The sequence below is a fragment of the Protopterus annectens genome, chromosome 6.part0 (assembly GCF_019279795.1).
Source record: "Protopterus annectens isolate FY-2018-M chromosome 6.part0, PAN1.0, whole genome shotgun sequence".
Lineage (NCBI taxonomy): Eukaryota > Metazoa > Chordata > Ceratodontiformes > Protopteridae > Protopterus > Protopterus annectens.
The window spans coordinates 566,127,978-566,272,156 of NC_056737.1; positions in this window are offsets into that span (position 1 = coordinate 566,127,978).

Consider the following 144,179-nt stretch of genomic DNA (forward strand, 5'->3'; position numbering starts at 1 on the left):
CCCCCCCCCATGTCCAAATAAATAAGTGAACAGTACATTGCTACAAAATCATGATAGGCCATACCAGGTATCCCCTGAGTACATGTGTGTATGCGTATGTTCAGCTAGAAGGCACAAAACTAATCACATGAGTATCAAGTAGTCATGTACATAGGTTGTGCATGCTGCACATGTGTGTAATAGTGTCAGTGCATACAACAGACATAAATGTGTATGGCTACTGGCTGTTGCATTGCCCTGACACTGATATGGTACTAGAGTAGGCATGATTATCAGGTAGTAATCAGAGAAGTGTCCAACTGTATGACGCTCTGTCCATGCCTACCACTACCAGCCATATCAACACTTATATACAGTGGATATCACAAGTGTACACACCCCTGTTGGAATGCCAGGTTTGTGTGCTGTATGACAATCAGACCACAGAAGATTGTTTCATAATGTTTCTCATTTTGAATGTGACCCCTAACCTGTACAATTCCATTGAAAACAATCAAAGGTGTTTCTAGGAAGGTGAGCAACTATTGCCAAGTGAAGATGTGCCATAATGTTGGAGTCCAAACCAAGGCGAATGAATGATGTAACCATCTCAAGATGTGTATACATAACATACCAGTTTAAGGGTGTGCACACTCATTCAACTGGTTTATTGTACTGATTATTATTTCCATACATTTTCACAGACCAGAGTGTTATGTTTTCAATTGAATTGTACAGGCTATAGGTCACATTAAAGGTGGGAATTGTTTTGAAATGAGTTATTGTAGAGTCATGTACTGTCAGATAAATTGTTAAAATCAGACTGTAAAAATCATTAGGCTTTTCAAAATGACAGTCAATAACACAGGAAGCTCAAGTTCAAATAAAGTTTCTTTACTAGTGTACACTAGGAGGCAAAAAACTATACAAAACAAGTATAGAGTTTTGACTGGCTCTATACAGGAAATACCTTTGATTTTATAGCATTTACAATCAGCTTTTGCCAACCTTACTGACGTGGTCAGTCACAGGGCATTTACATCACTATAGTCCATAATATTCCATTCATAAGAAGATGCTGAGGTAATGCTTTTTAAAAACTTTCCCATGAGTATAACACAGCCTTGCAAGGCACCTGGTCAATTACAATGTCTTTCTGTAAATGTTGCTCTTTCCAAGGTTTCAGGCCTGTTCGAATACAATAGTCAGTTCATTTCTTAATACGTTCCTTTGTCCCTCTGGTAAGCATCTGCACTCTATCTTCGATAGAGCTCACAAGGCCATCCTCCTCGGTGGAAGGAAGAAAGATATACATGCATACATATTTATTTCTCTCTAACCCAGCAGATAATAATTGCTGAAAGACATAAGCCTGCTGAGCTGACTACTGCCAGGGTCAGAGGTTAACCACACTGCAGCTAAGTTTCAAGCAATTACATGCAAGATCATTTCTACTGCCATATTGTTAAAATAGAATCAAATGCATTACATATTATACTGTTTCTAAACTAGCACTACATATATGTTTAAGTACATATTTTTCTAACATTCTCCCTCCTTTTAATGCTTTTTATTCTATTCAGAAACATAAACAATATTATTTCATTTCCTAGTCTCTTCCTTTCTGGAACTTTCAACTAGGCAAGTCATTTGTTTTATATTTCAGAAAGAATTTCATTTGGTATCAACATATTCAACTCCAGGTCTTGATACATAGTCTCGGTTACAGATACATCAACAAAGTCCCTAACTAATCTTTTCACACAAGGTATCCCGCAACAGACACATGCTTCCAATATGAGCAAAACTACACAAATGGCTATCAAAATATTCATTAGGATTGAACCCCACCCCCCCAAATAGATTCTGGAAAAAGTTCGTCAGTGGGTTTTGGCCTGGTTCCGCCATTGCTGATACTTGCTGAATTACCTCTAGGTGGTCGTTGATTTCGTGCTCATTATCTGGTATATATGCACAGCATTCTTCTTTGATAAGCGCGCACGTACCACCTCTCACCGCTAGGGTGAAGTCAAGAGCCATTCGATTTAGTAGTACAACAGTTCTCATTGCATTCAGTTCATCAGTCACAAGTTCGAGAGCAGAAAAAGTCGCATTGCTCATTACTTCGAGAAGTTTTGACAATTTCCTCATTTCCCAGATCGAGTTGACTGCTCCATAGGCTGGGATTATTCCAGCCCAGGATATAACACTGTCACTCAAGTCCATATGAGTCAATTTTTCTTTATCTTTTACGGATGAATGATCTTTCCAACCAGCTTCGATTTTACCCACTGGATTAGCAGGTTTCTTGACTGAGTTCCCAGTTCTTTGAGCTATATCTCTTACATTCTGTATCTTACCCAGAGGCAATTCTGCAGTATATCTTATTGCTGGAACCAGATAACCCAAAAAACAACTGCCGGACCAATTCTCAGGTAACCATTTATATGCTTTTTTCCCACAAACAAAATAACAATTTTCTACTTTAGTACTGATGCGGGTTAACTCCGAATGAAACATTTTCCTGTCTATAACAGACAACTGTTTATACAATTCAGGATTTTTCTGCACATCTTTCAATGTTGTTTTCATTAAGCTTAAATACGAATCATAATTCGTGCTACAACTAATACTCTGATCTTTGGCTTTTATATAACACTTGTAAGACACAGTTATGTTACAATTACTCCAACCAACTTGGAGCTGTCATTTTATAGAAACAAACAATTCCCTTTTGTGTAACAGGTAAGTACAGTGCCACTTTGTCCTGTGATCTCACAGAACCTGTATCAAAAAGTAGATTTTCCCAAGTCTCATTTATCCCCAAGGGGACAGTGGACATCAAAAGTCCTCCGTATGCTGTAGGTATGGCTGTACAAACCCAGCAATTTGAAATGTTCATAGTCTCTACATACACACGTTTCATGGCTAGGTATGTGTTAAAGTTTGGATGCCAATCTGTGGTCAGTCCATCACGTTTCGTTACTTTTATCTGTGTAGTTATTTGCAGAAAAAACCCCAGCAAAAGAGAAGTCACCACCAACATGGTTAATAAGTGTATGATCAGTAGGACAGTAAACCAATGTCTTTGGGGTTGCTTTGTACTTTTATACACTCTGCCCCTGGTCATTCTGTTTCTGTGGTATATCAGCTACAAAATGTCTATCAAACTGGAAATCCTTTACCGGCTTACCGTGGGTCAGGTGAACCCAGGACGACCTCTCCGCAACCTTTCCTGCAGTAGGCGTCACCAACAGTACCTGGTACGGACCTTCCCACTTAGGACTTGTCCAGTTTTTCTTCTTGATGACTTTCAACCACACCCAGGATCCTGGAGCTAGCACTGCGTCCGGCTTCGTCTGTTCTTTATCTGAAAAAGAGTTTAACTGCAAAACAGTCTTATTGGTTAACAATCTTTTCATATAATTGGCTAATGAGCCATCGACCTCCAGCTCTAGCTCTGCAGGCATAAGAGCTTTCCACTGTGGCACGTAATATGCCCTTCCAAATACTACTTCAAAGGGGGTCAAACCCTTTACATTTGGAACTGTTCTCATGCTCAGCAATGCTAGAGGTAAACAGCAAATCCAATTCTTCTGAGTCTCACTCATCAACTTCCTTAACTTATTTTTCAAGATCCCATTGTACCTCTCCACCAGTCCTGCTGACTGTGGGTGGTAAGCACAGTGATTCTTTAAGGAAATCCCAAAGAATCTCCCAAGTTGCTGAATTGTCTGGTTGACAAAATGTGTTCCATTGTCACTATAGATTCTTTCCGGTATTCCAAATCTAGGAATTATTTCCTTTACTAGGGCCTTTGCCACTGTTGCTGCATCCGGATTCCTGGTTGGAAAAGCTTCTACCCATTTTGAAAACATATCTATGATCACTAAACAGTATTTCTTCCCTTTACATTTATTCAGCTCTATAAAGTCCATACAAATAGTATGGAACGGATAAGGTGGTATAGGGAAACTCCCTTGCTTCGGTTTGAATGCTCCCTGTGCATGATGTTTACTGCAAATATGACATGCTGCACAAAATTTTTGTGTATAGTTCGTAAATCCGTATGTTTGGAATATTCTGTTAACTAACTGTACCATCCCCCCTGTTGAGACATGGCTCTGCCCATGGCTCAACAAAGCCGCATACCTAAATAAATTAGACGGTAATATTGGCTTTCTCTCTTTGGAGATGTACAATCCGACTTCAAGGATTGCTCCTTGTCTTACCCACTTCTGTTTTTCTGCTTTCGTAGTTAACGTTTGCATTGTTTTCAACATTTCTAAATCTAAAATCTCAGAGGGTTGTAATTCCTCATTCAAAAATAAGGTTTCTGAGTCTGAGGCTGCTTGCTTTGCAGCTGCATCAGCTCATGCATTACCTTTTGAAATCTTATCCTGTTGCTTTGTATGAGCTGCACATTTACAAATAGCTAGTTTAGTAGGTAACTGAATGGAATGTAATAAATTCAAGATTAGTTGCGCATGATTAATCGGTTTACCAGTGGATGTTATCATTCCCCTATTCTTCCACTGCTGCGCAAAAACATGCACTGTGGAGAAAGCATACTGACTATCAGTATATATGTTCACACATCTGTCTTTCGCTAGAGTGCAAGCTCGTGTTAAAGCTATCAATTCTGCTGCTTGAGCAGACAAGTTAGGCTGCAGGGGTTGGGCTTCTACAATCCCAACATCAGTAACTGCTGCATAACCTGCTAGATTCTTTCCTGTAGGACCCTTCCTACATGATCCGTCCACATAAAATGTCACCTCTGCATCGGCTAAGGGTATATCAGTAAGATCCTGTCTGGGTAAAGTTATTTGCTCCATTTCCTGTAGGCAACTATGTGGTGTGCCATCCACAGGAGTCGGAAGTAACGTTGATGGATTTAATGTTGTACAACGTTCAATCACCATGTGAGGTTGACTCAGCAGTATGGTCATACAAGAAAGATGTCTAGCAGGGGACAAGAATGCAATTTTCTCTTGCAGCAAAATTATCACAACTGCATGAGGCACTCTCAAAGTGAGAGGGTGGAATAATACCATTGAGGCCGAAGCCTGTACTGCCATGGCAGCTGCAACAACTGCCTGTACACAATGTGGCAACGACCGTGCCACTGGGTCCAACTGCGATGAATAGTAAGCTATGGGGCGTTGCTTACTTCCATGCTGTTGCATCAAGACTGACGTCATATATCCCTGCTTACAAGCTACAGTCTGAAAAAATCTCTTATGGTAATTCGGGAGCCCTAAAACTGATGATGAGGCTATCAATCGTTTTAGCCTGCAGAAGGCTGCTTCTGCTACTGGAGTCCAATGTAGGATATCTTGTGCTGCCATAGGTGTTTTAAATATTAAATCAGCCAATGGAGCCGACTCCACAGCATAGTTTGGTATCCAGCTTCGACAAAAGTTAGTCGTCCCTAGGAAGGACATCATTTCCTTCTTGGTAGTTGGCTTGGGTGCTTGTAAAATTGCTGCCTTCCTATCTTCATCTAATGTTCTACCCTCCTTGGATATCACATATCCCAGGTACTTGACCTGTGTTCTCCAAAGTTGCAATTTATGCTTGTTTACTTTATGTCCCTGTTCTGCTAAAAATTTCAATAATGCTATCGTATCTTCCCTACATTGCTGCTGGGTAGGGGCCGCAAGCAGGATGTCATCTACATAAAGTAGAACTTGACTGCCCCCTGGTGGAGTAAATCCCGCCAGGTTGCTAGCCATCTCCTGTGCAAATATTGTTGGACTTTCACAGTATCCCTGTGGTAGTCAGTATAGGTGTATCTGTTACCCTGAAATGTAAAAGCAAACCAATACTGACTATCTGGATGTATAGGTATTGAAAAGAAAGCATTGCTTATATCTACCACGGTAAAATACTTCTGTTGTGGCTTTAAATCATTCAATAAAGTGTGGGTCTGGCACCGTAGGTGCCCTAGGTATTATTGCATCATTTACAGCCTGTAAATCCTGTACCATCCGCCATTCCCCGTTTGCTTTTCTAACAGGAAATAGAGGGGTATTACATGGTGAATCTAAAGATTCTACCAGTACTCCTTTCTTAAGTAATGCCGCTATTATAGGCTTGATTCCCTGCTCTGCATCTTTCCTCAAAGGGTATTGTTTCTTTTGTGGTCTAAATGCTGACTTTGGTGTAATGGTTACTGGACCTGCTGTCCGAATAAGTCCTACATCTGATTTCCCCGTTGACCAAAGAGTGCTTGGTATATCACACAAGGCTTTTTCTTCTTCTTCTAGCAAAAACATCAATCAGCTGTCCTCACTTTGCTGTAAGTGTACAGCTGGACGTGCTTGCGTTAACCAATTTAATTTTTGCTTCTGTATTCCTTGTTCTGACAATTCTAAGTCAGTTTGCCCTTCCCATCTTGTCACTTTTTCACCTAGGTCTACCCATCTGATGTTTTTATGTTTGGTTAAACTGACATGTGGTAGCCAGTTGGACTTATATAATTCCATGAATTCCTGAGGTAATGAACAACTCACCACACTATTACCCTCAGTATCCCAGTACAAGGTTCATAACACTAGTCTATTTGCAGGATTTCTGAACAATTTTTTCTCATATTCCTTATCAGGCCCTGGTGTACTGCAATAGTACAGAGTACAATGTAACAAATGCTGCTGATCAATGTGAAGGGAGGGTACCTTACTGATGGCTACGTTCATCAGTTCCTCGGTCACTGCCCCTGGACCAGTCGTAACTAGGTCTTGGCTGTACCAATAATAGGCTTCACCCTCCGATTGCACCACAAAAGTATCCATTTGCCTTTGTGCCTCCATACCCTTCATGGTAGGAACTACTGCTATGCCAAAGAGCTGCATAAGGTCTTTTCCCAGTAAATTCACTGGACATTTTGCAGAAAGTACTATTTTACTTCTCTGGGTCATACCTGAAACAGGGTCAGTGATTGCTATATCATGGGAAAGTGGTTCCCTGTATAGCTGCCCGTTTGCTGCTTTCACTAATATGTAGTCAGGTGATTCAGAGTGTTCCGGTAACTTTGAAGGATGTACCAAAGTCCGCGATGCTCCTGAATCACACAAAAATCTCACTTCCCTCCCCTCCACCAGAAGTGTAACTTCCGATTTTGTGTCAGCCAAATAGAGCTCCAAGCTCAACAAGGCTAAATCTAAAACTTCGCTTTCCTCATTTTCTACATCTATTTGCACTTCCTCTATTCCTTCTACTATGTTTACATTTTCTCCCTGCCCATTAATCTCTCCTGATGACTGTTGAACGTTATGACTATCATATAGTCAATCCTCATCACTTCTATCCTTCCCTTCGTGACGCTTTTTATTGATCTGCAAACCCTTGCTAAATGTCCCTTCTTCCCGCGACTTGAAGCACTCACCTTTTTCTCTTTCTTTCCTCAAAAACCTCTGAGTCTCTGTCAGAGCGCTTATTGCCCTGAGCTTTCTCCTACCCTTTTTACCTGACTGCACTACAAAGACTTCTGCTCCATCTTCAGCTGTGAAGACCTGCGTCTTCTTTTTCTTCTTACTGTTAAAGTGTCTTTCAGCATGCCTAGCATACTCCAGTAAGGCTTGTAGCCTACTCGTTCGATAATCTATCATATGCTTTGTAATAAAGCTACTGATAGGGGCAATGCAACCTTTCAAAAATGCATTTTTCAATTGTTGTTCATATGAACTATCATTTTCTGATTTTCAGGAATAGGCATACCACTATGGTTATTGAAACATTCTAATAATCTACCATAGTACCCATCCACAGTTTCATTATCTTGTTGTATGTACTGATTAATACAGGTCCAATCTGCTCTAGGTTTCCATTTTCAGTAATTCGTCCAAGACCCTTCAACCTAGTGTCTAATTCTGCGTCACTATGTAGGAGTTTTTGCGATCACGCCAAGACTCCAGGCCACAAACCATGTGCCAGTCTGGGCCTATAATTTGTCTAATCACCTTCTCTACTTCTTCCCCATTTAAGTGGTAACTCAATCGCATACCTTGTAAATCTTGTATAAACTTTTCATGATTAATTTTCAGATGGGGAATTCCTCTGTAGCTTTCGGATATCTTCCGTGTCCATGGTCTATACACTAAGAGGGTTGGGTCCTGGCCTTCCTGTCCTGCCTGAGGGTTGGTACTTCAATTAATGGACAGATTTACTCTCTTCTAGTGAATCTCTTCTTAGTTGAGTGTCCTGCTGCTTATGTGTTCGGGACCTAGTTTCAATAGGTTCTCTTACGAATGGTTGTTTTAATACCCCTGTTGCCTCAGGATAACGTGGGGGGGGACCAGCCTGCCCTCCCGCTTTATATCCTGGATAAGGCATCGGAGGGTGGAGGGAGGGGCCGCTACTACTGTATTATTATCTTCTTTATCTAAGAATAATGCTTTCGCATTTTTAGTCTTTTGTTCCCTTCGGTTCACTTCCTCAATCCACCTATGTGCTTGAGGAATACCCAACTGTCGCTGTTTTTTCGCCTGTCCTTCTGCGTCAGATTTTAACTGTTTCAAGAGTTTCACTAAAGAAACTTTGTCTAATTACCATCAAATTCATATTTATTAACCCATTTTGCAAAATATCTCACATTATCTGCTCTCTGCAATTGCATATATTTCGCATCATCCGTCAAAGGCGGATCTCGCGATCTCTTAGTGCACTGATTTCCCATGTCTTAGAAAGACTGTTACGTAACCCTTCTCTCGTACCACGTGGTATCTTCTTCCCTATATCCACAGTAGTGTCTAGAATGACTGTTTACTTTGCTTTGTTTTTCCCCTGATCTATGACCAAATATACAGTACTTCAATACGTTCCCGACCTGCTATCACAAATCTTAACAACAGTACACTGTAACCTGGTCCCTGATCTAAAACAAAGACAAAGAGGGAAACTCTCCTTACCTGAGCCTCCCGTTTATGACTGCACGTTTTCTTCTTGGGATCCAGTTTTCCACTTTTCAGCCACAGATCAGAAAGTGGACAGCCTCTTTACACACAACAATTCAGTCGGAGGTCTTTTCACTCAAGAAGAACCATTTTTGGCAGCTTCTCCTGCACAGATTTACTACCACCCATGCACTCTGACCTGTAGCTTACCAAGGGAGTTCCGGCTAAGAAGGACCAAAATGTCAGATAAATTGTTAAAATCAGACTGTAAAAATCATTAGGCTTTTCAAAATGACAGTCAATAACACAGGAAGCTCAAGTTCAAATAACGTTTCTTTACTAGTGTACACTAGGAGGCAAAAAACTATACAAAACAAGTATAGAGTTTTGACTGGCTCTATACAGGAAATACCTTTGATTTTATAGCATTTACAATCAGCTTTTGCCCACCTTACTGACGTGGTCAGTCACAGGGCATTTACATCACTATAGTCCATAATATTCCATTCATAAGAAGATGCTGAGGTAATGCTTTTTAAAAACTTTCCCATGAGAATAACACAGCCTTGCAAGGCACCTGGTCAATTACAATGTCTTTCTGTAAATGTTGCTCTTTCCAAGGTTTCAGGCCTGTTCGAATACAATAGTCAGTTCATTTCTTAATACGTTCCTTTGTCCCTCTGGTAAGCAGCTGCACTCTATCTTCGATAGAGCTCACAAGGCCATCCTCCTTGGTGGAAGGAAGAAAGATATACATGCATACATATTTATTTCTCTCTAACCCAGCAGATAATAATTGCTGAAAGACATAAGCCTGCTGAGCTGACTACTGCCAGGGTCAGAGGTTAACCACACTGCAGCTAAGTTTCAAGCAATTACATGCAAGATCATTTCTACTGCCATATTGTTAAAATAGAATCAAATGCATTACATATTATACTGTTTCTAAACTAGCACTACATATATGTTTAAGTACATATTTTTCTAACATGTACCAATTACACAAATACCAGACATTGTAACAGGGGTGTGCTCCCTTTATATTCACTGTAGCTATATGGACTCAGCAGTACCTGACCTGTATAACCAGCCTCCAACAAGGTAGAGCATTACCTTTGGTGGACAGCAGCAATACACAAACCACATAATAGGTTGCTATATTGGCTGTACAGGGACACATAGGTGCAGGCAGCAACTTGAAGGCAAGTCCATCTCTATCTAAGCAAGCATGTAAGTTCACAGGTGACTTCCTGTAAGGCTGAATCAGACATATTCACACCACCAAAGACAATTGCAACAGTGTCTCCACAAATGCTCAGTCTCAGAGGTAACAACACAATTCACCCTGTACTGGGGGTAAAGAACACCTCATACACACATGACATGGATATAGGCAATCTGCATCAGACAGGTTAGGTGGGAACATTGCACCCTTTCCATCCCAGTTGTAAAGGGGGATATGCACATCAACTACATTCCTCCCCTCAGCAATGGTCAGCATGTACATATTGCCTACTGATGGCAACAACAGCATATCTCCATGGGGCATAATAACATCACAGTCTGCCTCCTACATGAACTCAGGCAAGTGCTTACAACTCCATCACACACCACAGTCAAAAACAGACCTGCCACTATCCGCACACCATTCACATAGAAAATGGCCACTGTCAACCCTCTACACAGAAATGAATAGAAAATAGAGGATTATGCAATCAAGTGTCCAACATTGGGGAGGGGGATAAGATAGCTCAGGGCCAGGAGTGTAATGTAAGCTGCTATAGGCATGATAGGTTGGAGGGTTATGGTGTAGTGTGGATAATTTGCAAGTAATACCCACTGTTGATGTGCAATTTGACAAATGTATGAGGTCCTGTGACCTTTTTCCTGTTTATATCTTCCAGGTAACATGCAGAGGGCTCACCTACCAGCATTCTCTGTTTGGGAAACTGACATCATCACCCAATATGTGATAGAACATTATGCCCTGTCATTTGGATGGCGAGCAGAAGATGTGTGGGAGAGGACCACCCTGTGGAACAGTATGGTCCACAGGGTAAATAATGCCAGCCTACATAGCAGAACTTATGAGCAGGTCCAGCATTGGCCACCAACCTCATCCACCATGCCCGTCAATGGGCTGCTGCTGTAGTGAGGGACCGGCTAGCCACAGGTGGGGGTCCAGCCATCCAGCCCCCACTGACACCCACTGAGGAACTCCTCACCAATCTTGAGGCACCCACCCAACGTGCAAGGCATGAATCTGAGGAAAGAATTGTGGAGGTGGGTTGCACACCCACACTGGATGAGGAGCGTGCAGGTAAGGGCCCAGTGGGGATTAGTACACTAATGTATCAGACATACATGTATCTGTATTGTATCTACATCCATGTGTCAGGTCCACTGGCAGTTGTGGATGGGTTTTTTTTAATGCATAGAGGTGCACATCTATGGTGAGGACAGAACATTGTGTATTATTGGGGTTAGTACTGTAAATGAGCAGACATACTGTATCCATCCTGTACCAAGGCCACATGTGAGTCTGCTGAAAATAACTCCCTCTCACAACTACCTAGGACCCTCTGTTCTGCATATGGGACAGCAGCCTGAAGCTGGTGAGTATGACATTGTTCTGTTGTTGCCTGGCAATACTCCAGGCATGTAAACAGCATGCAATTTACCATGTACACAACCATCAATAATATCTGTATTGCTTTATGTAATAGCTATATTTCTTTTTGTGCATTTTCACTTGTGCTGGGGTTAACTGCATTGCATCACAGTGGTCACCACTGGGGCCTATCGGATGTGAATTCAACATTCCCGTAGCATATCTCACAACTTGTCAGTGCCAAGATGTCTGGACAGAGGGCAGCAAAATGGGCTGGACAAATGGCCTAAGGTAGGGACATGTGTGACACATTAGTGGTATACAGTGGATATAAATTGTGTGCACACCCCTGTAAAGATGCAAGGTGTTCCTGTTACATACTAATTAGAACCACAATATTTCAGTCCACACCTCTTACAGCCTTTAATGTGACCCAAAACATGAGCATTTCACTTGTAAAACCAAGCATCCGGACTCATGTATTGCACCTACAAGGCTGACCACCTGTGAGGGTGGCAGACTTCGTATCAGCATGATATTTCAGTCAGGTATGATGCCTTATGCTGCCATATGTGTCAGTGCACTCACTGTGGCCTATTTGGCATTGTTAAGGCACACAGACCACTTCCAACAACTTATAGGTTGCAAACATATGGATAGCCCAGACACATCTGTACAGAGGACTATACAATGGTTTAACCTGCTGCATTTGAGGCAGATGCTGTTACCACACTATATAAAGTAATGGCAGCAGGAGGTGGTCACCAGCTGTGTATGGTACACACATCAAAATTGTATAAGCCACACAAGATATGATCCTTACACACAAATAGTTGCCAGCATTGGAATTAGATCTCCTGCCTATCTAGGTATTTCCACTATAATGCTACACAGTTATCAGACACGCCGCAGAGCTTATACACTCCTACCTATTCCAAAGATACTTCTAAAGTGGATGACATCAACAGGACTACTAAATTGGAGTGAGTGGAAGTGTAAAGGGTAGTACACAGGTCAAAAATGGTGTAACCCACACACTACATGATTCTCACACAAACACATCCAAACAGTTGCCAGTAGGGTGATTAGAACTCCTGCCTATCTAGTTATTGTTACTATAGTACTACTCAGTTATCAAATGCACCACAGAGCTTTTACATTTCAACCTAGTCCAAAGGTACTTCTAAGGTGGATGACATCAACAGGACTACTAGATTGGGGCAAGGGGAAGTGTGGATAGTACACAAGTCAAAAATGGTATAAGCCAGACAGTACATGATACACACACACACACACACACACACACACACACACACACACACACACACACACACACACACACACACACACACACACACGCACTTGCGAGTATTGGGATTAGAACTCCTGCCTATCTAGTCATATCTACTGTAGTGTTACACAGTTACCACATGTGCTGCAGAGCTTACTGAGCTTTCACATGGCCAAAGCTGCTGATAACTGCACAGCTGAGGTAAAGTATTACAGGTGGCAGAAAGTCTGCCTTCTGTTCTACCCTTACAATGTGCTAGTTATTTTTGTCTTGCATTTCAAATAGCATTATGGCTTGGCACTTCACCAGGTTATTGTATCAAGACGTGTGGCACACCTGGGAGTCATCAGCAGTACTCATTCATCACAGAAGTAGCCCCAGTACTTACTAGTTATGTCCAGCCATCCTGGCATGTTTGAAGGGCAGTTGTCTGTGCTTTCACCCATTAACCTGGTGGACTTGACGATTCTGATGCACTGTTGCAACTGCCTCTTGTACACAGACAACTCTCCCATCTAAACTCCAAACACTCAGACCTGTGAGAGTTACCGATATTTCACCCAATGTGGACATATGCACTTTCCAGCAAAGACTAGACTAGCAAGTCAAGAAGATAAGATCAACACCTGTACCACACCATGTGGAACATATAGTTCACCATGACACCCCCTTTGACAGCCATGACATAAAGTGAAAAACACACACCCACCTTCCCAGAGGCACTCAGTGAACATTTAACCAAACAGCACAGACCAGCAAGTCAGACACCCACTCACACACCGCGACATGGCACATGCCAAGAGACACATATTTAACCTACACAGTGTGCCCCTCAACTTAAGCTCCTAAGGCTAACCACCTTGCACAATACAGTGATCATGGGTACCTCAATACTGAGGCACACACATATCCCATTCACTAAGTTGAATATGGAGCAGGTAACAGCCAAATATCTATCACATGCCAGCATCCAACACATGACACAGCCAGTCATGGCACTCCACAACAACTACGAGTATCATTCTGTATACATGAGGGTGTGAATGACTTGGGACACACCTCTCTGGACTACATGACAAGAGACATGGTTGAAGGCTCTGATTATGTGGTCCAGGCAGGTGTGACAGTAACCCTAAGCAGTGTGCCACCATCACCCAGAATGATGCTGTGGTACTATCAACAGATGATTGACTGCAACATTGGGTTACTTGTTTTGTGTTATTCTCAGGGGATCCAGTGCATCTCTGCTTGGGATGACATGATTGACAGAACCCAATGACTTGCCACACATGTCCTACATCTGTCAACGCTGGGTTTCCAGGTACTGGCTAAGTGTCTCGCCACCCCTATGATGCCTTATTAAGCAGTGTTTCTAATGTAATTACCACCATAACAGCTAGACATGTATGCAATCTGAGGGACATGCTGCTCAACAGTAGAAATCTGTCAGGAGGTAGTCACTCAAAGCCCTCATTGGAGTGGAGGGCACATGTCTGCTGTAATGGAGATGTGGTTCACAGCAGCAGACAGCAGCCCTGCAGTATCAGGCTATGACGCATTCCACAACTGTAAGCCCCCAAACATGGACCATACCACACCTCCACATGTGGTGTAATCTCCATATTCATTATGGCTAGGAACATCTCCAGACTAGTACCCCAGCATAATGCATTGGAGATACTTCCAGTACAAATGCCTTGGGGTAATAGTGCAATCCAGACCATAGCCTGCTATAGGTCCACATCTATGCCCTTAGACTGTCAATGCACATTCCTCAACACCCTGCCATTTATGATGGTCCATTGCAACACTGACATAGTATGAGACTTCAACTACCCCTCCATCAGCTGGTGAAAGTAGCCAAGTGCCAGTACAGTGGTCCAACACTTCTGGGATTCATCATTTCCAATGCCCTGGACCAGCTCATACTCACCCCTGGTTGAGGAAGCAACAACCTTGACCTGTGCTGACTACTTAAATATGGGACTCTTGGTCATCCATAGTTGTCAATCCCTGCATGGTGAAATCCACACAGGCTGTAATCAACATGGAACTCAACATGTCAGCCACACTCCCCAAAAAGGTAACCGCCTTGCAAAACCTCTCCAAAGCTGACTTTGCAGCCATGAAAACAGGGGTGGATGACTTCACTGCACCCATGGCAATGGGAAATAGCTTCATGAGTGTGGAATCATACACATATGTACTGTAAAAACAGGTACATAAATGCATGGTACTAGCCAGAGCCAACAGAACCCAGACACTGTCCTCCAAACAGTGGGAGACAATGTGATGGTCCCCTGCCATTACTAAAGTGTACATCAGGAGGGCACTGTTGCAGGGAAAGGTGGTGCCCCATGACTGTTGAACTCCTTTATTAGCCTTAAACACAACTTTGGATCCCTCATGGAATCCCCTACAGGTATCTATGATGGCAGACATGCAGCAGACACTGATGACAATCACAACAGCCTTTGATAGTTACATCAACAACCTCCACAGCATTAAACACAAGTGCTGTGAATTACTGCACAATGCTAATACCTATCCTGAGACAACGGATATTGGCCACAGTCTTGGCAACACATTCAGTGCCAGCTTTACCCCCCTCTCCCCCACAAGTGAAATGCTGAGTGAATGTGCTCTCACATGCTGTATCCTGTTCTGTTCAAGGCATCAGTGTGTCACCAGGATGTGGCCCTGCAGCAAGACTAAGGGGTATGGCAGTGTGGTAATGCATCCACCATGTCTTAGGCAGGGTACAGCTGTATCTGCATGGAATTTCCTGGTCTGTAACAGTCATTGCATATGCCTCACAGATTATAAGTTTGAGGGTTGTACATATGTATATGTTGATTTACAACATCTGTTGTCGAGTGGAGAATTGTACATGATGTGGTTTGAACACACCTTCGATTGCTAGTAACTACAGCCACAGGGGATATTCCTCAACCAAACACATTGAGATTACTATTCACACACACATACACACACACACACACACACACACACACACACACACACACACACACACACACACACATATTTGCCAGTACTGAGATCCATAGGTTCATTGATTCATAGATGTGTAGTAGGTGAATGGGCCTGGAGGCTCTACAAGGCTAGCCCAAGGGAATAACCTGGCATCAAGCCACATGACAACAGTCCCAGTGTGGCTCGGGAGTATTGTCACTGGAGTTGTCCTCAGGGGTGGGTATTGCATTCCCCATCCCACCAACCAGATTTCTATTGTGGGTGGCCAGTGATGTGCACTGCTTCACATGTATGTGATTTATATTCCATCTCATGGACAGTGTCTGGGTTGTGCACATGTCCCACACACATGTACTTTGAAGTGTGGAAGTGTGCTTGAGATCTTTGGGCATATTGTGTGGAGAAATTGATATCTTCAGAAGTAGCATTCCTGACCTAGTTTGGTGAGACATGGCTGCATAACTGAGGTAGTGATTACACCTACATAGACAGTATGATACATGGATTAATTGGAGTTATTGGAGTCTGTCCATACAGGGCATGTGTATAAGGCATGGTATTCCCTTTGTGGGGTAAGTTTGCAGATTCTACAGTTGTTGCAGGTGTCCAGTCGGGAACATGGCAAAAGGGCCATTGTACACATTGACTGGGCTACTTAGGGGATGAGACAGGGTGCCATGTCCTTTTACTTGCTGGATAACATGCACTCAGTCAGGTGATGTAAAGCATCAAAGTACTTTCTGATATCAGTGGCACTGTTGTGGTCAACAAGCAGCTGACTGTCAACCTGTGTTCCCCATTATGTTATAATAATGTCACTGTTCAGTGGACTAACACCAATGTATTACTTCATGTGAGCCATGATGCTCCGAAAGGTAATAGCAACACATGTCTTGGCACTGAGGTAATGTCCAGGGTTCTGACAACAGTCATAGGTGTCAAGTGGTCTTTGGGCGTGATGTCAACAGCACATGGATTTTGAATGCTACCACCCACCTTACTGTTGTATGCAAACATTATCAGCCAGGGTGCCTTTTTGTTCTCCTGAACCTCAGAAGGGTAGATCCCAAACATGAGAGGACATGGGTCCATACTCTGTGTGACACCAGTCATGCTTGGTCATTGGTTTGACATGGAGTCAACTGCAAACACACCATGGGTATTATTTGTGAAACAATTTGCAGGAGAACTACTGATATAGTGGTTTCTGCCTAGCCAAGTGTGTTTGTGTATGATTCCTGTGTGGAGAGTGGTCTCTAAGTATTAGAAGAGTTGCCTATATTGTTAAATAATCCATACTGTTACATAGTCATTACACATGGCACTACACATTTAGGGCTGTGGATTGTCTACACCAACCTCTATGGTGTTTGACAACTGTTAGCCCGGTAATGTGGACATTGGGACATATACTTGGTCCTCAATATAATAATTTAGCAAAACTTTACCCCCCATTATTACACACTCACACCAACACCCCAACAGGATACTGATTCCAGACAGACACACACACACACACACACACACACACACACACACACACACACACTTGCCAGTACTGTTTCAAACCCCTATCTATCTATATACTGCTACTACAGTATTACGCATTTATCACATCTGCCACAGAGCTTATAGAACGTATGTTGTCCCAAGGTACTTCTAAGGTGAGGAACATCACCAGCCCTTGTAAATACTGGCATTGGGTGATGTAGTGGGTGAGAAATTTCATAAAATATTTTACCCTACACACACATTTACATTTGCCAGGAGTGAGGTTCAAACCTTTATCTAACTATGTTTTCAGACTTTTATGTTACATATTTACCACATGCACCACTGACCTTACATGGTTTAGGGTTGCCAACAGATACTTCTAAGGTGAATGATATCTGCAGGACTGCTAAAATCAGGCACTGAGAAGTACTGGGTGTAAATGGGACCAAAATTGTTAAGGTACAAGCACACACGCACACACACACACACACACACACACACACACACACACACACACACTTGACAGAAATGAGATTCAACCCCCTACGTATGTAGTTATTGCTACTACATTATTATACATTTATCACATGCGCCACAGAGAATACAGGTAAACAGTGTCCAAACATACCTCTAAGGAGAGTGACATCAGCAGCAGTGGTAAAGTAGGGGTAAGGGAAGTGTAGTGAGTGTGAATGGCCACAAAATCAGGTTTCTATAAAAACACACACATTCTCACAGTTGTCAGGACCAGGATTAGAACTCCAACCTAACTAGTTTTCTACACTACAGTATTATGCAGTTATCATAAGTGCCATGGTGCTTATATGCTGGAGAGCTGGCCATAGGTATTTTTGAAGGTGAGTGACATTAGGAGCACTGCTAAAGGTGGGGTAAGGGAAGTGTAGTGAGTGTGAATGGCCTCAAAATCATGTCTCTACAAAGACACACACTCTCTCTCTCACACAAACACACACATTTTCACAATTGCCAGGACATTGATTAGAACTCATTCCTAATTAGTTTGCTACACTATAGCATTACACAGTTATCACAAGTGCCACAGAGCTTATATGTTGGAGAGCTGTCCAAAGGTATATTTGAAGGTGACACCAGCAGCAGTGCTAAAGGAGGGGTAAGGGAAGTGTAGTGAGTGTGAATGGCCTCAAAATCATGTCTTTACAATGACACACACACACACACACACTCTCACACAAACACACACATTTTCACAGTTACCAGGATAGGGATTTGAACTCCTACCTAACTAGTTTGCTACACTATAGTATTACACAGTTATTGCAAGCGCCACAGAGTTTACAGGGCTACAAGCTGCCCAAAGGAATATTTCAGGGTGACTGACATCAGCAGGAGTGCTAATGTAGGGCAATGGAAAGTGTAATGAGTGTGAATGGCCTCAAAAACATTCATCTAGAAACACACACACAACTTTACATTTGACAGCACTGAGATAACAATTGCTACATAGATACTTATTTGTACTATAGTGTTACACAGTTATCACAAACACCACTGAGACTATAAGGCTGAGGACTAACCAAAGTAATTTCTACAGTGAATGACATCAGCACATAATGTGATATAGGCCAATGGGATGTGTACTGGGTGGGAAAGGCCTCATAATGGGATTCTCTCTGTCACTGTCTGTCTTTCTCTTCCCCACGTCTGTGTGTGTGTGTGTATGTTTGACATATTATATTATGTTGGCCTAAGATATGTGTGAGCATTCATATCCAGTGTGTTTGTGTGTGTGTGTGTGTGTGTGTGTGTGTGTGTGTGTGTGTGTGTGTGTGTGTGTGTGTGTGTGTGTGTGTCTGTGTGTGTGTGTGTGTGTGTGTGTGTGTGTGTGTGTGTGTGGTATCAATGGTGTACAGTTTGGTGTGTGTGCACAGACATCTGTGAATAACAGATATCTGTACTCCACTGTGTTGTCAGACATGGGTTTCATTTCTATGTGCAGGAGCATGCCCAACATGACTTTCTGTAGTGAGTGTGTGCATCCATTCCAGGGAGAGCTGGACTTCAGTTCAGGGGTTTGTGTGCTACAACTACACCTAGCAACCTGTTTCTGAAGGATATCTGTAGATTGGCTGCCAATATGGAGACACAATGGGTGTAACATACAGGGGATACTGTAACTATTGCTCTCTGTGCTGCTTGTGTAACATGGTTGGTTGTAGCATAGATTTTCTGACATATGTACTGTTTTTTACACTGTGATGTATCATGTCATCAGCTACTGACAGTTATCATTCTTTGCTCACAGTTATTTATTAGGGAAATACAAGATGAATGAAGTTGAGACCAATATTCTGAGGCATATAGACTACATATTCTGGCACACACTTGCCATTGTGGAGGGGTAGCTACAGACAATAGACTTCTGGTTCTGTGTAAATGGTCCAGCACCTTGTTAGTATGCTGGCTGGGGATCTCCTTCTTGTGCTTTTCTCAACATAATGGAATGCCCATATCCTGCTGGGACCCTACCTCTCAGCTGTGCAGATACACCCCGGTTATCCAGAGGCAGGACTCATATATCTGGTCAGTTTACCTTCACATTGTGGTTTACCTGCAGTTTTGTAGCTATTCCTTCATGGGTTTGCAGTCAGGGGGTAGTATGGGTGGACATTAGAATTTCAGACTTCACACACTCCATGACATCCATGCTTCTATACCCCCTCTGTTATTCTCTCCTCTTCCTAACATTATGAAAGTAATATCTCAGCGGGATCCCTATAGTTGGGCCTTTATCCCAATAGTATTTATGGCCTGGTCCACAGTTCTTGCAGTAGGACATGGGGAGGCATGCTACTGGCATTTGTCAACATGGCCTTGCATTTGTGTTCTGTTTACTGTGTTAAGGTGTTAGTTAGGACCCCCTGACATCCATACATTGGCACTATGGGTGAGGCATGGGCCTTTGCCAGAGGACTGTAGGCCATTTGAGAGTGCTGCAGGCCATCTGTAATAGGCCAGTGCATTCTGTCACTCATACGTTCCCAGGCTGCAAGCCAGCGGACTACCCTGGGGTGACAGTGGTAAGTGATTGAGGTGTTCATGTCAATCCTTCCTGCTCATACTGATCCACCAGTCTGGATGTGGTCAGGTTGCTGCTTACAGATAGGGACACACTTGCATGGGACACCTATTCAGCATGCAGCATCATGTATGAATTCCCATACAGAGATGGGTTCATGCTGTACTCATTCCCTACAGCAAGGATATCACCTGTGATAAACCTGCGGCTGATGGCAGGGTGAGCTGGGTGCATGTGTGATATGGAAGCTACTGGCACCTGACTCACAGATATACCTGGGACATTCCCCTTGTGCTGGCTTGTGTGTGGACATGGGCAGCCTGTCATTACTTTATAACTTTGCCTTTTGTGGTCTGCCAGGGATTGGCCAGACTACCAGTATTCCATACTAGAGGGACAACTAATGTGATGCTAACCTCTGTGTATAATTCCAAAGTTGTGTGCAGTTGACAGTTATTTTATATGCACTCTGTGTAGGTTACTTCCATCTGTGTACTGTTCCTATGAGCCCCCATTCATGGCATGTCCAGCTTTCTGATGGTGACAGATATTGCCATCTGGACAGTGAGTATGTACAACTGCTGAAATGTGTGTAGCTGAGAAGCAGTGTGGTTGGCACTGCAGTTGTTGGAACATGGCCCTGTTGACCACTGTACTGTACCTAGGCCACTGAGACACAGCCATCCAGGCCAACATGCTGACCACTTCCAGGCAATATTAAACACACAACAAACTTACCACACTGACCCCTACATATTGTACACATGCAACAATGTAGATTGGGACAGCAATGGCGATCTGTGCTCCAGTGATATTACTCCTCAAACTTACATGTTACTGCATTTTTACATGGGACTGTGGGAGGGGGGAGTACACCTGATGACTTTAAACATTTGCAATGACTGTACTGGTATTTCGGTTACTCTGTTGGCTTCCGTTTCATAATGTAGTGTGACCTATCATGCAGAAAGGAGGTATATCAGTAGAGTACACATGTTACATTTTAATGCATTAATTTCAATTTCAGGCTTCTTACCCTTCAGAACTAACATGCAACTGCTAGACCTGTTGTGGTATATTTGTGTAGGTCTGGAGGGGGGCTGTTCATCATTGTCATCATTTGGGGGCCTTTGCCCAGCCTTTCTTTATGGTCATCTACACTTGTTCTGCTGGGTGTAGCTGGTGTGGGTATGTGACCTATTGACACCCACAGTTATATGGGCCATCACATGTACTGCGGTGGGGGTTGTCACCTTTTGTAGTACTGCCTAGTATGTTGACACCAGTATTTGTTATGGATTTCCTGCTGACCCATGTAGCTGTCAGCTGTCTGCTGCTATCCCATTCAGCCACCCAATTCCCTTGCATGCTTGCATCCATACCATACATACAACTATCAGAACATACTACTCTGGGGCGTGGCCAAGATGGGCTCTGAGTAGCAGCAGATTTCAACAGCTCCACTAAAGAAATATTATTCTGACAGGAATTCTGCCTTCAAACTGAAAACTGAAAATACCTTTATATATAATTTGAAAGAACTTAACTTCATCTACAATAATATCTAGTTAAAAACAAAAAAAAGGCAGATTTTCTTGTCAAATTATTCCTGGATAATTTCTCCTCATCTGAAAGAATTCATCATGACCTTCACTAAATCCAGCAACCAAGATTCCAGCCTCAAAAGAGAGATTCAGACTTTGATAACAAATATACAGGATCTTACTACAAAAATTGATAAGCCGGATATGAAAATAGATAATGTCAAGGAAAAAACTACCAAACAAATGGATTTACTTCACCAAGACTTGTTACAACAAAAATCACAGATAACAGGTATTGAAGAAGCTCTGACCGATATGGATGGGAGAATTATTGAAAATGAAAACAATGTGGAATTCTTACTCAAGCAAAATACTTCTCTACAAAATAAGTTAGATGATCTAGAAAACAGATCCAGACGCAACAACCTAAGAATATTTGGACTACCAGAAGGCGCAGAAGAGAACAACATGACTAACTTTCTCAATACTTGGTTACCTAAGACTCTTGATCTTACTGAAGCTATGTCCTTTGGTATTGAGAGAGCACATTGTTCCCTTGCCACGGTGAATACTGCTAGCAAAAAGCAACCTAGATCTATCATTGTCAAATTCCTCTCATCCTCAAACAAGGAATTAGTGTTAAAAACTGCCTGGTCCAAGTCACCAATTAAATTAAATGAAGCTATGATACATTTTGACAATGATTATTCATCAGCAGTTATAGCAAAAAGAAAAATATTCTTACCTTTGATAAAAGAATTGAAGAAAGCACAGGTGAAAACACACCTTTTGTTCCCTGCGAAGCTGAAGATATTTTCATAGGAAGGTCCCAAAATATTTGAAGACATAGAATCAGCTCTGAACTATGTAAAAGTCCATAATATCTTGGAAAAAATAGAAGAGATGGAATGGGCTAATCCCACATTTAAGAGAATGGCTTCTAATCCCACTTGGAAGACTTTGGAGAAACAAAAATGACTAAGAAACAAGTGACTTAAATATCTATGTTTGAGGTTTGTTATGTTTCTGGAAACACTGTCACTGTGTTAATTATATGTTGATTTTTTCACTTACAAGGTAAGCCTGCTTTTTTCTTTTTTCATGCCATTCACACATGACCTTAAGTATACACATAATTTCATAATTTCATTTTTACTTATACTGAGGTAAAAGCGTATATTAATGGTAAATATATAGTTATGGGTATTGTTATAAAGATAACTTAAGAGTGAAGGGTAAACAAATGGAGCCATTGTGGCAGTAAAATAAGTACTTCCCCATATATAAACATTCTACATTCCCTTTATAATCTCTATTTTTTTAAACTATTTACAGTCAGATCAATTAAACCTACATAGTTAGCAGTAAATAAGAGCTCACCACACATTCAGTTATCATTCTCTATAATTCATAGTGAACACTGTATTTTTTTATAGTTTATACCCTAAAAATTTAATTTAAAACTTGTATATATGTTAAATTCATATGGGGAAAATATGATTTGACAATCTCTTAGCATTTTATATGATTCATAAATGAACTCCTTTACAGTTTTAAATACACTTTCAAATACACTTTTTTTCTGTCGTGTGAATATAAAATGGATTAATAAGGCTATGTGATTTATTTAAAATACTTTCTGCTACATTTGGAGTGCTGTGGAGCTGTTTATTTGTAAAGGACAGTTCAAACTAGCTGTGCATGTGTGAGCAGGCTATGGGAAACATGCAGATGTTACTCATATGATCTTTCCCTATACATTTTAAATACAGTTACATGTTATTTTTTGCATTTTTTTCACTCAAAATGATGAAAAAACATCTTCCAGAGACTTTGTGAAGCTCGAGCTTGATGTCCACGAGCTTATTTCTTCATGAACTACCTTATTTTCACTAAAAATCTTCTCTGCATTCTCAAATGAACTCCACGACATTGTGACACATTTTGATGATGTCATAGCTAGTTGACCTGCTCAACCAGGAAGTCAGTACATGTAATTTCATTGAAAAGCATCAGAAATGCTGGGAAAGGTTGTATTTACTTTAAAAATGTATTTTAAACTTGCTGACTACACCATTTGGACTCAGTTTGATTCTCAAGAACGAAATCTTCAGTTATCTTATTTTTATTTATGTTTATGGTAAACTGAAGGGGAAGAAAAAAAAGGGAATTAATGTATCCCATGATATTTATATTGTTGTGCCTTACTTAACAGGATAAACTAATCTTATTACAAATTACAATTGATTTTCCATTCAGAGGCTGATAGCTAGATAGAAAATAATATGGGTTAAAATAAGCTCACTTAATGCATGATGGCATTTTCTATAACAAGTGCTTAAGGTGTCACCTGACCTTTCACTCTAATGATACTCATATTGATTTGTTTTAAAATTACAACAACATATAGCATATGTGTTAAATGGCTAGTAGTAACTTCAGTTGACAGGCTTCTATATCAGAATGCTGCTTTCATAGATTTCAGACCAGTTTTAAGGTACATATAATCACATATGAAGTTATTATTTAATCTGTTTAATTTTTATATACAAAGAAGATATGCTCTGTTGCTGTTGTTTACAGGTCAGTTCTGAATGACGAAATGGTTTAAGCAATACTTGATGAGTTACATTGATTATAACTATGCCTTACCTGTGTTATTGAATATGCAATCATATATAGAATTAATATTTTGTATGTTTAACATTCATATATAGTGATGGTTATGTTTAGTTGCTACAGTTAGAGGTTTATTCCGAATGACATTTTGTTATAAGTAATATCAGATGAGTTACATTGATTACAGATCTGTTCGACTTGTTTTAATGAATATGTAAATATATAGAGAGTTATTATTTTACCTATCTCACATTTATATACAGTGGAGACTGTTTTTTGCTGCTGCTGGGAAGGGTTTGATCTGAGTGACAGATGTCACTGGGACAAGGAGTTTATAACTACAGGCAGGTAGCTACCCCAGTTTTTTATCATATTTACACTGCATTCAATTTTCTTAAGTTCTTTCTGACATCCATCTTAATTCAAATGCATATAATTATAAGTTGCAAGAATTGTATAACACACAGAGTATATCATATGGTAACAGACAAGGACTATAATTTACATAACAAATATTTTGGAGAGGATTATATAAAACATAATCAAGATAACATGCAAATCACAAGAATTTCTAACTCATTTATAGAGCTATTATGACTTCACTAAAAGGTTTATCAATCAACATAAATGATCTGAAGAACCCTATTAAAAGAGGAAGTTTACTTAAATACTTAAATATACACAAACCAAACATAATATTTCTACAAGAAACACATCTTTTAAAAGAAAATATCAACTTTTTAAATACTAATAAATATATAGTCATTGCCAGTTCTGAACATTTTAAAAAGAAAGAGGAGTAGCAATTATCTGGAATAAAACACTCCCTTTGCCTAGAATTATTAAATCTTATCAAGATGATAAAGGGATGTTGTGTTTGGTGACAAAATAATTACAAATTTTTCACTTTAGTAAACAATTATTGGTTACCGAGTATTGGAACCAGCACTATTAATCAACAACTGAACCAAATTGTATCTCAGTCTGAGGGTAATATTATTATGGCAGGGGATTTTAACTGTGTTTTAAATGAAAAGGACTCTAGCACTTCAGGATAAAGGAAAATATCCTCACAAGCTAAACAACTAATACAATTCATGGATACATATCATCTAAAAGATATTCATGACTACACAGAACTGAGCTCACCTCAATTTACATTCTATTCTAATAGATTCAAATCATACTCTAGAATAGATAGGGTAGTCATATCCACATGAATAATAAATGATTTAAAAAACACCAAGATTGTGTCTTGCCCTATTTCAGATCATAATACAATTATATTTGAGCTTTATTTAAATGACACATCAATGACTCATATATGAAGAATGCCTGCATATATAACTCAATTAAAAGAATATCAAACATTTTTTGAAGAAGAAACACAAAATTTTATAAAGTTCAATCAAACATCCAACTCTTATGATATTTATGTATGGGATGCATTAAAAGCTTACTTATACGGACAAATAAATAAATGGTATTATAACAAAAGGAAGTCCTGTGACGAAGACTTAAAAAAATACAAGACAAATTAGATAGATTACATCTTAAAATTAATGACAAGTCCGCATCTAAGAATATTAGAGATGAAATACATAAAACTAAGGAAGAATATAGTGCAATCTTACATCATAAGACTATGATTTCCTTAGAGAAATTTAAATTCCTAGCCTATTCAATAAACCCAAAACATTTAACTTAAGCTTGCAAATAAAACAAAAAGAATCAGCAAACATAATCATATTAAAGAAATATATTCGTCTAGAAAAAAGAAAAAGGTTTATAATATACATGACATAATTGATGAATTTAGATATCATTTTCACACAATAAATCAAACATCTCAGATCATTCAACCATTAGATAAGATAAAACAATACATTAAAAAAAAAACTGTATGTCACACTCAACAAATAACCGTCAGAAATCATAGATAACCAGATATCTTTACCGGACATACAAATTCAAATTAACAAACTTAAGCAGAACAAAGCACCAGGCAATGATAGCGTCATACCTGAATTCTATAAAATCATGCCTAAAAAAGCTATTTCTTTACTACATAATGTATTCCATAAAGCCCAGAATGACATTATTTTGCCCCCATCCTGGAAATATACTTTTATTTCTCCCATTCTTAAATCTAGTAAGGACCCTAAATTATGTACTTCATATAGGCCCATAACTCTTTTAAATATTGATTACAAAATGTTTATGAACATTTATGCTGATAGACTAAAAAAAATCTTACCCCAGTTAATTAATGATGACCAAACAGGTTTTGTAACTAATAGATTTACATATGATAACATCAAATGGTCTCTTATTTTAATTTATTATTCACACAGAAAGAAAAAAAACTTGTCTTTGGTTAGTCTTGACATTAACTCAGCATTTGATTCAATACATTGGGATTATCTATTCACATTATTACAATGTTTAAACTTTTCAGATAATTTTATTAATTTACTATTACATCTTTATAAAGGAACTCTGGCTTATATCAAAATTGGATCATACACATCGACTCAAATACCCATCACTAAAGGAACAAAACAAGCCTGTCCCTTATCTTCCTTATTGTTTACTCTCATAATGGAACCATGGGCTAACGATATACGAGGAAATGAAAACAGTGAAGGTTTGGAAATTAGTGACAAAATAACTTCTAAAATTCAGTTATTTGCTGCTGATGTGCTCATCACTACTAAAGAAGATAATTCTTCCATAACAGTCTTATTTGAAGCTGTTAACACATTTCAATTTATATCTGGACTGACATTCAATGATAATAAAACTAAGATCCTACCTATCTATTTAAACAATAAGAAGAGAAACATTAACAAAGACACTAACAAATGCATCACAGATCAAATTACATATTTAGGCATAATTCTTGCTAAAGATATTAAATTAATCACAAAACTAAATTATAATAGATGTTATGCAAATATTCAAACTTTATTAACAAAATGGAATACAATTATATTTACAACTGAGGAAAGGTTAACTATCATTCAAATGATAATCCTTCCTAAAATTCTCTATATTATACAATCTATTTTAATACTTCCCAGTAAAGTTTTCATTAATAAGGTCAATTCTCTGTTATTAAATTTTTTTTGGTTTCCCAGGAAAACTAGAATAGCACTCAAACATCACCTTCATAGTTGGAATAAAGGGGGCATAGCCTTTCCTGATTTGAACCTTTATTCTAATGCAGCTATTATTAGGTCCATAGCACAACTTTTAGATACACCATATCAGGCCAAATGGAAAATATTCTGGGAATCCTCAGCTATGCTATTAATATCAAAACCACAGCCGTACAAATTAGAATTAATAAATAACCCAATATTTTGGATACTAAAATATTACTTTATGTTACACAGCATACCCAAACATTCATTTAGCTACTTACACAACATACTAATACATTTTAGAAACTTTATATTTAAACATACTAAGTACAAGGAACTTTTTTTTACAATTTTTCCGATAGCCTTTACTCAAGAATCCTTACAATCCTCAGATATAGATAAAATTACATTGCTTAAACAAAAAGGTCTTTTGTATTGGTTTCATCTTATTACAGATGATAGGGTGAAGGATGTAGATCAGATAATAAGTGAATATCAGTTAGACAACTCCCTATGGCTTAACATACAATCCCTCAGACTATTCTTACAAAATAAGATGAACCCAATCACTTCTGCTAATAAACAGGTCACTAGTATACTGCTAGATTTCTTTAATTCAGTTATTCAACATAAACAAACTTACTCAGGCAACATGGCATTTATATACAAACTTATCAGAGAAGAAACATGTTGTTGTCCTGCTCATTTCTGGAACCATTTTTATACATTTAATAACACACTTCCAAGGGATCTAGATAAAACAAATATATTAGAATCTGCAGGGAAAACAACACTTTCACTTAAATGGAAAATATATTCCTGGAGATTTTTATATAGATCCTTCTACACTCCTCAACTAATGAACAAAATTAATGGTAAACTAAATATTTGCAACAGATGTAAGTATAACACAAACATTGACTGGAACCATATGTTTTATGACTGCCCTGCTTTAAGTGTATTTTGGGAAAACATTAAAGCAAACATTAAAGAACTCATAAAAGCAATATTCACAGATAATGTTATTTTGACCAAATCATTAGTACTCTTCAATACACCCATACCTGGTTGTAAAAAAAGTAGCCAGGAAAACTATAAAAAGAAACTGGATGTCTGAATTCCCTCCTTCCTATAATGATTTTAAGAAAATTCTAATGGAAGTTTGTCAATTGCAGATTGCAACTATGACAACTAGAACATCTAGAAAAACTTATAACTATCATATATGGGTTAATCTACATAATCTGTTGAAAAGAGATTGGCAATGATATCATATCAATCAAATTTCAACCTCTCTACATGTTATATATATGGAATAATCAAATACTAGGCAACTTAATGATATTCAATGGATGTCTTTGTATATAGTTTTAGTAATTTCACTTTATTTGTTAAACATTGTTATGTGAATGCTTATGTGAACACTTTTTGAATTGTAAATATCTTTATGTTAAAAGAACATGTAATTGTTTTTTATTTATTTCTTTAAAATCAATAAAATTGTTTAAAAAAAGAACATACTACTCCATTCAGTAATTGATAGGAAGGGTGACTTACCTTGTTGCTGGTCCAGTATTGAGGATGGTGCTGGAGGGCTGACTATGTCAGATGAACATAGTACACTCTCTATACATGGTAAAGGACAGGTAGTGTCATGTTTGGCATCCCATTTACTGCATGTTTGAGTCAGAGAGAGGTATCAGTCCCTGGGTCCCTACAGTGTCAGTGTGTGTGCTATGCATTGCCTCTTTGCCAAGGCCTGGGTATACTGGGCACATCTCCTTCTACCTACAGGGACAGGCTCAGGAAATTCCTTCTCCGAGTCCCTCTGTGCCTGTGTTGGTCTTGGCAATGGTGGAGGACTGTGTAGCCCTGCCCCATGGTGTTCCTGCTGCAGCTGTTTCTACAGGATCATATTGTTTAGCATGGCACATACTATGAACATTTGTGTACATGCAGCTGGAAAGTACTGCAAGGCTCCACCAGATAGGTCAAGGCATCAGAACTGTGACTTGAGCATCCCAAACACATGCTCTACTATGATTCTGGTTTGTGCGTGTGCCTCATTATGGTGTTCTTGTTCAGTGTGTGTGCATTTCTGATGGGTACCATCAACCAAAGCTCCAGTCCATAGCTAGTATCCCCCACTAGATGGCCATATGGGATGTCCTCCCTGGCAAACCCTTGTTACAGCTGTGAGCAATGCCAGATGTGGGAGTCGTGATAGCTTCCAGGGCTGCCAGCACACACATTCATGATAATACCCTGGGCATCCCACACAACCTGGCAGTTGATGGAGAGGAAGCCCTTGCGGTTTATGTAGACCCTACCGTGCTTGCCGTGTGATGCTTTGATGTGGATGTGTGTGCAGTCCACAGCACCAACTACCTCAGGGTATTCTGTTATATGGTGGAAGAGACGCATACTTCTGGTCAATGCCTCATGGGTGTTGTGGAAATATATGTGCTTATTGGCTTGTGGTGTCATGGCATCCAGGAACTGGTAGAGTACCCTAAATGCTGATGCCTGTGAGACCCCCACGATATCCTCAGTTGGTCTTTGAAAGGTACATGTAGCTAGTATTCTTAAGCCTACACATACCTTGGTATCCACGGGGATGGGTTCCCCTTTGTTGGTTCTATGTGTGAGGCAGGGACGGCACATCTGGACAATTTCTGTAGAATGTCCCTCTCCACCATATAGCACTCCACTATCTACAGCTCATGTAGGCCCTGGTAGGTTACCCTGGGTCTGTACACTCTTCTCCTCCTCCTCACTGTGGGTCAGTTGTCAGCATTCTCCTCCTCACAACCCTCAGTTTAGCACATATTGAGGGAGTAAAGGAGAAGCAGCCTCTAACATTTTTAGTTAGTTTTGCCAGTTAAAAATCCCCATCTCTGTACACCGATGGTGTAGAGTTTGTGGGAATAAACGCTCTGAAAGGTGTTTGCGTAGTTTATAGTAGTGTGCTGGGCTGCTGCATGTGTAATTGGTTGATTCTGATACATTCCACCTGGCAGCTATGCTAATTCTCCTTGACTGCCTTCCTACTGCTGTTTCCCCTTCCCAGTTCCTCCCTATTTAAGCCCAGGGGCACGCCGCGCATACCCAGTGCTGAAATGTAAACAGGGCTGCCATTTCTTCTCTCTCTATTTTATTTATTTATTTATTTTTTTTATGTTTAAAACTGGGTGCATGGTGCGCAAACCCATTTAGGCTATGTACACATTGCTTAGGAACATCTGACATACCCCCTTCCTTAGCTGTGCATAGTTCAGGGTAAACACAGGCCACAGAGCTCCATTGAGCTTACAGAAAGCATGGCACACCCCCTTATGAAGTCATTCAGCTCTTAGACTTGCACTGTTGTATTGCTGCATCTACATGGTTAGGTACAAGCTGACACATTGAAGAAATATGTGATTCAGTATAACTCCTCTCATTTGCATACCATGTGTAGGTCATTAGTTACTGCACTAAATTGGACCCTTTCCCCTTGACAGCCAGTGTTCCTTGGTATTGTTTACATTCTGCATGCCATTGACTATAATGGCAAAATGCAGATTTAATTTAAAATTGAGTTTTCCCATTTTTTTTTTTATTTATTTTCGGCCCGATCCCGTTTGCATGCCTCTGCCTATGCTTAAAAGGCCAAGATCGGCCAAAACAAAAAGTTTAATTTTCATAATAATTAATCACTTTTTAATGCCAATGGCCTTATATTTGGCCATTGGCATGTCTAATGTACATAATACATGCTTTTTCATGAGCTGTCATGCCTCCATTTTGTCAGTTGCAGAAATGTACACAGCTATTTTCTGAATATATTTCTGCACTGACACTCTTCTAGCATGGAGACCTGGCAGCTTGATGAATCACTAGATCACCTCATTTGCATGTTTTTTGCCAGCAAATAAGGTGATTTGCATGCCTCACAGTTTTCCATGCTAGAACAATGTAGGGCTGCTCGTGCATATTAAAACGGCACTATCCTGAATCGCTCAGCAGCCATTTTCCATGCAGGAGCCCTTACACTGTTCTTGCACAGAAATTCATTCTCCCTGAATCCAGAGGAATATATACTGATATATATATATATATATATATATATATATATATATATATATATTATATACATATATGTTTATATATATATATATATATATATATATATATATATATATATATCTATGGGTCTAGTCTACATTACCAAAAAGACAGCAAACTGAAGACAAAATACTTGAGACCACAATAACAAAACTTAGAATACAGAATCATGTTGGTTTTCCAGGGCAAGGAAACACTTGTCTAAAGTGGGGCATAATGCCTTTCCCCACTGTAGTGTGATCCCAGAGTTGGTATATTTAGTTTGTGGGAGGTGGGTTTAGATAGTTCAGTGTGTTGTACTGTAGTTTTGAGAAAATGTTTCCTTGCCCTGGAAAAACATATAACCCCCAAATCTGTGTGTATATATAAGAACCATGTAGGAAGATTTTCTCATAGGAAAAATACATAAAACAACATATACATGAAGATCAAAACAAACCCCCTAAATATTTCTGTATAATAACCAGAAATAGAAGCATGAAGAATATACACTGTCACGGTGCCGTGTTTAATAAACTATCTAAAACACACACACACACACACACACACACACACACACACACACACACACACACACACACACACACCCATCTATAGATAGATAAATAGATAGACAGATTGACAGATAAAATAATAGAAACATGAAGACCAAAAGGAACCCCCAAAATATTTGTGTGTATAAGAACACTGTAGGAAGATTTCCTCATGGTAAAAACTGTCCAGAAAATGACAAACTTTTTTTTTCTAAATAATGTAATCTTTCTGTAAAGTTTTAGAGACCCAAATTATAAAATTAATCTGCAGGAAACCATGCAATACAAACCTTTCTCTGTATGACATAAAGTAAAGCTAATTAAAAATCAACACAGATCTCAAGTATAGATTGTGAGTTCTAAGACTCCATATTCCTTTTAATAGTATTATGTTTGTATGTGCCATTGCCAATTCAGAAGTGGGAGTCTGCATATCCCATATTATTTTGCTAGTACTTTCAAAATCAGAAGCAGCAGCAGTAAATATTATTGCCCATGAACCATTCTGTATTCAAAGCTAGACCAACAGACAGCTTATCTGAATTTATTGTAACATGGCTGCACCCCTTCACCAACACTACATCCTTTAAACACAAGGAACAGCATCTAACATCTTCCAACAACCATAACCCTAGACATTGTCATTAAAACCTTCCCATAACATTGCCACTACACAAGACAGACACAGACACACAAACATTCTAAGAAACACACAAACAACAATACATATATCGCCTAACCCAGTCCTTATCCTTGCCCTAAAATACATAAACTCACACACAAGGAAATGACACCCATCCTTCATTCTTTCTGGCCCTAATCCTAACTCACATACACACACACACACACACACACACACACACACACACACACACACACACACACACACACACACACACACACACACACACACACACACACACACACACATGCTCTTACCCTCCCAACTCCACTCACATGTATTGACATTACATGCCATTGACATATCCGCCATTTGGCCATTTGTACCATCAACATTAAATCACACAGTTACAAAAACAGTTATTTGACTGGATAAACAATCGGTATTCACCTCAAAGCATAAAATAAAAAAAGAATATAACAAACTGACCGCGGCTGATAGCAAAAATAGTAAAATGGTAAAAGTTTAATTGAGTAAGTGCTTTCGCGATAAATAACACATCGCTTCCTCAGACTCTAACTGACACATAAATCTCTCTGCATTTAAATCATACAATATCCAATCATATGACTTTTCATTCATGACATCATAAAATTCAATACAAAACTTCTTTAAAAAACAACAGTTTAACTGTGCTTGAATAAAAATCTCATTTAGTGGCTGAACTACTGAGATTCACCACAGGGTCAAAAGTTTATCAGACCAAGTGTGTGGCAAAACACAATGGGCCAGATTTACGAAGCCTTGCACGTTGTGTAAGAGTAGTGTATGACGGCAGACAGGCAATATGTCTGCCGACCGATTCAGCAATAGCCGGCAGGGGCGTGCATGAGAGCTTCTAAAGCTAGTCTTGCACAGACAGTGTTATGGTATGCAAATTACCTCATTTGCTGCTGAAAGCTATACAAATGAGGTAAATTTGTGATCCAGGAAACACTAACCTGTCCGTGTAAGATAGTGTTATCTGCAGAAATGTACTCTGTTGGTAACGGAGTACTGTTCTGCAAATAGCTAAACAGAGCTATGACAGCTCCAAATACAGGATGCATCTAGTTGAGGAAGCATGCCAATGGCCAAATATAAGGCCATTGCCATTTGTAAATGTTGTAAATCCTTAAAATCCAATATTTATTTCCCCGATCGACGATGTTTAAGTGTAGCGCAGCGGCGCGCAAACATGCTGCGCTTTAAATAAAATGAAAAAAAGGGAAAAATAGCCACAAATGTGCATTTTCACTAAAAAGCTTGTTCTGCCATGCAGGTGAATGGCAGGCTGAAAACAACATGGCCGCTGAGTAGTGGTTGCTAAGGGGGGGGAAGCTCAGTGTGAGAGATGTAACCAAGCATTAGTAGGCAATCCTATGCAGTTGAGGATAAGGATAGTGAATCCTATTTTTCCCCGGCATGTGAGCCATGTCCCTAGAGTGTAAGTGTAGGAGTAGGGTAGTAGTAGAGTAGAAGATAGGTGACATCATGAGGGGGTATGTCTGAAAGACTGTAAGGTGATTGGAGCACAGTGGCTTGTGTTTGCCCTAAGTTGCTCAGGATTGCAAGAGGCGTGTTTACAGTGGTACTAGCTGAAAACAAGAAAACAAAGGTGTACGCCATGGATATATCTGAAATCTCTTGCAAACGGGCACACAGCGTGTGTGCGTGTGTGCGCGCGTGTGGGCGCGTGTGTGTGCGTGTGCACTTGTTTGCACGCTGCTGCCCCTTGTGGAAACAGAAAGGGGAAAAAGGAAGGAAAAGAAGTAGTAGGAAGTTAACCAAGAAGAACTAGCAGTGCCGCCAGGTGAAATATATTGGAATCAGCCAATTACACAGGCAGTCGTCTAGCCCAGCTCAGCCCAGCACTTTAAACTCTGCAAACAGCAGTCTAACCTGTTTTTTCATAAGAACTCTGCAACACTGTAGTATACAAAGAGTGGAAACTTAAAAAGATTAAGTCTGACAAAATGTTAGGGGCTGCTGTTGCTATCATAAACCAACATGTGCAAGGTGCTGAGGGTGGTGATGTTGTGAATGCTGCTGAGCAACCCACAGTGAGGAAACAGAGAAGAGTATACAGACCCAGTGTAACTTACCATGGGCTACATGAGCTGGAGATAGTGGAGCACTATAGAGTGGACTGAGACATCCTGCAGCAAATTGTTGAGCTGTGCCGGCCACACCTCACACACAGAACCAACAGAGAGGAACCCATCCCAATGGATACCAAGGTATGTGTTGGCCTACGAATACTAGCTACAGGTACCTTTCAGAGACCAACTGGTGATATAATGGGGGTTTCACAGGCATCAGCATCCATGGTACTAAACCAGTTCCTGGATGCCATGTCAGCACATGTCGGTGAGCATGTATATTTCCCCAATTCCAGTGAGGCTTTGGCCAGCAATATGCATCTTTTCCACCAAATAGCAGAATACCCTGAGGTGGTGGGTGCAATAAACTGCATGCACATATACATCAAAGCACCACCCGGTGAGCGGGGTAGTGTCTACATCAACCGCAAGGGCTTCCCTCCATCAACTGCCAGGTCGTGTGTGATGCCCATGGCATAATAATGAATGTGTGTGCTGGCTGCCCTGGAAGCTATCACGATTCCCACATCTGGCATCTGACAGAGCAGTACCAGAGATTTGCCACTGGGGACATCCCTGACGGTCACCTAGTGGGGGATGCTGGATACACACTGGAGCCGTGGCTGATGACACCCATCAGAAATGCACACACACCCGAACAAGAACTCCATAATGAGCACACGCACAAACAAGAAACATTATTGAGCATGTGTTTGGGATGCTCAAGTCATGGTTCCAGTGCCTGGACACATCTGGTGGAGCCTTGCAGTACTCACCAACTACATGTACTCAAATTGTCAGGGTATGTGCAATGCTACACAATATGATGCTGCAAAAACAGCTGCAGCAGGAGCAGCATGGGGCAGGGCCAAACAGCCCCCCACCATTGCCAAGGCCTGCACAGGCACAGCATGACTCAGAGGAGGAACAACCTGAGCCTGCCCCAGTAGGCAGAAGGAGGCGTGCCCAGTATGCCCTGGCCTTGGCAGAGGCAATGCATAGCACATACACTGACTCAGTAGGAACCCTGAAATGACACCTCTCTTTGACTCACATATACAATAAAAGGGATGCCTAACTTGACACTACCTGTTTTCAAACATGTATAGGGAGTGTACTATGTGCATCCGACATAGGCAACCCTGCAGCACCACCTGAGGCATGATTGCCCTATTTTAAGCAATATAAAGTAGTGCTAAGCACATTTTACCACTATTTAGCATATTTAAGCACAATTGCACAGAGCTGTGCACCGTGAAAACTAGCCCAACGTTGGGCAACGTTGGGAAATGTTGGGCAACGTTGGGCAATGTTGGGTAAAGTCAGGCAAAGTCGAGCAAAGCCAGGTAAACACGCTCACACCTACATTACTGTTCCTTAACCAGTCAGGTCTGCCCAGCAGGAAAATAAAAAGCAGTGACAGGGCTCGAACTCAGGATACTGTGCACTATACAGTACTGAACCACTAAGTCATGACAGCATTTCACTGGCACAGACACAGCAGGGCAATTGCAGACTAATGCAAACACAAACAAATGCTGTATCATGCCCTCTGAACTCCCCCCCAGGCCTATGCAGATAGATAACAGCAGGCCAGGCAGTGTGATGTGGGTTGGGTAGGCTATGAAGTCACATACTAATATACGTGAAATTGGAAGCTAAGTTCTGTAGTACAGTAGTATGCCACAAGCCAGTACGATAGGCAACAGTGCAGACTGAAATGGAGTACCTGACATAGCAGTGTAGGCCTAGCAAATGAGTATAAGTGTCAGGTGAACCACTCATCCTATGTACACCCACAGTAAAAATCAAGTGTGCCCCCTGGGTAGAAATGTACAAATAATAGCTGTCCCCCCTGTATGTAGAAATGTTGATAAGTCTATGCAAAGTGACTCATAGAAGCCCTGCAGGCACAGCGTGCTTCCTGTCGATGTACAACACAAAAGTGAGCCCTGAAGTAAAAACCAACTTGATTTTTCACACACACATATATAGTATATATGTCCATACTGGGCATGCTCACACACTTCAACAAATTTAGCAAATTTCAGTCAGCAACATACTGAAAGGTCATACTGAGCATGCTCATACACTTAAATAAACGAAGCAAATGTCAGTCAACAACATACTGAAAGGTCATACTGGGCATGCTCACACACTTGGGCCATGTCTGAGTACAGCAGTGAGCCACACATATCTGGCAGTTGCAGGTCTTACCCCAGAAACTTGTCACTATTCACCAATCCTGCCTTGCTCACACAGTTATATGAAAACAGACCCATATAATATATTGGAGTCCTGTCATAATCAAACTATGTACTACAAGTACTTAAGTTGTTCAAAGAAAGTGAAAATTCAAAGAAGATCAATAATTCTCTGATCAGTATCATCAATAAACAATGAGCACTCCTAACATTATCCAGTCCATGTTCTGGCAAAAATATTGTCAAAGAGTCCATAGAGAACCATGAAGCTTTCTTTTGCAATGTCATATATATCAATGTAAACACATATATGTTCTGAGTCAGTGCAAACTGTAAATGAATACATGTACATGATTGACACTGCCAACATCTTGTCAGACAGGTTCATACATATTTACCCCCCTCTCACTGACAAAAGGGCCCATTATCATACCTGGAGATTGTGAAAACGCAGAAATCACATATACAATGTTTAAACAGCACTTTCCAAACCTAAAAACACGGCGTCTATGGGATGACATGGTTTCCCTAGCTGTGTCATATGTGAAGTCCAAAACAAACAGACCCTGCACCTGAATAGTCTGTTGAGACTCACCCTTTGTACAGGATATGAAACTGTTGTATGCGTTACAGCAACATTTGGCACACTCCACAAGTGTTGGTGCACAACAGACCATAGGAACTATTGTCTTATAAGCCTATTAAGCCTGATCTGCAAACCATGGAGTCCATCATGATGCAACTCATAAACAGAGCTATTGTGAGTCTACAAACACCCAACCCTACCAATTTCGGTTTGGTCAGGGGCAGATCCTGGTTCCCAAACCTGCTAGACTGTTTTCAAGGCAATCACCCAGGACATACATCAATGAAATGAGCTACACACATCCCACATAAACCTTGAAAAGCCCTTTTCCAACATCCCAGATACATGTCGTATCCACAAAATCAACAACCAGTGCATAAAAATGTATGTCATCTGATGGATTGCCAACTAGGGCACAGATAGATCCCACAAGGTAAGAATTGTGGTCTCCTGTTAAAGCTGGTAACAACTGCTGTCCCCCATGGCTCAGTCCTGGGACCCCTCCTGTCTGGTGTATACTTTTCAGAAATACAGTCAAACACATGAGGGCTATGTTTAGCAAAGTTTGTGGATGACTGCAAAAAAGTTGTCATAATCAATGTTTGGGACAAAAAGACATCCTTAAAAAGGGTCTCAGTCAGACATATGTGGTGTAAAAATCATGGCCTTGAGCTACAGTCATACAAATACCACATAGGTGCCAACACCCTAAATATGTAGGTGATAATAAGGGATCTATGGACACATGTGGATAGTCGTCTCCACTTCCAGAAACATATTCACAAAGTGGTTAGAAAATCATGCTATGTGTTCCCACAAACTGCCAAAGTCTTTGCATGTAGGTCAAAGGAGGTTCCCTCTACTCATCAGTCATCAGACCCGTCAGAGAGTACAACAACACACTTGCAATGAATCTGACTACGCACCCTCAGCAGCTGGAAAGACCAATGAAGTACCTCAACAAGAGGATTACTGGCTTCAAACAGTTGCCCCATGCAACAAGACTGAATTTAACTCAATCTGTACTCTGTTGCATACTGTCTTCTCAGGAGATCTCTGCCCAAAAGACAGGTCCATGTCCAATGCAGAACTGATGTACATGTGCTATCTGAAGTAAACCCAAGCTCAATGTACCACATGCTCTAGGGATATCATCATCACAACATTAAATAGAACATGTTGGAGGGATAGATTACTAACTCACAGACTTCCTTTGGTTTGGAACAGGCTCCCAACCGACATTAAGCCGAGACCCTCACTGACACTCTTCCAGAGGAGCTTTGATGAGAGTATGTGAAACTGAACTGTCACACCATGGATCACTTCATCAGCTGTACTACACAGAGGCCTAGGGAAATAACTCCATGGGTGGTGATAGCTGCACACTCTGGCCATACTAATATATGCCTTCAGGCAGATAGCCTATTACCTACCTATGTACCTATATATATATATATATATATATATATATATATATATATATATATATGTAGGGGGAACACAGTATAATAAGCCAAAGATGGATGGGCAGAGATGTGTATAAGAGGGTGACCATGACAGGGAGCCATCCAGGACCATCCCACCCAGCACACATCCTAATGGCACGAAAGACATGAGGTGCACATCTCTCCCACTGTACATAACAGCCACCAGTATGTGTAAGCATACTGTACAACATGACTATACAATAAAGTACACATCTACTATCTGTTGACATGTACCTGTCACATAGGTTCATAGGTATGTAGTAGACTATCTCCACGAAGGCATATATCAGCCTACGCAAGTTGTGCAGCTTTCACCACACCATTGGGTAGTCTCCCAAGGCCTAGTTCTAATAGTTAGTACCCTAAGCCCCTTTCTAGTGGGGCTGCTGATGTGATGCCTGGCATGAATTGTCTGTTTCCCATACACTCATCAAAGTTCCAATTGAAGAGTGTCAGCGAGGGGTTCTGTCTGATGTACATTGGGACTCTGTTCCACAGTAAGGCAAATGTCTGGGATGGTACTCTATCCCACCAGCATGTTGTATTCATCGTTCTGATGAAGTTCATATCCCTGGAATGTGTAGGGCAACTCAATGTTGTTATGTGTAGATGGAGCATGTTCAACAGTTATGTGTTGGACATGGCTCTGTATGTTAGGCAGAGTGTGTCTCTGAGTAGGCGGTACGCAATGAAGAACAGATTTAGTTTCACCAGTTGTGTTGCATAACACAACTGTTTGAGGCCAGTAATCCTCTTGGTGAGGTACCTATGTGGTCTCTACAGCTGCTGGATATGCTAAGTCCAGTACATCCAAAATGGTGCACTGTACTCAATGATGGGTCTGATGATGTAAGAGTAGAGTGCCAACACTACCTCTTTGGATCCTGATGCAAACCCTTTGTTGATTAGGTGGGCCACATAGGATCTCCCAATCACTTTGGCAACATGGTTGTCAAAGTAAAGATGACTATGTAAATGTGTCCTCAGATCCCTTATCACCTTGTCATTTTTAAGGGGGTAACACCCATGTGATAGTTTGTGGTATTTTGTTTTCAACAAAGAGGATCACTATGCATTCCTCCATAGTGAGCTTGAGGCCATGATTCTGACACCACACATCTGTCTCATAGAGTCCCTTCTGGAGAATATGTCTGTCTTCCGGGAAATCTATTATGGCAAACACTTTACAGTTCCCAGCAAACTTAGTCAACCACAACTCTCCTGTGTTGGTATGTACATTTGAGAAGTCTATACCAAACAGGCGGGACCACAGGACTGAACCCTGGGGGACACCAGTCATTACCGGTGTAGAGTCTGACATGTAGCCAGCAACTCATAATGTGTGGGATCTATCTGTGAACCAGTTTGCACTCCATCTTGTGATGTATGGATTCATGGCCAGGTTGGTGAGTTCATCTATGATACCTGACTGTGGAATGGTGTCAAAGGCCTTAGCAAGGTATAGGTAGGCTGTGTGGAGCTCATTTCAATCATCTGTAGCCGGGGTAACTGTCAAAGAAATCCTCCCAGTTCAGGAGGCATGGTCTGCATTTGATGAAGCCAAACTGGGTGTGCTCAACTGTGTGAAGGTTCCCAATCTCTGTATTGTTGACTTCCATTATGATTGGCTCCATTGCCTTGCAGAAAACACTCATCAGGCTTATAGGGCATGAATGCCAAGGGGATTTTGTGGCCCCACCCCTGTGGAATGTGAAGAACATTGCTGTGCAACATTCTATGGGCACATATCCTGTAGAGAGCATGCAGAGAGAGGTGTAGGTATCCTTGATGAATATGGATACATCCTTACCCTATGTGCTATGATTCAGGTTCTGATGCTATGGAATGAGTAGTATCCTAGTAGTGCTGTTGTGCTGTCTGGAGCCTTGAACTAGGTTACTGATACTGCACAGATAAGAATATTCTCCATAATGAGGAGTGCCTCGAATGTGTGCATCTTGAGGCTGAGACTTCTGGCAATGAGTAGCATTTAGCTCACTTTGTGGTTATTTGTGTTGGATATGGGGTTTGGTTTGTCCTGCGTGACTGGTGTTCCACACCTGACGTCAGCACCTTATTGGTCCCATCTGTCCATAAGCTAATTACCCTACATATCCACATCCTGGACCCACACCCCCATTAAGGAAACCATGTTAAAAATGTCTCCAAAGCCAACTTCATGCTTTTTAAGACAGAAGTGCTGAACTGCAGGACACCCATGCAGATGGACAATACAGTTACAACTATTGAATCCTTCACAATTGCACTTTATAAGCACTTACATGACTGCATGCATCGTGCTATCCCAAACAGAACCAAGACACTATCCTCCAAGAAAAGGAAGCCAATCTGGTGTTCCCCTGCCATAAACAAACTGCACAACAGAAGGAAAATACTGTTGCAAAAGAGGGTAAAATCCCATGAGGGGAGGAGCTCCATGGTCAACATCAGTAAGAAGCTGTGATCCATGATAAAATCCTCCAAAGCTAGTTATGAAAACAAAATTGTCACTGATTCTAAAGACAACCACAAAGCATTCTATAGCTATGTCAAGAATCTCAATGGCAACACTCAGATCTGCTCTGAGTTACAGCACAATGGCACTAAATATACAGACCCAACTGATATTGCCAACATCCTGGCAGATAGGATCAGTGCTAACTTTAGCCCCCTCTCACCCATGAAAGAGCACATCTCTATAATGGAAGACTGAAAAGATGCTGTCATCACGGCTGCACAGGTAAAAAACACTCTCCAAAGCCAGGAACACAGCATCCATGGGACCAGATAACATCCCAGGCTGTGTTCTACACAAACTACAGAATAAACAGGCACCACACCTACGTACCATGTTCAGTCATAGCCTCACCTCAGGCTTTGTGCCTGCTGAATGGTGCACAGCGACGGTTATCCTACTGCACAAGGGGGGAGCCACCATGGACCATAAGAATTAGCGCTCCCATTAGCCTGATGAGCCTGCTCTGCAAGGCCATGGAATGTATCATGATATAACTTATAAAAAAAGACATTGGTAATCTCCAAACTCTGGACCACAATCATGTTGGGTTTGTAAAAGGCAGATCATGTCTCCTAAACCTGATAGACGTCATCGAAGCAGTCACCAGAACTGTAGACAAGGGTAAGGTGGTTCACACAGCCTATGTAGATCTTGCCACGGCTTTCAACACCATCACCCACTCTGGAATTATAGATAAACCCACTAAACTAGGTATAAATCGCTATGTCACAAGATGGGTTGCCAAATGGTTAACTGACAGAACACACACTGTGAAAGTAGCAGACTCCAAGTACGACTTTAGACCAGAGACAAGATTAGTACCACAGGGTCCAGTCCTGAGTCCTGTCCTGTCTGGTATCTACTTCCCTGAAGTAAACTTTAACATGGAAGGCCTGTGGCTAATGAAGTTTCCAGATGACTGCAAACTAGGAGCCATAATCGAAACTACTGAAGATGTGGACATCCTACAAAAGGGCCTCACTGAGACAGATGCCTGGTGTCAAAGCCATGGTCTCAAGCTCAATGCCAAAAAGTGCATTGTTATCCCCTTTGGTAAAAACTCTGCAACCATGAACTAGAACATAGGCAATAGTATACTTAACACTGAAAGTGTAACAAGAGACCTTGGGTCACAGGTGGACAGTGGACACACCTGTGATAATCACATCCCCGCAGTAGTCAGGAAATCCTTCTATGTGGCACATCTCATCACAAAAGGTGTCTCATGCAGAATAGAAGAGGACATTGTTCCCCTCTACTCATCACTCACTAGATCCATAATAGAGTACAACGATCCTTTTGCTATGTACCTCACAAGACATCTACAACAATTGGAAAGCCTGCAGAAATACCTCACAAATAGCATTAGCAGCCTGAAATACATGCCATACACAGACCGTCTCAAAATGCTCCAGCTGTACTGTCTCACATATCGCCTACTCAGAGGTGATCTCTGCCTAACATACAAAGCTATGTCAAACACAGAGCTGTTGGACATGCTCCTCGTAAAACACTCACAATCCCTCTGATCTTCGTCCCCAAAACCCAGAGTGAAATACAAAAGGAAGTGGTGTATCCATTTACCTTATGGATACCCACACCTTTAGGTTAGTGGCACAGCATGAGGCCTTGGAGACCATGCAAGTGCAACTAACATTGGGCAAAGCTGCTTATCAGATTGTAGCCTGCTACAGATCACCTACCTTGTCTTAGGAACCTCACTCAGTATTCCTGAGAACAGTGGAAAATATAAAGTTCCTACCAAACACCATTATATGAGGAGATTACAACTACCTAAACACTGACTGGGAGAATTACTCATGTACAATGTCCTTTGCACAATGCTTCCTAGAGTTTAAAAACTCAAATGCTCTGGAACAGCTGGTCACCATGCCCACTAGAGGTGACAACATACTGGACCTGATCATCACCAACATGGGGTACCAGTGTTCCACAACAGAGATAAACCCCTCGCTGGTAATATCAGATCATACAGCAATCACACTGGACATCCACATCATGCCCCCCCCCAGTCAAGGAAACCACTGTGAAGAAAGTTTCTAAAGCAAACAGCACACTTCTCAAGACCAAAGTGGAAAGTTCAAAAGCACCCTTGCTATAGGATAATGCTATACAATCTGCAGAATCATTTTCAAGTGCATTCTATGAGCATCTACAGGGATGCATGGATCAAGACATGCCAAATAAAACCAAGATGCACTCCTCCAAAAATAGGAAACCAATCTGGTGGTCGTCGCACATAAATAAGCTATACAACAGAAGGAGGGAACGAACACATGATAGAGCAAACTTCACAAAAGGAAAGGCATCACTGATCATTATTAGGAAGAAACAATGATCGCTCATAAAATAATCCAAGGCCAGTTTCTAAAGACAAATTGCCAAGGAATGTAAGAATAACAACCACAAAGCCTTTGTTAGCTATACCAAACATTTAGGTGGCAACTCTCAAAAATGCTGTCAGCTACTGCAAAATGGAAAAAAAGATACACTGAACCAACTTACATTGCCCACATCCTGGGGACAGGTGCAGTGCAACCCCCCCATCACCCCTAAAAGGGCCTGTGTCCATCCCAGAAGAATGCAGAGCAACAGACTTCATGGACATGCAGGTAAAAACAGCCCTCTCCAAAGCTAAGAACACAGCATCAATGGGACTGGATGGTGTCCCAGTCTGCGACTTACACCAGCCCCAAAAGGAACTACACCCTCACCTACATTCACTGTCCAGACTCAACCTTACCACAGGTTATGTACCCAAAGAATGGCATACAGCAACAGTCATCCAGCTCCACAAAGGAGGTGCCACAACAGAACCAGGAAACCATTGCCCTATAGGCTTACTCAGCCTGGTCTGCAAAGCTATGGAGCAACTTATCATGGAACCCATAAACAGAGACATTGGGGACCTCCAGACACTGGACTCTACCCAACTTGGCTTTGTTAAAGGTAGATCCTGGCTCCTAAACCTAGTTGACATATTTGAAACAGTTACCAAGGACATAGATGGAGGTGAACGTAGTCCACACAGGCCACCTGGACCTCACTAAGGCCTTTCAACACCATTCCCCACTCTGGCATCATGGACAAGCTTACCAGCTTGAACATTAACAGCTATGTCACAGGATGGGTGGCCAACTGGCTCACAGATCAGACACACATGTTCAGAGTTGTGGGTGCCATGTCCGACTCTAAACCAGTCACAAATGGCATCCCACAGGTATCTGTCCTGGGACCTCACCTGTTCAGTAGATACTGCTCAGAGATACAGGCAAGCATGGGAGGAGTATGGCTGAACAAGTTTGCAGATGAATGCTAACTGTGGTCCATAATTGACTCTATGGCTGACACAGACATCCTCCTGAAGGGTCTTGCAGAGACAGATACCTGGTGTCAAAACAATGCCCTCAAGCAGAATGCCAAAGAATGCATAGTCATCCCCTTTGGATAAAACAAAGTGCACACAAATTACCACATAGGTGGTAATCCAGTATGTATGGAGAATGTAATTATGGCCCTGGGGACCCAGGTAGATAGTAAACTCTCCTTTGATGATCACATTGCCAAAGTGTTTACAAATTCCTTCTATGTAGCCCACCTAATGTCACCTAATGTAACCCACTTTGTCTAGTCTGATGATGTCAGCATCCTACAAATATACCTGTGGAAAAAAGCACTCCCAGTAATGTGTATGTTAGGCAGAGTGTGTCTCTGAGTAGGCGGTACGCAACGGAGAACAGATTTAGTTTTACCAGTTATGTTGCATAACACAACTGTTTGAGGCCAGTAATCCTCTTGGTGAGGTACCTATGTGGTCTCTACAGCTGCTGGATATGCTAAGTCCAGTACATCCAAAATGGTGCACTGTACTCAATGATGGGTCTGATGATGTAAGAGTAGAGTGCCAACACTACCTCTTTGGATCCTGATGCAAACCCTTTGTTGATTAGGTGGGCCACATAGGATCTCCCAATCACTTTGGCAACATGGTTGTCAAAGTAAAGATGACTATGTAAATGTGTCCTCAGATCCCTTATCACCTTGTCATTTTTAAGGGGGTAACACCCATGTGATAGTTTGTGGTATTTTGTTTTCAACAAAGAGGATCACTATGCATTCCTCCATAGTGAGCTTGAGGCCATGATTCTGACACCACACATCTGTCTCATAGAGTCCCTTCTGGAGAATATGTCTGTCTTCCGGGAAATCTATTATGGCAAACACTTTACAGTTCCCAGCAAACTTAGTCAACCACAACTCTCCTGTGTTGGTATGTACATTTGAGAAGTCTATACCAAACAGGCGGGACCACAGGACTGAACCCTGGGGGACACCAGTCATTACCAGTGTAGAGTCTGACATGTAGCCAGCAACTCGTAATGTGTGGGATCTATCTGTAACTTTGTGTAAATGCATGTTGCTCTTATGTCGTTAGGTAGGGGTTTGAATCCTACACTTGATAACTGTATGAGAGTGTGTGTGTTGTATCTCCTTGTAGAGAAGCAGCCCTTTTGGAGACATCTACAACACCTTAAAAGTGGTATACTTATCTTTGTCAAGTCTGATGATGTCACCATCCTACAAATATACCTGTGGAAAAAAGAGCTCCTAGTAATGTGTATAGCATGTCGTGTAAATGCATACTGCTCTAGTAACATAAAGTAGTTAGATAGGGGTTTGAATCCTGCACTTGACAACTGTGTGCGTGTATTTCCTTGTAGAAGAGCAGCCTTTTTGGATACAACTACAACACCTTAAAAGTGGTATACTTATCTTTGTCAAGTCTGATGATGTCACCATCCTACAAATATACCTGTGGAAAAAAGAACTCCCAAAAATGTGAATAGCGCGTTGTGTAAATGTGTACTGTTGTAGTATCATTAAGTAGTTAGGTAGGGGTTTAAATCCTAGACTTGACAACTGTAGGAAAGTGTGTGTGTGTATTTCCTTGTGGAGGAGCAACCTTTTTGGAGACAACTACAACACCTTAAAAGTGGTATACTTATCTTTGTCAAGTCTGATGATGTCACCATCCTACAAATATACCTGTGGAAAAAAGAGCTGTCAGTAATATGTATAGCGCTTTGTGTAAATGCATACTGTTCTAGTATCATAAAGTAATTAGGTAGGGGTTTGAGTCCTGCACTTGATGATGCACGTGTGTGACGCAGTTGGTCACTGTGTTGTGGGTTTTGCTTTTACTACTGTATGACATATCACAATGACAACAGTATGTGCATTGCACGTCAGGTAGCTGTGTGCCAAATACATATACGTACATGTGACCTCAATTATTTCATAGGTGGGAACCCTGCATTTTCCATGAACACATCTGTTATCTTTGCCAGAGTGTGCTGCCACTTTCCAGACCTTAGGTCACATCTATATGCTTGTGACAAGCCCAGCCACTGCAGTGATTTCTGGCCTAGGTCATCCGTGTCACACACACTCATTATGGTTTCTATTGAATAGTGTGAGTGAGGGTTTATGCCTGAGGTGTATTTCAGACCAGTTAAAATGCAGCAAAGGCTGTCAATGATGGCTATTCATTATAGGTGTACAACAACCTTTGTGGATATGCATGCAGACCCCTTATTGCTTATGTGATTCACCGAGGGATTTCAAAATATCTTTGGAAATGTGATTACCAAAGGAGAGCTGATGTAACACTTGGCTGTATGCACACATCGGTACCTGTCAGCATGTTAGGGGCTACTACCTATGTGGTACTGAGGGGATACTATGTTTTGTAAAGGTGGATGACTATGCTTTAGCTGGCTTATAGCTTTACAGCATAGGTTTGACAACAAGTATCTGTCTGTATGATACCCTTGTGGAGGATGTGTGTGTCATCTGGAGAATGCATTATAGGCCACAGTGTGCATTTCCAGATGTGGATGGACATATCCCTACTGTGTTTGCTTGTACCTAAGTGAGCTATATGCCAATCAGGAGTGGTCCCAGGAATCGGTGCAGGTGAAGACCACTGGTTACTGGCATAGTATAGTTCCTGAAGGGGACAAATGTTACTGTGTGTCCTACATCTGTGTGTCAGTTGTCAAGACATCATCTAATGATTGTTTATGGTCAGGCTGTTGAGGTTATGTATACTACCAGAATGCAAACCAATGACAGATAGTAACAGTATCACCCACAGCACAGTGTCATACCATGTCATACACACATGTGTACCCAAGTTTCAAAATGTGTGTAGCACAATGCATGCTGGCCACCAATAGAAACTACGGAGTGTTAACACAGTGTAACACAGGGCATGTTACCCTGCCCATGTGTTCACTATGCATGTACATGCAGACAGTGCACCTACACCATGTTCACAAATGTACACCTGGAAACCTGTGCTGCAAACATCCCACATGTACTGTCCACTCTCTAACACATGCTGCCAATACTACACACATCAGCCAAGTGGCACGTGGGCAGACAATACACTATTGGGATTAACACTGGTGTAAACAGTACTACATTGACAATCATAGCTTTAATGCATCATACCTGCTCAGCTACACCTTCAAGGATATCATTACACTTTTCTGCTGACAATATGCTAACATTGCTATACTGCTATAAAGTCACCCTGTGCATCAGCACCATGTTAGCCTGTTCCTGCATCAATGTTACAGACGACAGGAGGTGGCACAGGTTTCATCATATGCACAGGGTGTGTTGTTGGTTTGCCAGAGGCCTACAATGAGCCATACAATCGACATGTATGTGTGTGTGTGTGTGTGTGTGTGTGTGTGTGTGTGTGTGTGTGTGTGTGTGTGTGTGTGTGAGGGCCAAGAGTACTGGTATGGGCCAATGTTGATGTAATGTGTGCAGGTATGTGTTAGCCCTAGGTGTCTGGTTTATGTGTGTGTGTGTCTGTATGCACACAGTTCCACCATGTGGCTGCCATATATGGGGATTTGTGGGACAGCCACAGACTGTACCTGCCAGGCTTTACAGATCACCATCTCTGGCCATGGATACAGTACCTGTGCCTGGCAGGGGTGCTACTGACAGTATCAGGTACTTAGCCAGACTGAGTACTATCCTCAGAGGTAGACATATGTACACTGGACCCAGGTCCCGGCTGGGATTGTCCAGAGCCACATGCACATGGTCTTCTAGGATGGTCTATGGACAGCCCACCCCCAACATTGCTGGCGCTGGTACTGGCACTTGGGGAGCAGCTGTGACTTGAGGGACATCCGCGGCGACTGGCAGCTGCTGATGTTGCAGGCATACGTCCACGTCCACGTCTCAACCATCCTGCAGTGTCCTGACACATGGACACGACATTGCGGAGAACATCTAATGTTTCATCCCAATGTCTATCAGTGACCTCAGTGTAATTATGGATGGCACCTGCTAGGTCATGGATACTGTCATTTAAAGCAGTGTTATGTGCCCTCTGTGCCCTTAGTCCCTGTCTGGTGTACCATTCCATACGTGCCTGTGCCTCCATGACAGCCTGGAACATGTGTGAGTTTGTAAGACTTGTGGCACGTCTGCCAGGGGCATGATGACCAGTAGTGCTCCGATGAGAACACCTGGACATCTGCCTATGTGGTACCGTTCCAGACCTCTGGGTATGGCTGCTGTGTCTGGATGCATATGCCATAGATATCACACTGTCCTGGCCATTGCCGACTGTACACTGTCCTTCAGCTAAGAGCATTGGTGATGATGGATGTATTGTCAGTATGACTGTGTGCATGGATGGGGTGAACAGCTGAGTACTGTTGATTGGTGGCCCAATGACAGACACTGGCACACATGCCTGTGCCTCAACACACCTATCCTCATTATCACTATTTGTGTCAGTGACATCAGGTTCCCTGCTGCAGTGAACCAGCCCAACCTCAGCACCTGTGAGAGGAAGACAGGAAACACACTTTACGACCTGTACATGATGTCAGAACACATGCACACATGCACACATGCACAAATGCACACATGAACACATGCACACATGAAGACATGCACACATGCACACATGAACAAATGCACATGCACACATGCACACATGAACAAATGCACACATGCACACATGCACACATGCACACATGAACACATGCACACATGCACACATGCACACAAATACACTCCTCACTAAAACAGAGACACACACACACACACACACACACACACACACACTCACCACCACCAGCAATCCAGAACATACTCAATAGCGGTTGATGGTGGGGTACAGTATCACAAGACAAACAGTCATATCACATGTGTCAGCATGCAGGACGTGTGTTGCTCAACAGCATGCAGTGCGAGTGTAGACAGTCCTTGCTAATAACAGTATACATGGCTTTGATGCATGTGTGTTGTTGTTCATTGATTGGCCTCACCCTGGAATGCAATGTGTACATGGACACAACATTGCTGTGCAAGTATTACAAGCTCTTCAATGTGATGTGCACCATCACTCACAGGTATACATACCATGGCTGGATGTTTATCTGTGTGTCACATAGATATCCGTTACTGATTAGAGTGTCTGTGTCTTTAGCAGATAATTGTGGACACAGGTTTAGCTCATGCATGCTATGTATACACAGAATGAGTGGTGCGTGTATACCTAATGGAATACCATTGCTCAACATAGCCATTGTACAGTAGTTATGGTGAGTGTAGAACATATTGTGGACATGCCATTGCCAGCCATGACATGGCATGCTACAACACAACTGCAACACACATCACATACCCAATGTGTGTCATGTGACCTACACAATTAATAGCATTACAAGATATATATGTGTCACTTTGTGCAAATGGTGATTGCTACGCATATTGTGTATAGGTGCATATGTTTGCACACACACAACATTGAGGTGTATAGCAATGAATGCTATGTGCAGTACTGTGGTTACTGTAACTGGATGGGGTGTAGTACCATGAGACATCATCATGCAGCATCATGTGGTCACTCAAGGCTTCTAATGTGTGCCAGACCGGCACCTATCATGCTGTACCTGAACCGTAGTACCATGGCTACATTCACCATTTCACAGCCAGTTGTTACATGGATTTGGAAGGTGCCCAATAGGGAGCATTGCCTAACATGAATGTGTTATGTGTTGAAGATTGTCGCACTGCCCCATGATAGGCCTCTACCCCTCAGGTATATTATGTGTGCTGTGTGGATGACATTTGGGATACTGGATTACAGCGTGTGTCTGAATACGCCATGTGTAGCATATTAACATGTACTGCGTATCACAAAGTTGTATATGTCATGTGCATGTGTATCGACTGCCTATCCAATGTCCACTACAGTGTAGCCACAATTGTTTGGGATGCTCTGTGTATTGCATGTGTTTGAGGCAGCCACTCACGTTACTAAGATGTGCATAGTCTCACAGCAAACATGCACAGCATGCATTATGCGTAGGTGTGTTACATGTGTACATGGCCTACACCTCACCTATGACATGCACATTTTATTTGCAATATTAAATGTAGAACACACTCACCAGCATGGGTCTGCTGCCTTGCTGTCACACCAGAGGGACCTACAAGGATATGAAACAGTTTGTCAGTGGCAACAACTGTGGCATTGCTTCTGTGGGTAATCTTACAGTAGTACAACAGTTGACAGTCACAGGCCTACACATCATGTTCCAAATTATCAGTATTGCACAACACCAGGCTCCACATATTCTAACTACACAGTACACATCTCACATATGCATGATCTAACAATAGAGGTAACAGTAGTCTACAGATATGCCATGTTACCTGTACACTCCATGTGAACTTGCTGGGGGGCTCCGGCCTCCATGATGATACATGTGTGCTGTTTTTGTTGTCCGGGAGCCACCAGGCTCAGGAGCAGCTCCTCCACTCTGGTGAGGGGGGGATGGGTGGTAACCTCACTACCTGTGGCAAGCTGTTGCCTACGGACATCAGATGCACGCTGCCAGACATATCTAAGTAAATCACTGCATTGACGGCGTAGCTGCTCATATGTCCAGTTATGCATGCCTATGTCATTTATCATATGGACAACATCTTGCCACAGTGCAGTCCGCTCATGCTGGTCCTGGCTGGTTCTTGAGAATAGCAGGGTGTAGTTTTGGATGAGATTGGTGGTTAGGATTTCATCCTCTGCTCGACTATAGGCAGGGTTGCAATGGTGGGCCATGACCCTGGAAGACAATGAAACAATATGTGTGAGCAAGTCATGTGGCACACTTAACATTCTACAGTATCACTGAACTGCCATAAATAGCAAACTATTGTCTGTCAGAAGATACACACTTTCAATACCACATATCAGTGCTCAACCCACAACTGCCTGACAGTGCCTGACACGCTCTATATATTAAACCATTTTCTGCACAGCAACAAAGAGAAACCACTAGGTAAGACTATGTAACAGTACATGGCATACTGTATGCGACACAATGCACCACCTAGCCACAGGAGGTATATATCAAGCTAATGCATAAAGAAATATGTCATCCATTGCAATGATTGTAAAGTCCAGTTACAGTATTACCAGTATACCGCACTAGTTGTTGATGGAAAACTCCTGCCTAAAATATGTGCACATTCGTGAATATAGGTGGCATACTGCTGTACTAGACTATACATGTTGCTAGATATGCACCTGTAACACACATATGACCGAGGGCATGTTACAGGCATACCCACACACACACATCAGACATACATACAAGAGGTATGACAACCCAGATGAGCTTTACATGTGTACCATACAGTACTGTGTGTCAGTACTTACAAACCCTTATGCCTGAAATATGTAATCTGTGAGGACTACAGGGAACACACAAAACAGTGTTTCCAAGCAATGTGGACATACACCATACTGTGCTGTTTAGGCCTACAGCTTCAAGTAGTACTACAGTTCATACAGGATTTGGATTCACCAGCAGTACCAATCAATGAGCATATGTGTACTGCTTTAGCCTCCAGTGGCACACCTCAGTTAACACCAAGGGACTACGTCAGACCTTATGCCATACTGCTTTTTCTGGCTAGCAATAGCATACACATCTTTTGCTGGGATCAGAGCTAGGACACATAATACTATGACAGAAACAGTTTCTCACTAAGCTATCCCACATATACACAACTGTGACACATTCACCAACACATTCACCATCACACTCAGTCAACCTCACATAGCAATTATTGGAACAAGTACATGTGGGTGTGTATTGGTTCATAGGTAGGTAATAAGCTATTGGCCCTAGGGCCTATAGAAGCCTATCCAGACAGTACCCTGGCCTTTGACACCCAAGTAATTTAATTTCATGTGCCCCTGTCAAGCAGAGCCACAGAGGTGATTCCCGGGGTGTATTTCCTATCTCCCATCCCATCATCAAGACTATTCATGATGAGTGCTATTGAGGAGCTTTGTTTGCTATTGATAGATAGTTTGTTCCAGAGTATGGGATGTCTCTGAGATAGTAATCTATCCCTCCAGCATGTTCTGTTTATTGAGGTGACAAGGTTTAGGTCCCTAGAGCGTGTAGCTTGTAGGGATTGTGATCTGTTTACATGGAGCATGTCCAACAGCTCTGGGTTTGACATAGCTTTGTATGTTAGGCAGAGGTCACCTCTGGGTTGGCGGTATGTGACACAGTCTAGCTGTGGTATTGTGAGACGGTCTGCATAGGGCATCTGTTTGAGGACAGTAATACTCTTTGTGAGGTATATCTGTGGCCTTTCCAGTTGCTGTAGATATCTTGTGAGGTACATACCAGAAGGGGCATTGTACTCTATAATGGGTTTTGTGAGTGATGAGTAGAGGGGAACACTGGCCTCTTTTTCCCTGGATGACACAGCTTTTGTGATGAGGTGTGCCATGTAGACAGATTACATGACTAGTGTGGCACTGTGGTTATCAAAGGGGAGACTGCTGTCCACCTGTGTCCCATGGTCTCTTATCACACTTTCGGTGTTAAGTTGACTACCACCTATGTGGTAGTTCATGGGTACAGAGTTTTTAGCAAAAGGGATGCCAATGCAATTTTAACATTGAGCTTGAGGCCATGGCTTTGTCACCAGGCATATGTCACAGTAAATGTGACTCTGTTTCTCTGTCTGTCTCTCTCTCTCTCTCTTTATGTATATATATATATATATATATATATATATATATATATATATATATATATATATATATATATATATATATATATATATATACACACACATACATATAAACATCCATTGGTGTACATATAGATATACATATAGGCACATATACAGTCCACTTTTCATGGTGGGAATATCAATTATGCAAAGTATGTGAGGTATACAGTTATGTAATGATATTGCATTTTGCAGAATGCATTGAAGGTGTTCTCAGCCAATGTGTCTTTTGTAGGCCTCACTGGCTGCAACACTGCAAACCTAACAAATCACACCCACAGCGTTTAACCAACCACATGTCATATACCAGCACTGTATGCTGTCTTGTTTGCCACACACTACTACCTACATACAAATATGCACATAACAACCTTCACCAACATATATATGACCTCCCTTCAGAAACAGTTGCAGTATGTCCCTTGCTCTATGCACATGTACAGATGCTAATATATCTGACACAGATATATCTCTCCATATGTGTGTGCCATACACACACAAGGTCCACATTGTTGTAAGTCCCTGGACCTCACAGCTGACCTGTTGGGTCTTGCTGCAACATGAACAGGTGTCACATGTGAGCACACAGTAATATTAGAGGGTGTATACATAACTGCAAATGCTAGATTAGCATACTAGCCTGGTACAGCAGTTGCAATGCTAAGCTACACGTTGATATGACTATCATGCATGTGTTACTCTGTCACATCCATGTTTATATAGCTGTATGCGCTACTCCCCCAAACAGCCATTGTCCACACTACTGTACAGAACTCAGATAACATGGATCAGATGTTTGACATTTAATGCTGAGCTACATATATCACAGTTATGTCCCACTGCACACAGCTACACACTGATTTGTCCATGGCAGTAGTTATGCAGGGCATCTGTGCATAGATGCGTACTGATGCCACATATTGATGTTTCAAAGTATGTAGAGTAGTCTTCAAATACATCTACTACATGCCAGTAAATACATATCTGTTACATACCTTTCCTTTGTATGTGTTGGTAGTATTCAGTTCGGTGTGTCTTTGCCTTTTTTTTTTCCAGCTGGTGTTGGTGGGTGTGTGTGTGTCTCTCTCTGCCTCTGTCTCTGTCTCTCTCTCTCTTTCTCTCTCTCTCAGTATCTGCAATGGGATGATCACATGTGTGGCCAGCAAGTACAGCCTGCTTTTATAGGTATCTGCACATGTGCATGTGATGGCCTCTGCACCAATTGATGGCCACCATTTGGTAATTGCATGCAGCTTGCTGTGTTGTAACTGCAGTACTCACTGTCATAGCAACCCAATGCTATAAATTGCTATGTCAGGTAGGTGTAGACCTTTCAGCTTTCCAAAGTGGGGCCCATGCTTGTTTGCTGTGGACACCGTTGTGTAAGTCAGAAGGTTGGTATAGTTCTTATATCAGAAGCTAGGGGTGTAGCCAGTGATTTAAATGTTGTACTCAGACCTGAATGTTGCCACTTCCAGTACACAGTTGTCAGTGTAGAATTGTACTCATCCCTACAAATGCTAACACAAGATACATGGGAGTATGTAGTTTATTTTCTACTTATACAGTTAACTGCCATACAAAAGTAGTTATTGAGATGTATTCATTTGGCACATGAACTGTTTGTGAACTGCTATACTGTGAATATTAATGTACTCACTACTGCACAGTTTGTGCTTTTTTATTGTTGACATTAGCACAGGATGCTCAAGAAAACTGGACAATTCCAGTACAGAGTATGCCTGCCTACAACCTTGGTAGACCCTGAACACACAGATGTATTGTACATTTGGGTGGGGATGCAGACATACAGACAGCATTATGTATTATTGTGTGAATGTTATCTTGCTGGACTTTGATGGTTGCTGTGTACCTGTTAGTTTAGCAAGGCAAGTAGTCTGTCTGCATAGCTCCCAACTGTGGACCTATCCAGATGGTAGCCAGATGTTAGGCTGTTATTCTCTGTCTGTGCAATGCACAGGTCTTTCCAACACTGGTACAATGGCATTGTTACAGTCGTTTGCTACCAGTACATGGCTACATCCTTTGGTATTTCAGTGTTGTACTCCTACATAAGGGTATGCTTGTGGAACTCCTTCCAAAGCTATTTGCACAGTGTGTAACAGCAGAAAAGCTGATATGCCTGTGTGTTTCTGCCTCGGCCAGGCCTCTGAAACACTCAAGTACATATTTGAACAGAGTGAGGTAAAGGTAGGTAAAAGTGAGGTACACCTTAAAAATATTAGGGACAGTAAGTGGAGACTTTGGGAGAACCAGTGCATATGAATTACTACACCTTTTCTGAAGTACAAGTGGTGTCCAACTACTACATATTGTCATTATTCATTAGGTGTAATACCCCACCTTTCTGCCTAACATCAGTACTTTTCAGGGGATTTAGAGGGACACAGCTAACATATGTTTCAAAATCAGGGACATCCCTGATATGTAGTCGCAGTTGGGATGTATGTCCTCTGCCCTAGTCAGATATGCCAGTGTTTATCCTGCTATGATACTGTGTGGAGGGGTTGTAATGTGCTGCTGTAACATCATTTACTGCTAGAATGGCTGGGTCTCTTATCACAGTCATGTAATGCAATTCCACAACAACTGCTGTTAAAGTTCCACGGAACAGGTTTTGTGTTATGGTGTTCCTATTTTTCCTTTACATTCACTCATTCTGATGCATGATATATCTATTTCAGCAACAATCTGCTGTATATCTACTGTGGCTTAGTGGTACTTCATGCAGTCTAGTGTAGCCAAGGTCCACGGTCCGAGACTGACAGTGGTGTTTTATTTTGCTGCTAAGCAGAACAAGGGCCCTCACATGCAGGGTGACTAAGGCACTTTTAAGCAGTTGTAAGCGGGTTTGCGCAAGTTTGCACAGGTTTGCACGAAGCTTAGCAATGCTTAGCTAAGCGCACACAAGCACACACTCATGCAAACCTGCTAACTACTGCTTAAAAGTGCTTACTCGCGCTAACCCTTGTGCTCATTTCTTTAAAAGAAAAGAAAATGGGGAGATAGGACAGTGGTGAAAAAGGGGCACAAAGAGGGAAAGACAGTAGGGAAACAGCTCGGTATGTGCAGGATGGGTGTAGGGAAGGACCATAGCTGCCCATTTCATTTACAGCATATGCAATAATTTTGGAGGGAAATATGAAACCTTCCACCCCTGGGAGAGGGGTGAGGACAACAAAGTATGTTGTACTGCCAATAGAATTACATTTTATATGTCCAGCAGACATGTGTGCAAAATGGTCAGCTATGTATGGGGCGTAATTTTTTTTTGGAGCAGATTGCCCTTTTTTTTCTTTTTCCAGGTGAGAGTGGAATGTGGGGTAGGGGATGTAGGTATATTTGGGGAGGTAGGTTAACAGCTCCTTACATTTCTGCCAGCACAATGACATTTCTGGGGAACACAATACCAAGCTACTCATGTGCCAGATTAACCTGTACATGCTGGGTATGAACCAACAGTTGAGCACTGTGAATATGCTTAAAAGCTACTGGCACTCCCTTCATACACTTTATACGGGCCTACCCAACTGTGTGTTAACAGCGCTTAATACAACAGTACAATTTCTATAATGCAAGAGTACAACAACATATCAAAGAAAATGACACAGACACACTCCAGGAATTATACCTTTATTAAAGACTTAAAACAGTTTTCTGGAGGCTCTCTCATTTATTTTATATAACAGTACATGCAGAATAATTATTAGAGAATTATTATACCTTTATTTATTGTGTTAAAACACTTTTTTTCAGGCTCTCTCATTTATTTTACATAACAGCACAAGCAGAATAATTACTAACATGCCTGGTGGCGCAGCCTATCTGCATAGGCTTGCTGATTCGCAGCACGGACACCTGCAGCTGTGAAGTAAATGAAGTGATATTGAGACATACCTATCCATAGTATACACTAGAATAGCAATTCTTACATACTTAATTCCATGGCTACTTACTCAGTAGTGGGGCATTTTCCATATCACTGGCCTCCTGGATCCACTGGTCCAGTTGATCCGCCTTGCATCTCTTCAGGTCTGCGTGGTGGTGTCTGACCTGCTCAACAGTCTGAGGGACACCTGTGGCACTGGTGAGTTCATGAGCTAGACAGTCCCATGCTTCCCCTTTGTATTGGGTGGCCTGGTACTGTCCCCGCAGGAGTCTATCCTCATGATTATGGACGAGGAGCCAAACCATTACTTTTGACTCCTCAATGCCCCAAAGTTGCGCTCAAAAATGAGAGCCCTTTCCAGCACCGGCCATTGCTGCCTGCAGATTGGAGCTACAACCAGTAATGGCAAGTATTCCCACCTATGGAGCTTAAATATGCATCATTTCCCGCACTTATTTGTGATTGGCCAGTTTTGAAAAAATGCAGCTAAAGGTGCACCTGCTTAGCAATGGGTAAACTTCCATTGATATGTACGTGTGTGTTGAAAGTGCATATCTATGAAAAGCTGTCATGGCTTAGTGGTTCTGTACTGGTATTATGGTGCACAGTATCCCGGGTTTGAGGCCTGTCATTGCTTTTATTTCTCTTCTGGCTAGGAGGTGTGGCTATGTTTTACCGACTTTGCTCAACTTTGCCCGATGTTGCTCTACATTGCTCTAGTTAAAGCAGTGCTAAGCTATGAGAAATTATACTGAAATGTGCTTACTACTGGTAAACTTTGCTTAGCAGTGCTTCATATAGCTTAAGATACATTACTTATGCATTCATCAGTATGCATAACCATTTCACTTCCTTATATATATATAAAATTTGTTCACTACTACATAGGCCATTTCAATGCTTTTTACTAAAATTTCAATGATAAATGTCAGGAATTCTTTTCATATACAGATTTTCAACACAAAATAAAAAGGGGAGAGGTGGGACTTGAACCGGGAATGCCTCCTCTTTGCGCGAAGGCTCTACCACTACGCTATTGCTATTTTGCTTAATTTGCATATAAGTTTCTTATTATCCTCTTCGATGTCTTGAATGCTAACTGTAGCTAAGCAATAGGCAAACCCACGCATACACGTGCAAATACGGGCAGCTATATCGGGAATAATAAAAAAAAACTTTAAGTTTTACATTTTATAATTGTACTGGGGTTTAGAATGTGGGGAGTGTAATGTTGGCTATGTACACATTTGAGCGGACTTGCTCATGCCAATTGACATTTCCCAATTGAGAAACTTGCAGGGGCGTAGATTTTTGGACTGCTCGGCAGTCCAACACGCCCCCTGCAGTTATGCATGTTCCATGTTAGCCTTTGAGTTGAGGCAGTGTGCCCTCATTAATATGCATGGCACGATGCTGTCTTGGCGTTTCCGTATAAGACTACTCTAGTCTTACACGGAGGATTCGTGAATCCTGGGGAATGTTTTAGCAAGCTCCCTCAAATGTGGACAAAATCAAAATTAATAGGTAGATAACACCCCAATATCAGAGGCAGTTTTGAACATTGGTCATATAAACATTAGAAACTGATTAGAGCAGCCAGCATCATATTACATGCATGCTCTAAAGTATATGAAACTGAAATCAAAATGCATGTTAACATATAGTGACTGCACCTGAAACCACAATCTTTGCAATAAGCAACCAAATTAGGAGATAAAATCTGGTCACATTTCAATGTAACCATTCTAGCATACTGATTTCCAAGTATACTGCTCAAATATTTAGGGCAAAAAGTCTGACTAAAGTCAGAAATAATAGGGGCAAAAGCCCAAACTCACAGATGTTAAATATTGTTTTTTTTTAACTTAGAAAGTTGATAGAATAACATTTTTTGTCTGTCACTATTTAGTGACTGCACTCCTCAATGATTTACCAGAATGCAACAGTTTTATGAGGTACCGAGCAAAATCATGAGGAAAAAGTATGGGCATTCTGTGAAATTCTGGACAGTTGAAAGGTATGTTTATAGGCTTTTAACAGTACTCACCCCTCCTCATTAACTCATCACATGACTACTTCATCACTAATTCTCACCACATCCTCCCCTTAACCCCTTCCGAATACTCAGAACATTTTCTTGCTTTCTATTCTTTTTGTAATCAACTTAAATGTAGCAAAACTTAATGCTATGTGTGTGTGGGGGGGGGCTTAGGCTGCCTAACCAGTAACCCCCTGATTAACCAAGGACTGGTATACAGAATTACCTGCAACCTAAAAATATTGTTAGGACTACTAAAGCAACACATACACTTAGGTTAGCTTCTAAAGCAAAGGCTAATTATAATCCTTCTTTAACTACTTTAGGAACCTAAGAGACAATACCTAACTATACTCAGAACTTAGCCTACACAGGAACACTTACTCTGACCCAAAAGAACACATTTAGGGAAAACTTCACTCATAAAAAATCTACCCAAATTCCACATATCCAAGAATCCCTTACACACCCTATTATCACCAATTATTGTGTACCGAAGATGCTATCAATGATAAAAAATAACTCTTCTTTGGAAATCTGAGAACATATCTAGTTGCATTATTATTATCATTAGTATTATTATTATTACTATTACTATTATTAGTATTATTATTATTATTTATTTATTTTAACTTTTAATTGGAATGGTTGGCTTCACTTTTCAGTCACAAGCTGGGTGACATTGGCAAGTGCAATTACAATACAACCATAGAATTATACCATAACAACAGTAACATAATTATTATATAGTAGCGAGTAACGTAAGAACTGCATATTTGTATACAGACACACACACACACATATATATATATATATATATATATATATATATATATATATATATATATATATTGCCTTACAAACACAAGGTGTATAGTTTAAGTCTCACAACAGATAACTGGCTAGGCTTAAAATGGCTTGCAAGGGCAGTTAGCTTAGTACTAACCTATGAACATATATATTTTATAACCTTTGGAGTCATAAGATATCAAATACATGAGCACAGTAAACCATCAAGGTGACATACCAGGACTGCATCATTTGTGAAGTAGCCCTATCCACTAACTCTGAAACATCTGAATTTGTGTTCATTTAACAAATGGTTATACACTGTTTTCATGAAATGCATAATATCATTTCTCTGTCTAATATATTTAGGGATGGAGTTTCAAGAGACTGGAACTATCTTAGAAAATAAAACTCTCACAAGTAGCTGAAGTGAATGAGGGCCTGTACATCTGTATGCAATCAATGTCATGCAAATAGTATTGGCATTTTGAATGAATAACTAAGAAGGGGAGGGTAGCTTTTGTGATGCAGAATCTTAAAGGTAAGATTACGGAGGAGAAGAGAGGCCCTGGCATTAACTAGAAGTCAGTTTGATTTCATTAAGATAATGCAGTGATGTTCTTTTGAGTTAGAGAGATGAATAAGGGTTTGAGAGCACTAATGGCAATAGCTTGGGGTGAGTAGATTAGAAAGCCTGTAAGAAATTTGGAGTTGAGTTAATATCTTATTTATTATTGTATTTATATAATTGTAAAAGTTAGCTGATATTCCAGAATAAGTACTTGTTACTTGAAGGTGAGGGCAGAGACATTTAAGTCAGTGCTAGTAATATTGGGGGTCTTAATTAGTCTTTGAACAGTACCTGAAAGCATGTCAAATATTCATACATTGTTAATAGGCAATTTCTTGTGATGACACCAGTTCCAAATAGCTGTAATTTAATGACAAGAACAGATGAGTTTTCTAGTTTTAGTAATAACTTTAACATCAGCATATAATATGCAGTTAGGATGAAGAAGACCTTAAGGTAGATCATTTACAGTTAAAAAACAAAACCTCATAGGTCATGAGCCACGTTACTCATCTGATAGTATTAAGATAAACAACAGTGTTTCCCAGCCCTCTGTACTGGGACTTCTCCTTTTTTGCAATTACTTTTCTGATGTCCAATTTGACAACCAGAACATCTAACTAACTAAGCATACAGATGACTGAAAAACTGGGTATTCTTGTCAAGACCCCTTCTGAAACCTCTACCCTTCAGAAAGAATTTTCCCTAATTAATACTTGGTGCACTAAATGTGGGTAAAAATTTCATTTGGCAAATAACTGCTACCATCAGTATATAACATAGACAATACTCCACAAATAAACAAAAATGTAGTCGGGGATGTACCACACTTGACATATCAAACAACTAAAAAAGCTCCAGAGGTACCTAATTAGGAAAGTTTCAGGCTTAAAGTTCTACCAAGAGAAGCCAGAAGCTATATTCTTTACTCAGTATCTTACAGAATCTTGATAGGTAAACTCTCCCTTGCCTACCACACCATTAGAAACCCTGTTGTTCTTGATTTCATAAATCTTTGCAGGTCTAATAGTTTATCAAATGCTAGAATTAAGAGAGTAAATTTTCACCTCGAGATGAACAAAACATAATGGTGAGAAACATTTGTTTCACACCCCTCCACCATTTCTGGTCTAAGCTTCTATTGCAAGGTGCAGTACTTTGCAATTCTTCAGGCAGAACTTGGATTACTAAATGGGTAACCTTAACATTACCATGACTAATTGGCCTAGCCTTCTTTGAGAAGGTAGTACATTTTGTGGGCGGGTATTAAGACTTTCTCTAAGAATCTTATAAAGGAATAAGCTGGTAAAAACAGGTTATCTGTGAAGTGTAATTTCAGTATGAGGTACTGCATATCATTAAAACTACTGAGCTCCAATAAACATTTCTACATTTCCACACAGCATTGTTGTAGTCGTATAATTTTCCTTAAGGTTTCACAGACTGCTAAGAATGGTGTAAAATGGCCAGATACTTCTCTCTTTTTTTTTTTTTTTAATAAAGGGTTGGTATTAACAATTATACAAAGTTAGAACTTAAACTCAGGTAGTATTTTAAATGATTCCATGGTTAGAAATATTTCTCACTGAACAAAGAAAACACCTAATTTGAGAGACTATGTTTGCTACTAAGAGTAGCAGTACCAAACATTTTCATCTTGCATTCCTGATTTTAATGCCTGACATAGAATGCTGCATTTCAAATGTCAGAAGTTGGACCTGGAATTATTAAAAAAAAAAATGAGATAAAAAATGTCATTGAAGTAAATTAGAAGTAACATGTGCAGTTTAAAGAGAGTAAGAAAAACTTAAACATAATCATTTTAATTTTAATACTAAACTGTATTTTGTAAAAATAGCTACACTGTTGAAATATAGCATAGGTACGCGGTCAAGTGACGTTTAAAAGACATGCAGGTAGGTGCGTGCATGAATGGATGTGCCTTCTTTGAAGGGTGTGTGTTGGGCTGGCAACTCGGCACCGTAAAATTCCACCGCCAGTCATTAGAAGACCGGAGTTCCGCTGTGGCGACCCCTAACCAGGAAAAGCTGAAAGACTTTTTAGCTACAATGTTGAAATATATGGTTTTAATATAAAAAGGTACAGGAAATGTTGGTTATTTCTTCTTATATATGCCATTGTACCTGATATATTTCTATCTACCTGACACTGGGGACTGTTGTGCTTTACCTCCTATTCCTGACCAGTCCTAGATTCAGTGGATAGTACCGGGGTCACAGCAACTACAAATACTGTAGCTTAACAGCTGATAGTCAGCAGGAGGGCACATAAAAAGAAGCAATAAAATACATAAACATATTCAATATTTTAGACCATAATGTGTCATGTTATCTTAAGATATATTATGATGAGTCACTAGCCTGTCTTACAATCTTATTATTATACAGATAAACTAGTATCTTAAGAAAATATAGTCTTATGTCTTCATTCATCTTACACACCCTATTTCCCATTTTGCTCCTCTCTAATTTGATGGTGTAGTTTACTATACAACACAGTTCATTCACTGACCTTACGGCCTGGTGCTTACTCAGGATCAACATTTGTGTGATGGCCTAAACTGCAGAAAATTGATTATTGCATGTGCACACCTGTGTGAAGAAATTGTAATAAGCAACATTGAAGAGAAAACAATGTTCAGCTTCCGAACATCAGACACACTTTCATTTCACAGAATATCAGTGTGTATGTATTAGTAAGTCTCAAATACATAATATCCATTTTAGCCATCCCAGTTTAAGGCATGAGTCTTTCATAAAAACATTTTTTACATCATGAAGTTCCACTATGTTTCCCATAACCCTCTTGTAATTAATGATATAACTAGTACAGAATGGATGATTAATGTTAGGACTTGATGGAACAGGATAGTATCCATCATTGTGGTAGCCTCTCTTCTCTAAAAGCTACTAGACTATGCATTCTGTGGCCCCTGTAAACGAAATTTACATCTTTTTCTTAATGTGATATGGCTCAAAGTAAACCTGTATGTTTTGCCACTTTTACTTTGGAAATGTATAAATGAGGCAGTGAGATGCTTTAAGAAAAAGAGGGAGACTAACTGTTAGACTGGTAGAGGAGGTCTAACCATAAAAGAATGAGAATCTGCAGCTGGGTTTGTAGAGTGCTCTAACTAGGGTACATTGAGCGTTTTTATAGTGTCTTTGGGTAGTGATTGCCACTATTTTCATTATTCTGACATGGCTGAAATAAACAAGGTATAATTAGAACAATCATTTATGTATCTTTTTCCTGTTCTAATTCCGCATAAAATTTTAAAGAGTCCTTGAAAGAGACTATGATACAGTGGAGTAATTGGAGCAGTAAATTTAAATAAAAATTAAATCTTAAGAGATTTTAAATCAGTTGGAGTAATAACTGGGAACTTACTGTAGCTGAAGGAGTAAGGCATGTAATTGCTTTAACTTAACATCATCCAGTGAATTGGAATTTCTTTGGAAATTATTTATTTAGTTAAATACAAATATTTTGAGTATGGGCATTAATGCCCTTCTAGCTTGCCTATATACCAAAACACTTGTTCCCATAATAAATGTCCAGGCTGTTCTTAAAAATATCTAAACTAGTACTTGCTTTAATGTAATTTGGTAGTCTGTTCCATGCATCAGCTAGTCTGTCAGAGAACCAATTAGTGCACTTCTCATTCCTATAGAATCTTCTACACAGGTTGTCTGATGATTATGTACTATTTTTTGATAACCCCAAACATTCCAAGAAGTAGTTGTCGCTAAATGCCCTATATACTTCAATACACTCTCCTCCTAGATATCTGACAATGTACAGACTCAGATATTTTAGTCTATCACAATAACTTAAATGTTCGCATCCATGGATGCCCTTGGTATATTTCTGCTGGACTCTTTCCAGTTTACTCATGCTTGTTTTCCTATATGGTTTCCACATCATTATTCCATACTTAAGTTTGGGTCTAATATAACTATTAAACAATGACTTCATCATTTTTGATTTCCTAGACTTTATACATCTTTTTATACAACCTATAGATCTGTAACTATCATTAACCAATTGGTTGATATGATTAGAAAAGCTCAGCTGAATCTACCCATATACCCAGGTCCTTAAATGAGTCTACAGTTTCAATCACTGTGTGCTGTATTAAATATTCACCTTTCAGTTTAAATCACAAAATCTCATATGCTTAGTTTTTGATGTATTTATCAGCATATTATTCTCCTGTGCCCAAATGGTCAATTTTGTCAGGTTCTTTTGCAGACATGCCTTATCTGTAACACATGTAATCAGTTTATCTAACTTCAGGGTGTCTGCATATAGACTGTAGAATACCTCAGATGAAAAAGTTAGGTCTGAAAGATACAATCTAAACAAGTAAGGGCCTAGGACAGAGCCCTGTGGGACACCTTGACTATAATCAAAGATTACACCTGTCCAATTGCTGTTTGATACTTACCATGTCCTATTTGTAAACCATGCAGCTATCCATCTTACCAAGAGTACATCAATATCTAGTTGTACTAATTTAATGATCAGTGTTTTGTGTATGACCCTGCCAAATGCTGAAGTTAAATCTATATAAATTACACCACAGCACAATTGTTCATTCATAGCTGTTATTATATTGTTATAGAATATTATGTTTCAGGTGGTAATAGATCTGTTTTCAACATATGCATGCTGATATATGATTTCAAGTCCCATTCTATCCAGTTCTGACAATAACCTATCCAATATTACCTTCTCCATTATTTTTCCACAACATGAAAGTAGACTTAAGGGTCTTTTTTACTCTGGGTTTGTCCTAGTCTTCTTCCCTTGAAGACAGGTTTAATAAGCACATGTCTCCAATCTTGAGAAATCTCCCCATATTTATATGACCTAGTGAATAATAGATATAATGGTACCATAAGTTCTTGCTGAAATGTTCTCAGCTCATTGTTACTAATTCCGCCTCCTCCCTGTGCTTTATTTGGATCCAGTTTGCACAGTTCTTTTTCAATATAATCTAATTTGATTCCAATATCTGGGTTTACCTGGATGTCACTAGGATAACTTATCAACCCTTCTGTGGAGCCAAACAGATTTTGTAAATATATCTATAATCTGTTGTGTCTAAGAATAAATTTTAGAATCTGCACACAGTTTATCAATGTGTGTGTCTTTATTCCTTCCACATGTTATGTATCTATGAAAAGGTTTCCTAGTTTGCTCAATATCTTTCTATACATTTTCTTCAAATGTCTCCTGATCTTGTCTTATACTATGCTTAATCTGTTTGTCTAGCTTGTTTATTTCAGTTTTCAAAGTTGTAATTCAACCTCTCTTCCATTTCTTATATCTTTTGTCTGTGACCATAATCAGATATCTTGTTCTTATGGAAATATATCCCCCCCGGTGTTGTATGCCCAGATCCTGATGTTAATCTTTTTTTTTTTTTTTTTTGTACTCAAACAATTTCTCTTTCACAACTTTCCACATTCCATCTGCAGTTTTTTTCCACGGAACACCTCACTCCAATTAGTTTTATATAGTGACTGTTTTGCTTCCATATAATCTGTAATTAACCTTCAGTGCATTGGTTAAGATTTGAATTTGGCAGAATTATCTAGCAACAAATTAGCCATTATAACCCCATGATCACAGCACATCAATGGTGGTAAAATGATCACAGCACATCACTGGTGGTAAAACTTGACTTGAAATAACAGCAATTTCTTTAGGAACACAGACAATGTCTAGTGTGTTCCATCCACTGGTAGCATATCTCTCAAACTCTTAGAGCAAGAAATCTGGACAAAGCCATAAGAAACAAGTGGGATAAAGGCACAAAAATAGGGACAATGTTTAAATATTGCTCTTACAAACTTAGAAAGTTGATAGAATAGCAGGTTTTGCATTAGCATGAATTTTCTGAAGGGTATGAAGTCTGAAACTGAAATGTCTGTCATTATTTTCTAACTTCAGTCTTTAATGATTTGCCACTAATTTGCAAGAAAACCACAATTTTATGAACAACTGACCCAAAAATATAAGGCAAAAATCTGGACATTTTGTGAAAATCTATACAGTTGAGAGGTATGACTGGTAGGTTTTTTACAATCTGAAACAATTGTTGGTCCTGAATATACATTGTGAATAATTTCCTTACTAAAGTTGTTGAAGCAATATTATTCCAATCTCTTTCTGATAAATTTAAGTCCCCAGCTAATATTATTCTTCCCTCCTGAGTTTCATGCAGGAAATGTATGAATTCCGTTAGGTCATTTGTACTTGACTTTGGTGGTCTGTACACTCCAATAATTGTTATATGTTCCAGGGTTGTCTTTATTGCCACAGTTTCACAGTCTATAGTATTGGAGTTAACATTGAACATGTAATAATCACAGGTCTCATAATTATCTTTAATCCCTATCATAACACCTCCACTTTTTTTGTTAGAATGTCTGCTACAGTAAAAACATTTATATCCTGACTGAACTGGTTTCCAGTCATTGTTCTTTAACCATGTTTCACAAACAATAACAACATTAATCCTGTGAGAATGTAGCACATTTTCCAATAAAAAGAAACTCTCCTGGATTCAGCAAGTAGCTATGCAAGAATAAGTTATTCCTGCACAGCAGGGACCATTCCTGTGCAGCACAGCAGAGCTCCATGCATATGTATGAAGGCGTGCTGGCGTGCTGTAAAATTAATACACTTCCATGTACGAGCACAGGGAGTATGTCTGAGAGCAGAGCTCTCACAATATACATGCCCCCTGCACTCCAGATCTGCTGTTCAGCAATTTAAAATGAGCGAGAACACTTGTAACACCCTCAACCCGTCAGAGTAAGGAATGTGGACAAACCCATAAGGGAAAATTGTCCCACAAAGCAGAAAATTGATGGAATAACAGGTTCAGCATTAGCATGGATATTCTGAAGGGTACAAGTAAAGAAACACAACAAATAAACTTTTTTTATAATTCAATAAAGTTTAAGTGTAGCTGTGTGGGTGTGCATGTTGCTTAGCTATGCTTAGTCCAGCTGAAATGGCACAATAAGTTAAAAAGCAATAGACAGACAGCATAAACATAAGTGCTGAAGGGCTGACTATGTCAGATGCACATAGTACATTCCCTATATATGGTAAAGCACAGTTAGTGTCATGTTTGGCATCCCTTTTACTGTATGTGTGAGTCAGAGAAAGGTGTCATTCCCTGGGTCCCTACCGTGTCAGTGTATGTGCTATGCATTTTCTCTTTGCCAAGGCCTGGGCATACTGGGCATGCCTCCTTCTGCCTATATGGGAAGGCTCAGGTAGTTCCTCCTCTGAGTCCCTCTGTGCCTGTGATGGCCTTGGTGATGGTGGTGGGCTGTGTGGCCTTGCTCCATGCTGTTCCTGGTGCAGTTGTTTCTGCAGGATCATATTGTGTAGCATGGCACATACTATGAACATTTGTGTACACATAGCTGGAGAGTACTGCAAGGCTCCACCGGATATGTTCAGGCAGCGGAAACGTGACTTGAGCATCCCAAACACATGCTTTAATATGATTCTGGTTTGTGCGTGTGCCTCAATATGGAGTTCTTGTTCAGGTGTGTGTGCATTTCTGAGGGGTGTCATCAGCCATGGCTCCAGTGCATGGTAAACATCCTCCACTAGGTGGCCATATGGGATGTCCCCACTGGCAAATGCCTGGTGCAGCTGTGTCATATGCTAAATGTAGGAGTGGTGATAACTTCCAGGACTGCCACCACACACATTCAGGATAATGCCCTGGGCATCACACACAACCTGGCAGCTGATGGAGGGGAAGCCCTTGCAGTTTATGTAGACCTTACCCCACTCATCGGGTGGTGCTTTAATGTGTATGTGCATGCAGTCTATAGCACCCACTACCTCAGGGTATTCTGCTATTTGGTGGAAGAGATGCATATTGCTGGTCAACTCCTCACGGGTGTTGAGGAAATATATGTGCTCACCGTCATGTGCTGACATGGCATCAAGGAACTGGTGGAGTACCCTGGATGCTGATGCCTGTGAGATCCCCATGATATCCCCAGTTGCTCTTCAGATGGTACCTGTGGCTATTATTTTTAAGCCTACACATACCTTGGAACCCACTAGGATGGGTTCCCTTCTGTTGGTTCGGTGTGTGAGGTGTGGCCGGCACAGCTCAAAAATTTGCTGTAGAATGTCCCTGTCCATCCTATAGTGCTGCACTACCTCCAGCTCATGTAGCCCCTGGCAGGTTACCCTGGGTCTGTACTCTCTTCTCCTTCTCCTCACTATGGGCTGGTCATCAGCATTCACATCCTCACCACCCTCAGGATCTTGCACATATTGATGTGTGACAGCAACAGCAGCCTCTAACATTTTGTTAGTTTTGTCAGGTAAAATTTCCCCATCTGTGTACACCAGTGGTGTAGAATTTGTGGGAAAAGCCAGACTAGAAGGTGTTTGCATAGTTTATAGTAGTGTGCTAGGCTGTTCCATGTGTAATTGGCTGATGCTGATACCTTTCACCTGCCAGCTATGCTAGTTCTGCTTGATTGACTTCCTACTGCTGTTTTCGCTTCCCATTGCCTTCCTATTTAAGCCCCAAGGCACGCTTCATATACCCAGTATTCAGATGTGAACAGAGCTGCTATTTCTTTTTTTTTTTTTTTTTTTTGGTTTAAAACACGATGCACAGAGTGCACATCCATTTAGGCAATGTAAACCTGCTAAGCAGCCTTACAGCATGTATGACACTCTCCCTTATGAGGTCATCCACCTCTTATACTTACACAATGGTGTTGCTGCACCTTCATGGTTGGGTGCAAGCTAACACTGAGAGAATATCTGTGATTCAGTATCAATCCCCTCATTTGTATAAAACAGAATACTAATTCATAGTTACCACACTCACACTCAGCCTTCCCCCTTAGCAACCACTATTCCCTGGTATTGTTGTCTTATGCATGCCATTGACTATTATGGCAAAATGCTGATTTGGGTTTAAAAGCTTATTTCCAACTTTGTTTTTTATTTTCAGGCCTATCCCATTTGCGCACCACTGCCCTATGCTTAAACAGTCGAAATCGGCCAAAAAAAATAAAAGTTATTTTTTATAATTTTGCAACTATTTCTCATGCCAATGGCCATATATTTGGCCATTGGCATGCCTACTACATTGAATACATGCTTTCTTTAGCGCTGTCATGCCTCTGTTTTGTAATTTGCAGAAATGTATTTGGTTAGTAACTGAATACATTTCTGCAGGTTACACTATTCCTGCACAGATGCCTGCCTGCTTCCTGGATCACTAATTCACCTCATTTGCATGGTTTTCACCAGCAAATGTGGTAACTATCATATAGCAGTGGTATCCGTGCAGGAATAGTGTAGGAGCACTTATGCACATCCCGGGAGCTCTTTCCTGGATCACTCATCGGCCATAATGCGTGCAGCAACTCTTGCACTATTCCTGCACTCTGTGCAAAGCTTGCTGAATCTATGGGCTTTATTATTAATGTTCCTAGCATTAACAACCATCAGAGATGCATCAAATATTGCTGTGAACTGTTTAATTTTTGATGTAGCAAAAATCCTGCCTAGTGTTTGTCAAATATTGCAAAATATCTACAGTAAAAGTCTCTTTCCTGACCTTGACAAAATGTACATCATCCTGTCTGAACACATGTGCCCAAAAATAGGCTTGGATGCTCTACACATTTCCATTTTTTTAAAACAGGATATTTTTTCCATGTAGGTATTTACCCCCAAAATCTGTTCATTCACAGTGACCTGACTATACTTTCTATAGGTGATTTGTGAAAAATATGGCCTAACATCAGTACAAGCTATATTATCTAAGAGGGCTGTCAGTTCCCTATTTACAGTCAGAGAATCCTTGTGGATGACATAATTTGTACCAACATGAATAAAAACAAATCCGTACTTCCTTACATTAAGGCATTCCAAGGCTTGTCTCACATCCTCTATTTTTGCTCCTGGCAAGCATAACACTATTTGATGTTCATTATCTTCTCTGCAAATATAAGTATAATTTCCTCTAATAATTGAATCTCCAATTTCAAGAATATCTTTGCTGGTCATCTTTGAAGAATCTTTATCTTCTAATATAGTAATATCTGCTCTATCAATTGTTACAAAGGACAGATCTTCATCACCATAAGCCTTATTAATCCCACTGTTTTTATTGTGTATTAAATTTTCATCCAGCTGGTATTGTAAATCCACAACTTGAGCCACGTAGTCTTACAGTAATGTTCTTCAATCCTTCTACATTCAGTTTTGATTTCTTCCTTTTCACCTGCCCTGTGCCTCTTTTTTCTACCTTCTCTGTTGGAAAAATAATGCCTTCTTCTGTAGACTGAAGGTTTTCTGATAGACAGATATCTTCATTCCCTGTAACCTGTGTGTTACATAACAAAGCGCTGTCCTTTTTACTACGTATTCTCCTTCTTTACAGTCCTTAATCAGTTTCTTTTTCTTCCTTGTTATTTGTTGTGAATTTCTTCCTTTCTTTCTTTTTTGTTTCCTTCTAAATAAACTGGATCCTCAGATTGCTGAATACTTGCATCCAGAATTTCAAGGTTGTCAGGGACATTTTCTTGTTTCATAGGGGTTGAATAATCATTGCAGATGATAGATGCATCCTTTCCTAAATGTGTTCTATTTGTTCTTTGCCTAACATTATTTATTTCACTAGTCCAATCATTAACAAATGAAACAACAGTTCTCCAAGCCATGCCAATTGCACAAGTGCAATCATCATCATCATTAAGTCTAGATTTACTTCTAACAATGGTAAGCAAATCATCTGACTATTGACACGAGGAACACAGATCACCAGTGTTACCAGGTGTTACCTTTAAATATGCATAGCATTTATTACACTGTACAAGATATTTGTGCATTAGCAAATCATTAACTGCATACTCATTTAAGGAACCATATTTAGCTTCAAATGAATAAAATATTGTAAAAGGAAAGAATAATCAAAAACAGTAACCACAGAATTCAAAGAGAACTTAAATCAACTTTGAAGACAAAAAATGACACCAGCAATATAAAACTAAATAAAAAATGAAGTACAGTAAAGTTGTTCTAATCATACAAGTTCTGCAAGCTAGACAAATGTTGTAATTCCTTTATGTCGCTCACAGTTGCACTTCTTTTTAACAGTAAAGATCAATAAATCACAAACTAAGGTAGGATTGTTTAGATATGTTCAGGATTTTCTTCTCTGCAGTCTGTATGAATTTATAGCTGTCAAGGCCCCTTTTGGTGGCTAGAGCGTGCCTGTCTAAAACCTATCCCTTTTATAACAACCAATACTGAAATTAAAGGGAAACAAGAAAATATGAATCAAACTAAATTTTGTTAACAAGCTATTCCTTCTTACCAACAAACAGTCAAAACAGTGATAACAAATATGATGTAAATTCAAATAAAACTTATCTTACCAGTCAACTCCAGATTAAATCATAAACCAAGGTAGGATTCTTTAGATATGCTCATGATTTAGTTATCAATTATCATTGCTCAATTGTGCAATGATGCCCCTTTTCAGCAGAGACCTATGGAGAAATGCTCCACAGAAAATACATCCATTAACTTTACAAAAAAGATACACTAAGAGAGAGAGGTACAAAGCTAAAGAATACACATCAATGACAATTATCAGTTAATAGTTAGAGTAAAAAAGTTCATGTTATAGAAATGAGTAGGTATTCTTAACTATTAAATTAAAACTGAAAAGAAATAATATATGTTGAACATTTACACTAACTGCATAGAACTAATAAAGCACACAAATACCCTATTTGCATTGTATTTGTTATAGAGATAGCAAAAGATCCTAAATATTCAACAGCAAAAGAGAAAAGAATAAGATATGTATGAGCGATCAATAGCAAATAAATAAAGCTGCTACATACAGGACACACTGCTACAATTGGCTTTTAGGGTTAGCCTTATGTATAATGTTCACAGATGAATGATTTGGCTGTTCTAGGTGTGGTAAAAAAGTTACTAGGAGTAGTTTGTAAGGGCCAGTAGAATGACAGTAAATAGACATACAAATATTGAGTTGTAAGACAGAAGAAGAAGATGTAAAGCACATCAGAATGGCAAAGACAAAAACAATTATATTGAGATGAAAGAAAGAAGAAAGTTGTGAAGTAAGTAGTAAGAGGTGTATAAGAAAGGTTTACTAGAGAAGGGAAGTGAAAAAGTATAGGAGGGATGGTTAGAGAGGGTTTGTAAAAAAACAGGTAGATAGAAGAGGGTAAATAAAAGATGTCAATAAGAATTATTTTGTGTGGGTAGATATTTATATCATCTGGCAAATGAGATTATGTAGATATTAAGGAACTGAGGTATTACGTAGCTTAATGGCATGAACATAACCATGTCTGACTTTGAAATGAAAATAAAATAGTAGGGGATATTTCACATCCTACTGCACTTACCTGATGACCAAATCCAGATCTTCTGTTTAACAGTGTTCAAATGCTGCTTTGTAATGCTGAACTGTCAAGCTTGCATCATGGTTATAAATGTTTGCTTATAAGATAGCGTGAATATGAGAAAGTGGAAGCATGTAGCAGCAGCCAATAGAAATGAAGGGATCCTAAACTAGGAGACTATCTATGTCACTATTTCCTGGGGTTTCATGTACTGAGTAAGCTGTATATGCAGCATGTACTTTGCTATAGTGTTGCATTATCAGCATCGGTTTTTGAGATGTAAGCTGCTTTTGCTTGATCTCACTTACAAAAGTGAAACAGATGAGGGGCTGGATCCAGAGAGGTCAGTATGGAGACATATTTCTAATTAGGATGTGCCATTCTGCATAAGAATGAAATAGGCGGCAAGGACACCTCAGCTGTACTGACAGTGATGAGATTCAGAAATTCATTTTATGCCTCACTGTGACTGGAATATCTAAGGAGCTAGACTGTGTGCCACATTTCTACATCAACAGGCAAGAAGACCAAATGGTATGTCATCCTTTTAATTTTCTTAAAGAGGTAAAAGTCAAAATAGCAGCAAATGAAATTCAAGAATTCTTGTTCAAGAGTGATACCTCCAACAGTTATTTAGAAGTTGTGATGGGAATGGCTCTTCAACTGTCCTCTTCCTGCTGTAGTTTCCTTTTAGATATATTTTTGAATATATTTTTACAACTGTCTATTATGAATTCATTTCCTTCATGCCACTCCACAAGTTGACAAATTACATTACAGACACATTCTTTAACTACTCTCACAAGCCCATCACCCTTTGTCTGAGACACCTTTTAAAATATCTAATTTCTACCAGCTGACTGGGGTTTTGGTACTTAAAAACAAGAAATTCCTCCTCTACCATGAGACATATTACCTCTAAAGATATTTGCATGAGAACCTCTCAGTTTGATGACTGCTCAAGCAGAGTTTAATTTTCAAGCTGGATGTCACCATCATGCCTCTTTTCACATAGCTACCTTCTTGCTTATGTGCTAAGAGCTAAGAGTTGGGTTGTGGATTTTAATCATGACTGTCCAAACTGCATGCTGTCCACAATCAGTGCCATATAATGAATGCTTACCCTGTTCCCTAGTATTCTCTGATAGCAAAGACCTTTTTTAGTTCTGCTATTCAACCACAGGTTGGTGTGGTGCAAGAGGTAATGAGCAGTGGTTCCACTACATCTTCATGATTCTGCAATAACTGAAGCTTCATGTAGGTGACACAAACCAGATTAAATTTCAACTGTATGGATAACAAAACAAAACAAAACAAAAACATGGGGTGCTTACAATGTTGAATACCTGAATATTATACAGTGACCTGACTATACTTTCTATAGGTGATTTGTGAAAAATATGGCGTAACATCAGTACAAGCTATATTATCTAAGAGGGCTGTCAGTTCCCTGTTTACAGTCAGAGAATCCTTGTGGATGACATAATTTGTACCAACATGAATAAAAACGAATCCGTAATTCCTTACATTAAGGCATTCCAAGGCTTGTCTCACATCCTCTATTTTTGCTCCTGGTAAGCATAACACTATTTGATGTTCATTATCTTCTCTGCAAATATAAGTATCAGTTCCTCTAATAATTGAATCTCCAATTTCAAGAATATCTTTGCTGGTCATCTTTGAAGAATCTTTATCTTCTAATATAGTAATATCTGCTCTATCAATTGTTACGAAGGACAGATCTTCATCGCCATAAGCCTTATTAATCCCACTGTTTTTATTGTGTATTAAATTTTCATCCAGCTGGTATTGTAAATCCACAACTTGAGCCACGTAGTCTTACAGTAATGTTCTTCAATCCTTCTACATTCAGTTTTGATTTCTTCCTTTTCACCTGCCCCGTGCCTCTTTTTTCTACCTTCTCTGTTGGAAAAATAATGCCTTTTTCTGTAGACTGAAGGTTTTCTGATAGACAGATATCTTCATTCCCTGTAACCTGTGTGTTACATAACAAAGCGGTGTCCTTTTTACTACATATTCTCCTTCTTTACAGTCCTTAATCAGTTTCTTTTTCTTCCTTGTTATTTGTTGTGAATTTCTTCCTTTCTTTCTTTTTTTGTTTCCTTCTAAATAAACTGGATCCTCAGATTGCTGAATACTTGCATCCAGAATTTCAAGGTTGTCGGGGACATTGTCTTGTTTCATAGGGGTTGAATAATCATTGCAGATGATAGATGCATCCTTTCCTAAATGTGTTCTATTCGTTCTTTGCCTAACATTATTTATTTCACCAGTCCAATCATTAATGAATGAAACAACAGTTCTCCAAGCCATGCCAATTGCACAAGTGCAGTCATCATCATCATTAAGTCTAGATTTACTTCTAACAATGGTAAGCAAATCATCTGACTATTGACACGAGGAACACAGATCACCAGTGTTACCAGGTGTTACCTTTAAATATGCATAGCATTTATTACACTGTACAAGATATTTGTGCATTAGCAAATCATTAACTGCATACTCATTTAAGGAACCATATTTAGCTTCAAATGAATAAAATATTGTAAAAGGAAAGAATAATCAAAAACAGTAACCACAGAATTCAAAGAGAACTTAAATCAACTTTGAAGACAAAAAATGACACCAGCAATATAAAACTAAATAAAAAATGAAGTACAGTAAAGTTGTTCTAATCATACAAGTTCTGCAAGCTAGACAAATGTTGTAATTCCTTTATGTCGCTCACAGTTGCACTTCTTTTTAACAGTAAAGATCAATAAATCACAAACTAAGGTAGGATTGTTTAGATATGTTCAGGATTTTCTTCTCTGCAGTCTGTATGAATTTATAGCTGTCAAGGCCCCTTTTGGTGGCTAGAGCGTGCCTGTCTAAAACCTATCCCTTTTATAACAACCAATACTGAAATTAAAGGGAAAACAAGAAAATATGAATCAAACTAAATCTTGTTAACAAGCTATTCCTTCTTACCAACAAACAGTCAAAATAGTGATAAGAAATATGATGTAAATTCAAATAAAACTTATCTTAGCAGTCAACTCCAGAGTAAATCATAAACCAAGGTAGGATTCTTTAGATATGCTCATGATTTAGTTATCAATTATCATTGCTCAATTGTGCAATGATGCCCCTTTTCAGCAGAGACCTATGGAGAAATGCTCCACAGAAAATACATCCATTAACTTTACAAAAAAGATACACTAAGAGAGAGAGGTACAAAGCTAAAGAATACACATCAATGACAATTATCAGTTAATAGTTAGAGTAAAAAAGTTCATGTTATAGAAATGAGTAGGTATTCTTAACTATTAAATTAAAACTGAAAAGAAATAATATATGTTGAACATTTACACTAACTGCATAGAACTAATAAAGCACACAAATACCCTATTTGCATTGTACTTGTTACAGAGATAGCAAAAGATCCTAAATATTCAACAGCAAAAGAGAAAAGAATAAGATATGTATGAGCGATCAATAGCAAATAAATAAAGCTGCTACATACAGGGCACACTGCTACAATTGGCTTTTAGGGTTAGCCTTATGTATAATGTTCACAGATGAATGATTTGGCTGTTCTAGGTGTGGTAAAAAAGATACTAGGAGTAGTTTGTAAGGGCCAGTAGAATGACAGTAAATAGACATACACATATTGAGTTGTAAGACAGAAGAAGAATATGTAAAGTACATCAGAATGGCAAAGACTAGAAACAATTATATTGAGATGAAAGAAAGAAGAAAGTTGTGAAGTAAGTAGTAAGAGGTGTATAAGAAAGGTTTACTAGAGAAGGGAAGTGAAAAAGTATAGGAGGGATGGTTAGAGAGGGTTTGTAAAAAAACAGGTAGATAGAAGAGGGTAAATAAAAGATGTCAATAAGAATTATTTTGTGTGGGTAGATATTTATATCATCTGGCAAATGAGATTATGTAGATATTAAGGAACTGAGGTATTACGTAGCTTAATGGCATGAACATAACCATGTCTGACTTTGAAATGAAAAAAAAAATCGTAGGGGATATTTCACATCCTACTGCACTTACCTGACGACCAAACCCAGATCTTCTGTTTAACAGTGTTCAAATGCTGCTTTGTAATGCTGAACTGTCAAGCTTGCATCATGTTTATAAATGTTTGCTTATAAGATAGCATGAATATGAGAAAGTGGAAGCATGTAGCAGCAGCCAATAGAAATGAAGGGATCCTGAACTAGGAGACTATCTATGTCACTATTTCCTGGGGTTTCATGTACTGAGTAAGCTGTGTATGCAGCATGTACTTTGCTATAGTGTTGCATTATCAGTAATGTTTTTTGAGATGTAAGCTGCTTTTGCTTGATCTCACTTACAAAAGTGAAACAGATGAGGGGCTGGATCCAGAGAGGTCAGTATGGAGACATACATTTCTAATTAGGATGTGCCATTCTGCATTCTGCATAAGAATGAAATAGGCGGCAAGGACACCTCAGCTGTACTGACAGTGATGAGATTCAGAAATTCATTTTATGCCTCACTGTGACTGGAATATCTAAGGAGCTAGACTGTGTGCCACATTTCTACATCAACAGGCAAGGAGACCAAATGGTATGTCATCCTTTTAATTTTCTTAAAGAGGTAAAAGTCAAAATAGTAGCAAATGAAATTCAAAAATTCTTGTTCAAGAGTTATACCTCCAGTAGTTATTTAGAAGTTGTGATGGGAATGGCTCTTCAACTGTCCTCTTCCTGCTGTAGTTTCCTTTTAGATATATTTTTGAATATATTTTTACAACTGTCTATTATGAATTCATTTCCTTCATGCCACTCCACAAGTTGACAAATTACATTACAGACACATTCTTTAACTACTCTCACAAGCCCATCACCCTTTGTCTGAGACACCTTTTAAAATATCTAATTTCTACCAGCTGACTGGGGTTTTGGTACTTAAAAACAAGAAATTCCTCCTCTACCATGAGACATATTACCGCTAAGTATATTTGCATGAGAACCTCTCAGTTTGATGACTGCTCAAGCAGAGTTTAATTTTCAAGCTGGATGTCACCATCATGCCTCTTTTCACATAGATACCTTCTTGCTTATGTGCTAAGAGCTAAGAGTCGGGTTGTGGATTTTAATCATGACTGTCCAAACTGCATGCTGTCCACAATCAGTGCCATACAATGAATGCTTACCCTGTTCCCTAGTATTCTCTGATAGCAAAGACCTTTTTTAGTTCTGCTATTCAACCACAGGTTGGTGTGGTGCAAGAGGTAATGAGCAGTGGTTCCCCTACATCTTCATGATTCTGCAATAACTGAAGCTTCATGTAGGTGACACAAACCAGATTAAATTTCAACTGGATGGATAACAAAACAAAACAAAACAAAAACATGGGGTGCTTACAATGTTGAATACCTGAATGTGTACGGACAGAGATCATGCCAGCAATGATTTTCAATGAAACCATGGCAGTAGAGCAGTTGCATTCTTAACAAATCTACTCAACATGGTGAAACTTCATCCTATTTATATTCAGCCAAGAAGAGAAAAATCCATGATTAACACAGTCACTAACAATTTACCTCCTGAACTACAGATCATAATATATCCACGATTACCTCTGCCTTTCCTTATGAATAATCCTGATAATTTGGAAATATGCCACAAATGTCCTAAATTATAATGATTGCCCATAGTTCTACTGTTTTTCTTTCTCACGTGATCAGTCACTAAAACTCCTCTCAGAAGCATATGAAAAAAAAGAAAGATCCTTAGGTTCTACTTAGTAAAGTATTGCCTTTTAATCACTTTATTAACATCTTATAGATCACTACAGAAGTAATTGTTGCCTTGCAGTACAGCAGTAACCACACTATGTATTCATTCACTTGGCTCTACCTATATCTTAATGACATAGAAGTTTTCCATTCACTTCAGTTCCTTCTCAACTCTAAGAGCCACTTGTCACTGTCATAAAGAATTAATTTGTTTGTGATATTCTATTGCCAAACTTCCTAAACCAGTAAATAAATCAGCACACCATAAAATACATCACTTATATGGCTGTAGTAGACTTGTCCCTATGTCTGCATAAATATGCATATGCATGTATGTTGCAGATATGTATCAAGAGTCATTCACTCATTGCTTTCATGTTTTGCATCTGTTTTATCTTACCTAGATTCTCACAAACCAAATAATTCTCACTAGTAGAATTTACTTCTTTACCTTCTAAATTTTGAAACAAGATGCTGTTATTCTAATTTTACATATTTATTTGACATTCTACACAACACTTTAGTGACTTTTAACCAAAGATTCACAAGTATTTTTGGACATTATATTGCATGCTGCCCCTATGTTTATTTTAAATTCAATGTCCATGCATTTTATGTTAAAAAATATGACTTGCATTCTTGACACAGTGCCCCAAATGACTTATTTTGTATTGTGGCCTCAAAATCATTAGTCAGACTTCAATAGTCCACTGGGCCAATGACAAAAAACTCCCTACTTAACTCCAACAAAACTCAAACCATGACTTTTGTAAAACTTAACAAAACTCTGCTTCATTTACAAATCTGTGACCACAATAACACACATATACAAAATGTTATCGCATTTAAATACCTAGGCCTTTGACTTGACCTATTTCTAAGCTTCTGTTTCTGTCTTGAGAATACAAGAAAAAAGGTCCCTACTATTTTGGGCCAATGTGAAGTCTCCCCCTTTCTTACCAAGGTTACCATGACAGCAATAATGGAAGCATTCTTTTATCGCGACTGCGATATGGCTTTCTCTGGTCACATCTGTATCATAAAGAAACTCTACACAAATCTAAACATTAAAAAATAAAATGTATACATTCACCACTCAGCCTTCAAAACACAAACAGCATGGCAAAACATTGTAAAGAGCAAACTGGCTTCAGTGAAACAGATAATTGACCTTCTATTAGGGCCACAGCTCTTCAAACTGCTGAATAACAAAACCCTCTCTCTCTTAGCAGCCAAACTAATTAGGCAAACACCCTCCCACAGCCTCAAAAGTGAGATCCACACTGCACCTACATTATAACCCTCAGAAATAAAATTCCACTGCACAGATCATTGCTTCTCCATACTTGGCCCTTGTCTGTGGGAATCTATCTCCTCTCTAATGAAAACACTTCATCCTACCTGGTATTTCAAGCCCAGCTAAAAAACATTTCCAGAAATTTGCATGGCGCTGCCTCTCTTCTAACCATGTCACTTAACTTCTCATTCTTTTCTCCCACTGTCTTCATGAAACTATATCCAAATATCCTTATTTCCCATGCATACCTCTAACCTGTTGACAAACCTGTGCACCACTATTAATCCCCTTGCACTTTGAAAGTTCTGTCACTCACCTTCCTTTTACTGTATTATAAATAGTGTGTAAAAAAATGTGTGCATATTACTTCAATCTTTTTTTGTTGTTAGTAAATATATTTGTCTACCATGTAATCTCTCTAAAATCTTGCTTTTTCACTTCTACTGATGTGGAACCAAAATTGGTCACTTGTGATCACTAGCCTACTATGGCTAACTCATATAACATAAAATAAAAATAAAACAGTAAACCAAATCAGCTCTTTTCTCTTTGAAAGAGTAGGAAAACACAAGCTACCTGTTTTCATGTTTATATTCTTCATCACAAAAAAATATTTTTAACACGCCTGTTTTTTTTTTTTTTTTAATTATTATTTTATACATCTTTGCAAAAGATCAATAGTTCTTTCTAGTGGGATTCCATAAACTTGATTAAAAGCATGACAATTTGTCCAGTCATGTTTATTGCCACACCTAATACAAGTGGCTTTAAAGGAAAATTCCACCTGCCCATTATTGTCTAGGTACTACAAACTTGCTAATATTTTATAAAACTTTTCCTTACAATTAAAGGGTTGGAAAGCTCACCCACATTTTCTTTATAAGCTTAACGTTTAACATACTTTGTCAGAGGAATTTGTTTCCACATGCTTGAAATAGCACAGAAACAGGAAAATCTGTAGTTCTTGTCAGGTACCGGCCACGATGTTGCAGAAGCAGTTTACTCCAAATTATGTCAACAAATCAGCAGCTGCTATTAAGAAAAAAAGACTTCATTGCAAAGAGAAAGAAAAGCAGTATTTGTATACCTAGTTGATAGAATTACCACCTGCTTACCTTCTGTCTCTCTTTCTGCATAATAGTATTGATTTGAGCAGTTCTGTTGAATAGGGAAGGGGGGACGAGGGCAGGAAAAATGACAAATAGCTTGATATCTTACAAGAAAAAATATTGTTGACTTCTCTCTAAATGTCACAGAAAGCTGTAATGCATTTATATTATCTTAATGTTATATAAAGTAGCAAAAATCACCAACATTGCACATTACAGAGTATTTTGGTAATACGATGAAAATAATTATTCTTCATTTAATGATGGCATGGCCTGTTCTACACAATCTTCTGTCGGTTCGGTGTGCGAACTCATTCATGAATAAAATGTAAGAACTCCTCCTAAAGATGTGCAAGATGCGTGAGAGGCACACTGCCGCCACTGTATCAGAGTGGCCAAGGAAGGCAACATTACTTCCATATGTATAATACGACTCATATAAATGGGACTTCAAATGCATTGTGGGAAGGGGATAAGAAAGCATTAAAATACAATCATGTTAATATGTCTGGCCCTTTGTTGTCCTTTTTGTGGAAATCATATTACAATTTTATAATAAGCATCTAGAGTGACTTTAATTATTTAAATAAATCAGAAAACAAAGATACAGTGGAAAAAACATGTTTTGAGTTCCATTGTGAAGCTTTCCTTTAATTTCTGCATCCCCATTTGTTTTGATGCACCTCAAAGATCATGTCTTTGTTTCCTAGAAAACACCTTCACCTTACTTCCCATGCTTTTCCTTTACTTGACTCACACTTTTCTTACACTCATCAGATTCCTTTGGTATTTTTTCTTTTTTTAGTGCATTTGCAATCTTTGTTGCTACCCATAAATCAACAACTTTTGAAAAGATCAGGCTGGTTTTTTTTTAATAGCTACTCCTATTTGATCATTTGTTTTACCTCAAACTATTCTATTATTTATTAATGATGTACAAAACTCAACATATTCAGTATTTTTCTTGATTAGGCATTCATATTTTTTGTAGGACCTTGTGCTCTTGCCAATAACAACTGGTCATTAAACAATTGATTCTTTCTAGGTTATTTTTCAGAAGTCCCATGTGATTCCTCACTTACTTTTCTTCAACAGTAGCTCTGTGAATAAAGGTATAAATAAAAATGACATGGCAGTGCAGTACACATCTCTGAAGAATGCTGTGAACCTTCATAGGAACAGTCCTAACTTATAGTAGCCAGCTGAAATATTGGGACCTGGCATTTAATGGCTGAAAAAACAGACATATATATTAAGTCTGAGATGGCCATTTATCTGAATATTTCATTTTCTCTGTAATATGGTGATCAAGAATCTGATGTATATAAGTGTGAGATGGTGTGGGGTGCTTGCCTCCATAGTGGGGGTACAATGTGGATTTCCCACCGCTTGCAAAAAAATACAGTTAAAAGAAGTGCAATGTTCTTTTTTTTTGTGTACTGGCACTCATAGTTATAACTTGCAACATTTCAATAGGGAGCTGTAACCTGCCTTACACTAGTGATGTTCAAACTTCATAGTTTTCCTGTATTTTCCATTTCTTTTTTAAGATGTGCCAGTAAAATGTAACTATCAGAATGTTGCAGTAAAGTGATTTTTTTTATCTTCAATGAGCATTGATCTGACTGTAATAAGCTGATAGCTAAAATGTAGTCATCGGCTTATTACAGAAACATTTTTTTTTTGTTCTATGGAAGAGCAGGTTGGGGAATTTGAATGTAACTGTAATTACACTGAAGTGCTTTTGTTCTTCACTTGAAGAGTTAAGGGGTTCTTGAAGAGGTGAGGGGGTAGGGTGCACAGACTGCCGGTTGAACCATTTACACTTCTGATTTAATTTATTAACAAGGCTGAGATAATCCCAGTGTGTTATGTGCAAAGCTGTATGACATTTGTATGCGCACGGTGCCAGTTTGATTGAAGATGTTGGCATGGACTAGATACCATTTGTAAGAAGACTGATAACAGAAGTGGCTAGTAACATTAAGTAGGTCTAGGGAAAAAGAAAGTGACCAGGACAAAAATATGACTCATTTCAGTAGTTCATTCATTAACTGATAATACATTCATTCATTCAGTCAGTCATTTCTTGATAATTGCATTATTCTTCTAAAGATGGTAGTGCAGATGCAGTCTATTTTTACACCCATCCAACTGGAATACAACGGAAAACTAATATATCTATGTTTCTGTATATATTATATATATATATATATATATATATATATATATATATATATATATATATATATATGGGTCTACCTGACATGGTCGACAGTTTATTTGGTCGACAGTTCATTTGATCGACAAGCATATGTGCCCCCCCCCAACTATATATATCAACTCCAGGGTTGCACAACATTGGGGAAGGGGGCAAATCTGCTTGTCGACCAAATGAACTGTCGACCAAATGAGTGTCGATTATATGGACTGTCGACCATGTGAAGGGGACCCTATATATATATCCATCAATCCATCCTCAAGCCCTTTTACCTATTTTGCACATGGGGTCAGGGTGTCACTTCAACAGTGACAATCATCTCGAGCCAAGGATTACACTGTCGAGTGGCTAGCCTATATATATTTTTGTTTGTTTCTTTGATTTTTTTTTTATTTTTTTTATGGCAATATATTATATATGAAGGCCATGTTTTTATTTTAGCAGATCTCACAATGCAAATTATAATCTTATAAAATATGTCATGGGTGATGAATCTGACACTATTGGTATAGACAATGTACTCTATTTAGATGTGATGTTCAGAAAAGATGCAGTCAGTAACGATTTTAACTCAAAAATTTACAGGAAGCCCACATATCCCAGCACATTGTTGCATTATACTAGTGCTCATCCCTTTACCGAAAAGAAGGTTATAATTAAGGATCGATTGGGCTGAGCAGCATGAATGGTAACACGTGCTGATGATTATAACAAGAAATGTTATTATCTAAAGTTTATGTTTATGAAGAGGGGTTATCCATCTTGTTTGATAGAGGAACCCATCTTAGAGGTCAGTCATAAAAGGAATATAGGGCATTTTATTCCTTGTCTTCGAAGTATCAAAATGCATCCATTGATGAGGATCAGTGATAAATTCTAATATAGTGTAACCTGTCTTCTCTAATGCTTTTATTACAGTCCTTAGCTTTGAAAGCAACACAATAAGATGGATATTGAATAAAAATTGGAATCTTCTAAGGGAGGATATCAATATAGGGGCAAAATAGGTTACAAACCCCTCATTGTTTATAAAGAGGAAAAATCTTAAAATCCATTTTTGAAAGCAATGATACTTATGTTAGGGGCCCAAGTAGAATTAAAAATGCAGGAGATGCAACTAATGTAAGTATATACTAGAGGGGGAGCATATTGCTGTTTTGGGGAAAACTTTTGTTATAAAAGGAAAATTTAATTGTGAAAGTTCAGGTTTGGTGTATATAGCATTAAGTCAGTCTTGTGAATGCTATTACATAGGCAAGATGGATCTTAGACTCCGTGACTGAGTCTATTAACATAATTATGAGATATGGAAAGAAAAAAATACTAATGCCTTGTACAGACCTATAAAAGGGCATGATGGGCACACCTTTAAATTCACAGCGTAGGAGAAAAATTATGCTTAATCCTCGTGGGGGGCCCCTGGTCAGTGATTTTGGAAAAACAAGAATTATTTTGGCAACTGTACTTTAATTCCTATAACTACCTGGGGCTTAATGACCACATTTCAATAGCTCCCTCACTTAAGTTGAAGGCTTTGAGGAGATACAATAAATGTATAACATATATATATATATATATATATATATATATATATATATATATATATATATATATATATATATATATATATATATATATATATATATATATATATACAGTATATGTTTATATATTTTTAAGTAATTCATGTTTTTCATGTATTTTAGATAGTATTTGATCATTTATCTTTGGATGTATTTTTATTTGCTTTTCTTCTGCTGCAACACGTTTTATGTTTTAATGCTGAAAATGATTTTATGTCTCTGAGTTTAAGGGGTTATGTCACTTTAGGTATGATACCTGCTTGTGTGGTTGGTTTTATCATATGACATGATTTTTAGTATTTAAATGGCGGCCTTTTTAATTGACTTTGTCTGATGAAGTTTTGTGATAACAGAACAAAACCACTTACCATTATTGTGTGGATTTTGTATTAAACATTTAAAGCTTTAGTTTGCCTTCTGGTGGTGGTCCTTAGTTTTTCTGACATTTATCTATGTTTGAATCTGCCACTTCATTAGAACTGTTAATCCACAGATGATTTATAAGGACCATTATACAGCTGGTGAAATAGAAATTCTCAACTGATAGAACTACTTTAGGACAAACAATGCATGAACATTTTAAGCTGAATGTGAAACCGGTCTTAGTTTGCACTGTATCATTGCTATTTACTTTATAATATAGCACATACACTTATTTGGCCTTTTATTTTTCTCTGGGTAGCTGCTACAAAATGTGTCATTAGCTTCATGTTAAATATCCTCAATTCAAGTCTTTGATAATTTGTGTTATTGAAGTTTGCTACTACTGAGAAGACTATTGATTAAAATATTATTGTAACAACACATTTTATGAAAATGTCTTAAAGATTTACTCATATGTCACATACTTTTCATAGTGAATGTGAATGTATTAACTCAAATTGTTTTTTTTTTATATTCTCTGTATTTCTTACCTTAGACAATATACAGATCAATGCCATTGGAGCACTCTAATGCCCTCTGGACCTTAACGGTTATTTGCTAAGATCATCTATTCAAGGAAATGCAAGACATTTTAATAAACTTTTTTCAAAAAATCTGACTAGTATTGAACATTATTGTCTAGATTTAGATCTCTTGACTACATACTTATATGTGCACTTCCCCTGCACTCATTTATCAGCATTTATAGATGATTAAAGTTGTACTACTTTCAAAATAAACTGTGTTTTGATAATTAGGAAATCATGAGTGGGGCATCTATTATTATCACTCCCTCCTAGCACACTCAGTTCTGTAGCTGAGTTCTCAGTTGCGGGCAGTCAGTGTGGATTCTGCCCACCCTGTCTGTGTTTACCACATTTTGTTTGTGCCAGGTATTTTGATTTTCTCCCAGAGCACAATGATGTGCTATAGTTCTAAATTATCCATAGGTGTTTTGTGTGTGAGTTGTGATGATTAGATGCCCAGTCCAGGATAAGTTTCTTTGCCTCAGATATACTAAGTATCACTATAGGCTACAGCTCACCTGTAACCCTTAAATTGATTTAGCATATAAACAGGGAATGAATAAAAGAATTAATAATGAATGTATGCTTAGGCAAAAGCAGTGTTTTGTGAGTGTTGAACGTTAATGCCAGAATATTAGTTAACGTGTAGGAAAAGAGTTGAGATCTAATAAATATAACAAGATGTTTCTCTACAACCAGTGAGAAACTACAGTTTTCTGGAAATTCTGAATGTGATTGCAAAGCAGATAATCAGTAAATTTGATTAATTCTACATCTGCTGTGTTTTTTTTTCCACCCCTCCTTACAGCTGACCATCTGCTTCCACCAGCTTCTCTCCTTGTTCACTGACACTACAGCACTTGCTTTATCCTCTGTCGGCTCAATCTGACTCATGTCTGGGGTGTTGAGCCAGTTGGGAATGCTGGTGCAACGCCCTATTGCTGTCAAGGAGTATACCCTAACGACCACCACCCCATGACAGCTTTGTAAGCTCTTGAGTGCCTACCTTTATGAGGGGCAGCAACACTTCCACACAGCAACAAACTCTGAAGCAGTATGTCACTCGCAGCATGGAGCGTGACAGGCTCTTAATGTTGCTGTCCCAGCAAACCTATTCGGCCTCCCTCCCCCCACAATGGGTGATACAGTGTCAGCCACTAACTCCCATCCTCCTCCCTCACCTGGTCCCTACAGTACCTGTACGGTTAATCAACCACAGGTCATCACAGGCACAGTCAGGACTGGGGTACTGGAGTTGCATTGTTATTCTCTTAGCTACAAATGTATGGAGAAACCACTGTAATTCAAATACAGGTAGAGGATCACAATGATAGTAAGCACTGTTGGATTCCTAGGCATTACCAGGCAATCTATGTAATATAATATCCTTAGTCTTTCCTGGATCAATCTTAATCATCCTTCCATTGCCTAACAGACTTCCTGCAGAAGCTGTCTGGGGATGCAGGAGATCCACACTAGGGATGATAGCACCTCACCTGATATCTACAAGTCAGAGAAGGAGTGATTCTAATCTGAGATCCAGATTGTCAAACTCCTCATTTTATCATATAATTTGAGCCCTTCATTCTTGCAAAGAAACTACATATCCCCTTTTAGTATCTGAGATCTCAGAGTTTTGGTCACTGCCTAAATGTCAAGACCATAGGTAAAGCTTTGGATGTGGAGTGACCAGAAATGAGAGTTTCATCCTCTAACATAGTTCATGTTTCACCACTATAATCTAGTACAATGTGTACAGTGGTGTTGCAGCTGTACTCATCTGCTGATCTGTCTCCTGATTCTATGTTCCTTCATTTGACAACAGTTTGGAAGCATGCTTAATTTCCTCCAATGCAGAGCAGTCTTGTCTATTTCAGAAGAGAAGCACCACTTCTGATTCTGAGGTGACAGTTTTCCTCCTGACAATTTCAAACTCAGGACTGATCTGCTTCAATGCACACATGAAATCTCTTTCAGTTGATGGCAAGATGACAACCTCATCGACAAATAAAAGACACAATCTTTATAATACTGTCTGAACTCTGGTTGCACTGCGATATGTTGTCCGTAAGACATAATTATTGAGGAGTCACACATCTACATTAGCCATTTTCACCTTAATTATGATAATGCAGTACCTCTCACTCAACAAATTTGTGGTCTGAATGGCATACAAGAGTGTGTCTGTGACTTTATGCTATTATAGCATCTCTCATAAACCATTCTTGGTTTATGCACCTTCTATAGGTTCACAAAATCTATGTAAGACCATACTAGTGACATCCCCATGTTCTTTAGGTAGGTTGATAGGTAAATGCTAGGCTAACTGCCTTAGCTGGCCATTGTAAGCCTAGCCAATTTCCCTTCAAATATGGAAAAAAAACCCTGTGCCTTGAGCCAGGGAGATAAGCACCATATTGCTATGTCAGCCCTCAACCCCATGTAAGTGCAAATAAGTGAGCCACTGTTTTTGATCAGGGTAGACTCTACATTACTCTTTCTGAATTACAGACTTGGTTATGAGATGGACTCTTCTTTCCAGCATCCTGATTCAGACTTTTTCCAGAAGGACACCATCGCTTAACCACATATAAAGGGAGCATATCATCCTAACCATGTATAAAGGGGGTATATCCTCTTAACCCCATATGAAGGGGAGCATATCGTTCTACCCCCCCTTCCAATAATTAAGAGCAACATCCAAATTTAACAGTCTGGAGGCATTGTGCCTGTACTTTATGTAAAATGTGAAAGCCGTATTAATCAGGTCACCCCAAACCCATCTGGATACTTCAGCTTAACAAGCCAGATCTCTCTCAATCCAGTAGTCCTACCCATCTTGAATTATTTAATCACCACACAGGCCAACATCCATGACATGGTGTGACTAATGGCAATCTGTGCCTAGACTGCTGAACTGCACATGTGCCAATTCATGTCAAGGGGAACATCCAGGACTGGGAATGTCTTGAAGTCATGGAGGTGATAGTCACCTGCACACTTCTTCCATTTGCTGACTGTGCACATCTCAGAGGTAGTATGGTCCCTAGATACCATATGTGGTGGTGATACCTGTGTAAATCAGGTGAGGCTGAGAACAAAGTGCCATCCTGCACTAAACACAGAAGATGCTAAAATATCATCTCACGCCTCCACCATCATGTCACCTGTATGTTGTGTGATTGTGTCCTCTACTATGAGTGTCATTGACAGTTTCCCTGTGTCATTGGGCAGTGCCATGTGTACAGTGCTATCATCCTCAGCTATTGGTGACCAATTGACATCAGACCTGTTGCAGGCTGTTGTGCTGAATCCTGTACTAGTGGAATCTGAGAATGCATAGAGATAACATGCCTGTGAAAATACTGGATAAAATTTGTGATTCCTACCATATGTAGCTCACAGAATGCAGCATGCTAAATGTATACATAGCTTAGGAGCACATATTTACTTTGATGCGTGGACTGTCATTGTTGTAATCGTGATGACCCTGAATGACAGATGTATTTGTCTAAGTAAAGCATTCACAGTTGCAAGTCATTGGGCCTGCTGTAATGACACATGTTGCTACAAATGTTTACATCTGCAACTGACACTAGGACAGTTATGATCAGCCCGGTTCCCACATATTTGCCACTGCCAGGTATAAGAGTCCTTTCATCTTTGCCAGTGAGGGAAACTAACAGTTCCACCACCTTTGTGAGATGCCTCTGTGGTGTTGACTAACCACAGTGGTCAGCCTGCCTCTGGCAAACTCCCATAAGCCCATATGCAATCTGATTTCACTATTGCTAGTTTGCATCATCTTACTATACTGTTTGTTGATGTGTATGACATGGTGTGCAGAATCAGTTACAATGTATACCAGCTTACCAGTTTTCTCCTGGTTCAGACCTTCAAAATAGACATGGCATGTGGTAGAATATCCATGATCCTGCAACTCAGCTGTACTATTGTCCTATTAAAGCTGACCCCTTCCCAAAAAAAAGTATAATCTTCCAAACACCAGTCAAATCTTTCAATGACAATTTTAACTAGCCCCTTAGTTTCAGTTGATACTTAATTGCCTCTCTCACTGTGAATGCAGTCCAAGAAAACATAATAGTGCTGTCAGCTTCTACACCATCACCAATATGCATTGATGCTCCCAAGAAACTAAAGTTTAGTCAGAGGAAAAAAATAATTTTATCAGGTTAAAAAATAAGTTATTGTTGACATGCTGCATCACCGATACTGAAAAATTAAGATACATTTCTCCTGTGGATAGAGTGGCATCTTTGTCTTTTCCTGGTCCATAATTTTAACCAATAGATCTTCAGCCAATAACACTGACATGAGAGTTCCTTGCTTGATGTTAATATATGTCTCACTATTAAAAAAAATGATTTGTAACTTGTATCATTCCTCCACTGAAAAGTGTAACAATGCCATAAACTATAACAGCTTGCAAATATTTTTCCAGTCTATTTAACTTATCATCAAAATATATGCCAGCTAAATAAATAAATCCATTAAACAGTGTGCAACACATTGAAGGTTTTGTGCAGATTGGAGCTAAAACCTTTTTTCTGGAGTCTTGAACTTATTCAGACTTTAAAGATGGCACTGATGTTTTTTACTTTCTTTGAACATATCAGGTGCCTACTCTTTGTTCAGTTACAGAGAAAAGAAGGTCATGAAGCATGCAGATGCTCCTCCACTACATTAACCTAGCAGAAATAAATTCTACACTTAGTGGTACCAACATAAACCTAGAAGTAATAAATTCCACACTTACTGGTACCTACATAAACCTAGCAGTAATAAATTCCACACTTAATGGTAGCTATATAAACCTAATATTAATAAATTCCACACTAACTGGACCTACATAAATCTAGCAGTAATAAATCCCACATCTATTGGTAATTACATAAGCCTAGTGATAATAAATTCCACATTTACTGAGCATAGTATATCCAATAAGGAGAAGAGCTGCACATTCCCTGTTCTCTCCAAATCCAACTTTTTATTATAAGAGTGGTCAAACACTTCACATCACTTCATGCCTGGCTACTGGTTCACTAGTTGCTAGTTCTAATGTTCCCCTCACATTTCTATGCAGCCCAAACTCTGTTGCAGCTCCAGTGAAGCCCTCTCATATGAGCACAAAGCTGATGACATGACTGGTAATGCAACTGTAGATAATCATGATTTAAAGGGACTACACACTACTTCATGACACCCTGTTATTTAAGCAAAAAATATCAGAATTTTCTAGCAAATATATGAACGTTGAGAGGTATGCTTGGAGGCCAGGTGTATTGTGCACATGAACATTGCCACGGAAAGCCCATATGCAATCTGATTTCACTATTGCTAGTTTGCATCATCTTACTATACTGTTTGTTGATGTGTATGACATGGTGTGCAGAATCAGTTACAATGTACACCAGCTTACCAGTTTTCTCCTGGTTCAGACCTTCAAAATAGACATGGCCTCCTGAGACACAGTGTTCAGCAAGGCTCCCATATGGTGCAACAAGCAGAATAAGATATTCCTACATCTGCTGCAAAGAGACTCTTAGGAGCACCTGCTGTAGGAGTATGAGGTCCCCACCCAATAAAGCTGATGCATAGCACTATTCACAGGGCAGTTAGTGATTCCACTGACATCTCCCACTCTGATGAGCAGTTCAGACATAAATATAGTGACCTGCAAACCCAACACTAGTATGAATTTAATAATCACTTATAATGGTGTGGCAAATATAGTTCTTGACATTGTTAAAAATAATTGGGAAATTTTGCAGTTTGATGCAAGCATTGCACAAAAAGTGGGAAAAGCTCCCAGATTTGTATTTAGAAAAGACAGATCCTTGGAAAACATCTTAGAGAAGGGGACAGGGTTTGACACATGTAATTGGAGAGTTGGGAATTATAGATGTAGCACGTGTATACTGTCCATTCATTCTTGAAACAGGGGGAAATTTCAGTGTAAATGGAAAGTCAATTTGCATCAAGGGACACTTTAACTGTAATAGTAGCAATGTGTTTCATGTGGCAAAATGTCAAGTTTGTCCCATATTCTATGTGGGCAAAACATGTAGAAAATTTAAGGTTAGAATTGGAGAGCATTTGCGGGACAAGAAAAACAAACGGATTACCAGTACCCTCTATAGGCATTTACAGGAATGTCAAGGACACCAGTTTAAGTTTCTGGTGATTCAACAATTACTCGAGGTTGAGCAGGGCAGAATATGGGATGTACACTTAGATATACTGGAACTGAGGTGGCAATTGTTTTTAAATGCATCTTAGTACCCAGGCATAAATGAGAAGATTAGCATCTCTAGTATCTTAAAACTGCATAATATTTTAGGGTAAAACATTTAAATTATTACTTTGTTCTTAAGGATATGATATCGTTTTAATGCAAGTATGAAATCCATGTTTTTAATGTTTCAGTTTTTTTTGATATGGCATGTGTTTTATACAATATTCATTTTCCTTTATTTTAATGTCAGTAATTGGTTTATGTAAATTGGTTAAATTGGTTAAATTGGTTTACTTGTTTAATTGGGGTGGGTTTATAAGTGGCTGGGTGCTTTTTGGTTTATTGTTCTGAAGAAGTCCTTCAAGTGGGGAAGAAAGCACTAAACTTGGAATAAGTTGTGAATTCTGTGCCATTCTGTGGTGTTTTTCCTGTCCTCTGCTGATAATTGGATTGCCTTTTGTCTGAAACAAAGCTAATATTATATCACTGCATTTTCCTTCAGAAAAACAAGGAACACTTCTACAATCATATGCCTACTTCAAAAAAGTCCAAAACTGCCCCTTTGAAAAGAATGACAAACAAGAATGTAAACAAAAATTAACTAATTAAATGAATATACAAAACAAATTAAATAAATAAATTGGTAGCATATATGAGGAAACTCATTCCTAAACAGAAATTGTCCAATATTAAATTTATTACACTATATATATAGGGAAAGACTGAGAGAAATGGAGAGGAAAGGAAGAAACAACCATTTAACCTTTTTATTTTTCTCTTTATCTTTCTTTTTTGTTGACAGAGTAGGCCCATCAGGCTAGTAGCCTTTTTTTCAGGGGAGACCTAAGATGGTATTTTTATTACTAGAGGAAATTTGTTCTCTTCCTAGCTGCTAAGTGGTGCTCATGGCCTCCTATAGCAGCAAGGAAGAGGCCTAAGTGATGCATCAGAATGGAGAAGGAGAGAAATCTATAAAGATGGAGAGTGGAGCTTCAAAATGTAAATACAAATTCCTGCCTGGTGGATGCTACAAATGGGCAGTGCATAGCTGTCTCCATGGAGCTGGAAGTAATGGTGCAAATAACCAAAGTGGTGGCAGGGTGGCATGCAGATTATATTCTGTTAAAAATAAGCAAGCATGATGATCCAGGTGATGGTTCTTCTGTTTTATGGGGTAAGACAGCAGATAGCTTTTTAGGAAATGCTAAGGATGATAATGTGGAAAAGTAACAGTAACCAGGTGATGTGGCAACAGAGAATGCAGCAGTTAAAACGTATGCAGCAGTGACAGAAAGTAAAAGAGGAAGGCAACAAACTAAGAAGGTGTCTGGTTTTGTGGCAGCAGATAATGCAGTAACAAAAACATTTACAAGAATGAGAGCAAGCAAAAAAAGACAGTTGCAACAAACTACAAGTAAAACTGGTTTTAAAAAGAAGAAAAATGAAACTGTAGTAGACAGATATGTATGAAACAATTTAGTAACTGTTAAGGGGTTTAAAGCTCACAAAATTTGATGTTTTATATGTACTGTGGTAGACACTTTTTTGTGTCTTAACATTTGGACTTATGGACTAAAAATAAAATTTCTGGAACTTTGTAACAAAAAGGACATTTATCAGTGGAATAATTATTTGTTTTCTGGTAGTAACTTAAATGTAAAAAACATGTTTAGAACGGAAGAACTGAAAGAAGATGTTAAAAATGCATACAGAGTCTTTGAGAAACTGCTGACAATACTTTGATAGTTAGAGATGAGAGAACGTATGGAATGCACGGTAGAGGCTTGAAGCTGTTTTGAAATATGGAAAAGCATGATGAAATACTTCCCAAGTGTTATTATTGTAGCTGGTCATAGAGGGACATTAAGATAAGCTGGCCAGTTTAAATCATGTCTCTCTTACTGGGACTTTTCTCATTTAATTAATAAGTATAACAAGATACAAAGTAACCAATATGGAGGAATAGGACATACAACAAGAAGGTATGTTCTTGAATGCAGGTTGTGTAACAAAAATAAAAAATAATAAAGGACACTTTTGGATGGATTGTCAAGAATGAACAGTAATTAATGAAAAAATAGGGGAATGGGAAGAAAATATACATGAGGATGGATTACAAGAGGCTGGGGAGAGGGTAAAATAAGTGAAGAAGAAACTGTAAAAGAAGGAAAAAATATGGAGGGGGAAAATGAGGAGATGAGGTACATTCAAGAAGAAAGATCAAGTTAGTAAAAAATCAGATTTTGAGGATCAAGGATTATTTGTATATGAACCCAGGACAAATATTAAATTGGCAAAACAATCAAGCTAAGAAAATGAAAATTTAAAACATATTTTCCTAAACTTAAAAAGAAGGAAAACAACAACTTTAAAGTACTTTCAGTTAATGTCAACAATATTATTATCACTGTAAGAAGGATAGGGATACTGTAATGGTGTGCAAAAAGTAATGTGGTTGTTATTGTGTTAGAAGATGTAAGATTACTGACAAGTGAAGAAAGACTGTAAAATAGGAAAACTGGGGTGTGCAAATATAATATGGAACTTAAGAAGTGAATGTTGTTCTGGAGTGGCTGTGTTGTATAAAAATGGTGGATATGCTAGATGTAATGTTGGTAAAGATAGAAAGGTTAAAGGATGTGGATGTGAGGTGAAGAGAACATGTCCATATAATTATATCATTATATGTACATATAAATAGCAAGGAAAGAGAGTGTCTGTTTCATCAAATATTAAACTACATGGTGGTTAACATGAAAATTATAATTGCACAGGACTTTAATCATGATTTAAGGGGAAATGTAAAATGAAAGGGAAAGATATAAATTAATTGTGGGGAACAAAAGTGAATGGACTTATAGATGATAGCACTTGGATGTGAAAGTGATTATTTCATATCAGAAAGTTTGGGGGTAACAGATGGTGATGCAGCTGTGACAGGTTTCTTAGACCATTTAGCAATATGGATGGACGTTATGGAATAAAGGAAGTGTATTAAAATAGGAAAGGGAATAAAAAGAAAAAAATATGAGGGACTATGGGATGACATTGGAGAGTGGAAGGTATTGCAGTTATGGAAGGATTGTAAAACCTGTGGCCAACTCATTAATGCCTGCACTAAGCATACACGATCTGTAGTTAAGAACATCCCCACTACATTTTTGTGGTTTCTAGTATCACAGAAAGATTACACTAAATGCACATGGTCTACATTTTGTGGTAACCTTTATGAATCTCTCTCAATAGTTAAGGCTCATGAAAATCAGTAGGAAAACTAAAATTAGGAGGAAGAAGGTGTGATCTGTGCTTGTGTTGTCTGTGCACTCAGATCACTGTATACTTAGTGTACACGTAGTGCAGGCATTAATGAATCCCAGGGCTGGTATGAATGATGGATTTAATTTGCAAAGAAGTAAGGCCTGACCCTCTTCTGTTCCCCCTCTACAGGATGGTGGATGGAAAATTGGCATTTGTGAGGAATTAAGGTGAGTGGGGATGCTGCCTGTATGTTGATTTGATTGATGTTTGACACAGTTTTGTTGTTGTTTCATTAGCTAACTGTAATCAAGGGGTGAGCGGGAATGCTGCCCTTATATCTTTTAGGTCTTATGTTACAATAAAGTTATGGTATTAAGCAATTTTATCACAATAAAGGTCATCAGATGTCTGTGGGTGTTCGTGACAAGTATAAAGTGTTTTTTTTATTTATTTATTGTTTAATGGCAGGATACACAAAATCCAGCAACCAAAACTAGTAAAACAAAAAAGCACAGCAGTGTGTAGAATCCCAAGACACAAACTTTAATGAAAATAAGCGTTTTCATCAGGTACAAGAACCAAACATCTTCAGATAAAGGAAAAAAGTTATCCATCCTACTTATACCACATTTGAAATGCATCATGGTACAACAGCCAACCTGCAACCCTAATAGTAACCCTTTGTTTACCAAAGTCTTTAAGCATGTAAAACATTTTTTTTAAAACATATAGAACAAATATATGAAAAACTGTTTATATGCTTACAAATACTGTATATAAACAAATAAATAAACATTCATGCTTGTTGACAAATGAGTTTAAAAACTGTACTTATTATCTTTCAAACTGTTTTAATTTTAAAGTACTGGAGATGGAAATACTGTCATTCAGCCCAGGGAGAAAACATGCATTCAAATACATTTGCCACCAGGTTTCTTTTTGTTTCAAGTATAGTTTCCAAGGGCCATTATAGGGAAGTTGTCTTAATGCACTACCACAAATTTAAAATGATGTTCAGGGTACTTGGTCAGATGTTGATATAAGGCATTAGTCTCCTTCTTGTGGGCTATATCATATTGATGTTCATATATTTTCTGAGCAAGTTTATGTTCGGTTTTACCTACATAAAAGGCAGGACATTGCAAGCACAAAGCAATATATACCACTGACAGGGAATAACGGGAATATTTTCCTTTTATATCAATATTTCTTCCCCTTATACTAACACTTGTACCAATAAAAATGTATTTACATTGATTACACATTCCACATGGAACCATCCTCCCAGGATTAGTAGTGTTCTTAACCACTTGCTTATCCATAATGCTTTTTAAATTAGGTGCACGCCTGTACACAATATTAGGATGTAACCCCAGTCTGTCCTGGATATCCTGGTCATCCGTAGTAATTTTCAAATTTTTATTCAAAATATCAGTAATAATGAAACTGTTACTATAATATGTGGTAACAAAAGGGCAAAAAAACTTTTCTTTGCCCTGGGATATATTCAGTGTACCAGATCCCATCTGTGGCACAATATCCTGATTACCAGTACTCAAAGATGCCATACTTGCATCTTCCTGATGTAAGGAAATATCCTGCAAGAGGGGCTTATATTTACAATTATTATACTTGTTAACCACCTCATTAGTGTTTTAGAATTTTAGTCAATAACCATGGTGGGTAGCCTTGACTGGAAAACATTTTGAGTGTATATATCTCTGTTTATTTGCTAAGTTTTTCTGCATAGCTGCCTAGCTTGAGCATTTTCTGGCTTGTTAAACTTGATTTCTGTATTAGTAGCTGTATTTAGAGCACAACCAAAAGCTGTTTGCTGAATTTCCTGTTTGCACTTAATTTTAAATCGTTTTTTTCTTAAAACTTGCATATTTTCTGTCCTTGACCTAGCACTCTTGTGTGGGGTCATTTACTGCACTGTTATAACTTGATATTACTTGTGAACCTCTGCTATCTCTGTAAAAAACAAAAAAAAAAAAATCTTGCTTTTTTCCCACTTTTCTGAGTTAAAAAAGTTCAGTTACAGGCTTGCTGTTCCTGAACTGTTTGAAAGTTTCTGTGAGGCCATTTTTGCTTGGGCTGAAGGAGGGTCTCTCTGTTGATCAGTGGCAGTGAATAACATTGAGCAGCTTCCCTGCCCCCCGTAGAGGTGGTTACTGACTTGAAACTGTAGTTTTATTGGCCACTAGGGGTCATTTTCAAAACTCCTTCATCTTCCTCTCTTAAAACCTAGTTGCCTCGTGGTTTGGGCGTCTTTTCAGGCTTGTTGGCTGTTGGTGAAGCACCCCCCCAAGAGGAAAAAACGCTGAGAGAAGAAGGGAGCCACTTTTGAGATTTTAAGTATTTTTTCTCTGTTTATTTGCTAAGTTTTTCTGCATAGCTGCCTAGCTTGAGCATTTTCTGGCTTGTTAAACTTGATTTCTGTATTAGTAGCTGTATTTAGAGCACAAACAAAAGCTGTTTGCTGAATTTCCTGTTTGCACTTAATTTTAAATCGTTTTTTTCTTAAAACTTGCATATTTTCTGTCCTTGACCTAGCACTCTTGTGTGGGGTCATTTACTGCACTGTTATAACTTGATATTACTTGTGAACCTCTGCTATCTCTGTAAAAAACAAAAACAAAAAAAAATCTTGCTTTTTTCCCACTTTTCTGAGAGTTAAAAAAGTTCAGTTACAGGCTTGCTGTTCCTGAACTGTTTGAAAGTTTCTGTGAGGCCATTTTTGCTTGGGCTGAAGGAGGGTCTCTCTGTTGATCAGTGGCAGTGAATAACATTGAGCAGCTTCCCTGCCCCCCCGTAGAGGTGGTTACTGACTTGAAACTGTAGTTTTATTGTCCGTTTTGGGTCTATTCCTGCTTCTTTCCAGCCCCTGCTATCAAGCACGCTTTAACGTGCTTTAGCACAATTTAGCGCAGAGTTGCCACTAAAGCAGCATCGGGCAGTGCCGGTTAAACAAGGTTAAACTCTTTCTGGCTCCAGAAAGTCTGTTCTTCAATTCTTCCCTTAGAACTGCTCTGTCAGGAACCTAAACAGTTTACATCTTCACTAAAAAGTGCAGCACTTGTTCCAAATAGCTTTTTCCTCTCAAAAAGCTCAGCACTTGTCTTATAAGCATATCCCTTGTCTTATAAGCATTCTCTTTGCAGGTCAAGCACTCTTATATTATACAAATCTCTCACTAGCAAAACCCCCCAGGAGTGCCCACTTCCCTGCTAAGCCCACTACTTTTCTGTCTCATACCAACTCATAATTCTTTCTAGCATGTCAAAGGGTCAGATGCTGGCGTCCTCTCCTGCCCAGTTGGTGAATCTGGGAATTCTGAGACAATGTTACAATTGCCTCATGTACACAGACAACCCTCTCCTCCTCCCACGTAACACTAACACTTGTGAGAGATGCAGCTATTTAGCCAGACTGGAGGCTGAGCTCTCTCAACTCAGGACTGGCAAGACCAGGCAGGAGGAGAAGGCAACTACACACACCACAATACCAGTCTCACATAACTCAACCACACCACTGAATCAAACACATAAACACACTAAGACATACTCGGAGGCTCTGAGTAAAAATTTACCTAAACAGCAGAGGCCTCCAAAGCAGACACCCAAGCAACTGCAAACTCAATACACCACACAAACAACACATAAACAACAAAATCAGTGTGCAAAGCAGTCACTGCCCTTAAGGCCAAATACAACACCAAACCTACTTGCCATAGGTGACTCCATAGTCAGACACACTGACGTCCCGCTCACCAGACTGAGTAAGGAGAAGGTCACAGTAAGCTGCCTGTCGGGCGCTAGAATCCGCCACATAACACAAGCACTCAGGTCTCTCAACAGCAGGTACAAGTACGACTCAGTCATTGTCCACACTGGTGTCAACGACCTGAGATGTACCTCCTTGGACTACATGAAAAGAGACATTGAGGAGCTCTCTGATTATGTAGCCCAGGCAGGTATGACCCTGACCTTGAGCAGTATCCTACCTTCACCTAGAATGATGCCACAATACAGTGATAAGATGATCAGCTTTAATAATTGGCTTAAATTCTGGTGTCATTCAAAGGGGATCAATGTCTGTCTGCCTGGGATGACATGCTGGACAAGCCACGCTGCTTCAAGGGACGGCTTGCACCTGTCACCCTAGGCTTCCGGATATTGGCAAAGGCTCTTGCCACCCCCATAGTGCCTTTTTTAGGCAAGGCTCAAATTCTAAACCTACCACCCTAGAACACAAAAAAGGAAAAAACTAAGGGTAATGCTGCTCAATGCCAGAAGTCTCAATCTCAAGATGCATGCACTCGAGGCCCTTCTCAGTATGGAGAACATCAATGTCTGTGCTGTGACAGAAACCTGGTTCAAGGCTCCTGAGAGCACCCCAGCACTATCAGGTTTCACCTCATATCATGCGTTCGGCCCCCAAAATCAAGACAACACAAAGAAAGGAGGGTGTCCATATTCATAAAGGACACCCACACCTCAAGGTTGGTGGCAACGCACGATGCATCGGAGACCATCCAGGTGCAATTAACCATAGGCAAGACTGCTCTGCAATTTGTAGCATGTTACAGGCCACCCTCTCAAACTCAGGAACCTCACATGGCCTTCCTGAAAACATTGGAGGGGATAAATGTATCTCCAAACACCATCATACTAGGTGACTTCAACTACCCTAATATAGACTGGGAACACTACTCAAGCCCAAACACTCTAGCCCAAAGGTTCCTGGAGTTCATAAACTCAAATGCCATGGAACAACTAGTCACCATCTCCACAAGAGGAGAAAACATACTTGATCTCATCATCACGAACATGGGATCACAATGTTCAACACCGGAAGTATACCCCTCACTGGTGAGATCAGATCATAAACTAATCTCGCTGGAGGTCCTCATCCCGCCCCCACCTGAAATAAAAAGACCACAGTGAAAAACTTCTCAAAAGCCGACTTCACACTTCTAAAAACTAGTGTGGTCTCCTTTAAGGCCCCTGAGCCAGTGGTAAACATTACTCAAACCGCTGAATCACTTACAAATGCCTTCTACCAGCACCTACAGGACTGCATGGATCAGGCAATCCCAAACAAAACTAAGATTCTTTGTACCAAAGGCAAGCGTCCAGTCTGGTGGACCCCAGCCATAAACAAGCTCTACAACAAAAGGAGGAAACTACTACAAGATAGAGCAAAATCCTTGAAAGGTAAGACACCTTTGATCACTATAAGTAAAAAACTAAGAGCTCTCATAAAATCAGCCAAGGCAAATTTTGAGAGAAAAATCGCCAAGGACTCAAAAGACAATCATAAGGCCTTCTTTAGCTATGTTAGAAACCTAGGAGGAAACTCCCAGATATGCTCAGAATTAGTTCAAAATGATGTGAAGATTACTGAACCTACACATATTGCCAACATACTGGCTGACAGGTTCAGTGCAAACTCCCCCCACCCCCAAAGGAGAGATATCTATACCAGAGGATTGTAGTCCCCCCAACATCTCCAGGTGAGAACTGCTCTCTCCCAGGCAAAAACACAGCATCCATGGGACGCATGGTGTCCCCAGCTGTGTGCTCCACGAACTCAATGAGGAATTAAACCCGCAGTTAGGACAGCTGTTTAATCTTAGCCTCACCTCAGGATACGTACCCAAGGAGTGGCGCACGGCGACTGTGGTCCCACTTCACAAGGGCGGTGCCTCCACCGACCCTGGAAATTACCGTCCCATTAGCTTGACAAGCCTTATCTGCAAAGCCATGGAGAGGATCATAATGGAACTCATAAATAAAGACATAGGGAACTTGCAGACTTTGGATCCAACCCAGTTTGGCTTTGTCAAAGGCAGATCATGCCTTTTAAACTTGGTTGACTTTTTCAAGGCAGTCACCAAGGCCATTGATGAGGGAAAGGCAGTCCATACAGCCTACCTCGACCTGGCAAAGGCCTTCGACACAATACCCCACTCAGGTATCATCGAAAAACTCATCAGCTTGAATGTAAACCCATACATCACAAGATGGGTTGGAAACTGGCTAAGTGACAGAACCCACAGGGTCAGAGTTGCTGGAGCCATGTCAGACTCAAAGCCTGTCACAAGTGGTGTCCCACAGGGCTCAGTCCTGGGTCCACTCTTGTTCGGCATCTACTTTTCTGAAGTACATGCAAACACAGGAGGGTTATGGCTGACAACGTTTGCAGATGACTGCAAACTGGGCGCCATAGTCGAAAACACATCTGACACAGATATCCTTCAGAAGGGCCTCACTGAAACGGATAACTGGTGCCAGAGCCATGACCTAAAGTTAAACGCCAAGAAATGCATAGTCATACCCTTCGGGAAAAACAAGGTTACCCCTAGCTACCATATAGGTGGCAATCCACTGAGCATAGAAGAAGTCATCAGGGATCTGGGGACCCAGGTTGACAGTAGCCTTTCGTTTGACACTCATGTTGCTAAAGTAGTTAGGAAAACCTTCTACTTTGCCCACCTGATCATGAAGGGATTCACATCTAGATCAAGGGAGGTCATCGTCCCCCTGTACTCATCACTCATTAGACCTATGATTGAGTACAATGCCCCATTCGGAATGTATCTGACCCGACACCTGCAGCAGCTGGAAAGGCCCCAAAAGTTCCTCACCAAAAGGATAAAGGGTCTCAAAAATATGTCTTATGCTGCCCGACTGAAAGAACTCCAGCTCTATTCAGTCTCATACCGCTTGCTCAGAGGTGACCTGTGCCTGACATATAAGGCCATGTCAAACCCAGATTTGATGAATATGCTTCACCTCAAAAATCTAGATCCCTCAGAACCACAAGGGCGGAGACTTAAACCTTGACACGGTTATTAATAGAACGTGCTGGAGGGACAGATTCATCACCCAGAGACTCCCTATGCTGTGGAACAAAATCCCGGTACATGTGAGGCAGAGCACCTCGCTGGCCTTGTTCAAGAGGAATCTTGACCAATGGATGGGAGATCGCAGATATACCCCAGGGATTACTTCAGTGTCACTGCTTGACAGAGGCACAGCAAAATAATAGGCATAGTTTTATTCAAACTAAAGGGGTGGCGAAAGCCATGTAACTATGGGCTAGGCTAATAAATGCCCTTGGGCAGATAGCCTAGTATGAACCTATGAACCTATGAACCTATATGTACATTTCTGAAGAAAATCATCATGGTCTGTGACCATATGAGCCACCCTAACTAGTTGCCCTTTTACCATTCCCCTTTTAACATGAAAAGGGTGACTACTGGTATAGTGCAAATAACTGTTGGAATGGGTAGTTTCTATAAATAGAAGATCTTAGTGCATAATTGTCTGGGGACTTGATAATTAAAACTTTCAAGTAAGCTATTGTATCCCAACCAATAGTATGTGTTAACTTCAAAATTGAGGTGGCCTGATTAATATACTCAATAAAATGTGGAATTTTATCTAACGGTTCTACCCATGCAATAAACAGATCATCCAAATATCTCATATAGATCTTAATATAGTTATAAAATTCAGAAAGAAACAAATAACACCTCTCCCACCAAGCCATGACAATATTAACAAATAATGGGCCACATGCAGAGCCCATTGCTACCTCCAGCATCTGTTTAATATAATACCCTTCAAAATAGATGTAACTATGCTTTAATACCAGTTCCAATAGTTGACTAAGGCTATTATCTTTATCATGACCTAGACCCAACAGTTGACACAGAAAGTCCGAAAACCATTCCACGCCCACATCGTGTGTGTTGCAACTGTACAGATCTTTAACATGAACAGTAAAAAAAATTCCCTTCTTGAAATGGACTAAACTGATTACATAAGGTCAAAAAGTGCCAAGAGTCACAGCATAAATAAGGGATTTTAGCTGCTACATGTCTCAGTTACTTGTTGAGAAAACATGCAATGTAACAAGTCTTAGACTAACCTGTATCAACAATGGGGCCTGGGGGGGGGGTTGGGTCCCTTAAGTTTTTGTGCATCTTTGTTATACTAAAGATACCCAAAATGTTTGGCCAAGTGGTTGTCATGTAATTGAATTCTGTTATAGAAATTTGTTCCCGAGTTAACATATCAGGTGTTTACCCCTAAAGATTTTAAAACTTGTTAAAGTGCTCACTCTTGAGTGACTGCATGCTAGGATCTTTAATCGCCGCTCAGTCTGTTCCCAATCCCTCCTATTGATACAGCTGGCTTACTGCATGTGAAATACATTCTTGTTAAAGATTTTAAACTCTGTTAAGCACTCATTCTTCAGCAATAGCACTTTTAGTACGTTAACTACTGCCCAGTCTGTGCTCAACCTTCTTTACTGATACAGCAGGTTCACTGTATGTTAAGCCTTCAATGTGCTGTCAAAGTACTCACTGTTGACCATTGTGACTATTGTGAGCCTTAACTGCTTCACAGTCTGAGCCCAGTTTTTCCCTACTGATGTTGTTTGATTATACTATTGCTGAATCTAATACCCCCACCATGTAAACTGCTGTGATATTGTATCTGTTTAACTGTGCTCATGTTCTTAACTGAAAATTCTTCCCCTATGTTTAAACTTTATTGGTGATATATGTGAAGTGCTTTTTTTAAAATGGTTAAACTCTAGTTGGTAATATATTTTAATTACTCAGCTGCTATACTCAGTCCCAAGTAATGCATTAATTTTTTAACTTACTGACTTAATAGCATTTTTTTCTTACTAAATTATAATTTTTTACTGCTATTTCTCTGCTTGTTTTGAGTCCTGCATTTACTGTATTGTGGCTAACTTTACATGATAACTTGTGATATTTTGCCCATGATACATCTGTCTTTATACTGCACTGCTCTACTTCTGTATACTAGACTACAAGATTTTCCTACCATTCCTATCCCCCTCTTAGTTTCCTTTGATCCTACTGTTCATGCATACCCTCATCTCACACCAATCCCTAGGCTATCCCATGATTTTATGAACCTGAACCATCTAACTATTACAGCTTTCACTCTGTTGTAGATACTGACAAATTTTTACCTTATTAATAATTGGTACTTATGCCTTTTTCTTACAGTTTGCCTGTCTCATGAAAATTACCAAGGTGTTTCATACTATGAAGTACCTTGGCTTCCTGCCTGTAAAAAAAAGCTTTCTAAACAGGAATCCTGCAGTGTTCTTAGACTCCAAAACTATTCCTGCCTTCTCCAAGAACTGCCTATAAAGTGTATGTTCCCTAGTGTGAATTACATCTTTACCTGTTACTATTGTATTTTAACCCTGAATATGCTCGCTAGAAGCCTACCCCAGACCGCACCCACCCACTCCTCTCCAAGTCCCTCCACACTCTTCTAAGTGCTTGTGGCCCTCCCTGTAGTTAGACTGTTGGACCACTAGGTGGTAGCACTTATCCACTGCCAAACCATTTCTTTTTTTACTTTCAACTAGTATTTCAACACTTCTTTAAATCCTATTATTGCCCTATGTTAATATTTCTATAACTACTATTTTTGCCCTGTTTCAGCCCTAAATCCCTCTGTACCACTCTGACTCTCCCATCATCAAACAATTTTCAAATAGTGACCCATCCCTGTGCCTTCTTACCTCTGAGTATCCCATTCAGTCCACTGATTGTTCTTCACTGACTTGCATTCTCCCTCCTCCTTGGCTCTACCCACTCCATTCGCCCTGCTGCCTCACTCCACTCCCATACCCTGCCCCCAAATCTCACCCACCCCTAGCACCTCTACACTTATAGACAGTAAATCGCACCCACCCCCTCTAACCCTCAATAAACTAGTCCAGCCTCACTCCTACTAATTAATCCCACCCCTCTCCATTCAATAAAACCAACCTCAATTACTGAAGACCATCCCAGCACCTAATAATATCTAGACTCACACCATACTAGCAACCTGAACAAACACCATATCTACTAAATATTCCTTATTTTTAACTCAATTACTATTTATTCTCACCCTATGCTATCTAAACTACCTAACCAGACCTCTTAATGCTAATCCCTCTCCTCCTTTTCATACAACTAATCCATTCTACACAAAACCTGCACACTACTCAACCTTCATATCCTCCCATCTCTGCGTCTCCAGCACCATGGTTAAGGTGTTTGCCTTACAAACACAAGGTACAGGGTTTGAATCTCACAGAGGTCCACCTTCAACTTTTAACCTATCTCACAAACAACCACCTTCTAACTCCCACACAACACAGATTCAGACCTGGCCATAGCACTACCACCGCTCTCCTCTCATTCCTAGAAACTGTTAACAAGGCCCAGGACTCCACCCACATTGTATTCACCCTCCTACTAGACCTTTCAAAGGCCGTCAATACCATCTCACACAACCTTCTCCTTACCAAACTCTCTAAGCTACATCGTTCCTGCTCTTCTATCAACTGGTTCACCAGTTACCTCTCAAACAGGAAACAAGCAGTAAAATGGAAAAAAGCTACCTTCCCATTTCTCAACACTCCCACAGGAGTAATTAAATTTTGGTGTTCCCCAAGTTTCAATTCTAGGTCCACTGCTATTTAACATTTTCATAAACGACTTCTATCAGACTATCTCTACTGCTAGTCTCATCCAATATGCCAATGATTCAACTATAATCTGTTCTGCTAAATCCATCTCCATACTAACAAAATTAACTCAAGATGCCTTCTCCTCCACTGAAAAATAGATGCTAGACAACCACCTATCTCTTACTGTCTCTAAAACCAAACTCATGACATTTACCCCTTCCAAAAACACCACCCTAGATAAAAACACTTTCTCTATCATCAGACAGAACAATACACCTCTCAAAATAGTATCTAATGCAAAATAATTACTAGGACTTCTAATTGATGACCATCTCAAGTTTGATACCAACCAACAAGTAAATATCTAAAAACTCATATGAAACTTGGTATGCTCTATCGTCACAATTGCTACATTTCTCCCTCTACTAAGCTTAATGTCTCTACCACATACCTAAATGGTGCCCCACTCCTTACTAACCTGCAATCCTCCTTCCAGACAAAACTGTCCTCCTGTTAGAATAAAATTTTAAAATTTGCAACAGGCCACAGATCATCTACACACCACTGTATTGCCCTTCATAAACTGAACTGGCTAGAGCTACACAATTACCTCTCCTATATTAAACTTATCCAAGCACACAAACTTATCTTTAGTCCCTGTCTCTGCCCCTCCCTTGCCACTACCCTTAAAATGCATCAATCTGATAGACTCCTAAGATCTAACTCCCAAAATCTGATCAAACTCCATAAACCTTCCCATCAACCAGGCAAACATCTTCTGTCCTTCTCTCTAGCTTGCTTCTGGAATTCACTCCTACATCTTATCCGTACCACTGGCAGCCTCTCTTCCTTCAAAACTTTACTTCACTCCCACGTAGTGTCCCACTGGGAATGCTCCTGTTCCCATCCTATACAAAGTCTCCCAACTTAAGCTATACTCCAAGAACTAATATAGCTGTAAATGTCCTCCTATTGTTTTTTAACTGTGTTAGCAAATGATGGAATTAAGAAGCTTTGTATATAACTTTTATTATCTTTTTTAAAGATTTCTCTGGTTTTGCATTTTACTAATGACATTTACCTGTTTTGCTGTACTTTCTATTGTTATAATTTGTATCTATTAAGTAATTTGCATTTTTTGCTGGAGCTTTACACCCCAGGACTCCATTGAAAACGGGATCCTAGTGGCCCAATGGACCATTCTGGCAAACAAACTGAAAATAAATAAATAAATATCAGATAATGCATAATATATGTACTTATAACCTACATTAACTTCATTCAAGGACACTTTGGTATAAACATCATCATATAATGTAGTAAATATACACTGAACATAATCATTATTTTCCATGCCAACTATCCCTCCCCCTTTATATGGTTGCATATATCTTAGGTTATTCTGTGATTTTAATTCCCCCAAGTAACACCCACTCTGCAGATAAAATATTTTCAGCATACCCTGTGCTGGAAATAAAATGTCTAAAATCTACCTCACAGGCTTTCTCAAAAATGTTTAAAGTATGATTTAAGTCTGGAGTGTTAGTACTAGCAACCCGCAGGCCATTATCAAACTCTAAATTGTCACAAATCAATAATTACAAGTTCAAATTATGGATGTACATTTTTACATCCCAAATAAGCTCAACCACATCAGCTGATTTACTGGGCACAAAAGTATACCCTTTACAAAACAAATTAGCATGCACAGTAGACATAGTCACCCCACTGTAATTGTAAATCTTAAAGTCTCCATTGGAGTTGGAAACAATAACATAAGGTTCAGTTACAGTCACCTCTGAAACTTGGCATTGCTGTATCGATTCATTCGATTCTGTCAATTCGCTTGATTCCATTTGGAGGAGAGGTAGGTGTAGAGCTGAGTTTTGAAGTTGTTTGTGTTTGACATTGTCCTTAGTGTGGAAGGGAGAGAGTTCCATTTCGTACCTAAGGACAAAGAGAGAAGAACTTGTCCAGCAGGACATTTAGGTTTGTGGACAGTAATTAAATTTTGGTGTTCAGATCTGAGAGTTCTACTTGGGGTGTTTTACTCAGACTTAGTCTGTTTGTCTTTGTGAGGAAAATGAGTATTATAACACAGCCATCAAAGTACTCCTTGTTAAACTCACATCTTACTTTGTTGTCAACATATACAGTTACATCTGAGGTATTCAATCAATATTTAAACTCTGTCATGGATATTGGACCTTTGTCAGTCAATTATTCTTGTCTTTGTCCAGAATTCTTAAGCGATGAAGTTGAAAGATATGCCAGACAATACCGGTGGGCTGAGTCTGAAAAAGTCCATGAAGGTCAATACTCTATCCCAGTTAACAAATACAAATAAATAAATAAATATATCTGCCAGGCATCAACCCCTTGTTCTTACAACACAGGGACAATACTAAGTAAGGGATCACAGAGAGCAGAAGTGATCTAGCCATATACTATTTTAAGTAGATACAGTTAAAAGATCTTGCCTTCCTTAAAAGTACTTAATAGTGGCAGATCCCAAATCAAGCAGGGCCATACACGATAACCTTGGCTTCAATTTGTATCTACTTGTTTATCATCAAGAATAACACTGAAGCCAGACAAAGTGGTACCTTGCTTGGCCTATAGTTGATTCTTACTTGGATCATATTTGATCTCTGGATACTGGAGTTGCAAAAAATCTGGACATTTTCTACCTTGATTCCCTTTGCAACAGCAACAACAGTGGACCAAAACCAAAATAAAAATGAAAAGTAAAAATAATCCCTTTATACCTACTGGATAAGTGGTACCATTAAGGAATTTTCTTTCTTTCTTTTTTTTTTCTTTTAAACTCTGGTATCTAGACATATATTAATGTTTTCAATGTATTTTCTTGTAAATAAAATACTTCCTGAGAAGGGAACCAAATGAGTACAGCAGCCACACCATTCAGTCTATATTTTCTAACAGAGTTTCTTCTTCTCCAATCTGAAACATTTTTCTAATCAATCAGTTTTCCCATCCCATCAACAAATCATGCTAGGTAGCCTGGTCCAGTCCCCACTTTTCAAGAGAATTTAAATTATTGAAAACTAAGAGTTTTATTATTTAAATAAGTCTTTTTATGATGGAAGTGCTCATAAAGAAACAAACAAGACAATTAAAACCTTCAGAATGGTCTCTATGAAGGGTTATTTCTTGATATTTTTTACTTACTTATAGCGTCTAAGAATGTCAAAGTGTTTAAGTTGAAGTTAGAAGTATAGCTAATGATCAGTTGGATTACAGTTGTGTACCACAGCTGGCACCACAAATAATCAATCATAGAACCTTAAAGGCTCACCCTTCTCTACATATTCTAATAGGTTAGGAATATATTGAGTTTGAAACCTATACCTCCACTAAAGATTGTTTATTCATTGCGGTATATTTAGGTCCTCGGTATGGTTGTTTGCAGAGCCACAAGTTTTACAAAAAAAAAAAAAAAATAGTAGGTCAAGGTCAAATAGGACTGGGCCTTTCAAGTGAAAGTGAGACTCAAGCCACTTCAGAGCAGCAGGAAGGCTACTAAGTAAGGATGGTTGTACTAATTTATCGGGATAGTGGAATGATTTAAGCCCTTTAATTTTTTGGTTAAAAATCTTTGCTGCCCTTCCAGTTAAGCATTATGCTTAGACTTGTGAAAGGTGCATTGTATTCAGTGATGGGTCTGATAAGGCAAGGGTACGGTGTTAAAATGACTTCTTTGTACCTTGAAAATATTCCTTTAGAAATTAACTGGGTAAGATAGAAAGATTTCTAGGCTCTGGTTGAAAAATAATGATCAAAGGAGAGAGAGTTGTCCACATAAGTACCTAGATCTCTTATGTCTTGATTGTTTGAAGATGGGTACCACTTGTAAAAAAATTGCAGCGTGGTAGCATTCAGCAAAAACAGTGTCCTAAACTCATATGTTACATCAGGCATGTGATTGTTTTCAGTATATCAGGTATATGTATATTCCAACCTGTTTTTTATACGTGGATGAATGGATAACAGTGCCCATCTTGTAATTAACAGCAAATGTGGCCAACCATACTTCAGGGATATTGACTTGGATGTCTGCAAAATAAATGCCAAACTGGGAGGTCCCAGTTCTGATCCCTGTGTTATCCCACTAGTTACAATTTTATATACAGACAGGGTATCATCAACATTTACTGCTTAAGATCTGTTGGATAGCTGCATTGCAATCCATCAGATAATATAGGAGTATACTTTAAGTTTTTCTAACTTTTAAATATTACCAGCATATGGGATAGTGCCAAAAGCCTTGGCCAGGTCAAGATCAACAGTGTGAAAGAGTGACAATGTAAACAACAGACTCTGTAACCTTTTCAAAGGAATGTATTACATTGAGTAGACAGGGTCTGCCGTTCAGAAAAGAAATTGAGTGTTGTCTAGATCCATTAAGTTGTGTCTGCATAAATGACTTCTGCTATAATACATTCTATGGCTTTGCCTATAAGGTTATTGAGGCTGATGGGTATATAATTACCTGGATTTGTAGAGGGGACACCCTTGTACAGAGTAATCACAGTTCCGCTTCCAGGTATTTGGGACAAACCCTGTGGATAAGCTCAGGCTGAACAGCTTAGATAGAGGCTTGGATAATGCATTCCTGGCACTGAGGAAAATGTAGCCTGGTATGTTATCTGGTCCCATAGAAACATTATTTTAGCCTTTGATGGGGATTCTAAGACTTGCTGCAAGGTGATTTCAAAGGGAAACTAAATTTTCTAGGACAGTGTGTACAGCAATGTTGGCAGATAGGGTAAAAGTAACACTAAGTTTATCTGCTAATATGTTGGCTATATCATTCAGATTGCAATGTGTGATATTATTATGGGTGAGCTCAGTGCATTGTTGAACATTATTCCTTAATTTGCTAACACAAATAAAGATTTGTGGTTTTCTTTGGTATCTGTAACAATCTTAAGTTCGTATTCTGATTCACATTTTCAAATTGTATTGTTATATTCTGTCATATTTCATTATGGTCTTGAGGTTAGTATTGGGGCTTCTTACAACTTTTCATTGTGTTTTGTCATTTATTATTCAAAGTTTATTGGGAGCTCCACTGGAGTAGTTTATTGCTGAATTTACTATCATAGAGTTTCGTAGGTTCATAGGTATATAATAGGCTAATGACCATTAGGGACTTTATAAGCCTAGCAGTGCAATCCAACCCAATTGTGCCCCTATCTATCATGGGAATTTATTTGGAAGGGGTATGTTAGTTATGAAGTTTATAGAGGTTATATGGTGGGTATGTTAGTTTTGGCATTACTGTCTGACTCTGTCTATCAGAGACATGGGAGCCAGATCTGGGGTAAATTTCTAACTTCCCACCCATTGATCAAGGTTACACTTAATTAGGATTAGGGATGGTCTATGATTCACATGGCTGGGGATCTTGTTTCAGAGCATGAGAGCATGAGGATCTTCTGAGACACATATCTGTCTCACAAACAAAACATGCCTTGTTTATGCCACAAGCAAAATTTAAATCCTTAGATCTAGTGGTTCTGATACTTTTCCTTTTGTAGATGTGCAAAAGGTCCATCAGAAATGGATCTGAGGATGCCTTGTATGCCAGGCATAGATTATTTATCATTAACTTGCAGGAGACACAGGATAGATACAGATAGGGCTTCAATGTGATCCCTATAGGACAATTTGTTTATACCCTGGATTCTCCTGGTAAAGCACCTTTGTGGGTATTGCAGCTTTTGCATATGTCTGGCTAAGTACATGTTGTTGGTGGCATTATACTGAATGATGAGTCTAATAATGGTCAAATAAAATGGCTCTATGACTTCCTTGAACCTGGATGCCATGCCCTTACTTAGACGTCGGGTAACAAAGACTGATTTTCTTACTACCTTGGCCACATGTTGGTGAAAGGCTAGATTATTTCCTACATATGTTCTCAGATCACTGACTACCGAGTCAACTGTTAGGGGTGTCTTATTAATGGAATAATTAGCTTGGATGGCAGTTTTCCCAAAAGGCATCATAATGCATTTCTTGGTATTAAGTTTTAGTCCTTAACTTTGGCATCATTCAGTTGTCTATGTTAGACCCTCTTGTAAGATGTTTATGTCATGGGGGAAATCTATGATGGCTCCCAATTTGCAGTCGTCTGCAGACTTGGTCAGCCACAAAGACTTTTGACATTAGTTTGTACCCTTGAGAAATAGATGCCAGATAGGAGCACAGAATCCTGAGATACCCTGCATGTGACCATTTTTTTAGTGGAGGTGGTATTAGCAATCCTGACTTCCTGGGTCCTGTCTGTGCCAGCTGGCAATCCAGTAAGTTATGTAGGGGGTTATGCCCAGTTTTGTGAGTTTGCCAACTACAAGTGTGGTATTGTACTGAACACCTAAGCCAGGTCCAGGTAGGAGGTGTGCACCATTTCCACTCATCCACTGAATTGAGGAACTCCTCAAAGAAGTTCACCAGGTTTAGTAGGTATGACCTTCCCTTGACAATCCAGCCTGGATTGGATCCAGTATATGAAGGCTACCTATGCCTTTGTTGATCATAAATACTTGCAGAACGTGGCATTGGTGCTGCTCCATTATTGTGCCATTGGAATTTCATATTTATGGTGGATGGGCACAAAAATTTTCTTTTAATTTCTACAAATGTTTTGTGTGTCCAAAACCATGATGGAAATGGACCCCGCTTCTAAGTTAGAGTACAATTAAACTTCATGAGCTTAATATTGCTTCTTTCTTTGATGCTAACCAAGAGTGGTCTTTTCAGTACCCACAATACACCCAGAATTGCTTGTTTTCTGCAGTTCATACAGGGTTGCATGTATTGGTGGCATATTTAACTATGGCTGCATGCTCTTTTTTTATTATCTGTGTTGCTCCTACTACTTTTGGAACATTTTTGGGTATATTCCATGCGTATCTAGTTTCTGTTGGCAAATCCTGGTATTTTATAACTTTATGTCTCTCCAAATAGGTTCAGAGGTTAATTGGATGATACTAGGCTATTGGTCTGAAGGCTCTTATAAGCCTAGCCAAGAATTTCACACATGTCCCCACAAAGTCAGCACCTGTTTTCCCTGTCCAGCAGGGACACAGGTGGGATCCGAAGGGTATATTTTCTGTTTCCCATCCAGTCGTCCGGGTTCCTCTTAAAGAGGGCTAGTGAGATACTCTGCTTGACATGGAGAGGAAGTCTATTCCACAGATGGGGGAGTTGTTGGGACCCAAATTTATCCCACCAACAAGTTCGATTAGTGTCACAGACCAGGTTGAGACCTTGTGTGTGGATTGCAGGAGTGGAGTTTGACTTACGGATATGCAGCAACTCCATCAAGGCTGAGTCAGAGATGGCCTTGTATGCTACACAGTGTTTACTTCTAAGCATTCTGTATGAGACTGAGTAGAGGGACAGGGCTTTTAGCCTATCTGTATAGGCTAGGTGTTTGAGACCCTGGATTTTCCTGGTCAGGAACCTCTGTGGTCTCTCCAACTGCTGTATGTGCTTGGCAATGTACATGCCAAAGGGGGCATTGCACTCAGTAATGGGTCTGATAAGGGATGTTATGACTTCCTTTTTCCTGGATGAAATACCCTTACTTATGAGGTGGGCCATGTAGAAAGCCTTCCATACAATTGAGGAAACATGGTGGTCAAAAGTCAGGTTGCTATCAACTGGGTCCCCAAGTCCCTCAAGAATGATTGCATGCTTAGTACGTTGTTATTAATGTGATAATTAGTGGGGATACCATTTTCTCCAAAGAGGATATTGATGCATTTCTTGGCATTCAGTTTGAGGCTGAGGCCATGGTTCTGGCACCAGTCATTAGTTTAGTTAAGGCCTACATGGAGGATGTTCACATCACTAGGGAAATTTATGACAGTGCCCAGCTTGCAGCCATCTTCAAACTTGGTTAGCCACAGACCACCGGTTTTGGCTTGCACCTTCAGAAAAGTATATCCCAAACATTAGAGGCCCCAAGACTGATCCTTGGGATATGCCCCTTGTTACGGGTATACTACTAGAGGTGGCTTCCTCTATTTTATCTGAGTGGGTTCTATGAGTGAGCCAGTTAGCTACCCATCTGGTAATGTATGGGTTGATGCATAGCTGGGAGAGTTTATCTATTATGCCCGAGTGGGGAATAGTGTCGAAGACTTTGGCTAGATCAAGGTAGGTGGTGTGCACTGTCTTCCCCTCATCCATGGCTTTGGTGACTGTTTAGAAGAAGGCGGCCAAGTTTAACAGACATGATCTCCCTTTGACAAAACCAAACTGTGTGGGATCAATTGTTTGGAGGTTTCCAATGTCCTTGTTTATAAGATCCATGATAATGTGTTCCATGGCCTTGCAGATCAGGCTAGTTAAGCTGATGAGCCTATAATTGCCTGGGTCAGTGGATGCTCCACCTTTGTGCAGAGGGATGACAGTGGCTGTCCTCCAATCTGCTGGGATGAAGGCTTTGGTTGAATAAGGTGCCTAATGGTGCTGAGAGCTCTTGCCTGAGTTCATGTAGGACACAGCCAGGGATGTTGTTGGGTCCCATGGAGGCTGTTTATTTTCACCTTTGAGATGGCATTAATAACCTGCTCCCTGGTGATGAGGGGAGGGGGCAAGGTGCTGGGGATGTCCTGGTTTACTGATGGGGGGACAGGGGGGATAAGTTTGCACTGAACTTGCCTGCCAGCAGATTGGCTATATCTATAGCATTTGTGAATGTGGTATTCTTGACCACGAATTCAGAACAAATTTGGGAGCTACCTTTAAGATTACAGATGTATGTGAAGAAGGCCTTGTGATTGTCCATAGTGGATGTGGCCAATTTGGACTCGAAGTTAGCCTTAGAGAATTTCACCAGTGACCTTATTTGCTTGTTTAGACAAAGGACAGATTGCTTCCAACTTGGCACCTGCTCCTTCTTGGTCCTGGGCAACAATGTTTTCCTTTTATTTTAGAGTCTGTTTATTACTGCTGTCCATCAGACAGGTTTACTCTTCCTTGAGGAAGATGATTTGGTCCTGTCATGTATTGCTGAGTCCATGCAGCTATATAGGTTGTCATATAGTTTTTTGGTGTAGGCTTGGACATTCGTGCTTGATTCAACTGAAGGCATGGTGGCTGTGAAGCTGCTTACACCTGCTCTCAGGAAGCTGTAGTCAGCTTTGGAAAAGTTTTTTTTGTTTGACCCTGGCAAAGGAGGGGTCAGGGGAAATATTTACTTCAAAAGTGATTGCTTTATGGTCGGATATTACCAAGGATGTCACTGTAGGAGTGCTACAGTAGCTACTCATGTTGGTTAATACCAGGTCCAGGATATTTTCACCTCTTGAGGGGGTGTTGACCAGCTGATCTAATGCACTGGCATTGACGAAGTCGAGGAATCTCTGAGCATTCATGTTTGAACTAGTATAGGTCTTTCACTCTATGGCTGGGTAGTTAAAGTCACCCAGGATCAGGGTAGAGGGCTGAATCTTGATGGATTCAAGTAAGTACAGATAGGTTGAATGGGCCTTCTGAATCATGGTTGGGGGTCTCTAGCTAGTTTTGATTTCAATAGCTGTTTTGTCAATAGTTAACTGCACCTGGAGTTTCCCCTGTGTGTCATACTGTCTGACCAGCCTGGAGGTGTGTATGTCTTTGATAAATATTGAAACTCCACTTCCTTTGGCTTTGCAGCCCTCTGTTTGGGGGTCTGAAGATATGATAGGACAAGTAACCTGGTAAGGCTGGGGTGCTGTCCTCAGCTTTGAACCAAGTTTCAGTAACTGCACAGATGTCAGCATCTTCCAGAGCAAGCAGTGCTTGGAATGAGTGCAGTTTCATGTTAAGACTCCTAGCGTTTAGCAGCATGACCTTTAAATTTCATTTAGAAGAATTTTTTCACATTGGTAATTTTGTCCTCATGACTTTGCCAAAAAAAGCACTATGGGGGAGGTGAGAGCCTTTGCCAGAAACCTGAAGCCCAGGGGAGACAGATGAAGGCCATCTCTGGCAAAGCAACGTGGTCTGTCAATCATGTCCTCCCAGGCTATTAGATACTGGATCCCCTGGGAATGACACCAGAAACTAAGACAATTGTTTGTACTGAGGCATTATTCTGGGTGACAGTAGGATGCTGCTTAAGACTATGGACATACCTGCCTGGGACACATATTCAGCAAGCTCAATCATGTCTCTCTTCATATAGTCCAGAAAGGTACATCTCAAGTCATTCACACCAACATGGACTATGACAGAGTCATAACAGTATCTTTTGTTGAGAGACTTGAGTGTGTGAGTGATATGGCAGATTCTAGCACCTGACAAGCAACTTACAGTGACTTTCCCCTTGTCTAGCCTGGTGAGGGGCACATCTGTGTGTCTCATGATAGAGTCGGCTGTGACTAGCATGTTGGGTTTGTGGCTGGGCCTTAGACGCTGTGAGACACAGGCATGTGTACTATGTCTGGTACTTGGTGCAGTGGGTTGTGATGTACATGTGTGCGTTTGCCTTGGAGGCCTCTTTTGTTTAGATATGTTTTTGCTGAGAACCCCCAAATATGTAAGAATGCACTGTACAGGTTTGGGTGGTGTTAGAGGTATGGTGTTTCTGGTGTTTGTGCAGACACCTTGTTAGTGCCAGATGTACTGGCTTGTGACTGAGTCAGCAACGATTCTAGGTATTTAATGTAATTGCATCTCTCACATTATGTGCTCCTTGGTGGTAGAGGGTTGTCCGTGTACATGAGGCAGTTGCTACACTATCTCAGGATGCCTATATCAAAAAGACTAGAAGGAAAACCACAGGAAATTGTCTGTCCATGATTGTCAGAATCTGTGGAACAGAAGTAAAAGATGGTAGAGTGGGTACTATCAGACAAGAGTACCTATAGGTGTGAGTAGGGCTGGATAAAATCACAGTAGCTGCAAGGGAGGGCATCAGTTACACAGGAGTGCTGGGAAGGAAAAATGCAACTGAGATACCTTAAAATGGGTTAAAACAGTGCATCAGCAGTGCTCAATGAGCAAACAAGTGGAACATCCTGCAAACACAGAATATAAATACCAGAAAAGATTGAAAAATCTAGAAGCTTGAATTACTACCCAGTCCTGTTAGCTCCTGCTCTTTCAACCAATCACTCATGCTAGAGAAGGTCAGGTAATCCTGTTACTCTCACTAACAGTGAAGACAAGACACTACCAGCAGAATGTGGCTGCCAGAAACACAGGAAACTCAACAAGGCCTAGATAACAGCATGCCTCTATTCAGATTATGCTACCTGACTAGAACACAGAAACCTCACAAAAAAATGCACAGAAAAGCACAGATAGAGCACCCACAAATAGAAAATACAAATCTCAATATGAAAAAGCAGTTTACAGTTAAGTAATTCAATAAAGATGCAATTACAGTAATGAAACACTATCTAGCAATGAAAATACAGTGTAAGAAATTATAATCGCTGGGTATAGCAATTTCAATGATTAATGCTACTGGTGTCTTTTTTTTTCTTGGACTACTACATTTGGTATTATTGAATCTATTTTTTGAACTGTTGGTATTGGATGATCATAGTTACTTCTATACTGTAGTTTTTGCACAATCCTTAGCTGAGCACTCTTGTCACATTATTGTGCCTTTCAGTATATAGACCCTCAGCCATGAGTTTATCACACCCAGCAATGAGATTTGCAACCATTTCCAATTCTGTTTTGCAGAACCTGCACTTGTCTGTTTCTCCCACTTTTTCTGTAGACTTTGTAAACCAATGAGCTCAAAGCCCACAGTTTTGGGCCCTCATTTTTAGCCTTTCATGTGTTGGTTTCAGTTTATTTTGTCAGCTTGGGATTGTTTCAGATGTTCTCTTTATTTGCCACTATATTTATGAATTTCCAGTTTTCTTTCTCTTTCCTCTGGTCCTTTTCTTTATATTACTTCTTTTTTGACAATTTCAGTCCTTGTCTTACTTATGTCTACTTCCAATTTGATTTCTGTTTCCACACCTCTCTGAAATGCTTCTGCTAAACCAAGCAAGAATGCAACACTAGTTTTCTTCTTCCATGCTTTGGAACTATTGCTATGTTTGGATATGATGAGGTCAGCAAATATGTTTTGCAGCCTACTGTTGCAGACCTATACATGTAGTCAGTTTTGAGAAGGCCAATATCACATTTAGTGCAAGGTAATAGGGACTATATTATTTGAATGAAATTCAAAATGTCGATCGCTGTAAACAGCGAAAATGCCGATAATTAAATCCTGTATTGTGGGGGGGTGCACCCTGCTAATTATATATGACAAGTCCAAGATTGCACTACAGTGAGGATAGGGCACATTTCCCAATCTTCAGTGTAGCGTGATCTCACAAAACAGACATCGATTATCGTCATTTTCGGTCTTTACAGCGATCAACATTTTTAACTTTTGTTCAAATAATATAGACCCAGGTAATATATAATTTAAGCATGCTCTGTTTTGTTCTTTCTTTTTTTTATAACATTTGATAAGCATGAAGCATTTATTTTTCTTGTTCAGCTGAATCAATGTTGTTTAGGGATGATCAATTACACCAAAGTTGAAGGTTAGAATAATAAAAACAAAGTGATTTAGAGTTTGGCATTTATGCCCTATATGTCAGCTAATTTTGAATGCACAATGCAGGATGTTGTTGAATGCTTTTTTAATCTTACATTTCAATAGAGTTCTCAATATTAGCTTTAATTTTCTAAAGCATTCCATTTTAAACGTTGCTCTCATTTATTCGTGTTCTATTGCTGACCATACATCTATTATCAAATATTTATACCCCCTCTCATTCTTTATTTCCTTTATATAACATTCCTGTCCCTAGCAGATATTATATTTTGCATATTTCTCAACTCCAAATGCAATTTTCATGTTATCTGAGAGGGTTTAACAATATGTAATTGTGCTTTCAAATCCTCATCTGATGAACTATGCAATTTTAATTCACCAGTGTCTTTAAACAGGGCTGGTTTCTAGGTGTTAAGCTATTATTATAGGTTAATTTATAAAGGAAATAGCTTAATTATTTGATGACAAGTCAAAATGGAAGAGATGATAAATCACTGTGGAATATCATCCCACTGAATTTTTATCCCTGGTTTAATAATTTCCCATTTGACATGGCTTAGCTACAAAGTGCTTTGCCACTGTTTTGTAGTCACTAGTGCAAATGATCAATGTAAAGTACATATTATGCATCTGTAAGCATTCCATTATCCATGATGAATGCTGACGATGTTGAATGCTTTTTTTGTGATTTACCCATTCCACATATAGATTCCTCTCCTTTTTACAATGTTCTATTATGGCTTTGTTTAACAATCAATGATCCTTTATTCAATATGCCTTCCTTTTATTTCCTTTTTGTTCTATTGTCATGATTTAAAATTTTCATTTGTGGCTATAAACGCTCTCTCTCTCTCTCTCTCTATGCACCAGTTCCAGTGTATATAATGCATTTATTTTTGGAAGGCAAGGTTTTGTTTAATAGCTGTTAGGATGGATTGCAGATTCAATCTTAAAGAGGATTATCATTTTTCCTGTTGTAAACCAGGCTTGTCTCTGTTTGGGATTTGCATACAAGTAATTTTTACTCAAGGATGATAACACCGTTAGCTAGATGTTAGGTACTATATCTGGGCTTAAGGTTTTATAGTTAGGAACGTTTCTTAATTTTCTTCCAGTTTGTCTGTCTGTTAGTTCATCTCAGTTCATATCCTCTGCATTAGAGCTCCTTACTCCTTCTTCTTCATTCTTCTATCCATTTATGTTCAATAGGGTGTAATACATTCTCCTCCAGAATGTACTTTTTCTTCTTTTTTAGTCATCTTTCTATTCTTTTTGTTTTGTTTAGTAACTCTCTATAAAAAGTTTTTTTAGGTTACCAATAAATTGCCTGAAGTAACCATAAATACTTAAAATGTGTAAGGTCATGGGCATTCAGAAGGTATGTAACTGAACCAATGTATGTCCTTAAGGGGTCATTTGCCTATACCCCATGAGCCTCACCTACAGGAGGATTATACAGTGAAGACTTTTGCTTGGCTGGGTTTTTTCATGGAGTTCTCAATTTTAACCATTCAACAATCTAAATAGTTTTGTAATCATTTACTTTTAACCTTTTTAAAGTCTGGATAATGTGTTTATGAGAGAGAACATCAGAAGCCTTGGTTAAATCAATTTTTTTCTAAAGCTTGATCTAATAGTGAAGGGATTTTTTTTCATAAATACTAACGTGACAATTGAAAGATGATTTTTACCTTCATAAATCCAAATTGCATTGGATTTATATGAGGTCGATAATTCTCATCCATTTTTAATTGATTGAATGTACATCTTACAAAACATTTTCCAATAAAGGAAATTAAATTGAAAGTTTATAATTAGACTATTCACAATTATATTTATTGCCATCTTTAAATACTTGCTCTTTTTCATTCTCTGCATACTATTCCATTTAGTAACATAATTAAATACTCATTTAAGTGGGGCAGTGGTGCCTTTAGAAATAATATTAATAAAATTATCAAAAGATGATTTTGACTCAAAGAACACTTTCTATGAGCATTTTATTTACATCTAACCTGTAAATCTGAGGACATAAACATATTACCATATCCACTGAGTAATCTAAATCCTTTGCACAGTACACTGATGATAATTGAGAAAAATATCTATTAAACTAATAGGCTATTTCAAGATTGTTAGTTATCATATTATTACTAATATCAAAAGGACCATTTGATAGAAGAAAATTATTTCTGAACATATATATTATTTTTATATCACTTACATATAGTAATGCCATTTGCATTATTACTTCTTATTAATCAATTTTTTAAATTGTTTACTTACTTGATTTAGACACCTTTTATACATATTAATACTGGTTTCATATTGATAATACATTTTAAATCAACTTCCTGGGTCATTCATCCTATGAGGGTTTGTAATTGTATCCAATATAGCCCGATTGGCCAGAAAGCTACACCTTTTCAGTGGAGGCCCATGGAGAAAAGCTCCAGAAAAATGTCAACATTAAAAAAAGTTCATAGTAAACAGACATATACTAGTAATAAAGAAATATTCTAAATTTAAACAGAGTATCATTAAATAATACCATTGTCATATAATGAGCTATGGAACTTTTTGCAGGGAGAAAAACACTTGAAATAAAAACATTACATGAAAAACATAGTAAACAGATGTATAAAAGTAATCAGCAAATTTGCAGCATTTAAACAGAATATCATTAATTGTTCTTTGGTTCGATCCTCAGCTGGGGTGCCTTCTGTGCAGAGTCTGCATGTCCTCCCTGTGGTCACGTGGGTTTCCTCCGGGTGCTCCGGTTTCCTCCCACATCCCAATGACATGCTGTAGGTGGACTGAACACTCTAAATTGGCCCTGGACGTGAGTGTGGTTGGGCGCCGGGCTGGCAACTTGACACCGTAAAACTCCACTTCCAATCATGAGCGGACAGTGATCAGCTATGGCGACCTCTAACCGGGAAAAAGCCAAAAGAAGAAGAAGAAGAAACAGAATATCATTGATTAATAGCAACATCACATAAAGAGCTATAAAACATTTTTGGGAATGAACTTGACAGAAGAAGAGAAAAGGAGGAAAATGAAGGAGTAGTATTAAGCAGTGAGAGAGATGGTTTTAGGGTACTTAGAAGGAAGCAAAGAGAGAGGTCAAGGAAGAAGACAAGGAGGAGAATTTGAACAAGCAACTAACAATATAATGTTGGGAAAGAAAAGGAGAAAGTAAAGGGCAAGACATTTATCATCCAGGGGTTGTGCATGTGCAGAGCCAGGGATCGATTATCTATTATATTTCCTGTGCTTTAAAGGAGTTGGTGTTTTTCTGGTGTTGTTTCTTAGAGCGAAAAGAATTCCAAATTTTGTCCTGAACATAAAAGTACAAAGGATCACCAGCTGAGCTGTTAGCTTTTGTAGCAGTTAATAATATTTTGTGAATGGGTCTCAGCTGTCTTCTGGGGTTGTAAAAGTTAACAAACATTTTTCAAACTAGGGCATTTGTTTGGATAGTAGATGGGTTTATGTAAAGTGTAAGGTAATGCCTTAACTCTGACCACTGAAGTTTTTTTAAGGCCATACAATGATGTGTCCTATAATGATGATTGGTAGCAAAGTCTGAAACTTTATTATAGTAGTTCAGAGTTGAGTAGATTGTAGTTTAATCAAGATGGGAGCAGTGTAAAGTACTGCAGGGATGAGAAGAGATTGAGCAAAATGTTTTCTGGCATTATCTGTGAGGCATTTTTGATCTATAGAGTGCACCTAGCTTTTGGTGGGTGCTTTCTTACTCCTTATTTTATGTAATGATCAAATGTTAAACTTTCATAAGTACTGACTCCTAGAAGCTTAGTTTGACTTATTAGTTCTGTGCTGATGTTGTTAGAGGAAGTGATACTGAAATTACTTTTATTGTCAGTTGAATGTTTTTGGGTAATCTGTTTTGTTTTTAGGGGTAAGGAGCAACTCTGTATCAGACAGCCAGGCCTGTATGGTGTATAAAGACTCTTGGGTTGAGTTGTTTTAATTTATCTATGCTTTTAACAGAACTGGTGAATGCTGAATCATTTACATATTGTATGATAGTGGCTTGTTTAGGAACTAGGTTGAGATCGTGAATAAATATATTGAACAACAGGAGACATAAAATGAATCTTTGACGGACACCCACTATAAGGGGGAGGAAAGAGGGACATTATTTTGCCATTTTACTGGTGACTGCCTATTTAAAAGTAAGGAAATCTAGTTTTTGAAAGGTCTTCTGGTGTGATGTCATGTTGAAAGCTTTGGACAGATATCGGAAAAGTGCTGAGTCTATTGGTTAATAGATGTTATAAAAGGACAGCTGTACATATACTATGAAAAGGAGGAAAACTGTGCAGTGTAGGAAAAGGTAGCAGTTATCAGTGAAAAAGCTGAGAAGTTGAGACTAGATACATGCCTCCAGACATTTTGAGAGTGCAAACAGTATGGCTACAGGCATGAAGTTTAAGAGCTCATTTGAGTGTCCTCTTTTAGGGAGAGGAAGAATGTAGCTTCTTCTCCAGAGGGCTGGGACATAGCTAGTGATGGATCAGTTGATTAGGATTGAGACAGGCAAAGCTAGGGTGTCATCAGCGATTTTTATGTTTTAGGGGCAAAGGTGGAAGGTTTTAAGGTTAATAATAGCCATGATTGCTGCTGGTTATATTTTAAGGCTGCAACATGAATGCCATCAGCTAAACCAACTTAGTGAAGTGTTTTGGGAGAGCATGCTATGTATTTCTTTACTCTTGCCACTATTTTTGATGTTGTCCTTCCCAAAAACCTTACCAATGTTTGTGTAGCACTGTGCTACTGATATGTAAGTCTTCCTATCCAGATTCATTCACCTGCTAGAACTCTCTGAAAAACATATAATTATTAAACATAAACTAATATATGTGAAATTCAGACTGCAACAATAAAGAAACCTGTTAATATATGTACCATACACATTTCTCATGATTTATTGCACATATATCAAATTGTGGCATCAACTCAGTTTCCAAAAGCCTAGAAATGCCCTAATTTTAGAAAAAACATTCAACTTCAGAAGGAATATTTTGTGTGCTCCCATATACAGATAGATAGATAGATAGATAGCTAGATAGATAGATAGATAGATAGATAGATAGATAGATAGATAGATAGATAGATAGATAGATAATGTTTACTACATGGCCTACATGCAACTCAACCCCTGCAAAATGATGTGAGTATACTAAAATTCCAGATATGGTTTCAGCATAATGAAAAAAGCCAGAGTGACGCTCTTCACACCTCCTGTGATGGTATCCATGCTGCCCAGAATCATATCACAGTGACACTGCTAATAACAATTAAGTGTCTTAAATTTAACAGAAATAACAATGAAGTGCCAATGTACTTTCCTGATGCAAAAAAGGATGCACAGCACAAAATAAAAAGTGGTGGCATTCAAATGTGTGCAAATGATGGTATTTATACTGAAAAAGTAAATGGCTGATGGTATGTAATGCAGACAGATTAAAATTATTTATTAGGGGGTATGTCAGCTGGTTTGATTTTCTTGCTATTCATATTTTAATGTTAGAAAGGATTCAGTTTGTTGATGCTACTCTGCCTTTGAATGTATGACACTCTGTAAGGACATTTTTTATTGATAACTGTTCTAATATGATTTCCTGAACATTTCATGAGAACTGTTCTGCAGCCATTTGTATCCAGAAAGCATTCATTCAGTCAGTTGTTTATTTATTCATTCATTCATTCATTCATTCATTTTCCTATACATTGTTTAGTGTCACAGGGGAACTAAAGGCTATCCTGGCATTCAGTGGGAGTAATTCAGACAACTAATGCTAGAATAGGCACTAGTCCATTACAGATAAAGTGAACAAAAATTCCATAAACATTCTGTAAGAGGACCAGGCCAGAAAACTGAAGGTAAGGAGATTTGAATTTAACCATAAAGCAGCAGCTTGGTGCAGGCTGTTTGTCATTTCCCTTTCTTTTGCAGCCATGTGTTGTATTTAAACTACTGTTGCATGCTTGTAGCTGACTACATAATATAGCACAATTCAAATGAACTTAATTGATATTCTGGTATGTATACCTTAAACGTAAAAGTATGAAGTACTGTATACTTAGCACAAGGTCTCAAACAATGTTCTGCAATATCTTCCAAACTGATGCTGCCTTAGCTCATGATTATCACAAAGAAACCATCTGTCTTCCATGGTTTCTGTATTCTATCCCTACCTAGCCTGAGTCTCCCTGCCCACCTATGAGTAAGAATGACAGCTACTCGATCTATTGAGTTTCACTTCACCACCAAGATTCAGGAGGCTAGATAAGGAATTATTTTTGTTCCAAAATAAAGGCTTGAATCAAAGAAATGTGATCAGTCAAAACACTGCTTTTCCCAGAGTTTACAGGAGAAAAATATTTGCCTTTTCTCTGAGTAAGGTAGTCTTGAGTGGTGATTGTTTTAAGTAGTAAGATGTGTCAGTTCTGTCCTTCATGTGGGTGGTGCAGGGGACTTCATTCCCCTTAAATTAATGTATTTAGAGGGGTACCCATTTGTGATCTGTTAACAATTGTGCATTCAGTCCTAGTTGCTATATATATATATATATATATATATATATATATATATATATATATATATACGGTTTACTATTAAAATGTCGAACGGCACTACGTCGACTGTACTATAGTCGAACACGGAAGTTCAAAAATAGTAATGTTGACATAAAAAAAAAAATCTAGGAATGGTTTTAACATGGGTCGAGGTAGGTGTTCAGTATTATTCAGAACTACAAACATCTGCCCTACCTCAACCAATGTTAAAACACAGTCCTAGATTGTTTTTTTGTCATTGACATTACTATTTTCGAACTTCCGTGTTCGACTATAGTACAGTCGATGTAGTGCCTATATATATATATATATGTATATATATATATATATATATATATATATATATATATATATGTATATGGGTCTACTTCATTTCATGGAAAGCTCATTTTACTAAAAGTCAAATCAGTTGGACCACTTCACTGAAAGCTCACTTCACTGAAAACTCATCTGACTGAAACTCATTTCATTGAAAGTTATATATGGCCTCTTCCCCACTGTAGTGTGATCCTGGAATTAGTATATATGGTAAGGGGGTGTGGGGGGCACGGCGGGTATAGTCCCCCACATATTATAAATGTTTTAAACTATACACAAGGATACTTACAAGTCCAATGAATAACTGTTTCCAGAAGACAATATATAACCAAAATAGGTGGGGGGCTTTGCCCCCACATCCCCCCTACTATATATACTAACTCCAGGATTGCACTACAGTAGGGAAGAGGCCATATATAACTTTCAATGAAATGAGTTTCAGTCAGATGAGGTTTTCAGTGAAGTGAGCTTTCAGTGAAGTGATCCCAGTGATTTCATTTTCAGTGAAATAAGCTTTCCATGAAATTAAGTAAACCCATATATATATATATATATATATATATATATATATATATATATATATATATATATATATGGTTCTACCTTAGATAATCGACATACCACATAACCGACAAGCAGTTAACCGACACGAGAACACTGAAAACTGATATCACCGACAACGTAAATAACCGACTATGAAAACGCAGACATTGGTATGCTAATAGCGCCTCTCGCTCCTACCACATTCCAGGTAATGTAAATAGTTCACTGTCACTATCAGGCATTACAGTTACTATCAAGTAGATTTGTTCTGTGTAAGTTTTTACGCTATGCTGATTACAGACAACTATTTACATTACCTGGAACGTGGTAGGAGCGAGAGGCGCTATTAGCATACCAATGTCGGTGTTTTCATAGTCGGTTATTTACGTTGTCAGTGATATCAGTTTTCAGTGTTCTCGTGTCAGTTAACTGCTTGTCGGTTATGTGGTATGTCGATTATCTAAGGTAGAACCATATATATATATATATATATATATATATATATATATATATATATATATATATATATATATATATATATATATATATATATATATATATATATATATATATATATATATATATATATATGGGTCCCCTTGACTTCATCGACACACTGAAACACAGGCGCTAAGAAGACCAACTCGAGAAGACCGACGAGACAGATGATCGACAATGTGAAATCCCGACAGCCGAAACACCGACATGGGCAATGTGTGAGCACGAGTCGGTAAGTGTGCGATAGTGAGGGATTTAGCATTAGGGAGCGGACAGGTAAGTGTGTGCTAGTGAGGGATTTAGCGTTAGGGAGCGGACAGGTAAGTGTGTGCTAGTGAGGGATTTAACATTAGGGAGCGGACAGGTAAGTGTGCGATAGTGAGGGATTTAGCATTAGGGAGCAGACAGGTAAGTGTGAGATAGTGTGGGATTTAGGGTTAGGGTGCAGGAAAGGTGAGTGTGTGGTAGTGACGGACTTTAGGTGTAGTGGCGGGTTAAGTGAGTTAGGGTTAGGGTGCGGGTAGGATAAGTGTGCGATAGTGACGGAATGTAGGTTTAGTGGCGGGTTAAGTGAGTTAGGGTTAGGGTGCGGGTAGGGTAAGTGTGCGGTAGTGCCGGACCTTAGGGTTAGGGTTTGGGTTAGGGTTAGTGCATGTATAGTTGTGTGTTATGTGTAGTTTACATTTTGTGTGTCGGTGTTTTGGGTGTCGGTGTTATGGTGTTCGGTTTTGTGCGTTTTTGGTGTTTTGGTGTCATTGTTTTGAGTGTCGGGTTTATGGCGTGTCGGTGTTGTGATAGGGATCTATATATATATATATATATATATATATATATATATATATATATATATATATATATATATATATAGATAAATATATATTCTGTTTGTAATATTTGAACAGTTTTTGCATTCTTTCAGATAATCAGAGTGAGTGTTCATAACAAAGAACCTTTTGATAAAGCATTCTGCTAGGCTTGTTTGTATTGTACCACTCTCTCTATGTCTAGATTTCTTCCTCATTAAGCTAAAGTAAAACTGCAGTCAGAAATTCATTGACTTAACAAGGCTATGCTCTCAGTAAATGCAATGGGTAATGATACACTTTTAATTAGTCTGTAATACTGTCAGTTTCAGTGCACTGCCAGTTTTTACTTGGACTGCAAAATGTAATAATTTAGTTTATAATAAGCTTGACTTTGTACTTTGTTACATAGCAGCATGTATGAATCAGACATAATATTCTTCAAGATATCATTATCATGAATACATATACAGTAGCAGCCTTAGATCAAAGTGCATATTTCACAAATTATGATCTACTTTTCAGATAATTATACATAATTAGAGCTGGCCCATTTCAGATTTCTAAAAGGCCATGCTGAAGCTGTTTTGTTAAGTATGTGCATATATATTTTCTTCTAGTAAAATGGAAACCCACAAAATATGGATTAAAGAAATGGCTTTATCACTGAACAAAGTAATATCTACCTCAGTTGAACAATGTGCATTTTTTAATATCCAGCATTAGTTTCGACATCAAAGACTCCTAAGGTTTAATGGATAAATAACTCAATTAAAAATATAACTGAAACTGGAATAATGCTGCAGGAAAGCTACCTCAGAGGATAATGCATTGAATTTAAATGCATATCAAAGTCTTACATAGTGCAGTCCATCAAAGACAGTGTTTATACTAAAAGAGATCAACAATAACTGATAGCAAACCGACTGATACTTTGTATACTGGGGAAACGTCTTCAACAGACTTGTACAGCCTGGCGGCTTTAACAGGTACATTAAGCATGAGATGATAATCTTAAATTACAAAAGTAAGGTAAAAGAAATATCCGCAAACATGATTCTGGAATAAAATATTCAGCAGACTTGATAATCATCATATTCCTCAAGTTCTTCTGCACTTATAATTTGCTTGGTTGTATAAAAGTAGTTGATAAATTCATTGTTGCATTGACAGTTTTGATTTACTTGTTTGCAAAACTCATTTGATTTAAATTTCTCCACGCCACTAGATTGTTTTTACATACTAGTTGTATGAGTATCCCATCCTTTCTGCTGATGCAGCCTAAAACTGCTAAGGTTATGTAAGAAAATCAATGTCTGGAAAAAGCTAAGAAAGAAGTAAGAACAGACAAGTAGAAAAAATTTCACAAAATTAATACAATAAAACAGAAAAATAGAATCTATCTAATGCGTCATTAGTTAGTCTCTTCTTCTTTGTGAAAAAATGAGTATTATAACACTGCCATCAAAGCACTTCCTCTCATGAAGATTACATCTTGTCTTGCTGTCAACATATACTGTTAAATTAGTAGCATTCTGGCAATATATGAAATCTGTCCCTGATTTTGGGTCTTTGTTCATCTATTAGTTTTGGCTCTGTCCAGAATTCTTAAGCTAAGACACTGACAGGTATACTACACAGCACTGCCAAGTCTGAAAATGGTTACTGGAGATTAGTACTGTACCCCAGTTACAAATGCAACCAACCAAATAAATAAATAAAATAAATCTGCTGACACTAGTTTCTTGTTCTTACAACAGAAAAAACATATTAACATTACTAGGCAAGTGATCACAGGATCATAAGAGGCCTAGCTATATGCATCTTTAAGTAGAAACAGGTAAAAGGTCTTGACACCCTTTGCAAGTACTTACTTGTGCCTATATCCCAAATCAAGAAAGTCATATATGATAACAGTGACATTAATTTGTATCTCCCCATCCAATCATCAAGACTAGCCTTAAAGTCAGACAGAGTGGTACTTTGCTTGACCTGTAGTGGTAACTTATTCCATCGGCTAGGAATATTTTGAGTTAGAAACAGTCACTCTTATTTACTTGTTGGCATAGGGTTAGGTCCTTAATACAGGAATTTGTAGAGCCATGGATTTTATAATAAATAAGAGGTCATATAGGGATGGATGTTTCATGGTTCAAAAAGGTGGACATAGGTCACTTTGAATCAGTCAGTAGGCTGCTCAGTATAAGGATGTTGTGTTAATCTGTTAGAATAGTTGAAGGATTTAAGGCCTTTAATTTTTTTGTTTAAATATCTTTGGGGGTATTTCCAGTTTCTAGTTGAGTGATATTGTTGGAAATGAACTGGGTGAGATACAAGGATTTCCAGTCTATGGTGGAAACATGATGATGAAATGACAGAGTGTTTTCCACATAAGTATCAAGGTCTCTTACAACCATAACTGTTTGAAGAGGAGTACCTCTTATAACATAAGAGGTGAGAACAGCTCTTTTGATGCATGCTACTCTGCTTTTATAGTAAGCTTAAGATGGTTTACAGCATAACAGGTATATGCATATCCCAACTGTTTTGGAACAGTTTAGTGTTGGTGGATGAATGTATAGCAATGTCTAGTTGTAATTAATAGCAAAGTTGGTCAACTGCACTTCAGGGATATTGACTTGGATGTCAAAAAATAAATGCCAAACAGAGGAAGAGACCTGATCCCTTTGGCATCCAACTACTAGCAAATGTACATTCAGGAAGGGTGGAAGCAACATTCACCAAGAAGCATTTGTTGGACAGCTGGTTTGTAATCCAGCAGGCAATGCAGGGGCTTACATTAAGTTTTTCTATTTTTTTCAATAATACTAGCTTAAAGGATAGCATCTAAAGCCTTGGCCATGTCAAGATAAGCAGTGTGCAGAGAGTGACTACTGTTCACAGTCTCAGTCCAAGACGTTTACTGTGTTCAGGAGAAAAAAATCTGCCCTACACAAAATCAAACTGCATGGCTCTCATTCAGATAAGTTTCCTGTGTCTGCATAAATGAGTTCTGTTATAATAAATTCCATGGCTTTACATATAAGTCAGCTGAGGCTCATAAGTCTATAATTACCTGGGTCTGCAGAGGAGTCACAGTGGCTGTTCACCGGACATCTAGGACAAATACTCTGGATAGGTTGAACTTGAAGAACGTAGAGGCTTGGATAGTGCATGCTTGGCACTGCTGGAAATGAGAGTTAAGAAGTTATCTGGTCCCATAGAAACATTATGTTTAACCTTTGACAGGAATTCTAAGTCTTATTCCAAAGTTTTTTCAAGGAAAACTACATTTTCCAGTATAGTGTGCACAACAACCTGGGTAGGTAAAAAAAAAAAATTATCACTAAATGTGCCTACTACTATATTGGCTACATCCATGGGATTGCGATGTGCAATTTTCTTGTGGATTAGCTCAGTGCATTGTTGAACATTATTCTTTAATTTCCTGCCATAAATGAAGAAAGATTTTTTAATGTATCTGTAGTGACAACAGCCTGCATTCTGCTTTACATTTTCTATTTGTTTTCCTGGTACTGTATACTTTAGTGTGGTCTTGAGTTGAGGGGGCTGGGTATGTCTTACAGCCTTTCGTTGTTTCACCTTCTTTTGTTATACAAATTATTAATACGGGAGTTTTACCAGCATGGCTAGTTCCAGAATTTATGATTATATTCATGACAGAAGGATACAGACTTTTTTTTCCTAATTTTTCAAATGTTTTGTTTTCCTATACAGTGATGAGAATGGACCAACATTCCTACAGCAAATGTTCATGAGATTAGTATCACATCAGTCTTTGATGTTAGCCAATAATGCTGCTTTCATTATCCACAATGTACCCAGAATTACTTTCTTCTACAGTTTATATAGGGTTACATTTTTTGGCAAATTTAAGTGCAATTATAAATTCATTTTTTATTATTCCTGTTTCTCCTACTACTACTGGTGATGCCTGGGGCTCTTTCTCTGACAATGTTCTCCTTTTTGCTTGCAAATGCTGGTATTTCATGGCTGTGTGTCTTTCTATATGTAAGACACTATCATTGTTTGGTGTAAAATTTTGAATGCCCTTTTTCTTGGGTTACAGTTTTTTTTTGCATTTTTTTTTAACTGTTGGTGTTAGATGATCTCATGTGATATAAATCACTGTCAATGACGCATTGCGACTCAAATTTCCCGCTCTTTTCAGCTGTTTCTATACTGTCTCTACACAATCTGCAGTACAACACTATTGCTACTTTATTTGCCTTTTAGTATACAGACACTGACATTAAATGCATGATGCCCAGGAATGAAATGTGCAACTGCTTCTAATTCTGTTTTACAGACCTTGCATTTGTCTGTTTCTCCAACTTTTTCCTCTAGACTTTGTTAGCCAGTGTGTACATAGGCCACTGTCTAAGGCCTCCATTATTAGCCTTTCATCTTTAGTTCTAGTTCACCTCTACTTAACTATTACTGTGTGGGATCTTTACCAGCATGTAGTTGTTTTAGATGTCTTCTTTACTTGCCACTGTATTTATGGACTTTCTAATTATCTTTCTTTTGCTTCTGGTCCTTTTCTTAATATTCTTTCATCTTTTGATACATCCAGTTCCTGCCAGATTCATATCTACTTCTGGTTTGATTTACACTCCCACTGCTTACTAAAATTATTTGGATAAACTAAGCAGGGATGTCATCTTAGATTTCTCTTTATGCTTTAGAGGTATCATTATGTTAGGAAAGATGAGGTGAGGAAATATGTATGCAGCCCTGCATGTGTACACCTACATACACAGAAATTTTCAAGGAGGTCCAAGCTTCCTACAGAGTGAGATATATATGACTTTCTTTTACTTCCTTTTTTGTTCAACTGCCATGATTAATTTTTCCTATGTGGCTATAAACTCTCTCTGCATCATTTCCAGGATATAATTTAAATATTTTCAGAAGGTAGGTCATTGGTCTTTACATTTATGATGGGTTGCAGGTTCACTGTTAAGGAGGGCATCATTTTTCTGTTGTTAGCCAGGATTGTGTCTGAAGTATTTTTTCATGGCTAAATATTTGTATAAAGATAATAAATATGTTTAGCAATAAGTTAGGTACTGCATCTAGGCCCAGGTTTTCCAGTGTGGAGCTTTTCTTAATTTTGTCTCATTTTCTCTGACCACTAACTCATTTCATTTCATATCCTCCATATTAGAGCTTCTTAATGTTTCTTTTAATTCTTCTATCTATCCAGCATATTTATATTCAACAGGATCTTTATACATGCATCTCTAAAATGTATCTCTTTCTCCTTTTAGGTTTTGTGATATATTCTCTCCAGCTTCATCCTGTTCCATCTATTCCTTCTCCATATGGGCCCCATTGGCCTATCACTCTACCACATTACCTAACTCAGAATTCTCACTGTTTCCTGCTCCTTCCTTTGCTGTGCAATACAAATGGATTTTTGTTTAAGCCTCCTAGAGAAGACCACAGAGCATTGCCCTATGGCATATCCTCTTTAGATATATCCATCTCTATCTGCTGCTCATGTATCTGGGGACCTACTGACCCATCATATTACAACACAATTTTTATAGAGTTTCCTCAATAAATTCTTCACTTCACAGATGGCTTATCACTTCCGTTTCCATATGATTAATTTCTAACTTGCTAATCTTCTTTTCAACATTTCCCTTCTGTGGTCTTGTTTTTTTGTATTGAGGAATTTACCATAGATGGGTGTCTTTGCCTATTTTTTCCTTCAGAAATCTTCAGTGCTTTATCTTTTTTATATTCATTAGTTTGGATATCTTCTCAACATAAACAGCTGACAACAACATAACAACATAAACCCATCAGCATCCAACCATAACTCCCCAAAGGATATTGCAAATACCTTCAGTAGTTTCTTCACAGATACTATTCAATCCCTAGCCAGCCAACTGGCACCCAGCTGCTCCAATCCAATATCTGCCACAGCCAATACCCCACTCTCCTTTAGCTTTCACCCTGTTTCTAGATCACTTATTAGATTTCTAATTAAGAAATTAAAACCAACTACCGTAGGAGCTGACGTCCTCCCACCAGAGTATCTACAAAAAGCAGCAGATGCCATAGCATATCACATCTCCATCATAATCAATAGAACCTTATCTGAAGCCATCATCCCCTCCGTTTGGAAAATATCTTATGAATTACCACTCCATAAAGGAGGCAGCTCCTTCAAACTGTCAAACTTTAGACCCATAGCTATTCTGTTACCATTGGCTAAAATTATGGAGAAGTGTGTCCATAAACAACGTATGGATTATCTTATCCAGAATAAGCTGTTGGCTAACTCTCAGCATGGCTTTAGGCCACACCACAGTACCACCTCAGCCATCCTACACTTCTCTAACATCATAAACCATAACCAAAATAATAGCAAGCTTTCCTCAGTCCTCTTTTTAGATCTATCCAAGGCCTTCGACATAGTCAACCACCAAATACTCATAAACACCCTTAAGGTATTCTCACTAAATAGCCATGCGCTTCAATGGTTTCAGTCTTACCTGTGGGGTAGACAACAAGCCATTCTATGGCAGGACAAACTATCAACCCATCTACCCATCACCCTAGCTGCCCCCCAGGGCTCCATACTAGGACCGCTTCTTTTCTCTCTCTTTACTAATGACCTTCCCACTGTCATCCCAAATGCTACCTGTATCCAACATGCAGATGACTCCACCTTGATTTGTTCAGCCACCTCCCCAATTGATCTAATGACATTAACCCAGAATACTTTCAATACAGTTGAAATCTGGCTTTCCAACCATCAGCTGATATTGAACCCTAACAAAACAAAGTTGCTTCTTTTCTCCCATACTTCTGTGTCTTCCTCACTACTCTTTACCATAAAATCTAATAATGGTACCATTATCTCCCCAGATGTACAAACTAAACTCTTAGGCATCACAATAGACAACACCCTCAAATTTGATATCCATGTCAATCAAACTATCAAAGCCATTAACAATAAACTGGGCTCCCTCTATAAGATCAAACCTTTCCTTACTCCATTTGCTTGGACTGCTATTGCTCATTCTCATCTACTCTTCACTCTTATCTATGCCTCCCGTCTACTCACTAATTTGAATAAATCCACTCTTAGCAAACTCTCCAGCTCTTATAACCATATTGTTAGATTTGCAACAGAAACTGCCTAGAGGACCCACCACTGTCACACCCTAAATCTTCTGGGGTAGCTAGAATGGCCTAGCCTTCTTCATTACAACCAGCTTATAATTGCCCATAAAGTTCTCAACCACCCTGATAATACACCTGCACTTACAAACATCATTAACCCTTATAGCAACCTGAGGTCACTTCACTCTACTAATAAACTTCTGGTTCAAACATCCAAAATCAACAACTCTGCTGGGGACTCTCTGTTTGCTAACTCTGTTGGCAAAACTTGGAACTCTCTTCCTGCTGATCTTACTCTTGAACCCTCTCTTACTCAGTTCAAAAAAAGCCTCAAGCTATACTTTAAAACTCACTGGCTATGTCCTTGTTCAAAACCCGACTAGATCCTCCTCTATATTCTGTAATCATGTTACATTGCCTAGTCAATTTCTCAACACTGTTTTAAAAATGTATGATTATATTACCTGCTTGCTCAACTGGAGACTGTAAACTGTGCGTAACTTGTAACCATTTTGGGATTTTTACTACATGTTCTACCTTGGAGCTTTTCTCCCCAGGCCTGCACTGAAAATGGACATGCATCCAGTCGGACTATACTGGTCAACAAATGTAAAATAAAATACATGTAAAATAAATAAATAAATAAACAGTGCAGCATATCAGATCTACTTCTTTCCCATGTCTGCGTTTATTTTTGACACTTTTCAAAAACCTCTGCTTTTTTGTTCTTTACCTTTTCACTTCCTCTTTTCTTTCTTTTTCCAGGTGGCCCACTGTTTCCTCATCTAGATAATGTTAGATTTGATGTATTGCATTAATTTATTTAATATTTATTTTATTTAACATTTGTTTACCAGAAAAGTCTGACTGGGAATGGAGCCCATTTTCAGTGGAGGTCTGGGGAAAAAAGCTCCAGAATGGCTGACATCTAAGAATAAGTAAGAACACAACAACGATGCAAGACTACAGTAGTACAGTATAGACAAGGCAATACAAAATATGCAAAGATATAAAAGAAAACATTCATAGTTGTTGTTCTTGTATCTTTCGGCTTTTCCCGGTTAGGGGTCGCCACAGCGGAACTCCGGTCTGCTAATGATTGGCAGTAGATTTTTACGTGCCGAGTTGCCGGCCCTGATGCACAACCTTCAATGAAGGTACGCCCATTAACGCATGTCTCCACACAGAAGATGCTCTAGCTGAGAATCGAACAGGACAACATCTTATTGTGAGGTGACAATGCTACCGCAGCACCACCACTGCAGTTTTAAAAGAAAACATTAATAGTAAATTACAAAAATTTATATTGGGAATATTCGTATAAAGGACATATATTATAATTCCAGATTTCACCTGTGTTAAAGGATAGATAAGTTTACATACTGAGAAATCATAGCATCTTGTATGTTAATGCATTAAGTTAAGCTTCATAATTGGAAAGTTTTCATTAATGAACAGAACATGAAAATAGGCTTAAGTCAAAGTGGTTAAAGACTACAGAATAACAACTAACATAGATGGGTAAGAGTTAAAATATATCCAAGGAAATAGGAGGGGAGAGCAGTATTAGTTTGATTAGTAGAAGGTGAGCAAGAACGAGAGGTGGGTAGAGAGAAAAAGGTTGAGGGAAGGGAGAGTGGACGAAAAAGGTATTAGGGGTCAGTAGAGTGAAAGGTAGGTTTAACGTAGAAATTTGTAAAGGAGGGAAGAGAACAGTGAATGGCAGATGAACTGTGTTATATAAATTGGGCATTAAGTGGCTGGAGTATGGATTGCGAAATAACGAAGATAAGAGGCTTAGGAGTTATCCAGGGGTGGAACAAGAGCAAAGCCAGTTTATACTTAGGTATTCTTTGAGAAGTTTCTTACAATAAGGTGGATAAGATAGATGTGGATAAGATAGACTGTGATTGGAGTTACAAATTTTGAAAATATAGTTGGAGTAAAGAGAGTCACCAGCACTATTGTTAGATTTGGAAATTTGAAAGAGAGATTTATTTGAGGAGGGGAAGACTCAAGTGTTAGCATAGAGGTGGAGCAGTTGTTAGAGGGTAAGAAATTTGTCTGGTCCGTGAATGAGTTTGTAGTAGTGAGTTTGGCGAACATTAAACTGTGGGGTAGTTCTATCCAGTTGAGTTGTTGTAAGGCCATGATGGTTCGATGAGGGGAGTTAGTAGCAAACTTAGCTATTTTATTATAGCAAGCCTCAAGTTTTGTAACTCTGTTTTCTTTAAGTTAATGAATCTAGAGGAGGCATATAGTAGTGTAGAGAGTAACCGGGTTGTGGCAATTTCCTGTCAAGTAGCAGAAGTGAGTAAATGTTTGATTATGTATAGAGAGCCTCATTTTATATGAGTCTTTTTGATGGCTTGTGATAGGTGTTTTTCAAATTTCATGCTGTTCTCAATTATTACACAATTATCACAATTATTACACCTAGCAATTTAGTTTGGGAAACAGCCAATATAGTATTATTGTCAAATGAAGATATGTGGAATGAAGATAGGGAGTCAGGAGATTTGCATGGATGGAAGAGCATGTGTTTAGTTTTCTATGGGTTATGGATCAGTTTTGAGTGCCATAGCCAAGTTTCCACAGCTGAGAAAGCATGTTGTGTTGCTTCTTTGAGTTGTTGCAGGGAAGATGTGGCATAGAGTCATCTTCATATTGAACTCTGGTGGCTAGTTGGGTAGTTGTGTGTCACAAAAGCAAATATTGTCAGGCTAGCAGCCTGGAATTTTGTAAATGGTTATGTGTCATATGTGTCTATCAACATGATTCATATGCTTGTGTTACAAATGTATTAAAACTGTATGTCATATAAGATGATTTGCATAGGCGTGTGCTGAAGAGATATGTTGTAGCATAATCAACTTAGAGATGTGTCCACAGTGTACCCTACTGGAAGAGAACAGAAATGTATATAAACTATTGTAACTATGTACATTTATATATTTTGACAGAGGAAAATGACACATTTCAGAAGGTTAACTTATAAAACCTAAGAAAATTGTTAAAACTAAATTATTTTATAACTGCGCCATTAAAGATGGTTTCAGTACAGCAGGAAACATAACAGTGGTGGCTGGTGACTTCAAATCAAAGGGGGGCTGCAGGAGACAGTTGAATGGGTGGGGTCAATAGGATGGGGTGTGACCAACTAGAAAGGGGTGGAGCTATGCTCAAAACCACAAAAACTGGGACTTTAACTAAATATGCTGCCCTGGGAGCCCAAACCATCATTATGAGAGTCCAATCAAGACAAAATGAAGTATAGAAGAAAAAATATTTCAATGCATTGGCTACATGACAGCTTACTAGATGGAAACAAAAAGGTTGCAAGCCATGAAAAAATAAATTACTTTTTATATGCATTACTGGAATGCCAATCAAAATCAAGCATAAAAAATCAACCAGCACTCAACTCAAACCACTTCTCCTTGCACTGCAGTTCTAATTATAATTTATATTCAGCTTTATAAAAGTACCAAGTAACATGATGAAAGTAGCAATCTCTGTGATACCCCCACTTGTAAAAATGTTTCTTATCCAAAAAAGACCTGACGCCTGACAACAACTATCTACTTGTTTCATGGGGAAAACAGGATCAAAGTAAAAAATGAACAGCAAACAAGAAACAAGCTCAAGATAAATTGCTTAAAGGATTACTGCACAGGTTATGGACCACACATGATATATTGGCATTCTGTTTAGTTTACTGATAAAGCCTGGTGAAGATGACTGCAAGTCTCCTACAAATGAAGTGAGCTTCTGAAAATACTGTAATCATGTCCTTTATCACAAATACTGTCATATGCCTTTCAATACCTAAGGCTTATGCATTATCTAGTTATGTAAATATTCTCTGCATGGCAACAACAAAAAGGCTTTTCATGTTGATAATTCTTTAACAGTATGCTTATTAAAGTTTACTTGCATCTTACAATCTCAGACAAACTTACGTGATGGTCATTAAATCATTGCTACTTAAACACAGAGCATCAGGCAGTGCAACAGTATGCATTTTCTGAATAATAAAAAGAATAAATCGACAGTATAAAAATATAACAGAAAACCAGAACATTCTGCAAAATCAAGGACAGATGAAAAGCCATTGTAGTGCTTGGGTCTACCTTGAATAGGGGGATACTCTGCACACTCACACTGCATAACTGCTTCTTGCCTTGCTTGAACTCATCCAGAGTAACTACATGGGGGTGTGGATTGTAGCAAGCATGTCACAGTTTGAAATGTATTTGGCTGATGGTGATGGCCCTGACCCATTAGTCATACCTCTCAATCACAGAGCAGGAAATCTGGACAAAGCCATAAATAGAATGAGACAAAGGCCCAAAAATAAAATCTATTCATTCTGTGAAAATCTGGACAGTTGAGAGGTATAGTTCAGCCAGGACTGTCTTTGAGTTTGCCGCCCTCCCCCCCCCCCTCACAAAATCACGGTCGAATGAGGCCTCACCCCTGCAGCCATTACAATGTCCCATTGCTTGGCTATTTCATCTCATTTACCATAAACACTGAAATGTACATACTGCTTTATTTCTACGATGACTTGGCTTTCATTTAAAAGTTTTATTTTACATTTTACAGCACAAATACTAATAGGCATCTGCTAAACAAAGCAATGCAGTATCACAATGAAAATAGACTTAGCATTAAAACTTCTCTGCCCTTGAAACTCCCATTCATTGAAACAGCTTTGAAACCCACATTCAAAGAAAATACATCTGGCCAGTGGCAGATAAAGGTTAACTTTGGGCTGCTTTCAAATAATAGGGCCCTTGCACATGAAACATGCATGTGTTGTGTGATACACCTTCCTGATTGTATTAAATTTTATTCCTTGTATAATACAGTAAAGTTGTTAGAGCACATTTTAAATTTATTGTTTTGAACATTTTCCAGTAAACAATGAAACAAAATGCATGCACCAATAATGACAAAACTGCCCAATTCAGAACATTTCCATCATAAAGTCTACTCAAACTTCTACAATCCACCAGTATCAGTAAATATGCACAATCTCCACAGAAGTAAAAGTCATCTAAATAATTCCACATTAAAGAGATCTGTAACTAATGAAGAGGTTGCTGCTAACAAACAACTTTATATTTCATTGTTTCATCTGCAAATAAAGAGCCTGTTGCCCTTGAGGAATAAATCGCCCATGTTACATTTAAAAATGATATGCTAGAAATATTGCAATAGGTAATGGATGGCAACCTGATAATAGGTTGATAGTTACTAGGTATCTCCACATAAGAGGATATTCTCAGGACTGCAGCATCCACCCCCTTTAAAAGTACAACACAGTATAGTATCAGCAATGTATCTACATACTGTGGGAGTAGAACCCACAGCCTTCTGTATCGAAAGCAAGTAGACTACCTGTTGTGCAATTAGCAATACAAGCAGACTCAGTATAAGCAGCACTAAACTTCTCTTCCCCTGAAGCTCTTAGCTCCTTTTAAAATCTACTCGACACTCAACTGCATCCCTCAACTTTGCAGCACATGGGCATACGAAATCTGGAAAAAGCCAAAATTGATTGGGGGGGGGGTAAAAGCCCAAAAACCAGGGATACATTTTTAAACATTGCTTGTATAACCTTAGAAAGTTGCTAAAATAAAATGCTGTGCTACAGCCATGCATTTCACTGAAAAAGTCTTGAACCCAGGACCCTATGCACTACTGCCAGAGCAACATGTCACTATGCCAAATCAGCTGTTTCTTGAAAGACAGGAAGACTGAAATTTAAATGACTATCATTTAGTGAATTCAGTTCTCACCATAGCTCTCAACCTCTTAGCACAAAATAGTTGGACATAGCCAATAATAAGGGAATACAGCCCCTAACCATATTCAGTGAATTCAGTTCTCACCATAGCTCTCAATCTCTTAGCACAAAAAACATGCACAATGCCAAGAAAGGGGGAATACAGCCCTAAAAATAGGGACACATTTCAAATACTGATCTTATAAACTTAGACATTTGCTAGAATAAAATGTTTTGTGTTACCATGTACTTTCTGAAAAACATGAAGTCTGAAATTCAAATGTCTGAAAATCCAAAAAACTCTAAAACCACAGATTTTATGAAGAACAGAACAGAACAAAAATATGAGACAAAAAGTTGAATGCTTTTCACAAGTGGTGTTAGGTAGGGAATTCATGTTCTTGTTACCTGCACCTAAGGTTGAGGGTTTGAACCTGAGCTACTCTCTGGCCACCACTTATAGTTTACTGGGACATTTTACACACACACACACACACACACACACACACACACACACACACACACACACACACACACACACACACACACACACACACACACACACACACACACAAAGCAGGTACCTGGTTTGCAAAAGTATTCCTCCTCAAGAAGAAACAGCAATTTCCTCCATAAAAAGCAGCCAGTAGTCCATTCCTCCATAAGCCAAGCTTCATTTCCTCATTCAAAGCAGCCAGCCATTTCCTCCATAAAAAAAACAGCCAGTAGTCCCAATTTGCAAAAGTATTCCTCCATAAGCCAAGCTTCATTTCCTCATTCAAAGCAGCCAGTAGTCCCGAAGCAGCCATTTCCTCCATTGTCAGCTCCAGAATGCCGAGCACACATGCATGTGCTGCGTCTATGTGTTCTGTTCTGAGCACAGACTGCAGACCTTGCAGTCTGATCCCCTTCCAGTCTATGCTGTTGTAACCGCATAGACTTCTGGGGCATCTGTAAGACTGCTGCCTTCTTCTGAATCTGGACTGGTTAAACAGCAGTCCAGATTCCAGGTTCCACTCATGCATGCATAAGTTCTGATTTTTTATTTTGTTTTTCTTTAGTTTTCTCAGCTGGGGGGGGGTGCTGCAGTCCTGCAGCCCACTAGCATGAGCCACCACTGAGACATAATGTCTGGAACTAGACGTTTTTTGTATTGTCTTTATATGTGGAGGAATGTAAATTATTTGATGACTTCTACCATCTGCCTTAGATCTAAGTGCTTGTTTATGTATTTTCACAGAGAGATGCTAAATGCTACCAGCTGCAGTGGGTGTTTTCACCTGGGATAGTCGGATGACAAGAATTGATATCATGCTGCAAGTATCCCAGCAGCAATATTTGAGATATTAATTTAAGAACCCTCAGAGAAGGTAGAGCATTCTGTAGTTGTCTTTAACCTGACAACATTAGCTGGAAAACCCACTCACCACATCTGCCTGCTTGTTGCTCTGTAAGTAAGTTAACTAAGATACAGTAATTTCTATTAGATACAGACAGGAATATAGTGAAGTATAGATTAGATCTTTTCTTTATTTATTTCAGACTGTCCTGCAGTGTTGTTTTAAATATTTCCTGTGATTTTGAACTCTGAAGTAACTAATTATTTACGGAGGATTTTCTTGTTCTGTTATTATTTATTATTAAATATATTTAAATCTTTCATTGTGGTTGATCTGTGTAGAGACATATTTATGTTCTGAAAGTACTTGCATATTTATTTGGTGACACTGTGTGGGCCACTCCTAACAGCCTTGCTCTTGGTCAAACTACTATTTGGATTAATAGTAACATTAGACAGTAAGGTTGGATGCCCTTTGTTAAGGGCCTTAAAGTAGCTGATAAAGAGTTGGCTGGTGGCCGAAATAACTACCTTATAGTCTGGGAAAAAGGGGCATAGCTAGTAAACCTGTGCCAACCTTTCCCAGGTGTGTGTGTGTGTGTGTGTGTGTGTGTGTGTGTGTGTGTGTGTGGGGTGTTTGTATATAAATCAAATCTTAAAGAGTGCATGTGTCAGCTACGAGGGCAGGGACACGAAGCACTGGTTGGATAGAGGGGGTGCTGGAGGTCTTGGCTTGGCCAGTCAGCTGAGATCTCAACTCTATAGCTGTGCCAGTGGGGAGTCTTATTGGGGATCTGGAGAAAGAGGGAGAAACCAACTCCAGACTTACTGTGGTCTCTGTATGCTCTTAAGGGATATTGCACTTTATTGTGTCTGTACTTGTCATCCTCTCAATGTGTACATCCCCTACAGCTGCCAGTGGTGAGGACTGAAGCTGCTTCATTACTGGGCCAGTGGTGAGGCGTCACATGGTGTAAAGTATATTAGTAAAAATACTGAGAAGAATATGACCTAAGACTGAGACCCAAAGGACTCCCTTGGAAACAGGTAAAAGAGAAGAGAGATCTTGCTGCCATTTGACAGCTTGTTGGTGATCAGTGAGATAATTATGAAAATAAGCTTGAGATGAGTGACTAAGTTAAAGGAAGACAAGCTCAGAAAAGAGTTTCTGGTGGGAGATGTCAAAAGCTTTAAAAATGTCTAAGAAGATAGAGGAAACAATTTTGTCTTCATTTCTGTGTTGGTTGAGAATGTTCATAAAGCTTAGAAGACATGTTGTAGTACTGTGGTTGGAATGAAAACCATGTTGTGTTTTAGATAGGAGGTTGCTAGATAGTAGATATTTCAAGAGCTGGGTATGAATGCATTTTTCAAGAACTTTGGCTTAGGGGGATAAGATTGCTATGGGTCTATAATAACAGACCTCAGCAGAGTTCCATCCTTTATGTAGTGGGGTAATGTATGGTATTTTCCAGAGGAGTGGGAGGTAGTTTTCTGTAATAGAGTAGTTGATCAGACTAGAGATGGGATAGGAAATGGCATCTGCTGCTAGTTTAAGAAATTCAGAAAGTAGGTTATCAGCAGCAAGGGAGGTAGGCGTAAGTTTACTGAGTAGTTTTTTTATGGTGTTAGTTTGGATAGGCTTAAAATGGAAGGTATCGTTGGTATCCATGGATGGTGTTGGGGTAGTCAGAGGAGATTTACTGAAGTTCTTTGTGAGTGTAAGTATAGAGTTAGTAAAGTAAGAGTT